The following is a 134,037-nucleotide window of genomic DNA, read 5'->3' as shown; positions in this document are numbered from 1 at the left end:
TGCTTTTCACACCCGTACACTCGAAATTGCTCAATTCTGGCAAGAAAGTAAAGCTCTAACAATTTGAGGTTGTCCTACTTTGGCTTAAAGCAAAGTAGCTTCTCGGTCGCTTGCACACTCCAACTTCGCTTCGCAATGTCGTTTTTAAGAGCTCACGTGATCCTGCTCATTCGGGCCACGGTGGGATTCAGACCACAGTGAAAAAGGCTCCATAATTTCCTTAGAGTTCAGGGATGCTTCCAGCGGCGGAAAAGTACGCAGAGTAATGCCCAGATGGACAACAGCTAAAGCCGCGGGATTTTTCTGAACTTGGCCATTTGCACGGCCTCCCGCCTTCTGAAAGGATTTGCGCTGAGCTGACTGTAGTCTCTCTTAATGATATGCCAGCTTTCTACGTTAAGTATAGCGTGTACAGCGCGGTCGATAGACTCAGAAAAAGCGTCCATTGATCCTTTGCTCCAGCTCTGACCCACTTCAGGAAGTCACACATTTGTTCTTAGCTTGCACCTAGAAGCGTTACATATTTCTCGGGAGTATCGAAAATACGCTAGTGATTTCTGACCTTGGTGTACGACCTGCCTACACACTGAACATAATATGACCATTGCAAACCACCTTGAGGCAGATGGACAAACAGAGCGCACCGGTCGCACTCGTCTGTAGTATTCATTGCTCTGTGTTCACACAAATCCAGGTACCTTGCTCGATAATCCTCCTTGTGATGAGTGGTCCGATAATAGAATCGATTCCCCTCTACTTAATTCTCTCCTGCATCCTTGTTGTACACTGAGTAGCCAATCTTTGATTGAAGCCTGGACCTGGCTATCCGGGGTCTTATGCCACCAGCATCAGTGATGGGATTCGAAGGACATCTGGACCGTGCACGCAAATGTATGCGCAAAGCTTAAGAAGGATAAATACGGATTCATAACAAGTGATGGCCGGCTTTGTGTTTTCAGAATCGGAATAGATTAACAAGCTTTCCCGAGATGTACCAAATAGTGACGAGGCGAAGAAGTTTGCGGCCAGGTGGCTAGGAGTTTTGTGCTTCTCACACGAGCCAATGCTGCTTCTTACTTGATCAGCTTTACAAAAGTTGACGGCCCCACAGAGATATGAACATTGGCTTCCTAAAAAACATGTAGGGCTCCCTACGTCTTTGTGCGCTTCGCCGCGGAGGCAAGGGATCCGTGTAGAGAATGACGATCCATACAGAGGCATAGAGTCATTGAATTGCAGGAAAATAAACCGCCAAAACCACAGTTGACGGGACTTTCTGGTGAAGTGGGGGGAGGAACGGCAAGTTGTGTGGCTGACGGGGGAGCAACTGCGGGCCTCGTTGCTTTGGAGAGAACTTGTGTATCCCCATGGAGGTTATTTCTCGACTTCCGGGGAAATCGTCATTTCTGCAATTCTTGGCTAAATCACTTACCTTAATCTATGAATATCGCTTAGAAAGGCGACGGTTATTATGGTCGCATTGCCTCTTGAACTTAGATTTATGTGTAGACGGGTCCATACAATCTTCCTCACACCTCTTTCGGGTCTTTTCAACAGACCAAGCTGCATAAACCAACTATTTTTGCGTGCACAAGTAGCTCTACTACGCCTGGAAACACCTGACTAATGTTTCTCAATTCCCATGACAAGTGTACCTGTTTTCTGCTTTCTCGTAGGAGGCTCACATTTCAGCGTTCCGGCGACCGCAAGCCATTGCACCACCGTGAGAGTGTCAACTTTGTGCTTTTCTCTTTGTTGGCTGATGCGCATTTAATTCTTCGCTTGTTTCAACAACTGTAAAGGTTGGCGCACACTTTGTTTTTCGTATTCGCCCTTCTTTCGCTGTCTTCTCGGCCTGAAGAGTAGCGATAGTGCGGGCTTTCCTCTGCTGTCCTTCACCCAGAGTCTCTGATGAACAGCTACAGAGCATGAGGGATTGTGCATTGGAATCTTTAGAGAGAAAGAAGAAACAAGCTGATCTACTTTCTTGCACAGTCTGCTACCCAACTTATGCTCACCTGCGAATGCGTGAAAAATTTGCCAATCGGTCCCTTTGATAGCACATATTATATGTCACAGAGCGCTTTTAGACCGATACAAAAAGACGTAGTGTGTACACGTGCGCTAGATGCCATGCCCAACTGGCTGTGGATGCCCGGAGTGTGCATCAAAGCGCACCCTAACTGCGCCTCTACCCTAATGCCGGTAACTTGATGGGCAGAGGGAATGAAAGACTGTCCTTCTGTAGAACACTAGTAAATTTTGGATCGATTTCCTATCAATCCTAGAGTTTATTGTCTCTTACTGAAGACTGTATATAGAGCGCCACACTACTCTGCAATAGGCAAGACATACGCATAGAAAAGTCAACTAATGAATTTCAAGCCCAATTCATAGTTAACTATAAATGGTAGAGCACAAAGACCGTAAGAGTAGCTTATCCTGTTTGGATCTCACTTTTCTGGGACTACTCCCCGCAGTTTCTAGCCAATGAGGCCCAGGAACCTTGGGCCTCATTTGGCTAGAAACTGCGGCACTTTGTTGGGAAAAAAAGGAGGCACCCTTCATTGAAGGTTTGACTGTTTTCCGAGCTTAGCATTTCTAAGGAAACACGAATGCAGGGAGCTGTGTACCTTTAGAATGCAAGGGACTGAGGTGTAGAGAAGATTCTCTATATTTTAACACTGCCACGGGGATGTATCGAGTCCCCTTTAGTTCTGGAGGAATAACCTCAACTGGCACTTGTTCCCCCTCCAAAATTTGGACATTACCCGGCAAGCTATGGCGCACAGTTCGAGCCCGCAGGCAAGCCCAGATACATGGGGGGCCGCGCTTCTTGCAAATGCACTGCATGCCAAGTGGTAGTTCGAACACCCCCGCAAAGTAGATGAGCTACAGAGGTCAAACGCCGTACAAAGTCCATTGGAATGTGTCTGCAGTGGTGGAGAGAAGTAAGCGCATGGCGCATGTGCGGACAGGGGCGGTGATGGGGCCGTGTTGGGGCTGTGCAGCAGCAGCGGCAGCAGCAGGACCAGCAGCAGCGAGGTTTGTTTTGTTGCTGCTCCTGCTGCTCCAGATGCTCATCTTCTTCCTCGAATTGCAGGACTGGGGTGCAGAAAAGGGGTGCCCTGAAGGCCAATCGTTCTCGTGCAAATCGCAGACACAGTTCCCCACAGCCCCCTAAGCCCTTGACCCTTCCCCCTTGGCACTGCATTCTCCGGCAAATGCAGCTTTTTTCTTGTCTCTGATTCCGCGCACGGCAAGTTTTATACACTAATCCCTGAACCCTGGCAGCCGCTGGGTCCTTACCTCGGATAAAAGAGGCTTACTGACCCTCGCTGCATGCGCTAAAGGATTAGGGTGTACGGGGGCCCCCTCTCCCCAAAACTGAAAGAACAGCCAAGATGGTGCGCGTGACGAAGCAGGACTTGGAGGAGATGGAAATAACGGGTAAGATTCTGAGGTTCATGACCACGAACTGCATTTGATTTGGACGGGGAAACCCGGAGGAGCGTTATCCGGACTGCACCATTCATGAGACCGCAACAGCTTCGTATTTACTCTTCGTGACGCCTTTATTTGCGCCTGCTCGCCTACGGGGGGGGGCGGGGAAGGGGTCTTTGCAGTTTCCGCGCCATCATCCCCTTGGGCTCCCTACCGTGCACGGGTATGACTGCGTGTGTGTGGACGTGTGCATTCAGGGGAGGAGCAAGCGGACTTGCTGGAGTACCTTTCGGAGGACAGCGACGAGGATGAAGATGCCCTCACCGCAAAACTTGAGTCTTTTGAGCCGCTTGTTCAGATGGATGATCGGTTCCCTGACACCGTTATTATGGTTGGGGTGCCCTTGGTACGCTGCAGAGCTTGGGGTTTTTCGGGATGTTTTTTTCTCCGTCTACACCACGGCGTAGGAGCGCAGAGCCCTCCGAAAGCTCTAGGCACTCGCTCTCCTTTCTAGCCTTGCATCGTGTACTTTGGAAGGTGTGGGGTTCGGTGTGTTGCTAGGTTGGGGCGGACCGGCTCGACAAGCTGGCTGCCGTGTTGCGGAAGAAGATTGCTGACGAGTTGGCGCGCAAGGGTGGCGAGGATGTGGAGGCGACTTTTGGGATAGAGCTGCCGATGGCCGCTGATGGGAACCTTACGAGGGGCTGCTGCTTCCTAACCTTCCCGAGTGTATATGCAGCGCAACACGCGGCGAGGGCTCTCAATGGATACAAGATCGACAAAAGACACACCTTTAGGGCCGCTATGCTAGATGACTTCGACGAAATCGTGGCAAGGGATAAGGACTACAAGCCTGCCATCACGCTTCGTGGTACGTGTTGAACACGTCTAGCTCGCAGGGGCACTGCATGCCTAGCAGCTGGAAGCTGCCGTCGATCCTTTGAGGCGGAGAACACGGTGTGGTCAGTGCAGGAAAAGAGGTGCTTCGCACGTTCAGCCGAGGATTGGCTGCATACGAGACTTCGAGGCCAGTATTTCGGCTATTCTATTGTCTGGGTGTGGTGTGCTTGTGTCTCCGATTCTATTAGGGTTCACGCGAGAGGACGTGCGCTGGTGGTTGCGGGACGAACGGTTTAGGGAGCAGTTTGTCTTGAGACACGCGAATGAGACAGAGGTCTACTGGATAGATCCCATGGAGGCGGAAGCCTGTACTCTGTGCTATGACGGTCACAAGGAAAAGCAGGACGGCAAGGCTGTTTGGACAGAATTCCGAGTTCAGTGGTCGCCTCAAGGCTCCTTCCTGGCTACCTTCCACAGACAAGGTGCAGCAGACAAGAGGGAAATTTCAAAGGGCCTGTGTGTGCGTGTTTGTGCGTTTTCTTGTTTGTATTTGTGTCGGCTTTGGGGGGAACGGGGATATGCGGGCGTTCGAATTTTAGAGACTATGTGGCGACAAAAACGGGAGTTTTCAGAGATAGCAATTTCGGAGCTTGGTTTTGTAATTTGAATAGGGAGAAAGTTGCACGAGTCCTGCTATCTCGGAGTTGAAAAACGTACTGTGCTTGTGCGCACAGGTATCGCGCTATGGGCTGGTCGAAGCTTTGAAAAGAAGGCGCGCCTAGAGCATAAGGAAGTCAAGCAAGTAAGCGGGTAGTTGGACAATGGTGATTGGTGGGTGGTGGTTGGTGGGTGGAGTACTTTTGTTTTCTGTCGTCTTGAGAGTGTAGGGCTTCGTGCGTGTTGTGCAAACATAGGCATCTTGGGGTCCATAGTGAACCTTCCCGGATGCGCGCCCGTGTGTAGCGCTCGGTGATTAGCCTGATAGAGTGTAAGGGTCAAAGGTTTTTGCGTGCAGATCATGTTCTCGCCTAAAGAAACGTACATGCTGTCATGGGACGGCACTCCGGCATCGATGCGGAACGAGAAAGCCGTCAAGACGTGGAATGTAATGACGGGTGGGTGGCAGCGAGCCTACCGGCTCTCCACGAGCTGGCCATCACTTAACGCCCCCAAGAGCATGCGTTTCTCTACATGTGTTTGGCTGTATATGCACATGTGTATACCTATCTATGTGTATCTAAACGTATATCTAGCCGCAGAGTGAGGTTGTTGATGGCCCTTGCCTGCAGGGCTGCGGCGAGTCGTTGTGTCTCGGTGTGCGTGCGTCTGTCTGTGCTCTGCTGGAATTAAGGCGAGCTGCGTATATACAGCCAAGGGTGCGATGACTTTCATGAGCCTATGCTGGTGATGTTGTATGCTTGTGCGCAGGCGAGATGCTCCGCCAGTTTGCGACGCCCGCGGCGACCCCTCGAGGAACGGAGTTTCCGCACTTTCTGTTTTCTCATGACGAGAAGTACCTCGCTAAGATCGGTGACAAGGAACTTTGCGTGTATGCCATGGACCCCCAAGACAACTCGCCTGACCAGGCTGCTGACGAGGTGCGGTGCGGGAATACAGGGGCTTGTGGTGTTGCGTCGTAGGGGCAGTTGATAAGGGGGCTGTCTTTGTTGGCGTGGCAGAAGAGGGTCTGCGTTGCTCTTTTTTCTATGGCAAAGGGGTGCCAGGGCGTGCAACGCATGCCCTAAACACACACGCGCGCAACTCAGACCTTGTACGACCGCCTGCCAGAGTCATATTTTGACACTTACGCCTTTGGGATGAATTTTTTTTCTCATGCAGGATCTCACGCCGGTGAAGCTGCTGCGGGACGAAAAGGGTCATTTTTCGGCTCTAAAATATCCGGTAGAGAAGTTTGAATGGTCCCCCGGAGATAACATCGTTTCCTTGTGGATTCGGGGATCTGACGATACACCTGGTAGGGTGGACATTTTTCATGATCACTAGGAATTTTGGGGCAATGGAGCACCTAAGAACCTTTAGGCTTACGGCGACTGCCGCCCTGCTGCTGCGCCTGTGCCTCCTCCATTGGCTTTCTAGCCATCGCTCCGAGATGATACCTTTTAGGTCCAAAGGTCTTACAGGTTTTTCTGTAAGAGGTGGGGCCTAGGGTTGGGAACCGGAGAGACTGCGGGGTTGAGGCAAAATGATGTGGTAGATGTGTCGGGCACGGCGCAATTTTCGAACGCCTTTCCCGATGAACTGCCGCAACATGCGTGTGTTGATGAGGTGGGGTTGGTGGTGGAAGGGGGGGTTGTAGGGTGGTTGCTGGGGGGAATGGAAAGGATCTCGGCGTCGTATGTGTTGGTTTTTTTATGACGCCGCGCTTGAATATCTGTTCCTGCGGCAACGGTTCATGTCGCACTGCTTCCAGCGGCGTGCTATTGATGCGCAGGACGCCTAATCCTCGTGGATATACCGAGCCGCCGAGAGCTGGCAAGCAAGAATGTTTACAACGTCCGCGGTGCTGCAATGCACTGGCAGAGCCACGGCGACTTTTTATGCCTCCGCACGATGGTTTATAAGAAGACGGGGAAAAAGGGTCGCAAGGAATTCAGCCAAATCGAGATTTTCAGAATGCGAGAGAAGGATATCCCCGTAGATAACCTCCAGCTCAACGACATTGCCGTTCAGCTCCACTGGGAAGAAGGCCCTAGTACGCTGCGAACCCCATTCCCTAAGTTTCGTTTCCAGCTGAGGCCAGAATTCTAGCCAGAGACTGCAAACGCTGGGGTGATGTTTTCCAGCAGCCTTGACAGAGGACACATGCGCGCATGTGGATAGCCGTGCACGCACAAGCCACACATGCAAAGTGGGGAATCAGCTGACAGCAGGGGGTTTTGTGTGGGTGGGTGGGGAAAGGGGGGGGGGGGCAGAGAGGCGTCTCATGGCCTTGTTTCTTGCGGAAACTTGTTTGGGGGCTAAGGTGTATACGAGTGTGAACTGGGGTTTGGAATTCAGGCAAGCGCTTCGTGCTGGTAGTGCAGGAGGAAGGCACGAGCAACCAGAGCCTCCGCTTCTTCCGCGTTGCTGACGCCGCTGAAGGCAGTGAGCACTTGGGGCTTAGAGTTGTATATTTTTTATATACTTGAATTTGCACAAACAAGGCGCGAACTGCATTTTCCAGCAACTTCCCATGAGGGTTCTCCCTGATCTGTGTGCTGTGGGCTAGTACCCGCCGGCCGGCATACATATGTACATAGTATAAATATGTACATGTATATGTATATATATGTATATATATCCATTGCAGCAGCAGCAGTACTGCACCGGTAGTTTGGGCGTTTTGTTGTGTGGCTTGCAGATGTAGAAACAAACAAAAGAGATACCATTCTGACGCACTCCTTTGAAATTCCCAATTACATGAACTTCTTGAAGTGGTCTCCCTTCGGCTCCTACTTTGTGCTCGCCTCCCTCTGGTCCTACGGAACTGTCATGTTTTGCCAGCTGAATGACCAGGATAAAGTCGAGGTACTGCGTCGCAGACGTGTGAATCTTGGTCGCGAATTTTAAGGCCCTAGGCACTCGGATGAGCATGCATGCGTAGCAGCGCGGCTGCACACAGCTTCGCAGCGAGGCGAGGCGGCCTTCCCAGAAGCGCAAAAGGCTTTTTCTGCCAGCTGAATCGGCTGCGGTTTGCCCCCGCCGTTGCTGCCTTTTCCCCACAGGTTCTGCACCAAGACGAGCACTACATGTGCAATGAGGTTCGTTGGTCCGACTGTGGACGTTATTTGGCCACGTGTGTTGTGGTGCCTCTCGTCGCAAGCGCTCAAGCGTACAGACTCGAAGAAAGTGCGGGCTTCAATATTTGGACATTCCAGGTTAGAAGCCTGCTGGCGTTCTGACGGGCTGGAGGGGGCCTGCCTGCAAGCGTGGCAACGTGGGCAGCTTTTGAGAGAGCTGCAGTGGCTGCTCTCCGATGCACCCTGTGTGGTGCGAGCCCGCGGAAAGGCGGAGGTGAGCGGTGCTATTTGGCGTTGCGGGTTCTTGATGCAGGGAAAGCTCTTGGAAAAGAACAAGAAAAAGCAGTTCTACCAATTCTTGTGGAGGCCTCATCCACCGACTTTGCTGTCTGAGAAACAACTGGACGATATCAAAAAGCGGATGAAAGAGTACAGGTCAGCGTTCATGGCATTTTTGTAGGGCTTGCTGGCGCGTTGCTGGCGGCTTCTGCTCACCATGTTGGTTGTATTCCGGAGGCCTTTACCAAGAGACGGTGGTATGTTGAGGTTGCTGCAGCAAGCGGTATGAGGCCGAGGATGAGAGACTGCGCAGCGAGAAGCGCAGGGCGTTCCTGAAGCAGCGTGAAGAGGAATGCCAGAAGTTCCAGCAAATACTTGACGAGCTAGATGCCTGGAAGTCTAAACATGTGAGGCTTCAGGGTTTGGGGTAGTGAAGCTGGGACGTTTTTTTGGCGTGCGGTTGAGGAGTTAGCGCTTGCATGGGGGCGCGTAGAGGCTGGGGTGCAAAGAGCGAGCGTTCGAAGAGTACTAAGCGTGTTGAGGCCGTGTGTGGTTGTGGTTTGTGGCTCTTCACAGCCTAAGTACGAGGAGTGGTGTAGAGCTCAAGAAGAATTCGACACATGGTTTGACTGGGAGCTTAAGGAAGAGGTGATCGAGGAGGAGTTGGAGGTCAAGCAGGAAGTTATTTGCTGAGAGCTGAGTTCGAGTCCTAGGGCTTAGGGTTTGCAGGCTGCGATCCTAATTTCAAGGCTTAGGAACCCTCAGCCTCTAGGGGCAGAGTTTAGTCTAGCCCTCCAGCAATCTCTCCCTCAATCCGCAGCTGCTTGGTGCGAAAGGGTTTAAGCTTTGTCGAGTGCCTCCCTGGCGATTCACCCGACAGCTAGGGGTTCCGGGTGTAAAGGTCACGCTGGGCTTCCCTATGACCTCTACAGCAGGGAGATATTTAACGGCTGACTAAGTCCTTATTTGAGGTTAGGGGCTTGTATAAATGTATGTGGGTAAAAGTGTGTCACCTTGGAAAGCCATGCGTGATGTGAACGCAACGGAATCCCCCACTTAGGTGTATTAAGGTATACTTCTGTTGACAACTAGCAGTTAGTACACGCCAGGCCTACGGCGGAAGAGGCGCTGCCTCCATTGTAAGCGCTGCGCCCAAGAGGCCGAAACTCAAAGGAACTAATGAGCGAAATCGGATTTTCCACTAGAAAAAAGGCTTAAAAGGGGCCCCTTTATCAAGCTTCGCTAGATGCTTAAGGGGAAACCGTCACTCTCAGTCCTCCGCCACGTAGGACCTCCAGCCATCTGTTGGGAATCCTTGCCCCATAGGCCCTTAGATACCTCTAGGCAAACACTTGTCAAGAAGTAGCACGTGGCATCAGGCTGCAAATGATGGAAGTTGCACGCCCACATATCGCTAGCGCACCCAAGACACCCTGCCTCGCGCGGAGAGCTGTGCAGCGCACGGGTAGCTCGAGCACTCAGTGCGTGGTGGGCATGGCAAGTAGCAACCTTTTTAGCCTAGGCCCTTTTGTGAAAGGAAATCAGCCTTTCTAAAGCTTGTCTAGTTGCTATTAGTGGTCAATGGCGCAGTTGTGAGTCCTAAAACCGCGAAAAAATCGAAATCGCAGACCTGGCAATGCGATCTATGTGGCTAAAGCCGTCGTCGTCTTGGGGGCTTCAGATCAAAGCGGTTCGACCGGAATTAGAATAATTTTTGCGTTTGTGATCTTTGGTTTCAACTCTAAGGGCTTCTTTTCTGGGTTTTGAGGATAATTGCTACAAGCATCCCGGCAGAATCCTACGGCTTCTCCCTGCTGGTGTACGACTCCCTCTAGACAGTAGATCCTGCAGCCCCCCTATGCTTACACACTCTGTGCCACAGGCCTCAGTCTTCCTTACATTAAATTGTACAGCTAACGCAACGTGAAAACTGTGTGCATTGGAGAAATTCGGTGCAGGTTTCAGTAGATGCGACCTCTGCAAGCGAGACACCAACGCTGCGGACTCTAAACCCTCATGGTTCCAGGCTTACGACTCCGAGGCAGTGGGCTGCTGCTGTCGCTGCTTCTTGCCGCTGTATCCTTCGAGGTGGGTTGCTGACCTTGCCACTGCTGCGTTTGCTCTGGCTGTTGCTCCGGAGCCGCGGGGGGAAGCTGTAGCGAGTTAGGTCGAAATTAACTTTCCGAACCGACGAGGCCTACCGCCTTCCGAGCATAGAGTGTGTGATCCACAGTTTTAAGCTGGAGGTTGTGGATGTCTGGTTGGTTCGCAGCTAGCGCTGCAGTGCGGAGCATGCCAAGGTGGGCTTACACCCCAGACCCCTCAAGCGCACCTAGCCAGTAGTCTCTCCCCTCCCTTGTAGACCCTAAGCCTTGTACGTATCTGCTTCATCAGCCCTTGGCGCTTCCTTGGTAACCTATTGAACACATGTTCCTGCCCGCCGTCCCCTCCAGAGCCATGTCCTTACACCCCAGCGAGGGTGCAACATGTGCATGTGAAACCCCTGCAATGCCACGCCATGCGCGAGCCACTACCTTAATCCTTCCTTATACAAGCTGGCGGTATTTCGCAGAATCTTTAGAGGACACTCCTCCTCGCTCCTCTTTGTTCGGGCGATTCGGATATGCCAGTCTTTCGGCAGAGCCATTTTGGGCATCACTGAGACGGCTGCGTCGAAGGGCACAGGCCTTTGAGCGAGGCTTTCAGGGGCGTGTATCTCTACGGTTTGCCGAGGCTTTAAAAGGCCTTGAAAACCTTCAAAACGCAGCAACTGCCGCTGTGTCCTTTGCGGCACTCACAGCAGACAAAGATCTGAACAACGACAGCACACAGAGAGCCAGAGCAAAAGTCGAGCACTTTATTCTCACGCAGTCCGACACCCCAACTTCGCCCCCTATAACACTGAATCCTGAGCACTTAGCATAAATGCCATGCCAAACACTGCGTGTCCCTCCACGAAACGCATGCTAATAATAATCCCAAGCTCCAACAAAGCAGGAGTCGACCGCATATGCTTGCTTGCCTTGCTTCAAGCCTTTCTGGGCAGATGCTTCAACCCCTGAGGCCTGCAAGCGACCCTGCACCCTACTTTTCTGACCCTTTGAACGCTGAGCCACACTCTTCACTGCGCAGATACCTGTGTGTGCTGCATGCGTGGCTGGACAGAGTGACTCCTCATTTGTTGTTTTTCGAGTTGGAGGCGAGCGGAACGCCTCCGGAGCTGCTGTCTGTACACTTGAGGAGTTCCGCTTTCGTGCGCAGCCGCAAGGCCTACCTGTCCCTTCTGCTAAAGCAGAGGAAGCATATGCTGCCTTGGGATACGGAAACAGTGCTGGAAGCCAGGAAGCCCTACGATGCCCCTTTGGTCGCAACGACAGCGCTCAAACAGCAGCTCGCGCTCTCGCATGTACCCTCACCATTCTCAGAGGAGCCACAAACGGGAGACGACGCAGATGCCACTACTGTAACCACCACCCTCACCCGAAAGGGCACCGAAGAGGGCGAAGTAGAGGCGGACACACGGACGCACGGCCAAAAGAAGGTAGAGGAAGAAAAAGGAACCGAGGTTGGGATACAAGCTCGCACACACCTTGACGCAGAAAGGCCGATCCAGGCACAACAAGAGGGGGTCACGGAGAAAGACTCAATGACGGGAAAACAGAGACCACTGAAGGAAAAGAAGAGGCACAGCAAGGAAGCGCGCGCAGAAACAGTGTCTCTAACTACAGCCCAACAAGCAACGCAGCATTCTAGTCAAGCGATCAGAAAAAGGGCCCTAGAAGCCGTCGACCAGTAAATCCAGCCCCCTAAGCCGCGCGTTTTAAATCTAAGGCCTTTCTCAATAGAGAGGACTGAGCTGTTTTGGGGGCGCTCCCTACACGGCGCACTCAAGCCCAGAGCGACACAACCCGATAACGTATCTTATCGACCCTAAGATACTGAACGAGCACCTTCAGATGGTGCTGCTTCAAGAGGCTGAATTCCAGGCATCTTGTTAAACGCTCAGGAGTTGGATTTGTGGTGTGTGCTGAAGGGGCATTCGGTCTCAGCGACTGGACGTTCTCGCAGCTGTCTCCTTAAACGCAGTGTCTGGAATTTGGGGAATTGACAGCAAGCAACGCAACTACCCTGTAAGCCCCAAGCTCTAATTCGTCACCCCAAGTACCTGATATACGCCTATGTAGTAGGAACTTAGCTGCAATACTGCCTAGAACACCCCTGCGCTGCGCTTCAAAGCAGCCTTTTTGTGGCAATATCTCGGTCGCTCTGTACGCTTCGCTTCTGATGACTCTGCCTCTTTTTATGCCTGGATCTACGCTAAACTATATCTTGCTTTCTCAATGCAGCTATCGGGCTGCCCTTCGGTGCCCCCGCCATCATCGCCTCATACTTGTCTGTCTCCCCACTCAAACATCTCAGCTTCCCGCAGTCCTCGTTTCTCTGCTTGCCACCGTGTCTACGCCCATATGGCCTACGTTCTACCTCTGTGCCAGTTTATGTTTCTTGCTCAGACTATTAGCCTCCCCACATCCCTAGCTTTTTCCTGAATCTGTTTTTGTGGCTGTCTGGCAAGGCGGTTGCATTTTCAACGCTCCCCCAATGGCCGCCTGTTTCTCTCGCTACCTCAGCATTTCTTCGTTTCTGGGTGACTCCTTCCTGCTTGTTCAGTTTGTGCGGTCAAAGAGAAACTTATCATTTGGTGTCAGTGACGCCGCGGTGGCAGCAATGGTGGCCGCAGTTCGCCTCGAAGGACCATCTCTGGCGCGGCGCTTCTATCGGTTGAAGAGGCAAATTCTTTTCGCGAAGGAGCAGACTGTGGTTTGTCTTGCATAGGACTGTATAGAGTGACTGTAGAGGCCTTCGGGGTACTGTGTTCTGCATGAAAAATGTGCTTGTAGATTTGCCCTTGACCACATGCGTATTAGTATTACGTTTCTGTAAGAACCTGCTTGGATATACGGGCTTTCCACGAACCCGTGAGCGTTTTCTAGGATGCACAGAGAGGCAGTGTCTGGCAAAACAAGCCCACAGGCAGCCACGAATGTAAACTGGCCTACGCGTGAATCTCCGAGTCTAAAGACAGGCTCGAAACAACTACAAATGGACGAATGGAATGTGTGCACACATAATGCCTGCCTCTGACATTTGCTGTCTCTTTGTACTCCTCGTGCTCGTGCTTTTGCAGTTGCCCTTCCCGCTGTCTCAGATCTTCCTTTCTCACGTTCTTTTGCCTCATTTTGTACAACTGCTGGCATGTCTACTGATGCGCCTGCTTGTCGTCTACATCAGGCCTTTAATTTCTCAGACCGGCTGGCTCCTGTCCCTCTGCCTTCCTCCCGCCGAACATACACGTGGAGCTCGGCTGTTTCGTTGGTAAGGGCTGGTTTCGCCGCTTACCTCCCCTTCTGTGATAAAGAGCTCACCAAACTCATAGAAGAAAAAAGGATAGACGCCGCTGCTGATCCCTCAAAGAGGCCGGGGAGTTACACCCGACCAGCAACGCCAGACACCGGGCCCTTTGTAGTCGTATCATTTGGTGGGACAATAAAGGACGTCAGAACCCTAGCAAGGGAAGCGAGTAAGAGCCTCTCTCTAATCCTACTGTGTCCACTTTCAGTTTTTTGGCTTGTTTTCCATGTTTCGCTGCTTTCGTATTTAGCCACCCTCACTTGGTCCTCCCTCCATGCCCCTTTTCTTGTTCATTCTGCACTTTGCTCTCCCTCCACCCCTAGCTGTCTGTTGCTTTTTGCTTACCCTTTTAGCTTTTCCGCGTCCTTGTTCCCCTCCTTTTCATCTCTCGGTCTCTCCGTGTGCCTGCCTCTTCCCCTTCTCGTCACCAACATCTGTTCTAGTCTGTGTCACAGCCCTAATCCCCCTCAATTCCCATTCGCATTTTTTCGACTTTGAGATGTTCTCTGTTTTCCCTTTGCGCCTCGTTTGCACCTACCTAGGTCTCGTATTTAATCTACGCCTTTCAAAGCATCAGTGTCTGCATTAGTGGATTATGTGTTTGTGGCACAGCGCACGCCTGTCTCCTTTCTCTAAGGTCCCCCCTAGGCGCCTTAGCATGGGTTCCCCCTCCAGCTTTAGCGGAGACAGCAGCCCGCCTGGGGGAGAGAATTTTAAACGAAAAGCTTAGAGCAGATGCCACTACTTCAATGGAAAGATTGGCACAGGTTTGTACGATATCGAACATTTTTTCCGTCAGTGCTTCGCGACACAGACGCTTCGTGAATCTGACTGTTGCCCTAGTCTTTGTTAACTTGGCTGCCACTGTGTGCTTCTCGGTTTATGTCATTCCATCAGCCTGCTGCCCATCACTTGGCCTTTCCGAACGAGCTATGTCCCTGCTGTTGGCTGTTTTACATTTCTATCTCTTTTCCCATTCCTGTACGGCCGTGTACCGATTGTAGCCCTCTGAGTTCGCGTGTCCCTTTGCGCCTTGCCCACTGCTTGCACTCAATATCATAAGCTCGATTTTCTCTTTGCCTTTACGCTGCATTGGATCGAGCTCTTAGCTCTCTTGGTCCTCTATCCGATAGCTTTTAGGTGCATATATATATATCCCTTTTGATTTTACTACCGTGCTTGGAGTGTCTGTTTCTGACGCTGCTGCGTACGCGCAGATGTGTCACCTTGTCACCGCATTTTGTTACTGCCTAAATTTTCTTACTCTCTGTGGACCTCCAACAGTGTATGTTTCTCTCTGTCTCTTTGGCATACGTGTCAGTCTGTCAGATGCCTGTTTCTCCTTATCTGTTTGTTACTTCCTTGTCTCTGATGCGGTGATGATCAGGTCATGGATGAGCTGGACGTTGCTGCGAACTCCATATTACGGCAAATCTCATACGACAGATTCGAGGTAATCAATCTACGCTATAACCCTTTTTGAACGCCATAGTCTAAGTCACCGAGCCAGGCAAAACGGCAAAGGGAGACCAAAACAAACTACCCGACCAGGCAGGAAATTGGCTAATTAAGCACACAGGCTATCAACAGACACATCCGTAACACATATATATGAAAATACAAGCTCCGATATAAATGGAAGCGGGAAAACAAGGCAAAAGGCTGGGGAAGGATGTGACAGGGTCAGGGTCGAAGAACGCATAGTCATCCATCAGCAAGAAGACAGTGCCGTAGAGAGTAGCTCAGAGACTAACTGATTTACAGGGACCCACAGTATCATTTCTCAAGAGTGTAGGCAGGCGGTCATATAAATGAAAGTGTATACTGAACTCTTATTAAAAGCTCGCAAGGCACTATTTGATGGTGTTTTCTGTGACAGGAACTGGTCCATGAGGCGAGGGAAGAAGGCATTCTGTTCCCCGAACAATTTGATAAGCTTTGGCTGCAAGCCACAGAGTAAGCGATCGTATCATCACTTGCTGCTGCTGTTGACGCTAGAAGGATGTGTTCTTCTTGCTGTACAGTAAGCACATGCGACTGTGTCTTTGCCTCCAAAAGGCAAAGCGAAGGGAGAGGGAGCAGAGGGGCCCGAAGGCAGGAAGTGCACCGGTGGCAGTCTACAGAGATCTTTAGGCACACAACAGCATAGTGATAGAGACGCACAAATGATGGACTAATAGATAACTGTCAGAGGGAGAGAAAGAGAGTCATTCTGAGCTGAAGTTCAAGCAGAGGGCGAGGCAGGCGCACAACTAGACATAAAAGACCACCGGGAGGACAAGGACCAGACTAGAGACACCCTACAATAGAAGTGCAAGACTACTGCATAAGCAGCAAAAACGATTGGCACAGATAAATTGCGGGAGATAGGCAGCGAGGCACTACCAGTTTGCTAGGTTTCCTACTTACCATAAGACGATGCTGCGGAAGAAAAGGCACTCTGCGGGCAGTCGCAATGTACTGCGAGGCAGTGAGGGCATTTGTGAGCACCAAGATAACTTAGAAGAAGGGCAGATGGCTGATGAGATAGAAGACGCACCTCAAAAATTTTGTAACTATCTTGGGGGCATATATACTAAATATTAGGGGCGCTTTGAAAGCCTGACAGCTGAGGAAATGCAAAGCTACTCGGGGGCTTACATTTGTAAGACAGCTTGACTCCAGCGTTGAGGTAGACAAAAGCTTCTGTAAACACTTATTGGTAGATGCATCGCAAATACGCTAGCCAAGAATAGGTGAAAGAAGCTACGCCGATATCCAAATATGTAGAGAGGTGCCAAATTTTGAGTCAGTGAGGGAACATGCTAGCATGGGCTGCATGGAATGCACTGTTTGCGTTGCTCTTGCGTCAGGGAGATGTTTGGAAGTGAGGGGACAGTATTTGACTCCTTTGGACCCATAGGAAGAACGTGGGCTACAGTGCTGCATTTCCACATGCTTCCGTTCAGTGTGTACCTTTACGCATTGGCTCCTCTAATGGCGGAATTGATCGCACAGGGGATAGAAACGCATCCCAGAGAAGCGCAGCAGAAGCTGTTCGCGGTGCTTGCTGCTACCAAAGATGATAGCCCTTTGAACCTCTTAAGTGAGTTACAAAGCGCGCAGAGTCATGGTGAGCATAAAAACGAAGATATGAAGAGTGAAAGGAACAGGGATGGCATGGAGTTTGGTGGCAAGCATTCTAAGCACATGGCTTCTGACACGGTAAGGGCTTCTAAAGTGGAGGACGACGATGCGCATTTATACACCGAGGAAGACGACTCCGAAGCAGAAGAGCCTGAAAAGGATCCCACGGAAGACCTCCTTGCTATTGAAGAGGAGCCGTTGCTGTTCTCGCAGCTCTTTGAGGCCCTGAGCATAAACCCCCAAGACGTGGGAGTTTGGACACGCGCCTTGAAGGCGCACTTTGGTGGGTTGCAGCAAAAAGCCCCTTGTAGCTTTCTGGCAAAGAACACTCTTTCTCTATTAAATCTATTGTCTCCCTTGTTCTCCCGTTCCTGATTGTGTCCGTTTCTACCTTAAGTGAAATGTAAGGCGTCTCTAGATGGAGCGGCAACTAGCCGAATTCCGTTTGTTGGTGTGCATTGGTATGCATGCAACTTTGCCTTGGGCACTCTCAAAGTGCATGCTTGCTTAGCAGTCAATAGCATGTATAGTTCAGTGTGCCTGACGTAACTGCTGTAAGAGAATCAGGCGAAAACCATGCTAGAAAAAACGAGGACAAAATGACGGGGTGATAAGCTATAAAGGAAAGGCAGAAATATTGAATGGGAATAGTGGTATTGGGAACGTTGATATGTTGGCTTGATTTGATGTTTAAGCGCTTGTTCAATTGCTTGCTCTTGAGTGGACTTTATGCTCAGGGGCCCTCCTAGACGAAGCCGAGGCCCTTGCTGGCGAGGCTCTCTTTGGAGATAAGGCCGCTCCTAAGGGCAAACAGCTTGTGCCTCGAAGACTGAGGAAGACGGCTACAAATCCCTGAACATACAGGCCGCAGAGCGAAATTAAGTCAAGCCGCTGGATTGGGAGGCAGGAAAGGCAGCCATGAGCGATTGTGGAACAAATAGAATACAATATGCTTATCGAGAAAAGAGGACTTTCCTCTTCGCATGGACAGATAGCAATATGATCTTGCAAAGAAAAAGATGCAAGGAACTATAAGCATTTCTATCTGCACAGACATGTATAGTGTAGAGCGGTCATTCCCTACCACAAGAGAGGCAGGTACCTTTTTGTCAGCGTACGCAAGCAGAAACGCACCTGTGACCACAAGCGGGATTCCCTGCGTCATTCTGCATCATGTTTGCATTCATGACATTACTTCAGTCTTTTCACACCTGAACCGTACCGGAACATATGCAGACATAGCTTCTCCTATATGTGCCTATGTATCAGTGTACAGACCCATTTTACCCCCCAATTTCACTATGTATCATTCAACGCGTTCTAGAGAGTTTTGTCTAACACAGTTGCTTGACTAGACAGAGCGCGTTTTTTATCCGGTTCCTCGCTGCAAAGTTTGCCTCCCGTGCTCATTCCTGCTATCTCCCGTATCCTCGACTGCTTTCCAGTCCTTTAGTGAATACCGCGGAGGGTGTACTCAAACCTGAAGTGCTCTTATCTGGGCGTGTAATACTCCTCCAGCTACGAGTTTTAAAAGCTCTCACCTAAAGAAGACGTATGAACTAGATAAATGCATTCGTTTTATCGCCTCAAACGTAGCTGTATCAGGCTAATTCCGGCTAGATTTCTAGCAGGCGGAATTTGATATTAAATGGTGTGGCAGAAAAGGTCTCCCTTCAAGGTCATTTGGTCTGTCCAATCAGGGGTACTTTGCCCACTGAAAAATAGCCAATTACGACTTTTGGCAATGATCCAGGGTCAAAAGCAGAGTTTCAGCGAAACTTCTTCGCACGACATCGTACAAGGAAGCGAGCAATCCTGAAATCTGCAGCTGCACAGCAAGCAACAGCAGCAGCAGTAGAAGGCGGCTTTACGAGCAGCTGGGAAACCAGTATTTACCACGAAATGCAGTAATCAGGGCACAGCTCAGGGCATTACCAGCTACTACGACATTTTGACCAGCGGTACTAGGCAATAACTCACTAAGAAAAGCAGCAGGCGCAGCAACAAGTGACGCAACTGCAGTATATCAACACTCTTTAAACTCGATTGTAGTTATTATTTTTAGACCAGTGATCGACAGTCGCATTTTGCGTATTTGGTTTGGTTTTCAGGGTTAGGGTGTGGGGCGTGGAAAATTGATTTGAAAGCGGTGACCCCAGCAACACGTAGACTACGAGGCAACACAAAACCCTAAACATGAATCCCCACAATCCCAGAAGTTGATACTTATAAATAAATTAAAAATTCTGTATAATCCTGTACATTTAGATCTGTGAGAGTATTTTTAAGGGCTTGGCTCGTGACTTCATTGCTCCCGGTGGCCACTTCAATGATAAGTGTTGCCCCCCGGAGACAAGGTGTTTTTTTACTCTTCCTTAGGCCCCAAATCTACTCGATTGATTTAATCATGCAGTGAATTGTGTTTGCGTGGCTAGAGAATTCAGGCTTCAGGGTTTTGGCACCTGTGTTTCGGCTATACTGGGGCCGAGCGGACCACTAACGTACAAAACTTGAGAGGCTTGCGCCTGCCGGCCTTATAGGGTCTAGGGTGGTTCCCTTTGATTCTTTTTTATTAAGCAGGCTTACTTCTATTACTCGACTCGTCTTTTTGCCTGAGCTGCAAGTGCTCTGCTGCGACTGCTTTTTCTTGTCTGTACTGCTACCGGTGAAACGATGAACCAGGAGCACCAATCATCAAGCCCCCCATCCGTAAGTCTATGCCTGATATCGTGGGGGCAACGTCACCATCACTTCGTTGCCTCTGTATGCCTAAAGCCCTGACGCCTGGCCCTCTCTTGTCAATTGGCTTCTTTGGTTGTCTTGCCAGCGCCATGGCACAGGGGCATTCTGGCGTTCCTTTGATTGTTCTTGGCACAAATATCGACGGTAGACTAATGCAAGTCCTTGATACCAGCTAGAAGCGCACCGTGAGGACCCGTATGATGGGATTTTTGGAGGGACATCTGCCAGCAGTCGCTACCTGCTACGGCGAATACCGCGCAAGGCGACAGACGCTACGGGCTGCTCGGGTGATTGCTGCCGCAGTAGACCTTGAAGTAGCCAAACTGGAGTAGGCAGATGCGCTTCAGACGACCGGCCGGCGCTCGATTAGTCTGAGGAATAGAATAGATGGCAACCGAGCACTAATTCAAAGCTACCTCAATGATCTCGTGGCGGTTACGGCACAAGAGGCGATTGCTGCGGGGGCTGAAGTCCCAAAGAAGCAACTCGCCGACCTCATGAATGCTCGGCGGGACTCATCGGAAACTGTAACAAACTACAATCTGTCCAGTCTAGTAGATCGTCTTGAGCTCCAATGCATCTCAAGCCACATGAGCCCTCAAGAAATAGGAAAGGAGCTGCTGTGGCAGCTCTCCCATAGAGCAACGCGGAGACACCAGGATCTGCTGTTACTTGCCTACGGCGAGCTAAGCAAGCAGTACGCGCATACGAGGATGAGATAACCCCAGCAAGAAAGGTTCTAGGCACAGCTGAAGTAGCGCCACAACACACCAAGCAGCAGCCTTACAACAGGAGTCAGCATAAGTCTGAGAGATGCAATTTTTGCCAAGATTAATTATATTTAAACCATTTTACCCATAAATGAGAATTTCCAGTGCTCAATGATACTTTGCAAGGCATGTGGAGTACTGCATTCAGGGCTCTCCAGTGATGCATATCTCCGCACGTGCATCTATATCTATAGGGTAAGTCCTATTCCGTATCGCAGTGGTTGTCCATAGAAGAGCTGTATCCATGTGTCGGTCCTACTGGCTCTACTCTTGCTATTTTTCATATTTGAGACAAGCGCCTGCCGTGTAGTAACCTACAAGCAAGCTCCACGTCTACTTGTGGACCTTTCGCGTGCAGAACATTAAGGCAGTGTGCATATTAAACCTGATCCCAGTCCCTTATTCCAAACTGAGACAGTTCGATCTTGCTAAGCGAGCCTTGGGGATGCTAGCTGATCCTGTGCAGCAGCAACCCATAAGGCCGCAACCTGGGGCTACCTGCCAGCTGCACGTAGAGTAATGCATTCGATATGTCAATGGCAGGGGAATTTCTTCTTCCTTCCCGACGGCAAACCTTTTACGCAGAAGAATTCATACTCCTCACTAAAATGCTCCTTTTGTTTAATAGGTAACACAGTAAGAACCGAGGCACATGGTTTGATTCTGGATCGATCGTTAGGTGGCACTAGACACAATTTTAGGGTCCGACACACGTAGTATGCTCATCGCATATTTACATCTATACTGCATGCCAACCTGCGCGACCTCTAATTCATTGCCAGGTTGAAAACTAGATTTTCCCTCTACCGGGGTGTTCGCGGAGCCATTTAACCAAGAAGTCCTAGCCCTCGTATTAGTTGCTGTCCCTGCTAGTGCTTCTGGAGCTAGCAGGCAATTCTTCGAACGAGGCACTAGATGCAAAGGAAAAACAACAATATTACGCCCGTGTGGGATAGATACTATGTGTGATTGGCTACTAATGCTCGGGGTCCTTTGAGGCTGCAGCTCTACGGACCCTTGGAGACCCTCTCCCATTGAGTAGTTTCTGGTGGGGCATCTACTTGCTTTGCATGCAGTAGGATATCAGATTTAGCTACAGCACTTCTTTTATGTTGATCTATTTAGGCGCTAATGCAGTGATTTGGTATTTGTTTGCCTATGCTGGGGGCATAAAGCCTTTGGCGATGGAAATGGCGGTGTCGCAACGCCTGTTCGGGCAGCACAGGCCAGCTTGCAAGCTCATTTGAACACAGTGGGTATACACCTGGTAAACAGGCACTATTTTCCAGGTTATAAAATGCTTTTAAACGTGTTCGAGGAATCATGCAGAACAGATATATATATGACGGCTGCAAGGATGGGCAAGTACCCGAAGCTTTCGACAATCATTTGAAAATGCACGTAGCTTTGTATCCCCTAAACATGACAAGCAAATGCTCCGAGCGTCATGCTTATTTGAGGTAAAGCACTTCAATCGTGACTCTATTCATGCATAGCAGGTCGTCTGCCCACAAGGATTACTAGAGCTCAAGCTTCCATGCAAGCCCTGATTCGTCGCTTATGTCGAGAACAAGTCAACAGCAAGCTTTGAGAAATTGCAATAGCTGATGCAGATGAATATACGAATAGATTGGTTTATCGAAAAACATGCAGCTTCGCACAGAAAAAGCAACAAGATAGACGAACAAGCGCTAAAGCAGAGGTCGATCTAAGGACCTGTGAATTGTCACGTCTAATTGTGGCAGGAAGGGCCGTAACTCAATGATCGAGCAGCTCACCAGTGGGACTTCCCCAAATGATGGCCTACTTGAGGCTCCAAGAGTACGTGAGACGAACCTGATCGTCTATCTCTGAAGGAAGAGCCCAATCGGAATCAGAAACCTACAAATGTTGATGTGTCAATTGACCTTAGCCTACAACCTAAGATGGACTACAAAAGAAACACAGAAGGAACTCCCGCTGCTAGGCAGCCCTCCGCATCCCCCCAACAGCTCATTTATTTTTATTTGGGGAGATTGAGTCATAGTATATGCAGAAGGCAAAGAGCTTGAACAGTGGCACAAAGGTCAGCAGCATCATGCTGCTTGGTGATTAAGCGAGGGGCTTAAGAGAAGAGAATACCCCACCAGCAGACTGCGGTGCATTGAATGGGGTTACTGAGCGCAGGGCCGCTGCTCGAGGCCCACAACGGGCCAATTCTGCGCTGGCACAAGCACACACTCATGCTCAAGAATTAATGACGGTGCTCGATATTAAAGACAAGGCGAAGTTGCTATTCGAGGAGACGGTGCAAAGGTTTAATCTGCTTGTTCACTCGCTTGCACAATCGGTAAGACTAGGGTCTGCTGGCCGGTGGCAGAACGCAAGAATTGGCAAGGCTGCTCTAGGTATATGCCACTTCAATTAGAAGTCTGGTCGCACCACGATGATCCATTTCTTTTATGTTGGACCAGTTCATGGTGATGCAATCTGGGGCATGCCATAGGCGGCCTAGTAGAAGGCGCGCATGCATCCACAGCTGCGCGCTGTACAGGTCAGTGAGTGAGGACTTGTTAGGAATAGAGACCTCCTGGTCATCTAGAGAAACCTAATCAATTCGATAGTGAGCACTGTAGCGTCGTTTACTCCGCAAGGTGAGGCACAGTCTTTGTGCGTGCGGCATAGCAAAGCAGTACCAGAAAACAGTTTGAGCATGCTTCCCCTCCTGGCAGCTCTGCACCTGGCTCTTTATGAGGAGAAAGTGTATCAAAGTTTTAGCCGACTAAGAGGAGCGGTGCGCAAATATCAAGGGGCTTGTGGATGGGCAATATAACAACGAGCTCCTAGCAGGCCCGCCAATTGCTGGTCGACCAGTCCACCGTACTGACTTAATCTTCGACCAGCCCCAAGCTGTGTTTCTCTGTATCAGAGGCCCCGACAGCATGGAATCAATTGAACAATACATTGATCACTCGTTGGAAAACGCGAGGAAACCGAGGAACACGAATCGACAAAAACCCCTGGACATAACCTGCTGTTCATGCGGAAAAAAAAACGGGAGGCGTCTCCTGTGTGGGAACTTTTCGCGCCTGAACAAGATCATTGTAGACCAGAAGTTAGCGATGCCTCATGTTGGCTGACCGCTTCAGAAAATACAGGAACCAATAGTCTTATCGACATTTGAAATAATAGAGGCTTTCATACGATTCCCCATCCACCTATATGAGGAACAAAACTGCATTCCACCATCGCATTCGCAAACTCGATTATACCTGTATGCCACTTAGATTAGTTAACGCGCTAGGTAAGCTGAAACGTCAAGGTGATAGGCATTTGTGTCTGCCTGTCAAGGAAAAGTGGATGGCTCTCCTTGTGGGAAATGTCCAAGAGCACCTATAGCGCCTATGGCGTGCGCCTCAGCTGTTGTGGGACAAGTAGTGGTATGTGAAGGCACATAGGTATTCGCTTTTCTACGAAAACAATTTTTTAAATAAGATATCATGTTTCAGGTAGAAGATTTGAACCAGGTCGGCAAAAAATCAAGGCGATCAAGGTGTAGGGTTACCTTACACACCCGCATGGACGTTCGGAAGCTCTATGGGCTTGAATGCTCTTCCCAAAGTTTTGTTCCTGCATTTTCCAGGATCCCTACTCCTTTGAATGAGCTACCAGGAAAGCGCAGTCTATGATGCGAACAAAGGGGGCTGACGCCGCAGCACGCTCGCTTATCAGCCGACGTGCCACTCGTCCGGTACTTGAGTTTCCCAATGATGATAATCACTTCTTCCTAGCAGCCAATGCTACTGATGTAGCACTGAAGGCTATTCTTTTCCAGCACGTTACAGGCTCTACAAAATCTCTTAGTGTCGCTTTGTAGCCCTATCGCTTTGAGCAAAATCGAGCAGCGGTACCCTGTGCACGACAACGAGCTCTCTGTGGCGTGTTGGGGGGAGGAGATTCTACATAAAAGTAATTTTAGCGTCCAGACTGGCCTTCAGTCACCAAAGGAATTATATAGAGGTTTTAGGATTGAGAAAGCTCTAGAGCTATTCGCTGGTTTGGGTGCCTTCTGCAATACCACTCTACGGTGAAGTACAAGGAAGGCATCACCGTGGTCATCGATGCGCTCTCACGACACCCCAGCAATCCATTATGGAACGGCGAGGCCGCTGTCGTTTGTCACTATTCATTGTCTTTGTTAAAACTGCTTGCGTCATTTGCTCTTGACACCACTGTATCCCGTACTACTGCGAAAAGCAAGAGCGACAACACAACGAAGCACTATCAGGACGAGAATGGTCTGCTGTGGCTCAAAATGAACCATGAACTCTGTCGCTTGCGCTATCCAACTTTGTCCCGTATCGCTGCTTTGGTCAAAGCACATGATCATGTCATTCCGAAGCACGGTCGGATTCACGGTCCAATGAAGAGCTCTCACAGTCCTTTTCGGTGGGCTGAGATGCGTCCAGCGGAAGAAAAGTATGCATTGTCACGGCAGTATTTTCAGCAGGTGAAGTTACAGAACTATTCTTATGTGGGTCTTTTGCAGAGTCTTCCGGATCCTAAAAAAGCGTAGATCGATATGACCATGGGCTTTACTGTTGGATTGCCGGAGGTCAATGGTTAGGATGACATCTACGTCAATTTGGGAAAGCTCAGCAAATGTGCTCAGTACATCCTTACTCCAGCTCTGTCACGGCTCGCGAAGCTGCACAATTATTCTTAGCTCATATGTAGAAGCTTTACCGCTTTCTCTGGACCATCAGTACGGATAGGGGTCCAAAGCTCGTTAATAGGTTCTTGCTTGCCTTCATGACCCTCTTACAGATTGGCCATAATACTACCACTGCGAACCACTTGCGGCAGATTGGCACACCAACCGCACCACCGCCATTTGTATGCAAGGTATGCGACTGTATGCTTACAGAAGTCCGGTGGTTTGATCTACTTTCTTACGTTGAATGGACGTACAAAATAACAGTACACTCCTGTACCCGTTGCTCTTCCACATCCTTGTCCTACAAGGTGGACCCCCTTTTCCAACCGGGCCTAAACTTGATAGTCTGGGCGCAGCATTCGCCAAAAACAGCTGAGATACTTGGGAAAAAAGGATAGCGCACGCGAATGTACACGTACGACTCAAGACAGACACGCACGGAATGATGATTTGCGGCAGGTAGCTGGGTTTTCCAGGTCCCCAAATTTAGTCGTGGTTGATCGGCAGGCCTTCAAAAGAGTCCAAGATGACCAGAAAAGGAAATTTGCGGCCGGCTGGTTTAGACTACTGTGGTTATTCTAGGAATCAGGCTCGCATCTTTGCCCTAAAAGTTAGAGGTTCCACAAATCTATCTTTAGTGACTTCTTGAAAGAAAGCTCCAAAGCTCTCAAGAGTATTCGCATACTAGGCCGCGCAGGTAAGTGGCCCCAATAAAAAATAGGATCCACAGGGTTCTGCGAAAGTGCTGGACTTTTGGATCATTCAGCGCCATGAGTTTAGTTTCTAGTGAAATGGTCTAGGGGCCGGCAAGCCAATTGGCTGATACCGGAACACTTGCAAACTCCATTGCCTGTGGGAGATTCTGCGGCTTCCTTTCTTTGAATAAATTTCGCCACCAACAACGAAATATCTTGCGTTCGTTGGTGATTCTCCTTCTTCAGCGTATGCTGCACCCAAAGTACCTACCTTTATATTGTGAATATTGCTTGGAGAATTGATGTTCATTATGGTAATAACGATGTTCTCTACACAGGATATATGCACAAGCGTGCTCCGCCATGACCTCCCTAAATTCTTGCCTATTCCGTTTCGGGGCTTTTAAAATAGGCCATAGTGCACGAACTGGCTGTATTCGTATGCACAAATTGCTCTTGGAGGGGCGGAGGCACTGCCGAACCACTGGGCGCTTTCGTTCACGTCACACACTTCACATAATGGCTATTGGCTCGCAGCATGGTGCTAACACGCTTTTAGCATATCGAGGTGAGCGAGCCAAAGCGCTGCTGCGGTAGTGTTGATTTGGAAACTTGTCTGATGTTGCCTAGTGTGTACCTGTCCTTTCCCCTATTTCAATTAAGGTTTAAAGCACATATTGGCTTTTCTTATTCGGATTGTTTTCGCATTCCTGCTTGCTTAAAAAGGGGTGAGATGCCAGGAACTCCTCTTTTGTCTTGCGTGTGGTTGGTCTCCTCGGTCAGGTAGAAAATAGAGGGTGTTTGTTCAAAATGAACGGAGGTCGACAGAAAGATGTAACGGGCTCGGCCACCTTACCCACATTCCTACTACTAGACATATCTCACAAATAATTAGAAAGAAATGACCACTTGGTTTTCCTCGTACATGTATATATATATATATATATATATATATATATATATATATATATATATATATATAGTGCCGTAAGGTCGACACAAGTGCGTGTTTGCTAGATGCTATGTGCAAATAGTTGTGCCTGCTCGGAGAGTTGAAAGACTGTAGCATTGGGCACCCTAGCTGCCCGTTCTTTCTCGTGTCCGAAATACTGAGGGGCGCTGCCAAGGAAATGCTGGATCTCTTTTGGAAAAACGCTCACCAGCTGTCTATCAAGTTTTTCTTGAGTCTGGGAGATAAGTCTCTTCACACGGACACCTTTCGTGAAGCGTTACCAGTTAGCAAGATTGCAAAGAGTAGCTCATATTTAGTTGTTTCATTACATCACGCTATCTGCTTAGTCGGGCCCTCCTCCACAGATCCACTGAAATCCATGCTTAGTTCACACTGTTGCGGACCTAGCATGCGTCCAATCGCACTGATTTGTTTGTTCATGGTTACTACATCGGTGTTATAGGTCAATGGACAGTACTGTCTTTCACTCTGGCCCGAGAATTTCGCGGGCACAGTCGACGGGGGTAACGCAGCTAGTTTGTGGATCCTGGCGGAACTCTCCTTTTATGTGCATGCTTGGTTATTTAGCATGTTAGGCCCTAACAAGGAATCAAGAGAGGTAGCGCTGTACCACTGTGCTTCGCGGTTGCCAGTCTTATTGCCGCTGTTGTTGCAGAGGCTTCTATTGCCCGTTGAGGCTTATACAGGTACAGTTTTCGATGCGCTTGGGGCTGCTGCAGTGGCTTATCCTGCTTGCTGCTGAGACTGTTCGCTTGTCCACTTGAGCAAGATCTTCACCCTAAAACCCCTCAGGCTTTGTGCCCACTAAGCAGAGGACAAAGAGACAAGTAGCTAGTCTCGCCTAGAGTTTAGGCACCGCGTTGGCTGATGGCCGAGCCTCACACGAAGACCATATGGGGGCACCCACAAGTGGCTAGAGTTAGGGAATTACGGCAGACACCTCTTTTTTTCGCAAGTGGCCAAGAGAAATACCCTAAAATAACCTCTTGGGCATGATCAGACTGTAAACCGCATGCACGCAAGTGGACAGGCTAGTCGTCTACCTGTTGGCGGCGGGATCGTCGAACCACCTACTCCCGCCTCGAAGGCCTACACCCTGAACCTGAACCCTTAATTCTAGGTTTCCCGCTTTTGCGGCCTGGAATTTGTGCTCTTTCGGCACTCAATCAATCTCGTATATACATATCGATATATATATATATATATGCGTGCCAAGTGCTCCTCCGTCTGCACAGCCTCCAGCAAATTCCAGGATGACGGACTCCCTGGCGAAGGCAGTTGTGCGCGGCGACGCTGATGAAGTGAGGAGACTGCTGGAAGAAGGCGCAGATCCTGCAGCGTTTAACAGGAAAGGAAGTGAGACACACAAGGAGAGTCAGAGCCAGCTGCAGACAGTCGCCGCGGAGCGACGCACATAGCAGGAAGGCAGCTCCGTAGCAAAAGGCGAATGAAGGCGGCACGCCTCAGTCACGAAGCGCAGTCGCATTGCAGAGCAGCTGCATGCTGTAGTCCCCCGAAGAAGGCCTCCTCCGCAAATGGCGGCAAGCCCACCCATGCAGAAATGCGAGCGAGAACGACGCAGAGGAAACGGAGGGTGGCAGCGAGGTGGCACACAGGCAACTACCCAGTTGGCGGTAATAAACCAACTCAAACGATCCTTGTCCGATTGCTTCTGTTGAGGCTTTTCCTGTGCGCAGTGACTGCGCTGCATCTCGCTGCGCAAGAGGGGGACCCAGACGTTCTGACGGCGGTTTTAGAGTCCCCTTACATCTCTATCAATGCTGCAGATGTGCGTTGTCTATGAATGCTGCAGATGCGCTTTGTGATTGGCCGCTTCTACTGCTCTTTCTGCCCGCTGTGGGATCTGCGTGTTCCTACGGCACAGCTCGACGCCGATGCAGCTGCGGCTGTTGCTCTCCCGTTGCCCACTGCTCTGGCTTATGCTGATGCTTGTTTGCTGCAGAGAGACAAAGGGCTTACTGCTCTGATGCATGCAGTGTGCGGGTGTCAAGGTGACCCCTTCATCGTCAGGCAGGGTGCGTGTCTTGCTGCCATTGTGGCTGCTGGCGCTGAAGTATAAACTTCGGCTGCCAAAGTCCATTATGTCCTCCCATGCGCCTCTGTTTTGCGTGCTCAGTTCTTTCGGCTAAGGGCTGCGACGCCTTAGCGACAGACAAGGAGAATAACAATGTCAGTCTGCCACAGTTGCAGTAGCGGCGGCAGCCATGTGTGGTGTTCGGCTCGCATGCGCGTTCCCTGCATCTGGACAGCCCTTCTCTTGCTGCTGCTGTTTCTACACCTTCTCCTACGCTGCCTCCCCACACCTGCTGGGCTGCCGCTTGGCAGAGACCCTTCCTGTGAGCAGCTCGCTTCCGTCTCGTCTCTGTTCGAATCGATTCATTGTTTGCGGTGCTGTCGTGCAGGCATTGCACTGGGCTGCCAGTAAGCTTGAAGTGGACATGCCTGCTGCTGCCCCTGTACTTGCAAGTGGTGCTGCAGCTGCAGCTCCAGTTCGCTGTGTGTTCTGCTGCCACTGCCGCCGCAGCTCTTGGACAGACCGGCGTCATAACGCTTCTTCTTAATCGAGGAGTCCCCCGAGAAGCTCTCAACGCTGCAGGAGGTTTGTTGGTGTTGCTCTTGTAGTGCAGTATGTGTGTGTCTGTGTGTATGTGTCTGTGTGTGTGTCTGTGTGTGTGTCTATGTGTATGTGTGTATGTATGTGTGTATGTATGTATGTGTTGTTTGCGCTGCTGCCTCCGCGAGGCCATAGCGTCCTTGTGCTTGTGCAGCAGCGTAGCAGCTTCTGCGATGATTCCGCTGGTGTGATGCTTGTTTCCGCTGTGTAACCGTTGCCTTGGTGCGGCAGTCACTATGCTGGGTGCTGCGCTGCTGTTGCTGTGGTGCATACAAAGACACCCCCTTGCTCATTGCCCTGAAGGAAGGAAATGAAGAGGCCGCGTTGCTGCTGCTGCAACGCGGCGCATGCCCCAACACGAAAGATTCCCGGGGAGCATCGCCTCTGTAAGTTCAGCAGCAGCAGCAGCAGCAGTGTAGCAGCTGTTGTGCAGGAATTCCCCTGTTTGGCGCGTTGTCGCGTTCAGAAGCGGCCTTGCCAGCGGAAGCTGCGCTTAGCCTCCAGTTGAGCGCTACTCGAGCAGCACACAGCGCGACACTCCCCTTTTGGGGTGTTCGTCTGTTCTGCCTCAGACAGATAGCGCTTAGCAGCCGCTTGCTCTCCGCTGCCGTGGAGATACTCAACAGCAAGAAGTTCACAGCTGCGGGCTGCGTGGATAACGAGGGCAACACACCGCTGCACACTGCTGCGGAAGAGGCAAGTAGCACAGCGGGAGCGTTCCGCTGTGGACAGCACAAGTGCGCTGCCTGCCTCCCATTTGTATGCACGAACACAGAGGGACTGCTAAGGGGTCGAGGGTATTTCGCCGCGGGCGCTGCGCTTGCAGGGCTTGAGCAGCCTTATGAAGCTTCTCCAGGAGGCGGGATTTTCTATGGAAACACCCAACATGGCTGGTAAATGACAAGAGCCGTAGCGGCAGGCGGCACTGCCGCTGCTCCTGCGCGCTGACAAAATTGTTTATTGACAGACACAGGGACACGTGCAGCAGTCGCGAGGGTTGCGATACAGGCACCGGCAACCACTGTGCGTCTGCGTGAGTCCAGGAGCGACGCCCGCCACGATCGTCGAAATGCGGCAGCGCCAGCAGGAGGTGAGCTAGATCTGCTGTTTGTCTGCTGGAGAGTATCCTCTTTGTAGGTGCAGCACGCACATGCCACTGCATTCAGCTACTGATGCTTCTGGCAGAGACAGCAGTCCGTCCACGGAAACATGCGGCTAGAAGCTAGCTGTGTAACTTTCCTACTACTCTGTGTGTCTGCGGCCTCAGGAGGAGGAGCGACAGCGACATGCCGCTCTGAAGGTGGGTGCCTGCGTGCAGCGAGTGCTACTGGTGTTTCTTCTCCTCTTTAAGGAGCGCCTGTTGTTTCACCAGGCGTGCGAGCAGCAGCTACGGAAAATGTATAAATTGCATGTGCAACAGCGCTCATCCACAGGACTAATGCCGCGCCTCTTTCTATGCAATGCTAGGCGTGTCGCTTTGTGGCGTGCGGCGTTGCTGCTGCTGCAGGAGAGGGGCGAGAGAAAGCGACAGCAAGCAGTAGCAGCGATGCAGCAGACAGAAGTGACCGCATTCTGTGCAGCTGCTGCGCTCTCGGAGTCAGTGCAAGAGGCCTTTTTCAAGAAGCGCTTTCTCTATGTGGACGAGGCATTCCTTACGTTGGATGTAAAGCGCATGCTGCCGCCTCTTGTGTTTTGCTTGCTGAGGGTGCAGTAGCATGGCTGCTGCTGCTGCCGAAAGGAATGTTGTTGCAGCTTGCTGCTCTGAGCTCTTCCATGCGCTGTTTCTGTGTCCTAAATTGATCCCAGGCGCGCTGCATGCTGCTACTTTTATGCCGTTTGTGCAGGACGCTTCACTGCGGAAGATGGGTCTTAGCGCTTCAGAGCGTCTCCGCTTCAAGGAGGTATCACCAGGGTGCAGGCGCCACCTCTTAAAAAGCAGCGGCACAGACCAGAGCCCCTTTCAAGCATGCATGCAGTCGCAGCCGCACAAGAACAAATGCGGCGGCTACCAACAACAGCGACGCAATCTGCATGCGTGTCTTTGAGGTTTCGTGTCTCTATACACAGGCGGTGGAAAATCACGCAAGAGAACAACGGCAACAGGGTGCGTTTTCCTGTTGTTGCTGCTGCTCGCTTTGCGGCTGCCCATAGTCCTCCTGGCGCCAACGTCGGCTGCTCTTCTTCCCCTCTCGCATGTGTCTGTCAAGTCGCTCTCTGTCGGTTTTGCTGATTGTGCTCCTGCTGCGAATCTGCCGCCACCATCACTGCTCGATCCGCTGAAAATCCGATGCTGCTGAATGTCGCTCAGAAGAACGAGAGACCGAGCAGTTGAAACGGGCAGTTGACCGCCAGACCGTCATGAAACGGATTGTTGCATGCAGTATGTTGTCCCTGCTGCTTCCCATGCTGTTGCTGCTGGTTGTGTGGCACTTTTTGCACGGTTGAACCTCTGCGTCTCGTGTGCTGCTGCGGTGCAGTCGTTCTCCTCGCATCCATTGTTCTGCTGTACTTGGGCTTAGAGTTTGTAGTTATCAAACAGCAACGCTAAACCTTTTGCTGCTGTCGTCGTTTGCTGCTGTGGCTGCGTTGCCCATAAGTCAGCGAGCACCGGGCCGCTCTGGCTCCGAAGCCTGGATTCAGCAGAAAGGCATCGTCTTTCTGCTGCAGCCAATGAGTTTTACTGCCAAGTGACCACAGGGGCAGCCGTAACACGAGCTGCAGCGCTCTTAAATGGGGGAACAAGATCCTACGGGAGATGCTCTTTGCCGGTGCTGATGATTCCTTCTGTTAGCTTTGAGGCCGCGGTGGATACGCAGGCCGTTACTGTAACAACTAAGGCAACAAAGGCACAACGGGTGTGCAGATGTCGCTGGTCAGGTGCCCCTATCCTCTTGGATAGCTCCCTTTCATACGTCTATTCCCGTGGAAAGGGCACTGCCCCCTTACTTTTACTTGTGCTGCCTCCTTTAAGTCGCGGCCATAATTAGGGGCGCCGGTGATCTGTCTGCCTCTCGCTTGTTCGCTCGCTACCTGCAACTAGGGTAGTGTGTTTGGCATGCTCTCTCTAATGTATTTTCTCACTCTTGCCCTACCCTTCCCAGCTCCGCTCTCAGCTTCACCGTCGGCCTATCTGTCCTCCCCTTGTGTCACTGTGTCTAAATGTATCTGTTCCGCTTCCCATTTCTCGTCTCGATGCCTAGAGTGCTTGCCATGGCCTTAACCCCCCCTCCCCCCTTCGCCCCCCTGTGTGCTCTGCCGTATGCCTCAATCACTGTAGCTTCCCACCCCCAGCTCCCACAAGCCGGCCCTTAGCCCTCCTCTCTCTGCCCTTTGACCACAGCTCTCTCCCCTTCCTCAGCAGCGCTTCCCTTGAGCCGCAAACGGTTTCAGGGTTTAAGCTGTCGGAGAGTACTCAGAATCGTCCGCTACTTTCTTATACAGCATGGCACGGGGGCCCCCCTGCTGAGCCGCCAAGGGCCCTTGTGGTATTCGCTGGGGAAGTCCTAGCGCCGCAGCGCGTGACCAGGCCATAGAATAGTCGCGAGGTGTTAGCCAAGAGCTGACAGTAACAAACCGCGGCAGAATACTGTTTCCACTGTTGTCGCTGTTGCTGCTGTCATCGAGCTTTAAAAGGCGGGAGTAAAGGTACCCTGTGGACCGCGACGGCAAGTGAAAAAGCAGCACAAACATCGGCATACAAAGACAGCCACACGCACCGAGCCAAGGAAACCCTTTTTGCAGCAGAAAGCGGCACTTCGCTGCACAAATCCCTGGACTTCCCAGCCCTGCACCACGTGCAACAGCCCAGGCAGGAATGACACACAGAGGCTGCCTGCCGCTCACCTTGTTGCTGCTGGAAGAATCTGTGGAGGTCTTTCAGCTTTTCAATTGCAGTATCTTCATCTGCCTTGTCGATATAGAGCTTGCTTACGTGCACGTGCGTCTGCTGTGAGTGCACAGGAAACAGTTCATAGGCCGTGTCAGAATCAGGATTAGTGAAGCTGAAGCCAATAGCGCCACCCGTCAGCAGACAGACGCCTCTTCCTAGAAATCCCAACCATGTGCCGCGCTGCTGGGGATGCACCGTTATACGGGGTGCCATCCTCCTGCGGCTTCTTCTGCAACTGCTGGTGTGGAAGTACTTCTATTGCTGCCCTAAACTTTGTTGCTCAAGACGAGGCCCGGTAGCCGCTGTGCTCGGCTGCAGCTATTCTGGCTGGCGTTCTTGCGTTGCTGCAATTTCGACTGCAGCTGCTTTGCATGGGGTGGAAAGGAAAGACACCCGGCAGCTGCGCGTAGGCTGGAAGCGGCAGAAACGGTGCTGCACCGGAGGTTGGTAAGCTATGCTTCCTTAGAGGCGAAGTTTTATCCTATCGAAATGCTGCATTCCAAAGCTATCCCTCCTCCTCAAACGCATTGTTGAATCGAGACCTTGCGACACTCTGTGGCGTACAGCACCGAGTTTGAGGGCTCGCCACATGTGGCCTCTTTGGCGCGCTCCGAAGTATGCTTCAATCGATTGTAGAAAAGGGCTTACAGTTGCATGCAGACATACGGTAGCGCTGAGGAGCTATGGCTGGGCAGCAGCAATTGCCCTCTCTGCGCGCATGCGGGTAGGGCCCCTTAGGGGCCTTCCGGGAGCTCTCTTCTGAAAACGGTATGTCCGAACTCGAAAGACAGAAATTATAGGCTCAATTTTTCTGGTGGGCGCCCTTGTTGTGGGTTGCGCAATTCTTTGCGGACAAAGACTGGGTGCCCTCTGCTGTTGCAGCAGCAGTAGCAGCAGCAGCAGCACAACACGAGCGACGCCGAAGCCAGCGGCACCTCTCAGAGATGCCCCGGCGCAACAAAGATGAAGTAACGGCTGCAACATCGGACTTCCCCAAGCCTCCTCCGGGGTGTCGGTGGATGGCAGAAGGGCCAGACGGTTCGCTCATCGATGTGCAGCAGCTGCACGATGAACGCCTGGAGGAGGCCGTGGGTGAGGAGGCTTCTTCTGACGATGAAGAAGTAGAAGCCAGCGCACTGCAACCAGATGATGTTCCGAAGGAGCTACTGCTGCACCCGCAGCTGCTGGAGAGCCGCAGGCGGTACCTGCTCGCATCTTGCGAAGCAGCAGGCGATACAATTTGCAGCATGGGTGTGAACAGACAACTGCAGAAGCAGCCCGGAAATCATCAGTCCGTAAAGTCGGTGCTGGCTGTAGGTGCCTCTGATGACGTGTGTCGTCTCTTTGACGTATCCGAACTCCCCCCGGCTACTGAGGAGGAGCATCAGCTTGCTCCTGCAGCCACCATAGAAGACGCAAAGGACTCTGTCTCTAGCGTCGGCTTCTCCGCCGATGGCCTCTTGTTGGCTTGTGGGTCCTTCGACGGCTGTGTGAGAGTCTACGGTATTACGGCAGCAGCAAAGGCGGTGTTGCTGGAGGAGCTGAAAGGGCCGTCCGAGGGCATTGCAGCCTTGGCTTTCCATCCTCGAGGCTACGCCCTCCTCGCAGCTTCTGAGGATCAGACAGCGTGGGTTTGGCTGCTGCCTCCCTCGTGGGGTGCCGCTGCCGCCTCCCCAGCGCCCGCTGTCAAGCCGGCTGTCACGCTGTCTGTGTTTGCTGCATCCTCTCCCCTAACCTGTTGCGCCTTCAGCGGCAGCGGCACCCGCTGCATTGTGGGGGGCACCTCAGGAGCGTTGTCTCTCTTCGCGGCGCGAAATGGAGCCTCTTTCTGTTCCTTTACGCACCCAACCTCGGATCCGCAGGCCAAAGCAGCTGAGACTCAAGGCCCCGTGAACCCACGCAGAAGCAGCAGCAGCAGCAGCAGCAGCAGCAGCAGCAGCAGCAGCAGCAGCAGCAGCAGCAGCAGGAGCGGTGTGGAGGACAGCGAAGGGGGAGCTATGGAGGTGGATGAAGCGGAACCCGGAGAGGCGGTGGTGTGTGTTGCCGTGGATGCATCTCATAATTGCTGTTTTGTGGGATACGAAGATGGATACCTAGTAGCTCTTAGCGAGGAGAGTGGCAAAATCCTTTTGTGCGTCAGAGGGCATGCAGCCGCCGTTGAGGCGCTGCTGCCTGTTCCGCCTGAGCACGGGCTTTACTTGACAATGCGGGGGGGGGGGCAGGGGAAGTCTGAGGTTCTCTTCTTTTCGGGGGGTTTGGATGGAAAGATCCGTCTGTGGCAGCTCAGCAAGAAAATCCCCAAGCTCACGATTGATTGTACGATCACGCCGCTTTCCCCGGACCCCTCGTGCCGCAGCGGTGGGCTCTTAGCCGACAGCAGCGGCGATGCCGATGGTGATGACAGCAGCGAGGAGGGGGTAATCAGGATGTTGCTGCATCCTGAGTTGCCCCTGCTGCTGGCGGGAACCTCTTTCGGACTGCTGCGCGCCTATGACTGCCGCAGCAGCAACAGCGGCCTTCAGGCGTGCTGTGACATGTGGACAGCACACCCGTCTGCTCTAATGGAGCTGCAGAGCATCAGCACGACCAACGGCGGCAGCAGCGGCAAAGACTGGGTAATTGCGTCGGGTGACTCGGACGGAGGCGTTTACGTTTGGGCTTTAGACTCGAAGGGCCTGCTGCTGCAGCGGCACCTCGCGGCAGAGGGAGGCTCCTAGGACACACACTGTCTCCCTCTACAGGGGCAGAAGGTGAGAGGGGGAGGAAGGAAGAGGGGGGAGTGTGGGAGGGAGGAAAGGCGTCTAGAAAAGCGGAGAAGCGCATTCATTCTGACGCGAGATTCTTTGGCATGCGCCTCCTCGCGGGTCGGTCGATCTAGGTACTACGTTTAGGCTGTTGCGCAGGGGGCCCCCGTTTCTCCGTAAGGAAAGTGCTGGGTGCTGAGGAAGCTTTCAGAGAGCGCTATCTTCTACACTTTGTTCGCACAACTATGGAGAACCCCTTTGGCTGTTCACGATCACGCTGACCCCCTTGCCCTGTGGCCGTGCTGGCGCGGCTCTTTATGTAGCGACAATTCCAGAAACGGCTCCCGAGACAGAGTCCGCCAACGAACTAGCGAGTTGGGATCATAGCTCAGCGACGACGGGGTGGAGGGACGGCTGCAGCAATCTCTCTGCAGCATAGGCTGCGCGTAATTGGCTAGCTCATGAGAGCTGCTTTTGGAAGCTAGCAACAAGTGGGAGAACTAGCAAGCTTCCCAAGAACTGGTGTCCAGCTAGCTATACCGAGCTGGCTAGCTAGCCACACAAAAAGACAGCTAGTTTTCTACAAAGAGCCAGCATACTGGCCATTTCCAGGTTGTGGAAGGCAGCACACTCGGCTCGTCTAGAGATGGCTGCAGCACTCGAGAAAAAGAATCCCACCTTCTAGCTAGTCAACCAGGAGTCCAGCGAGCCAGCTAAGCAGCTCAAGAGCTCACCGAACAACTGTCTTTGCCTCAAAGAGACAGCGAACCGAGAGCCTCTGGGTCTAAATCTGCATTGGAGGACAGAAACTCCCTTAGAGCATCCCTGCGAAGACCACAGCACCACCCCAAATCGTAAAACACCTGGAGTGTAACCCATAGACTTACATGGGGACGCCGCAAAAACTTCAGGGCCTAAACCCAGAAAGGGCAAGGAAACTGTAGAGGCAAATGAGCATGAGAGTGCTACGGGCATTGGGGGTTTGATTGTCAGAGAACTAACTGATAGTCCTCGGTGCTAAGAATCATCGGCGAGCCCTCAGCCGCCATGGCATTGAATAACATCAACCTGAGCATGGGCACCCACAGTACCAGCAGAATGGACGGTAAAGCGTGCAGCAACTGCATCAGCAAAGCGCTTGCAGCAGGAGTTTTGGAAACAAGCATCTCTCTCTAGTGGAGCTGCAACGACAGCAGCTACCCGTATACGCAAGGTTTTGTGGGGGAGCAAAAGCTGAAGCTTAGGGTGTCCGACTGCTGCCACCCTTCCTGGCTAAGAAGAGAGTAAAGCGCCTAGGTCTTTGAATAGCTACCCGCATGGAGGAGACAGGCGAGGTGAGAGGGGTACAAGCCACCGCCAGCCAATGTCAAAGAGCTCAGCAAAGTCTCCTGTTGCTGCCGAAGCTGGCACTGCTCCTGCTGCTGCTGCTGCTGCTGCTGCCGGCGTCCGGCAGTTGAAAGCAGCCGCATCCAAAATGACACACATATCTGCTACGCTGCCTTCAGCAGCTGTCAGTAGCTGCTCGGCTTCCGCAGCTGCTGGTGCAGCCGTTGCTGTTGCTGACCCTGTTGCAGGAGGTGGTGAAGGATCCACATCTTCTGCCGCCTCTGCTTCTATTGTCGTTGCTAGCCCTCCTGTCTCTGTTGCTTCTGCTGCTTTGGGTGCCGGTGCCTCGGCTAAACATGTCTTTTCAAGCTGTATCAGGTCTTGCTGCACTTGCAGCAACAGGAGATGTGTTACCTTCTCCTCCACCAGACCGCTCTGCAAGCAGCAGCACAATAAGCCTCGAACTGCATGCACAGCACCCGTAGGTGGCTCGCAGACGCACAGCAGAAAGGCTAAGAAGCCTAAATACCTGCTTAAGCGCTGAGAAGAAGAATGCGACATCCCGAAGAGGCAGCAGCGGCATGCTGCTGCTGTTGCTATCGCTGCGGAAAGCTGCTGCAGACTTCATCGACTCTGCAATTCTGTCGAAAAAGAGGCGAGCCAAGCTGAGAGGCACTGCAGCACCATAAACATCCCACCCACAAACAAGAGCCGCAGCAGCAACAACGCAAGAATTGAATAACAGCTTTGGAAGCACTTGCCGGTAAGAACGACAGATTGCCAACTCAGTCAGCCACAGCAGCAGTCCAGCGGTGTCAGCGGGTCAAACAGTGGAGATACACCAAGAAAAGCGGTAAGAACACTCTGTAGCAGCAGCAGCGCACTCTCATAAGCTTGGACAGCAGCAAGCAGACCGCCGCAAATCTGCAGCAGTAGCCTTGTTGGCAGCAGAGAAGGATGATGCAGCCGTCCCTGTGAAGCGCATGACAAACCGTAAACAATGAGCATCCAGTTCCGCTGATAATTGGACCCTTTGCAGGGGAGCGATGACAGCAAGAACGACAGCAACAGCAGCATCAACAAAGCAAGACGCACCAGAAGCCTTGAGTCTGCGTCATGTAGGGTCTGCTGTACGAGCCGGTCCATGGCATGTGCCTGTTGCATTTTTCGCTTTTCCTGCTCCTGATGCTGGCTTTCCTGCTCTTGCTTCTGCTCCTGCTGGGGTTGGTGCAGCAGGTGCGTTGCTACAACAGCCAAGTGTTCTGCTAGCTGCCCTTGCAGTGCGAAGGGGTGGTGCAAAAGGTGCACGTAGACGGGCAGCCAGGGAATTAGTGAAGATGCTTCCAACAGCAGCAATCTGCAAAGAAAATCCACCCGCAGCAGCTCCCATTTCTTCTTCACGCCCCCGTTGTTGTGGCATCAGCACCAGCATGTAATCCGTAGCACTACTCTCTGTGTGCGAAGCACTCCAGAATTCCCAAGGGCAAACCCCACACAACCCTAACCTGTGGGCTACGGCGTTGATAGTTTCTTGTCCAAAAGATCCTCTAAGAGACTGTCTCTCGGCTACAGCAGCACACATGGCTGCGAGTGACGCAGCAGAAGCAACAGGGGCAGCCTGCAAGACAAACCGACAAACCAAAGCCCCTCAACCCGGGTGTTGACTTCCCAGAAGATTCCATCCGTGGCGCGTGAGCAGTCCTATCATCCCCAGCAGCGACACGCCTCTGCAGACACTGCTGCTGCAAACGCCTCTGTTGTCCCCCCTTGTGTTGTTGCTGGTGCTGCTGGTGCTGCTGCTGCTATTGCTGTTGCTGCTGCACCCCTGCCTCTGCAATACCTGATGTAGATGCAGCGCAAGCGAAGCAGCCAGCTTTCTGCCCTCCAAAAAACGACCCGACGGTGTTGGCAGCCAGCGTGTCCTCACAACGCGTCGCTGAGACGCCTCCCAGGCTTCCATGCTGCAAATCACACACCACCACACGCCATGCTGCTGCAGCTTGGAAGCCTCGAGCCAGTCATCAAATCCAGGAAAAAGATAGAGACAGGCAGACATGGCGAGATAGAAGGAGATATATACAGAGATATAGGGAGATAGGAAGAGATACATACAGAGATACATAGAGAGATAGGAAGAGATACATACAGAGATACATAGAGAGATAGAAAGACATATAGATAGATATATATATATATATATACAGAGACGAATAGAGAGATAGAAATAAATATAGATATAGAGAGAGAGATACACACATACATATAGCGAGAGAAAGAGGGAGATCAAGTTTGAGATCAAGTTTGAGATCAAGTTTGAGATCGAGATAGAGCGCGGGGCAAGACACAGGTCTGAACCCCGAGCACGTGCCATCCAGATACACTGACACCACGCCTGAGATGATTTTTGTGGAACTTACTCTACGGAATCCATGGATCGCCATCCCCGAGGCTGTGGCGGGGGTGGCTTTCTAGGCATAAGTCCGCACAGCTGCCAGCCATGCAAAGTTTCCTGTCCATACAGAAGCACACGCATCCCTTTGGACTCGCATTTAGTGTGCGCAGAGCGCATGCGCAGCAGTATCTCCCCCACCACCTGCTGCCGCATATAATAGGCTGCATGAACTGCAGGCTTTATGCAAGAAAAGGCGTTCAGCGTAACGAACGAACGCATAGCTTACTGCTGCGATGAGCGCTGCCTTCGCCGACAGGGGCACCGCCTCCACCAATGCCAAAAAGCCATCACCAGGGGAATCCCATACGCAGAGACACTGCAGCATCAACAGGGACCGAGTCGCAGGCAGTGGCAGCAAAACACTCCCATGACGCACCCGTGATGTCATGTCTTATGAGCGCAGCCGTTCCTTGCAATTTCAGAATAGCAGTATATCTCCCGATGGCTGCAGCAACTGTCTCCGTAATCCTTAACATTTATGTTCTTGCTACTATTGCAGCAGTCATGGAGGCGGAAGGGGGGAGAGGGAGGGCGTCAGGGTCCCAGGTGGTACGGCTTTGAATTTACGGGGTGTCTGTACAGCTTGCTGCGGGCATCGGCTGCAAGCGACGCAGCTTCTAGTCTCTCTCGAACCATGAGCAGCAGCGTTCGCAGTGTGCCACTGCTGCTGCTGGTGCTGCTGAAAGCCCGAACAGACGTCATCATCATCCAGACGAGAAACGCTTCCTGGAGCACACACCCGAAGCAGCGGTGAATGGCATATGTATCTACACCCTGTAACTGCGTGCAGCAGAAACAGCAGAACACCACGGACTCTTACGGTTGCACAGCCTTTAAGGTCTTTAATCGCACCTCTTCATCCAGAGCTAACTGTGTTAGCTGCCCTGCACAGCGCTGCCAGTTATGCCACTGCTGCAGCAGCTGCTGCTGCAGCAGACTGCGCTGCTGCTGCTCGCCCTGCTGCTGCCCATGTTGCACGACGACGCGCAAGAGGTCTTCGCGGAGAGTCTCTAGGGTCGATGTAATTCCGAGAAGCAAGGCAACAATATCTCCTGGCTGCAGGAGCGGCAGCTGCTTCAGCAGTTCCTCCTGCTTCTGCTGTTGCTGCAGCTGCAACAGCAGCCGCAGCAGCTCGAGACGCTTTCTCAGGAGATCTGCTGCACCGGCGTCGGGGCTGGTCGCCTCTTCCTGCCACTGCTGCAACAGTTGATGTTGCTGCTGCTGCAAGCGCTTCAGTACCTCCCGCAGAGAAACCACAGGAAAGTCACGCACAAATTTGACTCTTGAAAAGAAGTGTGCAGCCAGCTCTGGCGCGTCTTCTGCTGCCGGTGTTTTTTCTGCCGCCGATGCGGCTGGAGACACTGCAACGTCTGCGACTGCTGCGTGAAAAAGCCTGCTGCGCAAACGTGCTGGTGAATTCCCCGCTGCTCGAGGATGCTCTAAAAGCCGAGGGATCGTGAGGCAGTTCAGTCCAGCGCTCTGGCGTACCGCAATCGCTCCCGCTGCCGTCCTACGAGCGGTTGTTCTTGCCAGGTTTGCCGCTATGGCAACAGCAGGTGCCTTCGCCGCCTTAGCAGCAATAGTTGCTGCTTTAGCAGCGAGGCGCATGCTGGCGAGCAACGAAGAACGTGTGTGGCGGGATGAGTTGAACCCCGGAGAGCGGCACGGGTGCGAGTCGAAGAGGCATTTGTAGCCTCCACGGCTCCCTGCCCGCTGTTTTTCAGGCGGTGAAAAATAATAAGAACTTACGTATGATAAGCCTCATGCCTCCAAGCCTATCCTGTAACTCGATGCATGCACGCCGGGAAGGCTCTGTGTTGCGTCGGCTGCAGCCCCCGTTCTTAAGGGCAGCTCACTGTGGAGGAGGAAGCCTCTAGGCTTTGCCATGATTACCAGGCCAAAGAGCAGCCTTTTATTGTAAGCAGACTCTACGCTTGACACATCCCTAAAGGCATGCACCCTATGTGCCGAAGCTCAAATCGTACACCCTGTACTTCGAGTGAACGGCAGTCCCCTGTGCGAGAGAATGAGGCGCTTCCAGAGAGCTGCCACGGCTACAGCTCTTCTGGCGGGTAGGTACCTTGACTTCTGAAGAGCGAAACATGGCCCTTCCGAGGCAGAAGCCTTCGGGATTCAGGAGGAGCGATTTCAGGCACCGTCGCTCACATGCAAGCAATCGACGGAAACGGCTGCATGTGGCTGTTGCTGTGTCTTCGCCGCAGCGTCTTCGGCGCTCTGCCTCCCGAATAAGAAGACGCAGCAGCGGCTGCAGTGGTGGAAGCTGCACAGCGTTTCCGCCGCTGGCGTGGCTCACTGCGCTGCAAAGCCACAGCCGCGGCAGCAACTTATGAAGCAGCAGCAAGTGTTCGTGTGGGGTAGCCGCTTGGGGTTTCCTGGAGGTGCCTCTGAGGATATCGCGAACCCAACAGAGGCAGCGGCGCTAAGCGGTGAGAGCCATGATTTGGAGGAAAGGAAAGGGGAGAGGAGAATGACTCTTCGAGGTCTATTTGTTTGCGTAGGCTTTTTCGCTCTCTTTCCGACGCTGTGGGTCTTGTGGGCGTCTAAAAGCGGATTTGAGGTTTGAGCGGTTTTGAATAGATTTCAAAACAAGGGGCTAAGCGCTTCAGGAGTGGACGCTTTGTGTGCTGCAGCTCTTGGGGAGAGTTGGCACGTGATTTCTTTTGGCCCTCACTTTGGAGCAGCTCTATCAAGGGATGGTCGGCGTTGCTGCCTCTGGGGATCTCTTCAGCAGGAAGAGGGGGAACTGAGTTCGTCCTTTGTGCCTCAATTCACTGTTGTTGCCCTCGCCGCTGCTGCTCCCTAAATACGGCTGCTGAGGGGCAGCGTGTTTTGAAGAAGTGGGAAATGCCTCTTGAGTTGCTGTTGCTGCTTTGAGCTGCTGTTGCGAATGCTCCAGAGTTCGTCCCTCCCTTCATCCTGCCTCTGCCGCGGGAGGCAGCGGCTGCCGCAGACGTACAATGCTCTGCAGCCGAGCTTTTCCTCCTCGACACCGATGGGCGGATCTTTGTCGTTGACGACGTGCTGCTGCTGCTGCAGCAGCGCCTGCAGCAGCAGGATCAACTACAGCAGCAGCAGGATCAACTACAACAGCAAAAACCGTTCAGACAGCTTACGGGCCTGCCGGTTAAGGGTTATTTAAGCTCTGACTTCATCTCTAGTATGGCCATTGGCGCTTACCATGCCGCCTTTGTCTCGAAGAATGGCAGACTCTGTACGCGAGGCAACTGCCCTCTACGTGCCACGCCGCTGCCCGTTCGCGGTAGTGTTTTTGCTCCACAGCTGCCTGAGATGCGGCTATTGTTGCCTGGTTTTCTGCCGCTGCTGCCGCCTCCGTGACTCTTTTCAAGACAGGTTCAATGCTGCTTTCGCTGCTGAGATGCTGGGGCGCTCGCGGGATGTCTGTGCCTTGTGCTGAGACTTCCTCCTGTCTCTGCTGCAGTTTGCTGTGGCGATAATCTTTATGGGCAGTGTGGTCTGAAGCCAACGGACTCTACAGCGCGCCATGTGGCAATGCGCGAGGTAAAAAAGCTTCCATATCTTTTCATGGTCTCAAAACTACGCTCTAAGCACCAAGCAGCAGTTCCTCCTCTGCCTTTCTCTGCTTTTCACACCGCCACACACGCGTTTCCACCCGTACGCGCACTTTCTTACACTGCATTCTGCATGTACATACATCTCTATATGGGTGTATGTACACGTGCGTGCATGCCTTCGCATCAAGACTCGCTGTGTTTTAGCTTTGACATGCTCTAGCAGGCCTTAAGGTACTCCTCGATATCAATACCGCACTACCCTTGTTGTACACGGGGAAACCACTCGCAGTTTGAGGAGGTGTTTTTTCTGCAGGTGGTGCTGCCCGGGGAGGCCAAAGCTGCTGCAGCTGCCTGTGGCGAGCGCCACACTCTCGTGCTGTCCTCTAGTGGAGACACCTTCGCGTCCGTTCTGCCACCCGTACCCTGATAATATTGAGTTACAAGCCAGTCCCTATCGCTTCGTGTCTCTTTGTTGTGTGATGCACGCAACACACACACAGCTGCTGCCGCTCCCAACTCGAGGCGCTGTGTCTTCATCTTTGTGCTGAGAACCCTGAACTGTTTTTGCTAGCGACTCTTTCCCTCGCCGTAGAGAGCAACTGCTCCTGATTCGAGCAGTTGCATGAGGTCCCCGCCGTGCAACAGGGTGTGAGGCGGGTAGCTGTTCGCGTTCGTCCACGCTTACCTACGGGTGGACAGGGGCGGGCGTGCTGTTTCAGGTTTGGAGATGATTCAAAGATACAGCTGGCGATCGGAGACACCCGAGGCCAAGGGGGCGCAGACGTGGGAACGACATACAAGGAACGCATCGATATGGGTAAGCGCTCTGTTGGAGGGATCTTCTTGTACCTTCCTGACGATCGATGCATTCCTCCCGTTTAAAGCCCCCTTTGCTTCGCAGTTCGCTCCTTTTTGATGCGATCATTCACACTCGGTATTTCTCGCACAAAGCCCGCGTGGAAGGCCACACAAGGGCGCCGCCTCCTGACAGATTCCGCGTCTGAGGGCACATGCCAGAGGGATGGTGCTTGACGCATTTTGTACAGCGGGTGTGAAGGCCCCCATGCGGCGGGGAGCCACTTACGGGCTGTTGGAGAGGCACATTCAGCACTGCCCCATTCCCTCGCTCAAGCCTCCTGCTTGTATCTCCCCAGAAGGTAATTTGATGACCCCTCTGGTGTTACACACTGCAAGATCCTGGTGCATGCTCGTACACACGCCGCAAGAAAAACGCTTGGGTGCTCTTCGTGGTCTAGGGTGTATTTGTATGTGTGTACATGTGTATTTGCATGTGTGCACATGTGTATTTGTATGTGTGTGCATGTGTATTTGTATGTGTGTACATGTGTATTTGTTTCTGTGTGCATGTGTATTTGTATCTGTGCACATGTGTATTTGTATCTGTGCACATGTGTATTTGTATCTGTGTGCATGTGTATTTGTATCTGTGCACATGTGTATTTGTATGTGTGTGCATGTGTATTTGTATGTGTGTGCATGTGTATTTGTATGTGTGCACATGTGTATTTGTATGTGTGCACATGTGTATTTGTATCTGTGTGCATGTGCATTTGTATCTGTGTACACGTGCATTTGTATGTGTGCACATGTGTATTTGTATGTGTGCACATGTGTATTTGTACCTGTGTGCATCTGTATTTGTATGTGTGTGCATCTGTATTTGTACCTGTGTGCATCTGTATTTGTATGTGTGCACATGTGTATTTGTATGTTTGTACATGTGTATTTGTGTGTTCAGCTGCTAGAGGCGTTGCTACGGCGGTAGCTGCAAGCGACTTTTCTTCACTTATTCTGTATCAGGACATGTAAGTTGCACAAGTCTTGGAACCCTCAATCCTTGGCAGGAGACTCGGGGATGCACCAAGCGACGCAGGAGTCTGCTGCTGCTGCAGCTGCTCTTCCCTCATGACCACGGCATTCGTGCTGGTTTGCCTGCTGCGAGCGGCTGCGTTGCAGAGCAGCACATGGCGGAATACCGAGAAATGTGCTTCTGTGTTGTGGAGAGGCGGCGAGGGGGCAGTGTGGAAGAACTCTGCAGCAGCAGCAGCAAACGCTGCTACCTGTACAAGTGAGCACCCCTGCCACCAGTGCTACTAGCTGGCACTGGCATAAAGACTAAGTTTTTAGCAATTCTTGGTCTCGTCGTTACTCCTTTGCCGATCCAACCCCCTGTTGGGCTTTACATGCGACACTCCAATACGCTTTACCCCACGCCCTTCCTCGATGCAATAGCACCTTCCCGGCGGCACAACCCTCAGTTCCTACATCTCGTGCGATCCTGTGCGCTGTGTTACCCAGCTTCCAGCGTCTGTCTCGCCTCCCCTCATGTCTCCCTTAGTATCTGATGTTTCCTGCGGGTCGTCTCACTGCCTCATGGCTCTAAATCAAAAGCACCTGGTCGGTTGGGGGTTCAATGACAAGGGCCAAGTGGGAGCCGGCCCTAGAGGTATGCAGCCTTTAGCCCCTACAATGTAACTGTGTATTCTTTCTTACAGCAGGGTGACTATGCAGGTTGCACCCTCTGGACGTTTGTTTCCCGCACGCCATAGATGGTGGTCTGTTCGTGGACTGTAGAGCTCATTGCGCCCCAGGCACTGTCTTAACCCGCGCCTCAACCCTTGACAAGCGTCACTACATCATTTGTACGGCATTAGGGCCTCTTGGAACCGGGTAGGGGAACCTGTGGAGTTTGCGACGCAGGGATTGTCTCTCCTGCGCGTTGCGTGCGGCTACCCGGGGAAATCTCAAGAAAAGAAAAGAAAGAGCACGACACAGCAGGCCGCGGGGAGGCAGGATCGGACACAGGGACTGCTGGAGGGTGTCAGGAACCTCAGTCATTGGAACAATTGCACATTGCTGCAGTGAGTTGCGGCTTCGCAAACTCAGCAGCTATTGTCACACAGAAATCTTGAATTCTAATTGCTTTTCTCTGAATTCGACAGTGCGCCCCATGTCTAGTTCACGGCCCATTAATTCGAAAATTTGCCTTGTCGGCCTAGGCTCACGGATTACGCAGTGTTTGACTCTACATGAGGACACTGCAGCAAGCCGTGGCAGCACCAGCAGTCTAAGCTGCTGTTAGTCGAAGTTGCATGCAGCTGCTGCTAGCCAACCAAGCATGAACAGCCGAAGAACTTTCTTCCTTGTTATTTTTCGCCCCTCCAGCAGAGGCATCCCGGTGTCAACCGGCTTCTGCTGTAGAGAGGAAGGGCATGGACGGCTGTAAGCCATAACGCCATGAATCGTGATGGCAACACCCATTCTCCTCCGTGGAGTAGGAGTGTGCAGGGCCCTCCCGAAAGCGAAATAGCTCGGAGATGGCCATTCATAAATAAGTGAGCGTGCAACTCTGTCACTCTCCATGTATTTCGATTCCGGAGAGCTGAGGGACGACTTGGGGCCTCACTGTAGCAGCTCGCGCGACCTCGACACGACACCTGCACCTTCCTACAAGGTTTCCGATTACTTGCTGTGAACCTTTTCATGGGGTAGTGGTGATTGAAGGCATTATTGGAGAATCACGTTCACAGACGCCCCAAATGAATGAAAACTTCCCCTTCACGTCACATTAATGAATCTGCAAATTTTTGACTAAGAGTCCAACGCAGCATCCGATTGTGCCACAAGGGCCTCCAGCCGCGCATTGGTGGATTTTCACGCATAGACTACTTATGATTTCAAGAGCAACTGAGCGTCAGTACTTATTCTTCACCTGAGATGGAAGAGCCAATTTGAGCGAGATTCAGAACGCATGAATATCACGGGGGTGTCAACCGGCTGTAGCCTACAGTGTAGGGTGGATGAAAACAGAACGCCACAGGGCACCTGCGCTTCCAGGCAGCCCTACAACAGCACACCTGTGTTGGTTGGGGAGATTAGTCTGTACTTCCTAATTTAAAGCACACGCAGAAGGCAAAGTACTTGAGCAACGGAAGCGGGTACAACGGAAGCGGGCTGCTGCTTGGCACACCAGCAAGGTGCCTCAGGAAATGGAATTCCTCTTACACAGACTACGGTACATTAAATAGGGCGCCAGAGGATAACTCCTGAGATGGCTACTCTTCACATGTAAATTTTGCGTCGATATAAGCCGACATCCAGGATGGAGAATCGCTAGCATGACTGATATGTCAGCCAAAGAGAAAACGCAGAATTTCCAGCTGCCTGTTCACTGCTCAGCGCCCTCCATGATACTCAGGCTTGCCGCCATGCAGCAAAACCCAAGGGTTGGCAAGGCTGCGGCACCTAGCTCTCTCGCGAAGCCAAAATGGGTCTTGTCAGCGTTTTCCTTGGCTTTCATGCTGGGCCGTGTGAGCCATGACGTATTTTTACATATGCGCAGAGTGAGCCAATCAAAAGCACGCACGCGGGCACAGTTGCGTGCTGTGACGGCTAGTGTGCGAGGAAGCGCTGGCAAGAACCATATACTGGTCTCCGCGACAATACTCAATTAAATTCTTGTCAGTAGAGTGGAATTGTTGCTCAAACAAAGTGAGTCAGAGAGGTCCTGCGAAAGGCTCAGCAGAGGAGTAAGAAAAAATGGTTCTAAGCATGCATACCATCTTTCTGACTCTAAATGTAGCTCTTTAATAGGGAATACTATTGATCCTTTAGCCATGAACGGCAAGAATCGGCAAATATCATGGCGCTTGGAGATGTATGAAATAATGACGTGCTGCTAGCAGGCTGGTCAACTGCTTGTAATCCAGCTAACCAGTTTGAGCTCATTCATTGGGTAAGCCACAAGCTATGTTTCTCAGTAGTGGAAGCCCTCGCAGCACGAAGAAAAGACTGAACAACAGGCGAGTGAGGTGTCGGGAAAAGGAAGCCGCAAGAATCGGCCTGCGCTTTTAGGCATAAACTGGTGTTAATGCCGAAAAAGAATAACAGGCGGCGCATGTGGTGTTAGCTTAAGCCCCTGGACAAGGTATCTGTGAAGCCAAAGGTCCTTATGAATCATATCAACGAACCACTAGACAAACTAGACCAAGCAACAATCTACTTGGCATTTGACATTAAAAAGGCTTTCCGACAAATTCCCATCCATCCAGATAAAAGGCACAAAAGGCTTTCCGCACTTTCATTTACAAAGCTCGAGGATATCTGTGTGCTCTCTGGGCTTGTTAATGCCTGATTCAGACTCAAACGACAAGCTAATCGGGATCCTTATGAGACAATCAGGGAGGCCTGGATTGCCCTCTATGTGGACGGTGTCTTAGCATTCAGCGGAAACTATCAAGACACACTATGGCACCTACAGCATACGCCTCATCTGTTGCGGCACAAGCTTCTGGTGCTTGGACACGCAAATTATTGTAGCTGATGAAGTTGATTTTGTTCCCCAAGGCCGGGTTTCGGCTGCAGGGATGGAACTTTATCCGCCAAAAATTGAAACACTCAAGGCGTGGCCTTTGCATTTTTGCACATCCAACGGCGTCAAGGCGTTCTATACACTTGCAGCGTATTGCCATAATACATTCCTGAATTTGCTCGAAATGCTACTCCTTTGACTTTCCTACTTTTATTAAAAAATCTATGACTTGGGCAGAAGGGGCCGTTGCCTGAGCAAGGACGCTTGTCTGCTGCTGTATTAAGCCTCCGGTACTTGCGTTGCCCAGTATCGAGCATCATGTCTTCCTAACAATGTGAGTTGCGTAGCACTGAATGCTGGTCCTACCCGAAACGTACGGGTTCTCCGAAATACCTAATTATTGCCTGTCGTTCTCATGGTGTCAGCGAAACCGAGCAGCGGTATTCGGTGGGGGAAAAGATTCTTTGCGGCGTGTTGAAGAGTGCAAAATTGCCGGCACTAGCTGCATGGAAGTCAAGTGTCCAAACAGCGATTCATTCTTCGCCTTACGAAGAGTTTTCCAGACCTCGATAGTTTTATGGTTGTTCGCTGGCTTAAAGGCCTCCTGCAATATGACTTTATAGTATAGGGGACTCCGTGGCTTGTACATCCCTGCTTCACTCCGTATTGCCATTTCAAACAAGGCACATAATAATGTGTAAAAAAGCACCACAATAGGAAAACTTGGGAGGTCGTTTTGAGGACCTGGGTGCCAGTGCGGTCCAAGGATATGGACTGAGCTGACTATGCACGTCCTTGCTGGACTGACCTATGTCGAGTCAAAAATGGCATCTGGGTGCTGTCAACAAACTTAGCGAAACTGGCCGTTTCATCCCCCTGCTAGGGGTCTGTTACGGCCCAGGAAGTCGCTCAATTAATCTTAACATGCAAGAAAACTTTCTGATTCCACGAGAGTACAGAATGGCTTGGGGTAAGAAGTTCGTCAGTGCCTTCATGCTTCTCTCTATGACCTTCCAATAGACTGATCCTAGCATGACCACTGCAATCGATCCAGAGGCCGATAGACAGACTGACCCCACCAACCGCACACGCCTGCAATGTTTGCGACTATGTGCCCTTCAAAATCCAATGTTTGGTTTGATTTTCTCTACTGTTATAAGTGGGTGTGTAGTACAACAGTGCACCGATCTATGCCTTTTGTGTCCCTTGACTACACTGGGGAGCCCATGTCCGATCGAGGCCGCGGGACCTGGTGGGTCGAAGCCAGCAGCCACACATAGCAGCGGATAAATCCAGGGAACAGCTCCCTCGTGCAAGCGAATGAATGCCTTACAGATCAGGAGAGACAAGCAATGAATTCTGACAAGCGGCGGTCTGCTGGGTATTTCGAGCTCAGGGCTCTGGTCCTGGTGTACTGGAATGCCGTACAAAATGCAACAAAAGTTGACCAAATATCGAATTTTGCGGCTGAGTAGCTAAGGCAATTTGATTTTTACTCACAAACTAATGCTCTTTATTACGCAATCGAAATCCTCAAAAGGTGGAGGTAGTACAGATCTATCAATGATGACTTCCAGACCAGCTGCAAAACTCTCTGAAGTATTCGCGTACTCTGCCACGTATGTAGCAGAGTGATCTGTGCAGTGCCCATAGGCGATTCGCAAGGAGCTGTAAAACTGCTATATTCTAGACATAGCGAGCATAAAGGTCACAATACGCGATAGTTTCTAGTACAGTGGCCGGGGTAAGATGCAGTGGCCAAAGCTACTCTTTGACACTTTCTGCTACATTAGCCCTTTTCAACCAACACTCAATAACGAGCTCCGATTTTGCTTTGGCTGTTTATGTAAACATTCATATTGATTGTTGGCGCCAGACAAGAAGCAACACTGTGCGCGTGTTTGTGTGTACTTTAGGTGGTCTGCAAGTCTATAAAGGCCTGAACAGCTCGCTCACAGGGTGCAGCAAGGCGCACCCTAGTTGTCCCCTTCCCCTGATGTAGGAAACTTTCAGGGGTGTGGTCAGAGAGGCGTGCCTTTAAATAGAATTTCGTAACTTTCTAATAAGGTGGTTTTGACATTAAAGTGAGTGTCTTCCCTACGGAGACCTCAGATGATGCGTTACAGGGCCCATACCACCCTATAAAGCAACTGGGAGAAACGGCCCACAAACGAAGGCTTCTTCCCTACCTTTTATAAACATAGAGCAAAAGAACTATGAACAATGGCGGTAACCTGTTGCTTCAACTCCCGTCAAGCCACCAGAGAGATCTCACGGGAATCCTCTGTTGACGAGCCTGCTAAAGAATGTTGCTTCCAACAAAGGCCCCAAGGCCCCACTCAACAACCCAAGAAAACAGCTTAAGGGTGTACTTCCAGTGCGGCTGAAGGGTCTGAGGGCGTCTTCTTTGGGCAATATTCTGTTGACTGCGTCGGCGCCAGACAAAGGCACTGAGACCTCGAGGCTCTCTGACTCCACACCATTTAGCGGAGCAGTGCAGCACCCACGCAGTATCCCGCGGATCTATTAGCGTGTGTTGAATTCTCAAAGTCCCTTTTTTCCGTTGCCCCCAAAATAAAGGCGCCCTTGTAGAGGCTTCTAAGGCAGGATGTATTGCTGCGCCGGTGTGCCGGATGTGGGCAGTGGTGGAAGGACGATGGATCCGTCAAGGAAGAGTTTTCCACAGTGGAAGTCTGCGTGCAGTTTCTTCACGAAACACCAGAACTGCCCCGGACTCACTCTAATTGAGTGGTGAGCAGGGATACGGGAGAGAACACTGTTGGGCCCCAAATTAGAGAGAGACGGAATGCGACAGCAGTGACAACCCATAGACCCCACGAGAGAAATTCGGCCCGGTGTAGTGAGAGTCTCATAGTAATTCGGGTCTAACAAACAAAACCAAAGATAGACCAATGATACAACCTGAGACACAGAAACAAAAGGTGACGAACAGGAGAGGCAATCAGACGACAATTTGAGGCCGAAGACACACGGAGAAGACAACCCATAAGTGAAGCGTTCTATCAGTAGGTACGAATATTTCTACCCACCCCTAAATACAAAATGGCGAAGCTCTAAGGGGAAGGAAGCTCTAGTACGGCACAGAAACACTGAGAGGAGAAAGCGATGCGGAATAGAAAGAGGGAGAGATAATGAACTAGGGCGGCCGACTGGAACTGGGGGCAAAAGTAAAGGACTAAGTACAGCGCAAACGAGCGAGACACACGGATCGGCAGCATGTAGTGCCACATGCTCCTAGCTCCAAGTAAGCGTATACATACAGCTGCGCTTGAGTAAGGGCCTAAACTGACAAGGCAGAGAATCAAGAGGAGACACTGCAACACTACACAACACCCAACCTCCCTAACACAGCACCTCTGAAGAAGGCATTCGCAAAGGGTATACGGTCAAGAGTCTCTTACCAGAAGACTTAAGGCAACGAAGCGCACAAACCATTCCATCAAACCCTCTTTGCAGCGCCATACGAAAGGAGGGCCATCACGGGGCAGCCTACACAGCTCCTGCTGCCTCGCTCTCTCTGCAACACAAACCGTGAGACTGCCGACGCAGTCACATGACTTTCGAACCCCGCGAGAAAACTGCACCAGATTTCTCATCAAATACCGCTCTAAAGGTGTACATACATATATATGTCAAGGATTTTCGGTTTAGACGTACCGGCTGCTTGAAGACGTTCCCGAAGACGCTGTCTAGTTTGCTCAGAGAGGCAGCACCTACAGTAGGTGAGTCGCACCTTAGCCCACCAGACGGGAAACGAGAACTTTCTGACACCACAAGCCAGTCACACACCGGAAGCCCTATAAGTAGCCCTTGGAAGCTCCACCTCCCCCAAGACGAGCGTGAAGCGCGGTTACACCACAAACAGCACAAGCCCGACAAGTCAACCCTCGAACTCCTGCGAGTGGCGGCCAAACCCACAAAAGGCGTCGCAAGACCCCTCTAATTCGCATCCCCCGTAACCCACGAACCCTAACCTTAGGGGCCTTAGGGAGTAGATCGTGGCGAATCCCACGAGCAGACCGCCGAGGCATCCGCCTAGATGTGCGAAGTTGTCGACAGCGGAGAACCCCCCCAAGTTTGTCAGCTGCGCCATCACCTGTCCACACGTCGTATGCCAGGCAAAACCAGCCGAAAAGAGGGAGCATGAGACCAAAGGCCAGCTGCCGCAAAGGAGCACCTCGGAGAAAACATGGAAACAAGGCAAGGCAAGGCAATTTCGGGGGGGCCTGCAGGGATGGGGTGTGGAGGCTGGTGGAGGTGGTGCAGCTTACGATAACGGCGACAACAACCGCAAGGACACAACAAGGGTAACGTAAATAATCCCAGTTCTCTGCAGCCACACACGAAGCCCAAGAAGCAAAAGCCAGCGTGGTCTCAAAACGATTCCAAGGAAAGCTGCGCACCTCTTTCCGCCGAAGCGGGGACTAGGATACGATGACACACGGTGCGCTACTGCACCCCAAGAAAGCCCACTCCTCACAGCAGGTTCGCAGCAGCCTCTGAGGCCAAGGCGCTGTTAGAGCCTTAGCCCTCTCACCGATTGCGAAGGGCACAAGGCCCCCCAACAGCCCGTACAGTGCTCCAGAAGACCCCACTGTTACTGAGCAAGGATCGAAAACGGCACTCAAGAGGTTCCCCGACATGGCGCTGACGATCCACGTTACGAGACATCGCCAGAAACCCCATACCTGAGCCACAAACCGCGAGCTTTGCGGGTTCGCGCTGAGGCTGGGGATTGTTTGGGGTGGCAGTTGGTGGGGTTGCGGGGCTTCCCTCGCCCCCTGACGCGTGCGTGCGCTGACAGGCCTCGCCAAAGAGAGAACGAAAGCGCCTTGCGCAAGCGACGGGGGATTGCAGTTTAGCCTTACGGGTTCTAGAATACAGAGAACAGAGGCTTGGCAGAGAATGTTGACTAGCAAGTGAACCCAACCACCGTGGAGCGCCGAGGCCCAGAAGATTCGATACACCTCGCCGTAGTTCCTTATGAGATTCGTGTCGAGAGCTCCCAGCGGGCTCAGTATGCGAGCTGCAAACGCATGCATGGCGCCAATCGCACCCGGCATCGTGCCCTTTCCCACGCATCCATGCCACGAAAGAGGATGTTTGCACAACAGACGCTGTGAAGGAGAAGGCGGACTGCGGAGAAAGCGTGGGAAGGACCAAGGCTCAAGCACCCAAACCGCAGATCCCAAGCCACAAGCAAGCAAGCCAGTGCCTAGTGGCACCAAGGAGGCTGCTCACTGCATCGGACACCCTCCGCCACGAGGCTGCAAGGCTCAGAACTCGCCCCCTCCGGCAAGCGCTCTCTCAGAGACTCATTTGAAGTGTGCAGGTCGAGGCAAAAGGCTCACCATTGGGGGAATCTGACGAGGGCTTGGTGGCTTCCCTGTCGCCCCCCCGCACGAGCTCAGTCGGCCAGCCTGAGTCTTCTGCACAACGACCCCAGGCACAGCGCCTTTGTTGCAAAAGGGGCTTAGGCACAGAACCAGGATTACTGGCGGAAGAACCTTCTGGCGATACTGCCTTTAGCAGTGCTGATCTTCTGGCTGCTGCTGTTACGGGCCCCCCTGTCACAGAGGCAGCAGGCGCGCGAACGCCGGTGTTGCGGTAGCCCAAGTTTGCTTCGCATGCGCCGTAGCCAAAGGGGATCAGAGTTGGCTGTGCAGCACACACAACGAGGGGCCTTGTTGCCGTGTTGGCGCTGCCCACTACAAGGTTTTACGTCTTTCTGCGTTGCACTCTGGCCTGCAGGCGCTAGAAGAGAAGCATAGGCCTTAACGGCTTCCGAACCTTGAGGCTGTGGATGGGATCTGTCCATGGGGGGTACAACACGGGCCCAATGCAACGGCCATTGAACGAAGTGAAGTTGAATATCAGCCTGTACACTCACGCACACCGTCAGCTCTGAGCCCACCGCATGGGATTAAGACCTCCAAGTAACGCCTGCCAATTGTCTTTATGGCGCCAAAAACTCCCCCCTCTCCACGAGGAAACACACAACGCGTAGGCGCTTAGAACCCCCCTCCTCCTCCCCTCTCCCCCCGGCTCACTCCTGCAGGAAGACGAAAAATAAGACAGCAGACGACAAGCAGAGAAGAAGATAGCGAAAACAGCCCAACTTCAACTGTGCCCCAAGCCTCCGGCGCGTTGAACTCCCCAGACTCCTAAGCATGGCGCCAGTCGACCTTCGGGAGAGGCAGTCCACATGGGGCCTGCCCTCTTCCAGCTGAGCGAATGCGCGTGCCCCTTCCGGTGTCAGCAACACCGGTTGCACCTGCTGTGAACGTATGGGGCCCACTTGAGAAGCCTGGCTTATCCTGTCTCGCGAAGGCGAGTTGGTCGCAGTCAAACTAGCCACCGGAATGCTGCCGTGTCTCCCAGCTTTGCCTTCAGGGGGCTTCTTCTGGCGGGATTTTTCCTGGAGCAGAAGGCGAGGATGACGGGCCGTAGCGGAAGCCTCGCCTGCCCCAGCGCCTTCGAGGTAAGAGCTTTTCAAACAAGCCCCTTCCTTGAGCTCCTCCGCCGCCAAGACATCTCCAGCCATTGACGGAGAAGAGGACTCTGACACAGGCCTGTGTCTGGGGTAGGAGGCCCCTGAGAGTCTTTCCGGAGCGCCCTCATGTGCCATCCATGCGCTTTCTTGGCCTTTGACAGCCTCCTCCTGCGCCTGGGAGCTCTCGGAGTGCCCCTGCATTGCGGAATACTGCTATCGACACCAACCGCAAATGCCAAGTGCCGTGCTCCGCGCGGCTACCCACCGTTACTGCCACCAGCCAAGCGGTAATAGGCGAGGCGCTTAAAAGACGGAGGCAGGGGGGAAAGCTGAACAGTGAAGATCTTAGAAGCCAGGAGCCACTCGCATTTTGGTGGTCACTGGTGGAAGCCGCTGGGCCACTCCTTAGGCGTTAGGGTGCATAGGGTTCCTAAAGTGGCTGCTCCTCTGTCTAATACACGATCAGGGGTCTGAAAAAAGGAGGAGAAAGCGGAAGGAATACAAACGACACGAGCTTCCCCAGGAGCGCACCGCTCGGGGTGAGCGGCTGAAGCTCAAAGGCGCGAGCGAAAACGTGTGGAAGGCTCCCAAGCCAAGAATTGATGTTTAAAGGCCGAAAAAGTACGAAAACGCTTGACACTCGAAGCCAAGAGCTTCGAAGATCGGATCTTCAGGAAGCCAGCATGCCTGGTGTTGCTGCTGCTGCTGCTGCTTCTGCTCCTTATGATGGCGCTGCTCTTACTGCGCTTTCATCAAAGCCCAGCCAGAAACAGAACGAAGCGCCGCCGCCGGCTGTTACAGTGTTCGTTCGAATGGAAACGATATATTTGTAAGCCATTTCAGTAGCGCTTAATTTAAATAAGTCATGAACGGAGACTCCCGCGAGTACACACAGCCTTCCAGGACCAGCACTGAGCAAAGCAGCCCATTGCCACTGGTAGGAAAGAGTTGGTGGCGACGGCGGTAAAATACTCTCCTAAAGTCCTCTATACGCCCCTTTATGGAGAGGCTTTCTTGATTCTCTGTAAATCCCTCACAGCAGAACCGTATCCCTGACCGTTAACCGCTGCCGACGGCACGTGGTGCTTTCAGAGAGGGAGAAAAGACAGTAGAATCAGACCCGATGGCGATCATTATCCCCGCACTCTCAATCTTTGAGCCTTATTCTTGCAAAGCAGCCGCCTTTGAATGCATTGCTCAGCCCAAGCGTGTGGCCAAGCACAATTTGAAGCACGCTTCGTGCAATGCCATATCGAAGGTCTTCGTCGGGAGACCTGTAATTCGAGACTAAATATAAACTTGATACAAGCCTATCATGTGTCCGTGGAAAAGAGCCTTCTCCTCGTACCCCTGTCAAGGCTACGGGGTAAGGGGAGGATTACAGCTGGGGTACGGGTTGCTGCACCCTCTAAACACTCTGAGCATTCACGTCTAGAAGCATATAGCATCTAGCTCACCGACGCACAACACCGCGTCTTGCTGTGCCGAGTTAACAATACTTCACAAGGAATGGGGCATACGGCCAGCCAAACTAATGAATCGATTCTTGACCATTTCTCAGTTAAATGAGTAGTTTAGTAGAAAGTGCCCAGTGTAGCTTAGCATACTACAGGAACTCACATGCGGCAAACAGAGGGCAAAGCCCTGTACAAGCCGGCAGCGTTGCTGCAAGCGGGAGGCTGCATGCAGCTTCCACCGTTCCAGGCGGGACCACTTCTGTGAAATAGAAGCTTTAAAAGTGCCTTGTGAATCCTAAGCGCCTATGTGCTTTTTGGTTTCTCAACGCCTACTTTGCAGGAGTTCGGCTTGTAAGTATACATAGACAGAAAAATATGATTCCAACAGTTTTTAAAGGAGCTTGCGCGTATATTGATTCCCTTTGTCTAGGTAGTGGTGGATGAGCAATGTAGCACAGACATCCCGGCATACTATGTATACCGAATACGGATGCTCACCTACATATATTAGACAAATTGCAAAATTAAGGCCACTTAGGAATCAATTTCTACAAGCGTGATGATACAATATGAGTAGGTGCTCTCTGCACGTAATTCACAGGTGATAACTAGATCTGTCTGTACACCACTGATAGCTTTTTGCCATACACAAGTAAGTGCTTGTATACATGTACATCTACAGGCGCGCACCTCCAAGCAGATATGCATGTTTATATGCGTGCACTTCTGTACACATGCGTCTGCGAATATGTATATGCCCGCGGATATATGGGAAATATAGCTACAAGCGTATGTGCGTGTGCTTGTCTATCTCCCGCTGTTAAGCGCAACTTGATAAGTGAAGGGGAAGTATACAAGTACATACACTCGTAAAAATGTGTACACAGAGGAATTGACGCGTTATTAGTAGTCGCAGACCTTTTTAGTAAGAAGTTTAACACACACTGGATGCTGGGTAGCTACTGGTACAACCTGCCACAGCTGGATACAAGAATGCGCAGATGCTTGCAGAGGGATGGATAAGATTTTCCATGCGTCTATACACCGCTTCTATATTGAAGCTTCGTATTTATAGGTATACGCGTACAATTATTATAGTGCACAGTTTTTTAGTAAGCCATAGTGCACAGCTTCTCTAGGCAGATGTATGCAGTCTTTACTGTAGGTCTATGCCTAAAAATGCTGGAGCCACAGGCAAGCTGCTTCCAATGGGCCTAGATACACCCAAAGGCCACTAGATTCGTGGACTGAATGCAATTGAAGAGAACGGTTGTGCGCGTTAAAGCCTAGAAGCAAAAGCACCGTAATCCAGACGTATATTATTGCCCCAAACCCAGGTACCATCAACTACATCTATGCGAACAAGCTTTCACCAAACGTCTTATTGCCCCTAAATCCCAAACAGCATCCCCTGAACCGTACGGGACACATTTCCCCAAAGTTTGTACATGCCGCCAGAACTTAGACAGCCGCCCCCCGTGGGGTCAAAAACACCCTAACCACTGCTTCCCCAAGCAGACATGCAAAGATATAGCCACTTAAAGAAAGAGTGCTGAGCCTCAACAGCGGACTACCAGACGTCATCATAAGTCAACCCTCTTGCTTTCTTACCAGTGCCTCTCTCCAACCTTCTGTTGTATCGAACAAATCTGCGGAGGCCCCCAATTGTCTTCCATGACATTCCACCCCGGTATCTGGGAGCTTTAGGCTTGATTTAGGTAGATACCTACTAATCCGAACAATCAGCTGTAAACTTTCTTTCGATTTCGCACGAACTGTCGTTGGGAGATCGCAGGCGTTGCTAGTATTCACCCGACCACACCAACGGGCTCCGGCTTAACGCCAAGCATTAACTCGCAAATCGCGCATCCTACACTTTCTGAAATGTGGCTTTAGTGCAAGATAAAAAGAGTAATGCGGCATCTAGGAAGGCTGAATTTCCAATAGTGACTTTGCAGGAACTGCAGTCACTGCATGCAAGGGCCGACCGGCAAGCCCGATCCCAGGATTCTACACCGGAATGCCTGGAGCGTACACCTTTGCCTTTTCCATCTCGGTCGTTTAATATATTCTTTGTATTTCAGCGATTTTAGCGGTGTGTTGAGGGTTTCACGCTGGCCCTTGCCGCCGTAACCACCAGGGCCTTTTTTCAGCCTGGAATCGACGGCATACTGTCGATTCCTCTTACTTGCTGTCGTCCGAGGCTCTGGGTTCAGGGCTTCCATTTCTCTTTGTGTCTCTAGATCTCCATGCGGTGGTGTGCACAAGCTGTTCGCCTTGCAAGTTAGAGCTCATGCTGAGTCATTTCGGCAAGCATGGCGTTGCTTTATGAAGTGTCCGAAGGCTCACTACCCAGCGAAACCGATACAGTTCAAACGAGCACATGGTCACCCCTGCAAGATTTTGACACGGATCTATTGGAATCTTCCCTCTCGAGTGACGGGGAATTTGCCAGCGATGTACGCCCTACACATCCGTTCCGTCTTCCACGCTTTCTGAATTTCTCTTCGCGAAGGGTCCCTGTTGAGCATGAAAGCATGATATGGAGGCGATCTGAAGCGAATTTGCTTTCGCTTCGGCTTTTGTGCAAGAGCTTGGTGATCACGCTCGCAATCTTGCTAACTATCATAGGCCTCCAGACCACTGGAAAGCGAATCTACAAAGACGAGCATCGAGTTCAACTGCATGAGCTGAAGGTGCAGACGCAGGCAGTGCACACAACCCTACATCCGACAGAGGAGGCTCCTGTAACACCCGAACCGCCCTCAGATGTTGCACAAAAGGGATCCCGTGCGGGCCCTATCCACACAGTGAGCTATCGGCACGTGTTGGAGGCGATGGAGATGCACCATTCTTGTTTAGAGGCTATTTTGGGGCGTTTTCAATATCTTTGCGGCGTAGGCAGATGTGTGGTCTGTGCTTGACGTTCAGGCTCTGCCCCCACGTGGAGATAGGTCCAATTTGATACAGTTGACAATGGATAGGATGGTATCGCGCCTCGTGAAGGAGTCAGAGGCAAAAGAAGATGATGCCGTTCTAGAAGTTGCCCCTTCAAAAGCTTTGGAAGACTTGCGTGACTACAGAGACGCAGCATCGGAGAAGGAGCTAGCGGGATGGGTGTTGGATTCACACCAGTATCAGGAGGGTGAGCTGATCTTGACTCCTAAGCAACAATGCAGGGCCGGAACGGCGATCCGTATCCTTTTGGCTCAGAGCAAAGATGAAAAGGAGCAAGAGGAGCAGATTTTTTCTGTCACGGGCTTCGACTCGGCTGCAGTGGACATGGCGGGAACTGCTGTCTTGGCAACGGCAAGGGGAGACACCACGAGGGCGGTGGCAGCGGCTGCCGCGGAGGCTACTGTCACAAAATTTAGGTGGATTCGAATTCTTGGAGTGACGAACGTCTCCGTGACATTGGAGGTTGAACCTCTGGAGCAGGAAGGGAAGAAGACAGTCACGGAGAAGCATCTTGCCATGTCCATCCTCATACAGTCGCAACAAGAGCGTGAACGCCGAAGGAGACCAGCGAGCTCGGCACGCGCCGATGTGGTATCCAGAACTACAACGCCGAAAACTTGGGTTGAGCGCAATGTCATCAAAAACACTGTTATTCATGAAGCTGACGAAGAAGACGGGGAGAGGCCCGAGGCAACCAGACGGAAGGGTGAAGGACTGGATACGCAACAGGCGACGCCACAGGGGGAGGAGGATAGCAGTTCGGTCTTAAAGGGTGTGAGGCCGAATATCCACGCACAAGGAAAAGATTGGAAAGTGGGAGCGATGCAGCCCGAAAACGTGACTGCTGGCGTGCTGTACCAACAGTGGAGCAAGAAAGCCAGCACCGGCAAAAAGAGCTCTGAGAGCCACGCGGCTGTGGGAACAAGAGGCATTGGCGAACAGGCAAAGGGTGAGGCTGCATTGGAGAGACCGGCATCGCGTAGGGGTTACTCTCGGCAAATAGCAGTTATTGAGAAGCCTGAAAGTCCAGACGACAAAACAGATGCCAGTAAAGGCCTCACGGGCCCCGAAGCCGAGGACTTAGTGAGAACCAGTGGAACTGATGAAGTGACTTCATTATTTGAGGACACACATGGGGAAGTAGGGCATGGAGGTCTCGAAGATGTCGCGGGTTCTAGACGATCGGGAAGGAAGGGAAAGCTTGAGGGCACAGGGACGGCAATGGGGAGGCAATCGTCTCTCGATACAGCGTATGAACTTCCAAAGGCAGAGCGGAGCAAGAGATTGTATACTGAGGGGCGTCTACTGGCTGCCTTGCAGCTGAGGGGCGAGTCGGGACAGGAAACCTTAGAGAGGACGGGATTGTTGATTCCCATGTACGGTGCCAGGCTGCAGCACCCTGGAGACGGGGATATTAGCGGGACAGAGAGCATCGTTTTCGACAGAAGAATCTTTTTCTCATCAATGATGAACTCGGATCTCGGAGAACTGATGACGCGGGCGAAGCAGATGGGGAGGCCCCTGTCACAGTCTGTGATCCTCCATGTCATTAAGCGGACCATGTTGGCTGTGGGAGCGCTTCACGAAAGCTCCTGTCTCCATAACAATTTGCAGCTTGAAAGCATCACGATCTCTGCTCAGGGGTTGTCATATTTGTCAGACTTTAGGGCCGCTACTATCATGGGGGAGACCAGTGATCCACCTGACTTCTCGTTGCTAGCGCCTGAACAGCTCGATGATGTCCAGCAAGGAAGCGCGCCTACACACACGCGCGAGACCGATTCTTGGCAGCTCGGCAGCGTCGCGTTCCTGGCCCTCACGGGGGAGCCCCCATTCACTCCGGAGCAGCAGCAACTTTTCACCTCTGTTTTCCCAAAAAGGAACTTGCCCGCCTCCGACAAGCCTGGTGGTACGAAAAATGTTTCAAGAAGCTTTGAGCGTAAGGCTACCTCCTATAACATCCCAAAGTATCCAGTGGAGTTCATGAACGCGTACAAGTCACCATATGAGATTCTCAAGTCTCACAATGTCCCAGATCTGTGGGCGACCCTCGTCAGCTGCCTCTTGCAGCCAGATCCCACCATTAGGCCAACTGTGCGACAAGTTATCAACGCATTTCCAAAGCTACTTTCACTTTCCAACCAAGAAAAGGAGCTAAATGAATAGACCTTGTGGAATTCATAGATGCCGTTTCCTATGGCCTTCATCAAGGGAACACTGATACAGTGACGGCCCCAGATGAGGCCTCCTCGGCGGTTGCGCATAATCTCGTCTTTTCTGTCGCATATAAGGCTGTTGAGGAAGTGCCTGGGCAAGGGCCTCAAAAAGGAGACAAAGCCTGGGCCCCTAAGGCCTCAAAACCCGAACCCTTGTTGCTTCAAGGAACACACGGAGAATGCCAAGCGGACTGCTGTCTTCAGCCGCAAAAGGCTCACGACAAGGAGATTTTGGACGGACAATTTTTTTAAACATCTTTCGACCGGGTTTTGCAGCAGCTTCATTGTGTGTGTGTAAATTACTTCTGGACGGCTACCTCGGGCGCCAATTATCCAAAGGATAGGCATCAGGAACCCATCGAGATCCTATGTGTGTTCCTTAGATGAGTCCCCCGTCCTTGAAGGATCTCCGTATTTTGTTACTATTGTTCTCAGAGCTCCCAACAGGGAGAACAGCGGAACGTCAGGGAACCCGAAGCAGTACGCAGGACAGCCCAAATGCAACAGGGGAAGCTGTCCTTATGGTCGGACAATCTCATTTTTCTTGGAATGCCCAATACCCGAATTGCCGTAGCGGCGCATGCAGGTATACCAGCTGCTGTCTCAGGCAGCAGGGTTGCGCCTTTTAGCATCATCAGGCCGCTCAGTGGCTTCCCTTGACCGCTCCGGGAGCTCTGCATAGATTTATGGCATAGTGGATCAGGATCTGTCCAGCTTTGATGGACAATAGCATGCTTGGCAGGCCGAGGGGGCCGGAACAAGCGACAAGGCGCTGTCACAGTCCCAACAATTCCCAGGAGGATTTTAGAAGCCCAGGAGTCTCCATCGGGTAGGTCTGCCCATTTCGGATACTGTTTCTTTTTCGGGGTTGACGAGGCTTTCAAAACAGTGTGCTTGTAGTAGTCCCCAGCTGGAATGTTGCATTTTTGACTTTTGATTGACAAATAATTCCACGGACTCTGTGAATTCTACGTATTCCTGGGAGATAAGGGAGATTCCAGATGGTGCGAGCGGCAGAGACGCGGGTGTTCTCGCAGAGTAGCCATGAGGCCCAACTCAGACGGCCCCCAAAGATATGTCCTCCAGGGGTCCATCGCAGTTCAGGGAGCGGAGACTCCTTGGCATGCAGTGGCTCTATAGGTCTCTCGTAAGCGTGGACAGTGTTTTGGTGGATAGTCGGGGGTCCAGAGAAGGAGCAGAGTCCGGGTTACTGGCGCTAAAGGCCTCCATATTCGGCTGTGTGAGGCCATATTTGGGACAGTTGTCCAAACAGTTCTTCATGTCAAGGTGTAAAATAGCTCAATGTTTTAATGGGCTGAGGTTGGAAAGGAAAATGCTTCCCTGGGGGCGCCCAACAAATTCATGAAAGAACGGCGGGGTGCATCCAATCCCCCGAGCGGGCCGTAAGGGGCTTCCTTTTAAGCAGAAGCACCCCCATTCGGGACATACATCTGTTTGTCGCCGTAAAGCTTAATTGTAAGCTCGCAACCTTCGACTTCCGTGGGCAGAGAAAGGGGGTGGGCAGCAGAGACTGCAACTAGGAAAAAGGGAGCCGAGTCAAAGAATGAGCATTAGCAGAAAAGGGTGATAGAGAGGCATTGGAGCAGCAACAGGAAATGGATAGAGGGGCGAAAAGGATGAGGCTCAGGCAAGCAAGGGGTCGAGGGGGACACCGATCCAAATGCACAGGCAGAAGAGCAGAGAGAAAGAAGAGGCAGGCAGACACGGGAGGAGCGGCACACAACCAAGCGAGGCCGCGAAACTGGTGGTACGAGGAGGCGGCTTCGGAGGCAGCCTGATGTAGCGTGGGTAGTTAAGTGCAAACTTAACGCCTTGCATTTGCCTCTTGCAGTGTAATGCAATCGTGGCGGCACACTCTCCCTCTATAGCTACAGCTTATCCCTTAAATCATCTTTGAGACACAGGTGGGTCGAGCTAAAGTAGGATGAACACTTCGTGGAAAGCGCAAAACACTAAAGAAATCGGGGGGTCGGGACAGAGGCACTGCCGTCGATTACCTAGTGCTCAAAAGCAAAATCAAATGCGTCTCAAAGCATTTTGTGGGAAAACCAGAACTGGACGGCTCGCCGATGCTCCATGAGCCCTTCTGCACGATATTTTGATGCACGCACGCGAAGCAACAAGGCACTCCTCTTCGCAGCAGAGAGGGGCTTTGAACATGCCTCTAGACACTTTAGTGCCTGGTCGGACCCTCGATGAATGCATTTCAGCCAATCGAGAAACAAGCCGTGCAGTCTAAGCTCTTCAAGTGCATGAAAAGAGGCCCCATGAGGTCGATAGGGGATCTCCGCTCAAGTACTTGTCAGTATTTTGTTTCTGAGAGATCCGAGAGCTGCGAGCAGATCTTCTGCGGTTTGCTGCACATGGTCGAGGACAGCATTCCTGCTATCGGGGAGGTGTCTGACGGTTTTGGGTATGTCAGCAGCAATAACTTCTTGGGTGGTTTGATATTCTTTGGACACGAACTCTAGGACCAGCTGAGGATCTAGGGCTCCCTTTCCTTCCGCCACCTGTCGGGCCCTGCCCTCTACCAACTGCAGTTTCTTTTGTATGAAGGCCCTAAAACCCTCACATTCTGCAGAGAAATCTCGTAAATGTGTTTCTAGCACCCCCAGCAGTTCTTCCTGTTTGGCTGCTAGCTGCTTTTTGATCTGCTGGCTCGTGAGGGAGAGAAGCTGTTTATCCTCTTGGAGGGCTGCCGACCACTCGGTCCGTTTGTCTTGAAGAAAGGACCTAGCATTCTCGGTGTCTCCTTCTGCTCTATCTAGGCTGGGGTTTAGCTCACCCTCTATCTTCGATACGGCCTCTTGCCATGCTCCATCGACGGCCACTACGTTGTGCCTCTGGTGTTGGCCAGACACCACGCATTCAGCACAGATACAGCGCCCCCCGCAGCTCCTGCAGTAGAACCTGACAGGCTCAGTGGGATGCTCCTCGCAAGGCAGAGATGAGACTGTGCACTGCCGCTGTTGCTGCGCTGGAGAAACGTGCGTATACGCTATCTGACTCGGATCCAATGCTTCTCCGAGCCCTCCAGTGGGTTCACGAGCATCAGCTTCACCAGCAGCTAGAGCCGTGGATTCGAAGCTTGAGAGACACTCGGCCAAAGAGAGGAAGGGCTCCGCGTCTTCCAGGCGCTTAATGTGATCCATTGAACGCAATTTGCAACGAGAGGGATTGGTCAGGGGGAGGACTCTAGAGACACCGCGGGAAGACAAAAGAGAAAATCGGTGGCGAGACACTCGAGAGGAGGGGGAGCTAGCACGTCCTGCTTGTACACGCAACAAACAGACGCAAAGCTCCACTCCACAACCCCTAAACGACAACGCCCATACCCAATACACGATGTAGAAGGAGTGGGACTAAACGGAGGCAGCCTCAGAAGAGCGGGAGAGATAGTCAGAACGGCTGAAACAAAGAAATATACAAGAAGCGATAGTCATGTATTCGGCCATGGGGGTTCTTAATCTAGAAATTGGTCTTCGTCTTGCTCACCTTGCGGCGCATGCGCTTCTACAGCACAAGCCCTACAGAAAGCCCTAACACAATCTCTGCAGTACACTGAGGCCGACTTTTCTTCACATGAAGAACACAGAAGAGGCCACTCTATGTGAGAAGCATCCAGATAAGGTGGCGTCAAGAGGTCTCGCGGGCTGACGGAGCCTCTCTGTGCTACTGCCGCCAACGTAGACGCAGTCGGTGAGGCCCAACGGGGCACCTCATCACGAGACACACGAGTTACTTCCTTATCTTGAGTCACCTCCTGTGTGTCTGCTGGCTCCGGCGCTTCTGATGCTGCCCATTCTGCGTTTGCGTCTATGGCATTTCCTCTCTCTCTAGGGTGTATCCTCTTAGGGCGGGCCCTAATGAGAGTAGCCGCTGCCTTAGAGGACAACAGAGTATTAGTGTTACATAAGGGACAAATAATAATGCCTAGACCTGCAGCTGGATCCGTTGCCGCCTGATGCTGTAGCTCCCGAGATCCACATGGCAGACATAGCAGATGGCTGCATTGCAGCAGGAGTAAATCTGCTGCCCCGTGGCTGCAGCAGCAGCAAGCCACGTTGTCTATACCAAGCTGCACAGGAATCTTTTCTTCAGCGTCAGAGGCGGGAGCGACCTCTGAAAGCTCTCCGTCCTCACCCTCTGCCGGGGGCTGAAGAGAAGGCGAGTTGGAACGCCCGGGTGGCTTCTCAAGCCGACCCTTAGGCTTCTGTAGGTGTTTAACGTCAACATCATTTTGGATGGCCTGCTTAGAAGGATCTTTGGGGGCTCCTGCTGCTGCCATTGCAGCGTGAAAGGCCTTGACTCTCGTCTGGGGGGGCCTCTCAACTGCAAAGGGCGAAAGGCGGCGAGACTCCATGGTAGACGCCTTAAGATTTGTGGGTATATGAGTGGCATGCGATTCGATAAAAGAGATTAAATGAACAAAATGGCACGGGAAGAACGGTTTGGGTCTGGACTACATGCCAGTTGGCAGCGAAGGCGCAGGAGTCGGCTACATCAACTAAAGGGCAGAAGAGGAAAATAGGGCCGAAGACCCCATCCTTCACTGCAAAACATTATTTTAATTGAAAACACAAGCAGAATTCAATGTTTGCTAGGTGTATAGCACGGCGCTAGGGAGTGAACCAGCGGCCTCCGACCAGTCGGACAGGGGCGCTTCATCAGATACTACGGTTTGGGGTGTAAACGCTCCAAACGTCATAAACCCTAAAGTCTACGCACTTTTAGTAAATTCAGGAGGATTGTACGACGATGTAGATTCCTCGAGGACATCAGGTTCATGCCTTGCGATTCAGCGTGCTGTACTCCACAGCATACTTGCCAAAAGGAAGACAAAGGACGTCAACTGCCGGCAAAATTGAACAATATACGACACAGGTAGCCTTGTGCAGCCACACATTGGGCACAGAGAGGCAGATGAAGCAAAACAGATAAAGACGTAAGCACAGGTGTAGGGATATCCCAGAAGGCAGCCACACACACTGCATTGCAGCCAATATTACAGAGCGAAGCCGCCAAAACAAACCTTTAATATTTTGATTCTTGAAAGGGAATCGTAGCTGCCTGTGTAAAACCTTTGGACACACCTAAGTATTGTACATTTGTTCCCACCCCGCATACGGACGGCACCACTCTCCAGGCGCCTTTTTGCATCTGTTGCAAGCTTCTGCGTTTTGCTCTCTTTCCTTTTGCCTGAGCTCATTCCTAGTACCTCTGTGCCTATTTAGCCGCGCGTCTTCCTTTCGACTGTTTCCTTTACCACCTACATCTCCGTAGTCTTTCCTTTTTCTTTCACTTTCCACTGGCTCCATTTTGCCTCCTCCGCAGTACCCTGCTCTTTCAACTGTATTCATCAATGCGCTTCTATGAAATATTTGTCAATAGACCCTTGCAAGCCTTTCTATTTCGATAAGGCGTTTGCTCATCATCGCAGCACACCCGCCCCTTCACCCCTCCCAGCCATACAGGTAACCCTACCGCGCGTTGGCCCTGGGTTGCCCGGAAAAAGCTGAAGCTGTTTTACTCCGAGCCCCGGACTTCGTGTGTCTGATGTGCATGAGCACGTAGCACCATCGAGCGCATCAACGCTGGAGGGGGTGAATTACACACTAAGGCACTTTCTAACACACAATTTTTTTGATAACGAGTAAGTTATAGTGTACTTGTTTTAGATATTCATCTGTATTTGCTTGCAGAGCTTAGCTGGTCGGATAAGTACATCACAATTCAATGTTGTCTGCCTTTGCGTTACGGCGTGCCACCCTATGCAACCAACTCTGAAAAATGCTTGCAGCGCATGAAGTTTGAAGATGTCCATACGCCCCAGCTGTCTGTCTTCCGTTCTCCCCTTACGCCAAAACGCTGAGGGGTAAGAGCAGTGACAGAGAGCTCCTTTGGGAAGGCGCTCAGTATCTTTGAAAAGGGGTTGGGTCCAGAAGTGTATTCCTACGGACACCCTAGGAGAGCATTACAAGTGCCTACTCTATTCCCATGATATCGATTTTTTCGCACACTCGCATTGGAGGCGCTACGATGGTCTTAAAAACCGAGGGTCTGTACAGTCAGTGGTTCGTCCCGTTTAAGCCAATGCCCGCCCTTTTCCTAAACCCATGTGGGCGACCAAGTGCGAGGCGCTCTCACTTCTTTGCTTCAAGATAATTGTATCTTTAAAATGCAAATAACCGAACAATAAACAGCGGTGGCTCCTAATTTTTGTACCCTTGCCCGTCCACTGCTTCATATGCTAGTGCTGCACCACTCCCGCAGCGAATCCTACGGCAACTGCTACTGCCATCGGGGCTGTCTCTGCTGCCGCTGTAGCAATGTGTGCTGCTGCAACAAATTTTACTGTTCACGCTGGTTCTTTCTGCAGTTGCTACTGCTTCGGCCGCTGCTGCAGCCTGCTTGCTACACAAGCCGGTGAAGCAAACGCTACGTGTGCACACCCAATGCATTTGCTGCCTCTCAGTAGTTGACAGAGACCAGAAGGGCAGGGGCGAGACCCATGTGTAAGAAGGCGAAGGGGTGCAAGCGAAACGGGCTGGAAACCCAAGGAGTGTCCTGTGGCCATCAAAGAACGCCTGAGGCCCCTTACAGCTTGGACACCCTAGTGAGTAATGGATTCCTGCGGCCACCCCCCGCTTCCCTTGATAAAAAGCTTTCAATAATAAAAGAAACCCTCATTAAGACCGACTAGGGAGTCCTCTGATGGGGCAAGCTCGTCTGACGGGGCGCTTTCTTCAAGGTCGCGTCACTCCCTTCGGATAAACCCGCACACAGGGTTTCTTTGGGTAGAAACGAGCGCACGATAGGTGCATTTTTAATGGCTCTAGAAGATCAAACACGCGCTGCCTAAGTTGCATAAACACAGCTGGCTTCGATGACACAGGCACAGGGGTAAAACGAGCAGAGGCATATACACATGGTGCGAAAAAGACGAGGAGGCAAAACAAGAAAAACTCGACCCCAATGCAGACGTAGGCGATCCAGCGAGAATGGAGCTGAAAGTAGTAAACAAAAAAAGCGCTGTCGGAAAAGTCCTCAATGATACATCCAGCATAACAGCAATCTACAAAGAGAAAAGCATACAGGAAGCAACGCCGATGCAACGCCTACAAAGAAAAGCCAGCAAGATTCAGAGAGCGCGAGAATAAGTGATCTGCACGCGCTGGTTAAACGTCAGAACGAAAGAAGAGGTTCTGACGTCGCCTCTCGTCTCCCCCTTCTGCCCTCTAGATGTCTTGTCTCCTTCCTGCTTTTGTCCATACCGCCGACGCCTTCCTTTCCGCCTCCCCAGTTCCCTCTAAGAATCGCACTTCACCGCGATCTCCGAGCAAGTTGAAACTCGCGCTGCTGGTGCTTCAGAGGCCTCAGCTGCTCGGCGTTCTGGTGGTACGTGCGCTGCAGAGAAGGCCTGATTTAAACTGCTACCTTGACTCTATGAATGGCCTTCTTTCGGGATTGAAGCTATCTCGTTGCATGCTGCAGCGCCCCTCCCCCCTCCACCGTGCCTCTCTCTGTCTCCGTCTCCGTGCCTGCCCCTCTGTTTCCCTCCCGCGGGTACCACCCTTCGGTTGCCTCGCTAATGTTTCTTTGCCGCATGCCATCCTACGCATGCTTCTTCTCGGCCTGGCTCGCGTCAGTTTGCTCCTTCTCGACTGCCTGATCCTTCGTAGGACCTAGCCAGTAGCTTCCCAGCTCCTCCGGTTCCTTTAACATGGGCTTGTGTGGCGGTTGAACTCTGCCGCCCCTCGGACAAATGCGCTTCACCCTGCTGTACGGGGAGACTTTGGGGTTGCAGATGAACTCTATGACGCAGCCAAGCCAGGATTTGTGATGAGGAAGATCATAAAACTCCGAAGCGATTTTCCTTATCGTTGGCAATCGGTAGCCAGGGACTCTCGGGAAGTCGTGGTGCTCTATGTGATACCCAGCACAAAAGGTAATAAGATTCTCGGGCCCGTATGAGCTCCATGTCTCTTGAAGACCTTGCCCTCTAGGAAACTGGTAGTGCTCCGCGATGAGATGGCCGTTCAAGGGATGAATAGACATGGAGAAGAAGGTGCCGAGGACCAAATAGAGGAGCGCCTTAGGACCCCAGTAAAGGTAGACGTACATATCCCACAGCAGTATGGCGGCCCAGTTGAAGGCCTCCATTGGCACTATGGGCTTGGGATTCCGAATCATGGGGCGAAGGGAATACGTGAATGGCAGGAGCAACACAAACACCAGCTTTCCCAGCCAAGACCGGAACAACTTTGCTTCCAGCCTAGACGGGATATCTGGGTCAAGTTTGTCGGTTCCCATATAGACATGGTGGTCTAAATGGTAACGTAGGAACCCCATACCTGCGGGAACCCCCATAGAAAGGTTCGAGAAGACGACGTAGAGCTCGTGAAGCATCCTCCCGGGAAAGAGGGCACAGTGTGACGCTTCGTGCATCGAGAGGAACAGCACATGATTCAGGGTTCCACTGATGCAATACGTCAAGAAGATGACCCAAGGCCATGACAATTGCCACTGAGAAATCTTGTAGCAGAAGAATATATTCAACAAAGTGACGGCGATCGCATACGCGCCCGCATACAGATCGTACCCGTTGAGGGCCTCTATCTCCGGATATTTCGCCAATATCTGCCGGCGGCGCCGCGGGTGTGAAATACCCTGAGCTGTCCAATGAAAATCGTCGGTCTCAAAGTGATACCCCATTTCCCCTTCCGCTGATGCCTCCCGTGCTGCCGATGACCCTCCCAACGCTGCTGATCCTCCTGCACGCGTAGCGCTGGAAGCCAATTTTAATAAGCGATGAGAGGGTCCTTGCTCTGTGGAGTTAGAGGCACTGCAGCGTAACGAGTTACAAGGGGACCCCGGGGGGCAAGCCCTACAGAGGCCCTGGGAGGCCTCTTCTTCTGTCTGAAGAACCACCATGACACACGGATGCCCAAAAGATATCAGAAAAGAAGAGTAAGCAAGGCCAGAAAAATCGAAGGCAAAAGGATGAGCCGAGAGAAGAAAAAAATCCGAATTTGCCACTGCAAAGGAGGGCTGTTGCTAGTGTAGCGGCTGCTGCTGCAGTAGTCCGCCTGAGTGCTCTCTCCCTTGTGCGCACTTAATGGCTAGCTCAAATCCTTTTAGTCCATTTACACCCCATATAGCAGTGTAATCCCGCTTTGGTACTCGCTGGGACTGTTTAGCCCTCAATCTTCTGTGTGTCTAGCTCCTTGCTCTGTAGGGGCATTTAGGGATTCAGTGGACGACGTGAATGGTACAATCTTTGCCTTGCTACTGAGCTAAGCACACGGTGATTCATTTTGTCTCTGCGAGGCAGATATCCTTCAGAATGGGGGGAAATCCCGGTGGCCTGGGAGGGAGGCTAATTCCAAAACAAAGCACGACCAGTACACTTAAACTATGAATTCCAGCAACACGACCGCCGAAGGAGGGCTTCCTTCCTTCCTCACAGCTTGACGCTCTCCTTCAGCTCTGCATGTGGCCATGAACTGCAACCGCGTAACAGCCACGCGCACTTGAGCCGGTCCCTGAATATTTGATGAGAGTGCCCTACCCTGTTTTAGCTCCCTTTTTGTCTGTTCCAAGATGCTGAGGACTATTGTGATACTGTATTTACATCAGGCGTAGTGTTAATGTACCAGTAATACGGGAACACCACTCAGGTTTTGCACTGTAAATCGTTAATCAACGAAGATCTATTTTCCGCGGCGCACTATCTTATGCCTTTTGGACCACCCATGCGTAATGCGCACAAGGGAAGTCTTTTCGACTTCGTCAGGACCCAATGGGGCATAGTTGTAGCGCTCCATCTATGTTCTGCGTAACGAGACACCTGAATACGGATTCAATGCAGACTTGGTGCAAAATTATTGGGGGTCATTGTAAAAAGCACGCGTCTCTTTCTGCTACGCCCCTCGAAGTTCCCGCAAGGGGGAGAGGGGCAGGTAGGGTATGCGTAGCTGCATCCTCAAAGCACTCTAAGCATTTATCGGTGGCTACACATAGCTTCAAGAGCACACGCACAAGGCATTTCGTTACGTTATGTCGAGCTACTGTAGGGGACCCACCTGCACATGGACGTTTGTTTACCACACTAGTCATAAATAACTAAGAATTGGTGAGGAATTCCTTGTTTGTTTTCTCTATTAATATGCCATTCCTCTAGTAGCGTACACCAAGATACTACATATGCCTTGTGCCTGTGCTGTAGAAGCTATGTGTAACCAGTGGCGAATGCTTGGAGCGCTTAAAGGGTGCAGGCACGCACACCCTACCTGTCGATTTCCTCTCTTGTGCGAACTCCTACGGGCGACAGCATAAGAAGGCGGGAGATCTTTTGAGAAACTCTCAGCAACTTCCTACAACGCTTGTATTGTGCCTTGAGTTAAGCGTCTCCCTTCGGAGATCTTAGATGGAGGGTTACAGCTACTAGTACGCTGCTGTGAATACGAGATACGAACAGACAGAACACTTATGCATTCCCTTACTATTTCTTATGTAATATGTGAATACTGCGGCAGAAGATTTTTTGGTGTAGCTTATCCGGTTGTATGTTGCATCTAGACCTGTCTGCGTACCTATGTATATATATAGGCATAAGTATAAAGTGCAAAACGTCGAAACTCAGGGACTTGGCCAGACAGGGTACTTGGCTTCTTGTTTAACTAGATTGAAAGGCAAAAATAACTCGCATTTCTCAATTCTCGTGGCTCTTCTTTCTCTGTCTTTGCTAACTCTACACTTGTGTGGAAAAATTCACGAGGAACGGCCAGTGATTGTGCTCTTATTTGTAAATGGCGGACTGCATCGAGCCTGAGCACCGTCTGACTGCGAGGAACACCTCTAACGTGTTTATCGATTTAGAAACTAAGATACTTCCCTCCCAGGCTGTCTCGCTTTGTGCCAGCCACTTATTCACTTAGATAAACAATATGTCTTGCTTGATTCATTTGCTTGTCTGGGTACGAAATGCTAGGTATTCTTATGGGCGGGTGTCTCTATGCGTGCATATGCATGTATCCATGTACGTTGTATCTGTGTGGCATTCTAATGAGTGAGCTTGATCGAAGCTCTATGAGTGCACGAACGCAGTACCCTCGCCGTAATTGTTCTTCACTATGATACCTTCATCTCTCTTTGTGTTCAAAAAAGCTTTGGGTCTTCTTTGCACGGAATTTCCATGTCCTGTGCGTGAGATTTAGAAAGAAAGGTTCGGAAGTGCATGCCTTGGCTACCTAGTCTATCCGTTTTCGTTTGCGAGTGCATCTTCCCTCTTATCGACCATTGCCCAATAAAAGAGTCCTCTCATTCTTGCCTACTCTCTGATCAGCTTTCAGGAAGTTCATTAAATATTCCATCTTTAAATACCTAAGCAGTATATATTCAGTGGGCATTGCAAGGTTACTATTCGCTGTACTTTGTAGCATATGCCACTTTACTATTGCGTTGGGTGGCCTTTCTTGCAGACTTCCTATGGCAGATTGCTTCTGATCAAGGATGTCGAGTGAATGGTTAGGGCAATACGACTTCGGGCTCGGAGTCTCGATTGAATACAGCTTTCTACGTTAAACGAAGTAAAATAAGAAGTGAAGGAATTGTTTAAGAAAAATCAATTCCAAAAGCTTATTTTCTGCTTGTGGCAATGTTTTGCTGCATTTGGTGATCTTGTGGCAGGTACTCTTTTGTTCTGTCGGGGAGTGCTTACGGTACTGCTGCTGCAGATGCTGTCTCTTAGGTCTGAACGCATCCGCTACCATTTACCTGCATGAGCCCCACCTCTTTTGGGCCTTTGAGGTCTCCGAAGATAGCATGTGACTGCTTTTAGTGCAACCGCTGTAGTGAAACAGCATCCTTATTCGGCGTCTTCGAGGAGGTAAAGAAGAAGCTCATAAAGGCTTGCGACCACCCTTGGGTCTTGTGCTTTAACTTCTAGTTTTGCAGTTGCTCCAGAGACTGAGGGGCCCTTCCAGAACCTGACGATGCAGTTACAGTCTGATTCCATGTCGCCTATTGCTGCGAGCTCTCCTGCAGCAATCAGAGCACTGTCTGCCAGGCGGTGTTTTATGCCTTTAATGAGACATAATTTCCCGCCCAGGGAGACAATCTCCTCCAGGAAGGAGGGTCCACAGGAAGAGACCGATGGCGACAGCCGGACTGATGTCAACCTGGTATGCAACGAAGTGTCGTACCACAGCTGCAGGGCTGCAGCAGGCGACAAAGACAAGGGTTTGACGAACTGAGACAGAACAACAGGAAGAGCGAACACACTCCTGTCCTCTCGTCCGTCCGGCAACCCCACCTCCAGCACCACCTCGGGAACGACCAAAAATGGCTTCAAGACTGTCACCACAACAGTCTGGATCACTCTGGGGGGCCCCCTGGGGCCGCCCCCTGGGGCCCTCACAATGGGGGACACGGAGCACTGCAGGGCCTCATTCTCGAGATTTCGGATGCTGCTTCTCACGCAGTGGAATCCAGTGGTGGCTCCCACGCTTACTGGACTCTGCGGAAGCCCCTCACAGCCCCCCCGGGTGTCACCCAGAGGGGCCATCTTACAGATGATGCTCAGTTCAACTGAGGCGTGCAAGGTCCTGTTGATCGGTACGCTGGCTGTCCCGATGACACAGGAGACAGAGAGAACATCATTTTCGAAGAGCAGTCCTTGCTGCCGCAAACACAGCACCCTGAAACGCCCTGATGCCGAGTCTGCAGGACACGGATAGACGTCACGCACCCTCTCCGTGGGAGAACCAACTCCGCACGGCAGGAACGTCTCCCCCATGAGGAACCCTCCCGTGGGGGCCCCAAGAGAGCCCTTGCTGTACGGCGCATCTGCAGAACGGGAACGCTGAGGAGCTCCTTCTCGAGAACTCCAGGGGCTGCTGAGGCCTCTTGGGCGTGGTGGTAGGGTCTCTGTCTTGACTGGAGGCCTTAAGGCAACAGCAGTGCCTTCAGCTGTCTCCAAGGGACACCCTGCCAAGATCGGGGGCCTCCGTGGATCATAGGGGAAGCAAGGAGGCTGACGGGAGACCCCTGACATGTAGCGCACAATAGCTGGCGCTCAGAGTGTAACATGGAGGTTAAAAAAGCACCGGGAGGGGAAGGTACGCAGCGCAAAAACTGAAGAGCCACTGCTTGCCACTAGAATTCAGAATTTGAGATCTAAAGATCACCTTACCTTTTGGTGGGTCTGTGTTGGCCGCAATGTCCACCACAGAAGAGACAAAAGGGGGTCCCCCAGACACCGCTCTGAGGGCTTTGGCGGCTGCGTCATCGAAGCAGGCTCTTGCTAGTTGGGGTTCCGAGTTATTGCATTGGGTCTCTACTAAAACCTGCATACAGACCTCACGCAGCCTCCAAGGCCTGCATCCTTGCATTATACGGAGCCACTTGTCTTTCAACTCTGCAAGTGTCTCTCTCAGCTAGTACCTAAAGCTTTGCATCCCGACTCCGCCCCCCCTGACCCTGCCTAGTGCCTCACTGCTCTCCCTTGCGGCGGCAGCACGGCATTAAGCTCTTTCTTCTCCTCGAACAGTTTGGGCTGCACAGGGGTGACTGGATGCTTGTAGTAGAAGCGTGCTCCCTCGTGCATCCTAATGGTCTCCGGCGCTACTTTGCTCCTGTCTCCTAACTCGATGGGGGGTGCCTCATAAACCACAGTCCACCCCTCAGTCTCTTCATGTGCCGCGAATGGGCTTCCAGGGGCCCCCAAAGAGGCATCTGCCGCCGTCGGCGTTGAGGGGCGAGAAAGATCTGGGACGCGGGTGCATTCATAGATGCGGAGGAGGAGATACATTGGCTGGTTGCAAGTGTCCGCTATGATTTCCTTGAGCCTTTCCGTGTTGATGTTCTCCAGGCTTTGTAAAGTGTAATCCACTAGACTGTACCTCAGATGCTGCACTTCTGTTGCACTGGTCCTCAAGGAGAGGCAAGGCAGCATCTCTGCTAAGGCGCGTGCCTGCAGGCGCACATGATGTGTGTCTCTGCTGGTGCAGCAAAGGGTTTCAGTATCTCTGCTGCTGATCAGCACCTTCTCGAACTGGGGTGTGTGGGCAGCCACCTGCCTATACACCTGGGCCCTATAGGCCTCTCCTTTTCTGCTGTCTCTCCTACCGAAACGTGCTCTCTCCACCAAGCACACCCGGTGCTGCCCGTTTGCATGGCTCTCGGTAGGGGCGGGCAACCACTGCTCTCCTAAGAAGATAAACTTGGGCGCAAATGAATGCGCAGGAATGACGACTGTGTGCCTATCAAGCTTTATTATTGGCTGCGGCTCGACGATCTGCTCCTCCTCTATAACCATTGTGGGAGGGCCAGGAGGCCCTCCCGCACCACACGGGGAGCATGAGGAACCATAGGGGCCCTCACGGTGTGGACTGTTACGTCGGGAACAACACGGAGCACGTCCTTCCCCTTCCGCTTGTAGGGCAGGCGGAGGCAGCAGCATGTTGGGTTGACGCACCACAGTGCGCTCGGTAATCTTTAGGGGCCCTTCAGGCACTTCCACAACGGGAGGTGCAGGATCAGGCCCAGGTGCTCGGTGAGGTACTGCCTCATGCTCTAAGATGACCGGGGGAAACGCCGCTCCCTGAGGCTCCACTGCTATTGTCGTCGCTACGCCTACTGTGCTCGGTGCTGCTGCTGCTGTTAAAGGAGGCTGCAGCAGCATGTGTTGCTCCTGTACTAAAGGTTTGGCGCGAATGGCCTCCGTGACCACGTGCTGCGGCAGCACCAGCATTAGTAGCAGCACCCACGATGAACAGTGGAATACAGTTCTAGCAATAAGTGGGGTAGAAGCCAGGAAAGGAGGCATAGAAGCATCTAAAGGGCAATCCCAGGGGGCGGCCTAAGGAGCAGTGCATTGGGGCCCTGCAGCGGCAGTGGCCAAATAGGAGGCTACCTGTGTGCTGGGATGTATCTCTTCATCAACAAGAACGACGGAATGGTGACTCAGCTCGCGAGGAGGTCCTGGAGGAAGGTGCAAATGCTGTTTTTTCAATAATTTCTGCCGCTTTCGCTCTTCCTTGTGCCTGTTTTTTTCAGCAGTTCTGTCCTCTTTGTCAATTTTCCGCCGGAGTTTCTTCTGGGCCTTCCTCACCTTCTTTTCATCCTTCTTTGCCTGCCGCATCAGTCGCTTCTGCCTCTTCTTCTCCTCTCTGTATACCTTCCGATCTGTCCTACTCATGCAAGCCCCCTTGGAAGGATATGCTGGTGACGGAGGACCCCAAAAATGACATGGGGTCTTTTGGAACAAAGGAAGACTCCCGGCTTGAGCAGAAAAGGCGGCATCTTTTACCTTAGGAAGCTGCATGGGGGGGAGCTTTTCAGAGACCATGGGGCCGCATGCAGAGGCGCGCTCTGTTCTCGCACCACCGTAGGGTCTTTGGATCCGTCTCTCTCCTGCTGAGCCAAGAGGAGAGCTTGACGAAAGGCTGTCCCCCTGCGGAGCATCTTGAGCAGCCTCCTGCAGTATCCGGTGGGGTTGCCTCTGGGCTGAGGGAGAACTGGGAGCGGGGGCCCCGTGATGTGGAGTTTGTAGAAACATGCGGGAGTGGGGAGGAGGGTGGTAGGTAAAGGGGGGGGCACCGATAAAGACGTCTTCCTCCTGAAGAGATTTGTAGCGACGACACCCGGCAAAACCAGGAAAGCCCCCACGCGCGCGGGGGGCTGTAGAAAAGGGGAGGACCACATCTGTAACAAGCGGTAGAGGAACAGCAATGCGAGTGCGGGAAAGAATAAGGAAGGAGGAAGCGAGAAGGCAGCACAAGTAGGCTCTACAGGCAGCAGGGAAATAGCTAGTCGCACAGAAATACGAAGGGGGGCATTGGAAAACACGATTGCAGTAGCGGCAAATGAGACAAGCGTGTCTGTAGGGAGGCAGTAGGGGACAGAGATCGTGAGCTTTCTCTCAAGCAGACTGCTGCAACTGGGGAGAGAGACTTCGAAGGCTCCCATGCGTAGGGAAAAACGTAACTGAGTTCCGCCAGCCTACGGCTGAAGCGGAGTGAATGATGATCTTATTCCTATCCTATGAAGCTAGAACCTTTCTAAAAGCCTACATGAAGGAAGGAATGCCTATGTCATGGTTCGTGAGGAGTTGTCTGTTAACGGTACCTAGGTCTGGGTAGGTGTCTTGAGTTCTATCTGGGTATAGGTCGCCATGCACGAGCCAGAGTTCCGCAAGGAGGGCTGGTGGATTTGTTGTCACTTTTGGTTTGTGCTTTAGAGCTTGCTGCAAAGCGGTGGATGTGGCTTCTGTTGCAGTGAGATGCATCTGAAGCTCTTTTAGGCAATCACGCAAAGTCCCTTGGCACTCTAAACCGCCACCCTTCAATCTACTGAGAAGCAACTGCTTCTCTTCTTCGTAGTCCTCCAAGGACTGTTGTGCCCGCTGGTATTCTGTGCGCACAATCTCCACTTCTCTTAGGCCCCTCTTGACGTCACGGTCGGCTTTCCGCTTTCTCAGCAAACTGACGACGCACAGGACGACCAGCGAGAGCAAAGCCAGGAGAGCTACCCCCCAACCAATAAGCATAAAAAGAGTGAGATTGTCCATTGCCAGGAACCACTAGCAGCAAGCCTTTTTCTGGAAGTCATGAGGCAGGAAGCCCGCACAGGTCCTACACAAACCGTGATAGAGCCAGAGACGACGTTAGCCTTTCTCTCTAGAGACTAGATTCTACTCTAAGGCCTATGCTCCCTGCTTAGAAGGGCCGGAGAAAAGACGGGAGCTTGCGTTGGTAAACCACGGAAGATAAGGTCAGTGAGCCTTTAACCCCCCGAGCCGTAAGGATATTTGGAGATGCACACCGGTACACCGGCTTCTGAGGAGACAGCCCCCTTGAATGTAGCAAGGATTTCAGAGCTGAATACATTTGCACGCCATAGGGGAAGCGGGAAATGGAGGTAGCGGCAGCAGCATCACTCTCGGGGTCACCAGATCCGAAGGCTCATGGCTGAAGCTCCCAATCCCACTCCCTGGATCCTAAACCGTAGATCCCAAACCCTCCGTTCGGAGCTCTAGTCTATGTGAATGCTGAAAGCGTGTGCAAACCAATATTTTTTGCATGCATCGAGACAGCAGCGGCAGCAGCAGGGCCCCGCGACGAGGTCACCTTCCCTTCCCGCTTCCCTAAACGAAAGGCCCTACCTCTGCCCTGAAGCCTCGAACTTTCTACTGCACCCCTTAATGACGCTCGTAACAAGCTGCACACTCGAAATCCTGGAACGCTAGAGCATAAGCCCCCATCTGAACCAGCGGGCAGCGTCAGGCCCCAGCATCTGGTGTTGCACCCCGTAGACATCGTGGCGACCCTTAAGGAGATCGCCCCCTAAGCCATGTTCCCTAATGCGCATCTTTCGGAGTACGTGTAAAGCCGTAGGAGCACCATTCCAAGAGCATAAGCCAAGAAAAGGTCGTAACGGGGAATTCCGCGCAGGACTCCTCTGGCCCCCCGCCTCCTCAAGTCTGGCCAAACGGGGCCCTGTGCTCTACATGTTGCATGCGTATGCCTATAGCCTCAGCCAAAACACCACCTTGCACCACTAACGCGAAGCTCCCCAAATGCTAAATGCAGGATGGCATGGGAACTCCACTCCGTAGAGCGTACACGGCCGCCGAAAGATGCAGCCCCCCCCGACCATACATGTAGAAACCCTCCGCTACACTCCCAGATCCTGCACTGCAATCCCTTTGTGAATACACTAGTTGAACGCCGCTGCGAAGCCGGCACCTAAAGAGCTGCTGCAGCGTTCCTTGGGCTGGTGATCCTATTGTTTGCCAGTGTCACTACTCTCACATTTGGTACGCCTCCCGCCGCCCCCCTTCCCTGCAACTACCATTGTCGCACAGAAAATGGCAACAAGTTCGACGCGCGACTCTGTCTTAGGGGCTGGGGTTTCGTCATTACAGATGAGCCTATCGGGGGCATTGGCAAAGCTGCTGCGACACCAGCAGCCGCTCCTCTCGGAGCAGAAACACATGCAGTCCTCTACCCACAACTTTACGTCAGGCGGTTTCCCCAACCACTCCACACAGACTGCAGCTCCGAACCATTGATAACACCACCGGAGGCTCCCCCCGGAGGCCCCGCCCCTTGCTGCTGCTGCTGCTGCTGTGCATGCGACGCAACGGCTTGCGCCGCCACTGCTGCGGAGCCCTGAGGTTCTCCCACGGCTGCAACCTGGTTTCCCTTTGGTTGCTGTTGCTGCTGCTGTACAAGGTGTTGCTGCTGCTGCTGCGAGAGGTGCTGTTGCTGCGAGAGGTGCTGTTGATGCTGTTGCTGCTGTTGCTGCGAGAGGTGCTGCTGATGCTCTAGGTAGAGCTGCTGCATTTGCTGCTGCTGCACTTCCTGACTGACCTCTGCCTCCTTGTATCCCTGTTGCAGTGAACTGCGGATCTCCGACTCGGGGAGAAAACACGAAGCGGGCAAAAACCCCACAAACGGACTGCATGAGCATAAACAGATACAGCAGCAGCAAAATATACCGCAGATGCGGCAACCCGTCTGCACACTCGTCAAAAGCCGCACAAACAGTGGGAGACACCCTAGCAGCAGTAAACGCGGGGGAAAACAGGATAGTGGAGTGCAGCCGAGACGTGAACGCGCCAACAAAGCACGTTACAGCTGCCGTGCATGCCGAAAGCGGCTACAGCGGCTATTGCATCGTACATTTCTGTCCATGAGACTGGGTCGAACCAGATCCAGTGCGTTGTTTCCGCTTCTTCACCGCCTGCACCAGCACCAGCAGCAAGCACGAAGGCACAAGAGTGAGAGGTGGATCGATTGTCGTATCGATGCCCTGCTAACACGTGTTTCTCCCTCACCTGCTGCTTTAGTAGCCGCGTTGCTGCCAGCATCCACTCCCTCGCTACCGCTGTTTCCCTGCTGCTGTTGCTGCAGGGGATCCTCCCCATCCGGGAGCCGCTTTTGGATTGGGGGGCCCTCTCCAGGGGCCCCCGCGGATCTGAACCATTTGCGCCACTCGCGGTGGTATTTCCACTGTCTTCTGGTTAGCTCGGCTGCTGCATATCCCTGCAGCAGCAGCAGCAACGGCAGCAGCATCAGAGAGAGCCCTCGCTCCAGCAAGGCTAACTTGCAGCAGTGCGAAAAAAGCGCATGCGGCGTGAGAGCTGCTTTAAGGACCGTGCGGGAATCGCAAGGCTAACGTATTGGGCAGTACCTGAAGAAGGAGCCTTGGACTAGAGTAAAATATGTACAAGAGAGTTTTCAGCTCGAGGCGCTCCAAATTGCTGGCACGAAAAGGCACGGGGGCGGCAGTCACATAACACTGCGGCAACATATCCCTGCAGCAGCAGAGACAGCAGAGATGCCTCGGCAACGCACGACGCACAACTACAACTACAGCAACACAGACAGACAGAGAGACAAACAGACAGACAAACAGACAAACAGACAGACAGACACATGCACACACTCTCACCAGCAACAGATCGGCAAGAGCAACAGCGCCCGAAGCCGCAGCAGATCCAACGATATCACTGCAGTGCTTTTAACACCATCACCCCCAGAGGCAGACGCAGCAGCAACAAAATACACATAGGGAAGCAGCTCTTCCTCACTCGACTGTCTTGGTCACCGGGGTCTCGGAAATGGGAGATGTAAAAGCACCATAGAGGCACCTGTTAAGAAAACACACACCAAGACACAGCAGGTGGTTCCACCAGTCTACAACACGTCCTACAGCCCTACAAAAGACAGATCGCTAGATCGTTCAATATGCATACGAATGCATATGTATACATATGTATACTTGTCCACGCATGAAAACGACGTCATGTATGAATTAATTTTTGCCATTTATGCTGCTGGTTCTCCTGCTCTGCGTCTGTCTTCGTCTCTTTCTCTCTCGTTCTGTCTCGGTATCTCTTTCTATAGGTATATATATAAATGTGTGTACATGTAAATAAATGTACGTACATGTATATAAATGTATGTACATGTATACAAATGTATGTACATGTATACAAATGTGTGTATATGTATGCATGCATGTATAAACTAGGCCTGATGGGGCCCCCGCAGGGTGCTGCGTGTGTTGCTGCCGAAACACAGGGGGCCCCTTCGTTGGAAATTCTGTGCGACGCTCCCTGCAGCGACGGCGATGGCATGCCACAAGCAAGAGGGAGGCTCAGCGGTATATCTGTAGGAGGTGTTGTCGCATCCTGCCGCAAACAGCTCTCCGCAGCTGCATCGGACGGCCACATGCCGCAGCTAGATCTTCGTCTAGCGCCTCCCCTCTACAGCGTCAAGAGTTACGAACGGCTTACTCAGTCGAGTTCAGATTGTATCCAAGTGTAGTGAGATCCGTTCCAAGGGCCAAGACATTCAAGTCTACGTCTGTCGTCTTGATAACCTTCAGGATACCCAGCAAGCCGAAATGATTCCGATTGTGTTGCTTGGCGCGAGCCGTCGTTTCGAAGAGCAGCTCCTCCGCCGTCATTTCGCCTGCCTCTGCCGCTGCAGCAGCACATACAGCAGACGCGCCCGAGTTCGCCATCCCTGATGCTGCCAAAGACAACGCTCTTGAGGATAGGGGAGACACCGAAGAGGATCGTGTGTTCCCCCCCGTTCCCCCCCCTCCGGAGGCTGCAGCAGCACCCTGCGCCCTCCTGCTGCTACTGACGTTGCTGCTGCTGATGTTGCTGCTGCTACGGGGAGAGGATGACGTGTTGCTGCTGTTGCCAGCCGCTGGATTGCTGGTGCTGCTACTCCGAGCGCCGCGACAGGAGGCAGCAGCAGCGCTGTTTTCGCCTCCACCGCTGCCGCCGCCGCTGCTGCTGCTGCTGCCTACTCCAGAAGAGGAACTGCTGCCACTGCCTGCTGCAGCTGCAGCAGCAGCAGCAGACGTGCTGCTGCCTGCAGAGCGCCCGAAGGAACGGCCACCTCCTCTGCTGACCCCTCCTCCGCCCCCTCCACGTCCAGTTGACGATGACGCATTATTTGAGTGAGCCATGCTGCTGCTGCTGCTGTTGGTACTGCTGCTGCTACTGCTCCTCGTGTGTAGGCGGACCTCCTCCTACCACTTCGAGTCGTGTGTCTGCTGCGCCTCCGCGAGCTGCCCCCTCATATCTCATCTGGGATAGGGAAGGCGGTGGTCATCCTAAGACCACACACAGTGCCAACTGCCGCTTCCGTTCCTCGCTTCGCGCGATGGTCGCTGCCGCTGGTGCTGAGCCTGCAAGAGCTAGATACCGTGACAGCTCCTCGCGCTACCACGTGGGCTGCAGTCTGCCTAGGCAGGCGAGCACGCTCCAAGGCAAATGGCTCGAGAGGTTTGCGGGGCATTCAGACGCGTGAGAGGCAACAGCCTCCACGCTTCGCAGTCACGCGCTGCTGCAGGAGAAGCAGTAGCGGCAGCAGGCTGCTGAGGAACCCGTATGCGACGTGCGGCAAAGACGGGCACGAGGATGCCGAAGGAACGCCCCTCCACTAAAATAAATACATGCGGAAATAAGGCGGTACGGGTATACCACCGTTGCTGTATCCGCCGCTGCTGCGTTTGCAGCTGCTGCTGCTATTGCTGCTGCTGCTGCTCGGCAGCAGCAGCAGCGGCAGCGCCAACGGCTGCCGCTGCCGCTGTTGGAGCCGGCACCCTCCACGGAGGCAGCCAAAGCCCCCTTAGCCACCGCAAACGAACAATTCTTCTCTAAAGTCGTAGAAATTCTCCTCAGCAGGGAGTCGGGAGGACAGCCCGCAGAGACCTTTAGCCTCCGCCCGCCTGTACTGACCCCTCTCTCCAGAGCCACGACCACCCCACATCTAGTTAAGCGGATCCTACGTAGTCCAGCTAGGTGTATGCAGTGTACCTTTCACGCGTGCACCACGCTTTGAACGCCTTACGCCGGTAGCTGCTTCGTTTAGAGCCGCCCCTGCTGCTGACTCGCGAAGGCCCTTTAGACGACTCCCGTTGAGGTCACGTTGCCAGCGCCACGATGTGTGTTGTCTGTCGCTAATTACTTTCTGCGCAAGAAAGTAAGCGGCGAACGGGCACAGCAGTGCAGGTAGCGAGGCCATGACGCCCTTAGTGCTATCACAGAAAGAGTATCACGCCTATCGAACCCCCCAGTTTTCTTGCGCTCTCCCTCCGAGCGCTCGCTCACGTGTTGCTGCAGGTACAGCTGCCGTTGGGTGCATTGCATAGACAGGCAGGGAGCACGCTCACACATAGCACACCTGATTCCACCCGACACTGTACGAACGCGGTCCATTAGTTGGCTATTCGTACCGAGAGTGACAACGGAGCCGCCGCGCGGCGACCCTCTCCTGCGGTCCCTTGCATTGTGGCCTCGACAACTACAAGACTCCGTAGCCTTCAAGAGATGCAGAACGACAACTACAATACTACGTAGCTTTCAACACATGCAGAACGACAAGGATAATACTACGTAGCCTTCAACAGATGTAGAACGACAAGGATAATACTACGTAGCCTTCAGAGATGCAGAACGACAAGGATAATACTACGTAGCTTTCAACACATGCAGAACGACAACTACAATACTACGTAGCTTTCAACACATGTAGAACGACAAGGATAATACTACGTAGCTTTCAACACATGTAGAACGACAACTACAATACTACGTAGCTTTCAACACATGCAGAACGACAAGGATAATACTACGTAGCCTTCAAGGGATGCAGAACAACAAGGATAATACTACGTAGCCTTCAACAGATGCAGAACGACAACTACAATACTACGTAGCTTTCAACACATGCAGAACGACAAGGATAATACTACGTAGCCTTCAAGAGATGCAGAACGACTACTACAATACTACGTAGCCTTCAACAGATGTAGAACGACAAGGATAATACTACGTAGCCTTCAACAGATGCAGAACGACAACTACAATACTACGTAGCCTTCAACAGATGTAGAACGACAAGGATAATACTACGTAGCCTTCAAGAGATGCAGAACGACAACTACAATACTACGTAGCCTTCAAGAGATGCAGAACGACAAGGATAATACTACGTAGCCTTCAACAGATGTAGAACGACAAGGATAATACTACGTAGCCTTCAAGAGATGCAGAACGACAAGGATAATACTACGTAGCTTTCAACACATGTAGAACGACAAGGATAATACTACGTAGCTTTCAACACATGCAGAACGACAACTACAATACTACGTAGCTTTCAACACATGCAGAACCACAACACAACACCTTGCGTATTTATCCCCCTTCTCGCCCCCTCAACATCCATTCACCCGGGGTAACGTCTTTTCTGAACGTGCCCGTCTATCAGCGAATGTGTATACGAGCCTCTCCCCCGACACGCACGCAATGAGTACACCTGCCTGAGTGTAAGTATGTGCCACTTGATATATTTGACCCCCGGGTGTCGGTGTGCGCAGCCTCCAACGGCTCGAGTGCTAACACCGTCAGCAGGTAAAATGAAATTTTAGACTTCTGGAATGTTCTCTGTGCATCTTATGGGCGGATTTTTGAAGGCTCGCAAAGGCATCGCGCTGCTACATGGCGAGTACCCGACATACTAGGCGCCCGAACACTGGCGAATTGCAGGCTCCTCCACATGACGTCGGCGCCACCTCTAAATATATGTGGACTCTGCAGGCTGCCCAAGTGCAGCAGCAAACCTAGCGTTGCTAAATACTCTACAGCCAATGCGAAAGAGCCTGCAAGGCCCCCAGGCGGTGCAACAGCAGCCCACCTGCAGCACAACCAGCAGCCACTGCCAGCCACACTAAGTCCTTTCTGTGCGCCTGTACTTCGGAGCTGCGAGTTCTGTGGGCAGCAGCCGTCGTGTCGCATGCATTGTGGGGATGCTGCGTTCTGCTGCACTGGCAGGAGCCTCCCCTAGCTCCTCGGGAGCAGCAGCAGACGCGATACGTGTGCGCCATGGCGTATACGGGTAGCCCAGCTGTCTGATGCTCCTGCTGGTCGCCGTTCTCCTCGGTAAGAGAGGCTCGCAACGGCGCAGCGGAAGCGATGTGAATGGCAAGATGCTCCTCAAACGTGTCAACGTACTGCCGTGCCCACTGCAGCTGCTGTTGCAGCTGCAACAGCAGCGCCTTATCTTTTGGCTTTTCGCTGTCCAGACACTGGACCTCCAAGGTATCGCCTTGTGCAGAAGCTAGCGCTCCCTTCGCGTCTGGCTGCGAGGGCTCCGCAGTGCCTTCTTCAGAGACAGTCGCTGCCTCGTGTTGCCGCCTCTGCGGCTTAGGCAGCAGCAGCTGCTGCTGCTGCTTGCTCCTGCGAGACCAAGGCGCTGCCCCTTTGGGGAGCTGAAGCAGCACCGAGAGATGCGCGTACACCAGAACATCCGCAAAGAAGATTTCACGGCTGCTAACCAGGAGGTGTCTGCCCCTTTGGCAGCAGCAGAAAAGCCCCTTTTCTGCGCCTTTCCCCACCGGCGCTCCTGACTTTGCTGCTGGGAGAGTGTTCAGACCGCTCAAGGCTCTGATGGCTTGCAAGGCGTCGACGAGCTGTACGAGGACCTCCTTCAGCTCCAGCGACCCCAGCTGCTGCTGCAGCAGGTGCTGCCGCTGCTGCGCATGCACGCGAGCACCCACGTAGGAGGCTCCTCCATGGAGGAAGCAAGGGAGAGTATACTTGTAGAAGGCCGAAGGATGCATGTACAGCAAGTAAGAGACGGACCGAGAGAGAGGACCTCGTGTTACTGCCGCTAGGAGGTCGTCCAAACATTGCTGCTGGTGTCGCTGTGCTGCATTGGGGGTTGTAGTAGCCGAGCCGCTGCTGGCAGTGATGGAATCAGGCAAAGGACGCCTCACCGAGAGCAGCAACAAAAGCTCCTCGCCGCTAATAATGCCTCGGCCGAAGACGGCAGCGGGTAGCTGCTGCTTGCTGCTGCTCCAGAGCTCGCGCTGCAGCAGCACGCGCTGGCAAGTTACCGCTGCATACACACGGAATGCCAACAGGAGGGGGTCCAAAACCACCTCCTGCTCTTCCTCCTCCTTCTTGTTTGAGGAGACACTGCGGCTGCCGCGAGGACGACGCGAGCGAGGAGGATTCCCGCACGGAAAATAGTGAACTGTCAGCAGAGGAGGCTGCAACACGCCTCTCGATTCTGTTGAGGCTGCTGCATCCGACGCTGCAGATGCCATTGGGCTGCTGGTACGACTTCGCCGACCCCCGGGTGCTGCCGATGCGGAAATTCAAATTCGGCTCTGTAAAAACGCACCGAAAGCAGCAGCGAAGCACGTGCCGCCGTCTGCAGAGCCAAGCGTCGATTCAGGTGTATATTTCGTTGCAACTTCACCGGCAGGCTCTCCTGCGGCAGAGGACCGCCGTGGCTACGGCTTCCGCTTCGGGAGTGCTTCCGTGAGTGACTTTGCGCACGATGTGTGCGGACACCTGAGTTGAGTTGTTTCTTAAAGAAAGCATTTGGATTTGAAGAGAAACTTCAGAAACGGCCGCTGAGACTTTCACAAATGGTTCGGCAGCTTACTTACGAGCCAGCGTGCATGCAGCCCCCGTCGGAGTGCAACGGCTCTTCTGGAATGCCCATGTGTTTCAACACACCCGTTTACCATGGCGAATTCTGCGCCTTAATACGCAATTAAAAGCCAGGAAGTTGGCTTTGCTGGGTACAGCCGTCGAAAGCCCTGTCGCGTGCAGCTGCCGGCAAACAGCATCAGGAAGTTACTCCTAGCATTACCTTTCTTAGCCTCAGCCATTCCTTCTGAGGTGCCTCCTGTTTTAATTCAATGGCTCCTGTGTGTAGACGTGTATATGTGGGGGCTCACGTGTGTGTGCATGTACATGCATTTATGCACATACATATTGTGTGTGTATGTATGTGTGTTTGTACAAGTGTATGTGTGTTTGTACAAGTGTATGTGTGTTTGTACAAGTGTATGTGTGCCTGTGTGTGTGTGTGTGTGCATATACATATATACATACGTGTGTTTGTACATGAATGTCTGTTATGCTGCTTTATTGTGCACTCCAGCCGCCCCCCTCTGTCACCGTTTCTGACGCGTCTAGCTGTGGCTGTCCACGAACTACTGACTTATGAATGTCGACTATTTCAAGAACTGCTTCCATGAATGTGGCAGCAGCAGAACGCATCCCCCCAGAAGCCCCTACTAGGGCTTGAGGGTACTCCCTTAGCAGCTGCTGCAAGAGCGATTGCCGACTTAAAACAACGCGACAGCAGTTCTTGCTGCGGTTAGCCACAGCAAGGCTTCTGCCTCCGCAGTGTCATGCTCACCATACACAAATCCAAAATGCTGCTGCTGCACGCGCACCTCTATGGAGCTGGCCTCCCATGCCTGTCTGACTGCAGTTGCCACTGCAGCTACAGCGCTGGTGCCGGCAGCTTCTGCTGCGTCGGTGTCGCGCGATACGAGTCTTCCGGAAGAGAGACCTTCACATGCATGGCTGCTGGCAGAAGCAGAGCAAGACGCAGCAACACTTGTGGGTTGCTGCGGCTGCTGGAATGCTGTGCCGTAGAGCAACTCGTCAGCAATGAGAACGGATCGCAGCTGACCTGCTGCAGCCTGGAGCGCAACCAGCTGCAGGGGTGTAAGCGAATGAAAAGCCTCGCGTAGGCGCTGCGTGAGTCAGAGCGTAGCAGAGCACAAGCAGTAGAATTGAGAGCAGAAAGTCACGTGCAACGAGCACGCGGGCACTGCCTTCCCCTTGAATGCGAGAGGCTGTGACTGTGTATCTAGGATGCGGCATTAGAACCTGCGTTTGAGACTTTGGAGGAGATCGCACAGTCCTATAAAGGGAGCAATGTTTCTCAAGGCGGGAACGCCTTCAAGCCACCACCAACAGGAGCGCCTAGCGTTCCCCCACATAGCGCATGCATGCATGCATGCATGCATGTACCTCTAAAGTCTGAAGGCTCTGAGTGGCCGTCCGAATGCCTTGACTTATCTCCAAAGAAACACCGTGCCGCTTGCTGAACGCAGCAACCAGAGGCGGTAGGAGCAGCTGCTCTTGCAGCAAAACTGCAGCGCGAAGCTCCCAGTTTCCGCATCGCTGCTGCAAAAAGGCGCCAGTGCCATCGCCACTGACCGCTGCCACTGCCGCCGCTGCTGCCGCTGCATCCTGCTGCATCAATGCCTCAGGGGCGAGAGGTTCTTCGCGGCAAAGGGCAGTATCTGACTCGACAAACTGAAGCAGTTCCTCAATCAAGCGCTCGCGTAAAGAGAGTTGCTGTTGTTGTTGCTGTTGTTGTTGCTGTTGTTGTTGCTGTTGTTGTTGCCGTTGTTGTTGCTGTTGTTGTTGCAACAGTTGCAGGGAGACATCCTGAGCGAATGCCAGAAGGCCTGTAAGGGGACGTCGGAGAAGATGCTGCGGCACATGCCGCTGCTGCTGCTGCTGCGCCTGCTGCACCTGATGCTGCACACGCAGCGCCTCTGCTGCAACAGCGGCAGCGGCAGCTCGAGACGGCAGGAGGAGCTCCTGGCCTTCCGCCGTTCGAACGGGAGCGTCTCCCACCTCGACTACATATATACCGGTGCTCTGAGGATTCTTCGAAACGCTGTTTCCTAGAAAAGCTGCGGCAGAAGCAGCAACGGCCCCTGCTCTGCTGCTGCAATGCGCTGCAGACACAGGCTTGATGGCGACTGCACCCTTCGTGGGGGAAGCGGCAGCCAAAGCCGCCCCAGCTCCCGCGGTAGAAGGTGGGGTTGTTGTGCCGTAGGAGGCCCTGCAGCTGTTAGTCCACGCAGGAGGAGGTCTAGTCCAGCGCGCGATAGCAGCAACAACTGGGAAGACGCCGGCTGAGGTGCTGCCGCGAGCAGCCGCAGCAAAAAGGGCGCTCATATCGATTCGCCGAGGAGGCAGTCGGAACAGAAAGAATCCTCGGCGCACAGAGAGCTCTCAGGAGGGGTCTCAGCTTCGAGCCTGTGGCTGTTGCTGCATGCATGCATGCAGGCGCGCCTGCATGCATGCATGCAGCAACAGCCACAGTCCCACACACACCACGACGGCGGCGAGTACTCAAGCTTTGCGTAGTCCACCCTCTATTTTGCCTCCACAAATTCATCAGTGGCATTCAACTGAGCAGTGGCAACGGCAGGAAACGCGCCGCTTGCAGTGCAGCCACCCCATGCATGCGGCTGCCCAAACGTACAGGCAGCTGCAACGCCAACCTGCACCGCAGCCGCAGCATCGAAGGCAGCAGCAGTAGCAGCAATTTAAGAGGGAGCTGCGAGGCAGAAAAGCCTAGACTACACCACAGCGACATGAACTCCAGCAACCACCGCAGCGAAATAACCACAAGACCAACAGTCTTCTTGGCGACCCCAACCTTTGCAACTCTCTGCCCCATCATCCCAGCGGCAGCAACAACAGTATTTTTTTCAGCCGTTAAATCGCTTTCTCTGGCTTCCCTGTGGCTAGCTGTGCCTAGCAGACACCGCAGGAGCTGCTGCGGAAACTGAAGCACCCTGGCGCTAGCACGCAGGGGTCTAGAGGCATCGTAATTTGCCTCGAAAGGAGCTAACTGCGGCGAAACGCGGCGAGCAGCTCCGCTCCGTACCAAACGCAACTGAGTCCCTTCTCAGCCCCCTGTAGCAACAGCAGCAACAGCGGCGGCAGCACCAGCTGCTGCTGCTGCAATCCGCTGCTTTACAACTTGCCGCCACAATGCATGCGGGAACTGTATCCTCCAGAGATGCATTTCCGCGCTCTTCTTTCTCGCTGCCTCATGGGCCTGCGGCAGCAGTCGCCGCAGCAGTGCTAGCTGCAGATGCGAGCAGTGGCAGCAGTTGCAGCAAGACCAACCCGTCTGCCTCAGCGGCAGCGCGAGCAGCAGCGGCTGTTCCCCGCTACTTGCGAACGCCTTTCGCCTTCGAGTATCAGCTGCAGCAACAGCAGGAGCAGCAGCAGCAGCTGCTGCTGCAGCAGGGCGTCTTGGGATCCGACTCAGTGGCTGCTGCAGCTCGCGGACGCCACAGCGTTGTCTGCCGCCATTGGTGGCGAGGCGCTTGCATGCGTGGAGCTGCATGCGACTTCTTGCATCGTGTCGTGTACTTCCGCATGCCCAAGTGCCGCGTGGATGGCGTGTGCTTGGACTCTGCCAGGTCCAGTCGCTGCTATTGCTGCTGTCGTTTTGCTGCTGCCGCTATTCTTGTTCTTGTTTTGCAGCTATTCTTGTTGTTGTTTTGCTGCTACTCTTGTTGTTTTGCTGCTGCTGCTATTGTTTTGCTGCTGCTGCTATTCTTGTTGTTTTGCTGCTGCTGCTATTCTTGTTGTTTTGCTGCTACTGTTGTTGTTTTGCTGCTACTCTTGTTGTTTTGCTGCTGCTGCTATTGTTTTGCTGCTGCTGCTATTCTTGTTGTTTTGCTGCTACTGTTGTTGTTTTGCTGCTGCTGCTATTGTTGTTTTGCTGCTGCTGCTATTGTTTTGCTGCTGCTGCTATTCTTGTTGTTGTTTTGCTGCTATTCTTGTTGTTTTGCTGCTGCTGCTATTCTTGTTGTTTTGCTGCTATTCTTGTTGTTTTGCTGCTATTCTTGTTGTTTTGCTGCTGCTACTATTCTTGTTGTTTTGCTGCTGCTGCTATTGTTTTGCTGCTGCTGCTATTGTTGTTGTTTTGCTGCTGCTGCTATTCTTGTTGTTTTGCTGCTATCCTTGTTGTTTTGCTGCTGCTGCGCGTGAAAGAGGCTGTGTTCCTCTTTCTGTGCGTCTTTTCGCGTGCTTTCGTGGCAGGAAACTGTGCGAAAGGCGATGAAGTCGGAAAGCGCTGTCTGGGGTGTCTTTGTTGGTGCACCTGCAGCCTTTTCTTGGGTTTTCGGTAGAGTCTGGCAAGCCTTCTGCAGTGTGGGGTGCTCTTCTTGCTGTGCCGCTGCTGCTGCTGCAGGGGCTGTTGTGTGTATCGGCATGAGCAGCAGAATGAGACGGTGGAAGATCTCATCGGCTCAGACATCTGCCGGGGGGTGTGCAGCAGCGGCAGCAGCAATTACGCTCAGCAACAGCAGCAGCAGCAGCAGCAGGAGTGCCTTCACTACTTCTTCGGCTTTTGCAAGCAAGGTCCTCGCTGTAGGAAGAAGCACACGCAACTGAGCAGAGCGCAAATGCCGCCAGTTGCACCCAATTGGTACTTAGAGGCTGTCGTTGCGAACTTCAAGGTACTGCTAATCACCGACGGCGTAAGGCCAAGTGTACAGGCGATGAGGTTTCGCAGCCATACTGCTTTCTCACACGTAGGGAGGCGGTCGCCATAATTATGTGTGTATGTGTATACATATGTGTGAATGTGTGTGCATGACTGTGTATGTATGTATGCATGTGTATGGACATGCGTGTACGTATGTGTGTGTATGTATGTGTACGTGTGTATGTTCGTCTATGTATATGTATGTATGTATGTGTATCTATTATGTGTATGGGTGTACGTAGGTATGTATGTATGTATGTAGGTGCATGTATGTATGTGTACGTATATATGTGTACCTACGTGTACGGATGTACGTGTCTACATGTATGTAGGCGTATGTACGTGTCTGTATGTGTATGTGAACATACATGTGTGTACATGTGTACCTATGAGTGTCGGTGTGTGTGTTTTCGTGTGCTGCAGGAGGTTTTTCCGGAGACGATTGACTCTGCGACGCAGGCTGCGTTGGATCGCGTGGCTGTGCAAATCCGGCAGCTGCAGCAGCGGGGGCAGCAGCAGCAGCAGCAGAACTCCCCCCGTAACGGCGACTATTCGGAGAGCAGCGGCAGCCGTATGAGCGGCAGCGCAGCTGCTGGCATTGCTGGCAGCAGCACTTCCGCAGCTGCTGGCAGCAGCGGGGGAGGCGGGAGCGGGAGCTCCTCTGGCGAGGGGCTATACGTGCCGTTGTTGGTAGATGCGTGGGGTGTTCCTGCGCCTCTCTCCAGCAGCAAGCGCTTCTTTGTGATCAAGTGCAGCAGAATGGCGAATATTTACTTATCCATTCACAAGGGCTGCTGGGCAACAAGCCGGTGCAATACGCGCAAGCTGTCGGAGGCTTTTGCCGCAACGAATCATGTGCTGCTGCTTTTTTCGGCGAATGAAAGCGGCGGATTTCAAGGCTACGCTCGCATGATGACGCCGCCTCTGCCTCACCTTTTTCCAGGTTAGAAGTAATGGCTTGCGCGAGCCAGTAGGCCGGCATTCCCCTTGCAAGCGGCAACTCGAATCACCTCCGCCTGCCTCCATTTTTTCTCCCTTGCAGGTGCCTCTCCGTTGCGTTGCTTTTCCGATCTATGGGCATCGCTTTTACCTTGTCTCGCTCTGTGTGTGTATCCTCCTCTACTCCTCTATAAAGACGCTCATCCGGGTGCACGTTGGACTCTGTCTGCGTCCTCTCAAGACGTATGACCAGCGGCTTCTCTCTTTCTGCTGCTCCTCTTTTTGCGGCTGTCTGTTCGTCTGATTTCCTATGGCGGGGGCTGCCAAGTTCGGCGCTTTCCTGTCTGTTCCGCACGTCTAAGCTGTGTCTGAACGGACTGTCTTTTTCTCTCGTCTTTGCGTTGCCTCCTTTCCCTCCTCCGCATCCCCATCTCTCCGCGCATGTTTCTTCCTCGCCTCCTCTCGCGAGCAGCCCTCTCGCCTCCCTCGCGCTCTCACCCCGTCTTTGTCTCCATGGCTCTCCCCGTCGCTTCTGTCATGCGCCATGGCGTCTCTCCATTCCTGCTCGCCTGCCCGTGGATGGTCACGCTGCTGTTGCCGCTCTGCCTCTGCCGCTGTGCTATCCCGCGTAGGACTGTGGGGCCCTGTCCAGCTAAAACTGGGAGCCAACTTTAGAGTCTGCTGGCTAAAGCAGTGTAAACTGGACTTTGAAGAACTGGGACGAATGTCGAATCCGTGGAATGACGATCTCCCCCTAAAGAAGAGCCGAGACGGAACTGTCAGCCCGCATATGCCTCGCTTGCGCACACACACACACATACATATACATATATATATACATATATACATATATATATACATAGATATATACATATACATACATACACACACGCACATACATACATATACATAAATACATATACACCCGTGGAAGGGGAACCCGGACAAGGCACACTGAGGCACTGCTAGACAGATAGCGGCAACACGGGAGAGATGATAGGATGACGCAGAGAGGGCGGCCTCTAAGAAACGGAGGTGCCGCGGATGGAAGGGCTAGCGTCTTAAAGGCTGTAGCATGCACGATTGGAGAGATGTGGAGGTGGAGGCAATTGCAGAGTGCCACGAACGGCGGCAGCGTGAAAGACAGAGGCTGAACGCAAGGGTGTTTTGTCGGGGAGCAACGGGGGGGTAAGGGGAGGAAGGCGTAGGTGGGTATAGCGAAAAGGCGAGAGGCGGGGGGAACGAAAAGGAACTACTTCGAGTGCAGAAAACAGGTGGTACAGCTAAGCAAATGCCAGACGGCAAAAGCAGAGCCAAACAATAGAGCAGGACAGGGGGAGGGGGGGAAGGGGCGACCATATAGGCTTCTGGTGATGCGTGTACTGCTGCTTTACGGGTGTTGTTGCAGGAACTACCTCCTGCACTGGGAGCGCTCTTGTGCGCAAAGATGCATGCAAAGCCAACTGAGACTCTCCTTGACGGTCCGGAAAACTTGATCAGATCCATAATTCAAGCGTGCTAAGTCACGGCTCTGCGGGGAAGCGGAGGGGGAGGGAAGGAGCTCATAAATCGTGTAAAAACCCCTCTTCTTTTCCTGCGAATCAAGGAGCAGCAACATGAGCAGTGCTCTGTGCGGTGGTGTCTCTTTGCTCAGGTACCGTCGTTGAGGGTCATGGAGCACCTATCGATCACCAGACGTTTTTCAGGCAGCTAAAGGCGAGGGGGGAGCTTGAGGACGAACCCGCAGGGCAGGGAACGAATCCTGGTCATCAGGGAGGCGCCAAGCAGCAGTCTAGACACCTACAGCAAGAATCACACAGAGCTATGTGGCACCAGCAGCAAGACTGGCAACAGCCGCCGCAGCACGAATCGCAGCATGGGGGCACACTTGTGTGGGAGATGCAGCAACAGCAGCAGGGCTTTTCTCACTGACGTCGGTGCGCCCACAGCACAAACGAGAGCTGGAGGAGCACCCGCTGCCCTCTTGTACACTCTTCTACTGATACACCGTAGGGATAACGGGAGTAGAGGCGGCTTCTGCTGCATATTCTTGATGGCCCTTGAGATGGGTTAAGAGACTGCCCGCTCAGGGGTGTCAGTACAGAACAGGCACTGGGCTGCAGCACTCGATCGACGTATATAAGCGAAAGGAGACATTAAAGGCGATAGGGCAAATACTGGCAGACAAAAGATTATAAGGAAGGAAAGTGCGGAGGGTTGCAAAGGGGAAGGGGAATGCGATACGAAAGGCGGGAGCAAAAGAGGCACACGGCCATGCACCACCAGGCATTTAAGAGGATCAGAACAGCACTGAGGTGATGAGATATGTATATACATATATGAATACATTTATATGTATACTAGGCAGAGAAGCAAATACGGAGTAAGAACGATACAGAGAGTCACGAATGTATATACAAAAAGGAACCATGGCCGATCGCGATGACGCCTGCAGCAGCAGCAGTGCCCCGTTATACCACAAGCAGTAGCTAAAGTAATAAATGAGTGGTGAGACACGTGCAATCCATGTAGCATGGGCTAGCTTTTTGTGGCTATGCACGGAGCCCCCTTACCTGACTAAATGACTGGCGAGCGCGAAACACGCTAAGGCTGAAAAAGCACTCTCTTTGTGAATTTTAGGCGCCTGCCTGCAAGTTAAGGGTGGTGCGTCGCTAAGCTTTTCCCAAGAGGCTAACGTCCATCTCATTTTCTTGCTCTAGCCCATACAATTGGCTGATATGCATGATTGATGGCTCCCCTTTTCCTTCTATGTCCCGTCTATCCTCGTACTTACGCCTGTGTATCTCCTTCCCCCTCTTTTTAGTCGTCTCTCCGTGCTTCTCAGCGTCCTCACTTTTCCCTCTCCCTTTTGGTTCCCTCTCTGTCTGCGCCTCTCGAGTTCCTGGCCCACTCTGTGTGTGTAGGTCTGCATCTTACGTCCTGGCATCTTCTTCACTGGTCACTTCCTTTGCCCCTACTACCTGTGTTTTTCATATTCATATCATGTGTGCTGCACGGCGGTGCTTGCGTTAAGGGTGACCCTCGAACTGAGGCCTCGCACAGCCGCTGCGTAGCAGCTGCGAGTCACGAACTGCAGCCACTAGCTATCCACGATGTTCTAGGGCCAAAGATGGCCTCTAAGCGACCCTCCCTGTAGACATGATGGGTGGTGTGATTTCCTTAAGCTCCACGAATGCCTCTCTTGCACTAGCCATGAATGCATACCATCATGTGGTCCTGCCTTTTGTGCTACGGGCTGGGATAGTCGCGAGCTCGAGATGGCCAGAATAACGGGTCAAGTTACGCGTGTACGCGCCCAGATATGCAATTTTCAAAGCATGGTTAAGTATTGACTAGCTGGCTTAGCTGCCCGTATAATCTATTTTGTTGCCGACTGGAGTTAGCGGGGTTGGTACATGGGGAATGGATACTGTGTGGTTGTGAGCGAAGCTGCTGTGCGCAGCTGCGGGTGAAGTCCTGGGTAGCTTAGAGGGTGGAGCAATGTGAAGCCCAATAGTGAAGTCTCATTTGTCCGGAGTTCTGTGGTGCACCTAGCTAGGCTACATTTATGCGCTGCCTACTACGCTAGTCATCTATGACGAAGCATTCGTAAAGAATTGAAAGTTTGACTTGACAGATTGTATATCTTGTTGGTTGCAGTGTGGAGCTATTCCGATGCGATAAGAATATATGAGGTGTACCTGTGCGGCAGCTATTTTCTGCAATGAGTTGTAAATGCTCGGAGTGTTTGGACGGTGCAGCAACGCGCATCCTAGCCGTCGTTATGTGCACCTGCTGGGGCCCTGAGGGGCGAGATCATGCAAAGAAAGCAGCTCTTTTCAAGCATACATTACAGCTGATCAACTTTGTATTGAGACTGCACTAAAGTGTCCCTGTATGGAAACACCTAGCGGGCGCTATTGTGGTGCTCCAACACTACACTGGCGCCTCCAGCTGCTTTCTTCATAGTTGCAGCGCGCTTTAAGCACTGTTACATCTGCACTAACGGCCTTCGAGAAGTTGAAGCATTCCTAGTTGCTGAGTTGTTTGATTGCCTATTCCACTAGCTTAGACGGATAGTGCATGCCTAGAATAGTGGTGGGGAAGAATTTTATTCAAGGATTTGTGTATGATTGCGTGCTGTCCCCCGTCGCTGAGCTTAACAACGAATTTTAGTATAGCTCTAGGTAGGTTTGAAACGTAAGCATAGCAAAAAACGTACTCTTTAGCATGCAGCCGCACTGGTCCTCAATATGCCTATCGGGAAGCTATTATCCAGAGTGGCCTGCTAACCCCAGAGACTCCGACTTCGCGTGCAGATAGCAGTGCACACAAAGATTATCTTGAAGGATCGTTCAATCTTTAATTGACGGATCCAGATAGAGTTGGCTTTTCTTTCAAGGCGCTTATACGTATCAAGTAACGACAACGCTTGAATTCGATGTTACCATTTGGCTTACAGGCGTGCTACAGTGGGCCCCGTGGGCATGTAAACGTGGAAACCCAGGTTCATTTCAAATGCATCTAAACAGAATACATGTATTGAATCTCAGAAAAAGAAACAGAGTGACTCATTTTAAGAAACAACCGAAAAGAACTCTTGGGAAGCTTGAGTAAAGTGGCCATGGAGTTTGGGATCTCAACACACGCGCATTCAGCCGTCATCGGATACTTCTGCTATTCCATATTTTTTAGGAGCCTCCACTCGGCATCCCAACGTATCCGTATGCGCTATTGCATGAACGGTGTATCGCTGTGGGTTCGTATCCGTGGAGGGAGGCGCCAGGTTTGCAAAGGAGCTACCTGGCGTAGAGCAGTGGCGCTTGTTCGGGGAACAGCCGGGCCTCGTCTTTCCATGATCCGTCGGGCACTATATCCTGCCAGGACGAGATTTTTAGACGAGAAACGCTCACCACAGATACGTCCCGCTATAGAGAAGTATGCGCTATTATGCCGAGGCTTCCAGCAGCTGAAGCAGCGCGATCCTCTTAAACACCGCTTTTCGCAAACCCTTCTGGTTAATCAAAGGAATGAGACAATATGACTATGGACTGTATCGCTGCAGTGCCGTAGGTGAGCGACCAGGACACCTTCTGTATCATTGTCCACAAACTCATCAAACGTACCCATTTAATTCCTTGCTCCAACTCTATTGCGGCTGAGGAAGTTTATGAATCATTCTTGACTCATATCTGGACACCTCGCAAAATCCCCAAGTTTATCATTAGTATTGAGCTCGGAAGTTGAACAGTGACTTCTAAAGTGTCTTTATGACTCCCCTAATCATTGATCATAATAATGACTATTGAGAACCACCTGGGGCTGATAGGCAATCGCACTATGGCACACCCCCTCTCCTGCACTATTTGCGACTCTTAACTTACTGGAATTCCACCTGACTTGAAACTCCTCCTTGAGCTTAGGGGATATGTAGTGCAGCAGTACCCTCGCCTACCTGCTGCACTCCGCATCCCTGGTTGGCACTGAGGAGGCTTCCTTGGATCGGGGCCTACACCTGGTCAGCAGCCACCGCTAGCCGCTGAGGAAGTTAGTAATGTGGTGGTCAATGCATATGAATGTTTGCGCAAACCTCAGGAGAGACACGACGCGAATGTAGTGCTCCATGTACTCTCCCCGCACGGAGACACTTCACTCCTAAAAACAATGTGCTGAGTGTTTCGCAATCGAGTTTCCTCCATGCCCTGCCCCTCAAATTTCGGGACGTGAGGAGGAGGACAGGTAGGATTGGCGGGCGTATCTGCACCATCTGAACAGTCAGAGTATTCACAGCTAGTAGCACATTGCATCTAGCGCTCAAACACACCATACATAATTTTTTTCAAGATTGTGATTAAAAGTCTTCAGTTTTAAAAATCTTTAAGAGCATACAAGCCACTTACCCTATTCTTTCTATTTCTTGATTAAATATTGCTAGTTTCGTTGGAGGTATTCAATGTGCAGCCAAGCTTACTACAATAATTGTCAGTGTAGCGTAGTCCGCCATAAAGGCACATAGATGAGGGATGAACCGCCATTGAATAGACACTTAATAGTTTTTAAAAATGTCTTGATACCATTTTAGGGCCTTTTGGTGACCGTAGTAGCAGCACTACAACAGGCGCGTTGCAAGGATCTCGGCAGAAAGCAGTGGGCCCTGTGTGGAATGTGCGGAGTGCTCTCCTGCCCACGCATCAGAATGCCGACTTCTGGGGGTGGGAAACATGAGGCAAAGAAGTGAAGCCACTCTGCCACTCCTGTGTCATATAAAATTGGGCATACTAATTCAAAGACCTGCGGTATGAATGCTGTACACGTGGGTGGCAGCCTGGAGCACATTCCAGTTAAGCTTTAGACGAATTTCAATGGCATATGCACAAAAGTAACTACTTCGATCGAAGGCAGAAAAAGTGTAGAAAGAGTAGAAATATATTGAAGCTTTAAGGTTTGGGGATATATGGTGTGGTGATTATTTAACTTACGCGAAGTGCGTAGCTGAGCGTTTTTTTGGCAAAGTTTCGAGACTTTGGGATTGGGACTATGTGTCTCAAGGCTTCGGGTTAAACGTTTAGCGGTACACAGCAAAGCGTAAGGCTGAAGAATAAATGTATAAAGGCCAAAGCTTTTGCACTTAAGGTTAAGCGGTTCGCTTGTGGGGTTTGGATACAGCGCACAGGGAACTGCGGAGCATTGCGGTTCCCCTGCCTGACCTCCCTTCTAAGTAACGTTGATTTTCCTTTGCACAGACTTTTATGCATGCCATACTTGTTTTTTCGCCTCTGGGCTTGAGAATGGGATTTTGGCTTTGTATCTGGGAGTTATTGCGAGCAGAAGGGACATTCGATGCTGCACCATTCCATGAACGGTCTTCTTTCTTGCCTCCTGACCGGTCGGATTTATCGTAATTCACGATCCATAGTCTACATCATAACCCACAAGTGTGTATTTTATTTATTTATTGGATTTGTTCATCCTATTGCAGCCAGGAAGGCGAGAATCCCTTGATTCCCTGGGTGCGAGGCATCTTCGGGTGCTTAGAATGCATGGTTGCGACGAATATGGCAAAGGACATGGAGTCCACGGTGACTGAGACTGTGCATGATGGTTGGGAACTAGATGAGAGCAGCAGCAGCAGCAGCAGCAGCAGCTACTCCGATGATATCATTTCCCTCACTCTGTCAGGGGAAGAACTCGCACAGATTCCCAAACACGATCCTTTGGAGTATGTTTTGTTACTTCCAAGAGTCCATGGTTCTAGGGTGGCCCCACTTGCAGCTGATTCACTGCCAGCGGCGAAACCCTACAAGTCTGGCAGATACCTTCTGCAGGCGTTTGTTGTAGGCTTCATGATGCACCTGCTGCTGTCCTCTCTGCTCCCCGACTTTACAATTTTCAAAAGACCTTCCCATTCCAAGAAGCCTTTTGTGGAGCTAGACCACCAGGTGCAGCAAGCCGAGCAGCTGATAGAGCAGCAGCAGAGGCATTCGAATTCCAAGGACCCTGAGCTTCTGTACAATTTCCTGGTGGCACACCTAGAGTCTGACTCAGCAGAATGGCGAGTTGCGTGCGACTCAGTGTACTCTATATTAGGATATCTGCCTTGGGGCCCAAGGGATCCCAAATGGAGGATCCACAAGGATGCGGTGTTGGAGACGAGGGAGGGAAACTACCAAGTTGTGGGACAGCTAAAAAGGGCACTAGACAATATGAAGAAAGCAACCAAAAAGCTTGGCAGTATAAAGAGGCTGTGTGATGACACTCTGAACTTGGGGGGGCCCCTGTTGAAAGTTCCGTCAGGAGACGCCATTAGCAGAGACATGCTGCACTACTTGGACCGGGCCCATGCCGCACAAAAATACCTCGTTTCGTTTGTTGAGGGTATATTGGATCGGCACGAGGCCTTTGACGAGAAATATACCAGCGATGCGCCAGATGTTGCCTTCAGCAATCTAAGTGTAGCGGCATATCAGGAGGCTTCCCACCAAGCCCGAAGTCTGCTCCCTTCCTTGCCTCTCGAGCTGCGAAATATCACTCTCTTCAGCACAGCATTAGACACGTTCATGGCTGAGATTCAGCAAAAACACAGGGAAGGAGTTCCGCTTGGAGGCCCTCCAGCAAAGCGAGCAGTACCAGAACCCCCGGGTGGAATCGACATTGCCTCGCTCAGCCCGCGGTCGAAGGTGAAAATTCGCTTACCGGTAGAGATCTTGCGGCCACCACAAAAGTGAAAATGGATAACTGAACAGGCGTGTAGAGCTAAAAAAGTCGTTCACTAATGGCGTCATAATGTAGGCCAGACCTGCCAAAGTGCCAAAACATGGACTTCACGTTCATAAACGATATCCGCTGTCTAGGGTTTGAGGGATTGGAGTTTGCTGCGGCTTGAGTCTGCGGAATGCGGATATCTACTAGCTGCTCCATGCAGTATTTAGACCCTCTTTATTGTTTCTGGAGGGCCCCTGAAAGGGGCGCGCAGAGGGTCATGCCTACAGAGGGGCCCCATAGATAGAAGGGGAGCTCGCAAGCAGCATACTGTTTCCCGCTTTAGTTGTGTATGTTTCTCTGTATGGCCGCATTTTTCTTTCCAGTCATCAACTAACCTGTATTCTAGAATTTGGGGCTGCTCGTGATGCTGCTGCTGCTTAGGCTTTGGTGTTGGTTTCTCGATGGATGCGCATGCCCCCTTGTGTTCAAGTTTTGTCGCACTTGGGGAGTGAGTTTTGTGGTGCTCTTCCTTCTTCATAGGATTGGCTCTGTTTTGGCTGGAAAGCGAGCACGAGGAGAACATGTGAATCCTGGATGCATCAGATAGCTTTAGGGGAGCAAAGAGTCGGTTTATTAAACACGAAGCGAAAAGCTGAGTTTACTAAATTTGACAAACTGCAGCACGCATATTTCCGCACTGATGCCTCCCATGCGTCATTTCTTACGTTGCCTTGCGTGAACAGACCTACACAATGCAGCTGAGCAGCAAATTCCATCGACAATCGATCTGTGCAGCAAGCCGTCAGGTTGTTAACGCTCCTCTGCGGATATTAACGTCTCTCTTTCCCGGCGTTTTGTTTGCGTAGCTGCAAGCAACGTGGGTGGATGGAACATTTTGTCTAAGGTGTGAGAACCATATTTCTTCAGACTCAAATAAAAGCTTTGTAGAAAGTTATTTGATGTTTCTCAAACGTGCTCTACATCCTGTCTGCCCTTTTCTCTCAGGGTTCCGACATCGGGGGGGAAGGACATAGGGTGCAGGTTGCTGCCTTCTCTAATCACCCCGAGTATTCACAGCTAGTTTCACACAGCATCTTGCGCGTACTTACACGACATCGATTCCTATTGCATTGAGCTAACATCACTTGGGATCATACCGACTACTGATCAATCATTCGATACTTCGCGAATTCCAACATATAAATTGTCAGCTAGAATGTATTTAAGTAAAATTCTCGCCGGCACAACCTCTTCCCCCTTTATTCCACAGGCTGCGCCCCAGGGCTTCACATTCATACATCGAGATAAGCTGTGTGCAGAACGTGGAGGAGCTGCATCCCCATCACCACTCCCCAGACAAGGAAAATGCAAACCGCTGTGAGTTTGAGGGAAGTAAATGCCTGGAGCACTAAGTACAGCAAAACTTGAGAGAAAAAATACACATGCGCTACCCAACAACGAAAGGGGGGCACACATACAAACCAAAAAGGCTGCTGTGGAGCGATGGCTCGCATTCGCCCAAGCACTGAAATATTTAGGCCTCCTACAAAAAGGAAATTAGCTTAATTGTCTAAAGCGAATTACAATACACACGAGTTTTTATGCAGCACACTCGATTTACAGCCCCACAAGCGGCACAAGGATGATAAGAGGGACGGGATATCTTACCGAATCTGGGCGTAAATTTAAGTAGTGTGGACAACACTGTAGCCACAAAGACCGGCAACGTTAAAAGCAATATCCATTGTTGCATAAAAAGCAGAGCAGGTGCTCAAGGGAAGGACAATAACCAATGAACACGAGGAGTACCCGCCAGGGCGAGTTACTCGGTGCACCAAACAGAGCCGCACATTCCCCGTCAGAGAGTAAAAGTATAGTTGCTCAATAGCCAACAACTAGGGCTAACCTTATGCACTTTCTTTCATTAGAAACTTTCGTCTCGTGTGGCTGGTTAGGCTACAATTAGGGACATCACTGCAAGCTCTCATTTATTGCCATCTGCACTCAAAAGCAGTCCTGCAAACCATACTTTCTACGCCTTTTTGTGGACTTCTTACTGCAAGAATAGTCACCCCCTTGTGCGGCAAAGTTGGCTTCTATTTCAACACTTTAAAACCTTCGTAGGAAGCCACCATTGATTCTCTGTTACACCTTCCATTTGTAGAAAATTAGACAGAGTAAAAATGAGCATCGCGTAGATAGGGGATGGCAAGTGATCCTGCTATTTGGGGGGGATTGTCTTCGTTTAATTACTTTGCGCATCTTGTAGAGATTGCCGATTCACTAGAACCAAATCTCAAGTCCCCAAACAAATGCTCTACAGCCGGTTTCATAACTCAATGCATGCCTCTTTTGAGCTATGCGCATATTTCCACGTGCACTAGCCACCTGTTCTCTGAATGCTTCCAGATCGGACAGAAGCTCTTAATTGTTGACCACGGATGTGAGAGAGCAACGGGTAGACAAATGTGCCTTATTCTTATGTACCCACTATGCATAAGGAAGAGCTTCAGGTCGAGCAATTGGCGTTGATGGGCATAGAGTTGCAAGTAGTGCAATGCGGTGGATTGGTGTGCTCTGCGTGCCCATCCACCTTAGAATGGTTCGCAGTGTTCACATGATATTCAATTGTTAGGCTCGTCGTAGAGTCACGGCCGAGCGGACCAACAAACATCCGATGTCAAGTCATAATGGAGTTCTAGACATTTTGCTAATATTCCAGTATGTCGTTCGCTGTTGGTTCTCATGCATCCGTTACTAGTGCCAAGTTTGCAGCGCCTAAAGGGTGAATTACTACTGTTGGGAATGGCCTGCTGTGGTTCGAAATAGAATAGGGACTTTGTTCTGTGTACATCCAACTTTGTTTTGCAGTTCCAGTTTGCACGGTGAGCTCCACACTAAAGTGCAACAGGTCACGCGGTGCTACTGGTCCCTTGGGATGCGTTCCGCGGCAGATCAGTATGCACTGTCATGCCCAGATTGCCAGCAGCTAAAGCAGCAAGATTCTTCTCAACCCTGCCTTTTGAGAAACCTCACAGTTTCGGAGGGATCTTGGATTGATCTGACTGGAATTTATTGCAGGATTTCCGGAGGGCAGCGGTGAGCAAGGCGTCTACGTCGTTGTCTACAGAATCGCTAACGGCGCCCATCCCATCCCTTGCTCCAGTTCTGTCACGGCGCAGGAAGTTGCCCCATTATCTTAATCCATTTGTAGAAGGCTAACAGAAGCTGTAGGAGTATTACTATGAACATGGATCGGAAGTACGTCAGTGAGTTCTGGAATGCCTTTTTATATACCTGCTCAGTAGTGACTCCTGCGAATCGTTGAGGCGGATGGGGATACACAGCCCACCAATCGCACACATCTGCACCATTTTGAGACTCTATGCCCACTGAAAATTAGTCACTTGGCTTAAAGCTTTTCCTTATGCATAGTGGGTGAAAAATTGATCAGCACATTCTTCTTCCCGTTGCGTTCTCGCATCCCTGGTCACCACGGAGGAGCTCTGACCAGGAGGGATTCAGAGAACAGGTGGCTAGTGCGCTTGAGTGTACACGCAAAGATTAAGAGAGACACGTACTGAATCATGATAGCCGAATGTCAGCTGTGTGGTTCAAGTCTTGAGATTTGGTTCTGTGGATCGGCAGTCTCTTCGAGGAGCATGAAAGGTGACAAGGCGAAGACGCTACGAGCAATCCGCTCACTAATAGTTGCTGAGATGAAGGTACCACAGACTTACCAATTTTGGCTTCCAAAGATATTTTAGAAGTCCAAGCATTATCCGCTGACTTCGCCGCGCATGCAAGCGACTCGTGGAATTGGAGGGGCCACAGGGAAATCTAGAAGTGCTGGATTTTAGGACTTTTGAGTGCAGCTAGCACACTAAACAATAGATTCTAGCGTAATGGGCTGAGAAACGCCACCCCTAGTGATTGACGGTATAGCGTTTGGGAATTTCATTGCCTGCGGGGGAATTTGCGGCTACGTTTGGTTAAACGCGCTGAAAGCCATATACAAGACTCCTCGAGTTCCTTGGTAATTGCACTTTTCAGCGCGTGCTCTGCCAAATAGACACCTTTCTCAGAGGAAGTGGCTTTAAAAAGTGCCGATTTCTATTGATGTTACCCACACAGATTTATGTGCAAGCCCTCTCACCTTTACAGTCCCTCCTTTTTTCCTGTGCCTCTTTCGGCGCTTTGAGATGGACTACGCTGCATTTACTTGTTGTGACCGCGGGCACAAATGGCTATATGAAGCGTGGAAGCACTGCCGCACTGGTGCGTTCTTTTATTTTTTCTTTACACATTTTGCTTTTTTCTACTTCCTTTTCGCATGGGGCCTACACATTTCGAGTCATCGCGCCGCCGCGATCATGAGGGTATTTCTCCGTCCTCTGTTGGCTGGTGTGTATGCCTTTGTTTTCTTCGATTTTTCCCGGTCGATATAGACTTTTATCTGCACGGTTTTCAGCGTTCCTGCTTGCCTGTGGAGTGGCAATACGGTAAGAACTCTTTCGCTGTCCTGCATGCAGCGGGTTACAAGGTACAAGTACAGAATGCGAGGGTGCATGCTTTGAATTAATGGCGGTGGGGGATGCAGTAGGCTTAGTTAGACTTGAAAGATTTCTTGTACCGTAGTTGTATTCATGCAAGAGTTATAGAGTTGGCTGTTTTGGTTTGCCTGGTAGTACACCTTGTCTCTTGCAGCGTAATCTTTGCTGTATATGCGAATACGCAGCAATGCATGCGTGCGCGCTAGATATTATGTACAATAGCTCCTGATTGTTTGGAGTGCCTAAAGGATGCACCTCCTTTCACCCTAGCTGCCCCTCTCACCTCATGTCGGAACTTCTGGGGGCAGTGCGCAAGGGAGGGTGGGATTACTCGAGAGGAACACTCCACCAGATTTTGAGTTTGTGCTGAGTGTCTACTTAAATGTCGCCCTACGGAGACTTAAGTTGGAGGGTAACACAAACTCGGAGCCTGTTCCCAATAATCCAGGATCGTCTGGCCTTTCTCGCAGAGCAGTGGAAGAAGCTCCTTCGTTGTAAGGAAAGAAGTTCCGTTTGAAGTGTTCATATAGTCACTGGGGGTGTCGGTCGGCTACTGGAGGTGGGTGTTTTTGACACACACACACACACACACACACACACACACACACACACATACACTCCCCCGTCAGTGGACCCGCATTGTATGAGAAAAGGAAGATGGAGGCCATGGGCTGTGCCTCCTGACGGGGATTTCTACACATTTGTACTATCAGGCCAGAGTAATATCGCTTAGCAGCTCAAGAATTTTAGGCTTAGGATTGCCGTTTATGGTCTAGAAGTCCGTTGCTGCATGCGGCAGCAGTGGGAGTTGGATGAATCGGCGACGCCTAGTAGGGGTTGGGTGTGGTTGCCTTGGGCATGCGCGACGGGTGTGCGTTTCAATTTTTCTTGCTCTGTCTCGCCCTTTTACGAGTACAGAATCCAGGGGATATGGTCTTTTGTGCATGGAAGTAGTGTAGGCTTAATTTAAGGGCGAATACAGCCCAGCGAGCAGGCGCGGCAAGAGCAGCAGCCACTGCAGCAGCGCTTTTCTGCAGCCACAGCAGCCACAGCAGCAGCTGCTGCTGCTGCCCCCTTAGTCCTGCTGCTGCGGCTGCCTGTCTTGCTGCCCTTTTGTCTGTTGCCGCAGCAATTGTCACAGACTTCCTCTCAAGCGGCAGCCGTTCTGCCGTGTTCGCGCCGCTGCTGTTGCTGCACTCGTTGCGGCAACCCCGCGCACCCCACAGCTGCCATTCCAGCTGTATGTATTATTCGGGTTGTGAGACTCTCCTGCCAGTCTGCCTGAGACAATGCAGACTTTTCAAAAGCCTGAAAATGCTCTCAAGAGGGCGAATGAGCTCCTCTCCATCGGCCAGCAAGATGCTGCACTCCGCATCCTCCACACTGCGATCGGCCACCGGAGATTCAGGTCCAGTGCATGCAGCACAAACCTTAACGCTAAACCCTCAAACACAGGCTACACCAAGCAATGCCTTCCTAACGGGAGCCTTCATGCGGGGGAGGCTCAGCAGCCGCGTGATCTTGGGGCTGCCCAGGCTGTGCCCGCCTGCTCCCTCGCGTCTTCTCCATGCGATTCTTTTCGGCATGCAGATGTCGGTTTGCGCGGCAGCAAAGGGGCGCCTGTTGGTGGCGTGTCGCATGCGCGTGGAGAGAAGCACGCACAGTCGGGGCTTTCTTTAGAGTGGCGCATGCCCCCTGCTGGCGGATGACGCATTCCCCTGGCACACCCCTTTGGAAAGTCTGTGCGCTGTTGCATACCCTGCGTGCAGATCTCAAGGCTGGGACGCCGTTCAGGAGGCGATAATGCTGCGTCACGTACAGCTATGTGTGGACGAGGGGAAACTTCGACTGGCTCGCGATGGGTACATTATGTATATATATATATATGCGATTCCGAAAAAAGCTCCATGAATACCGCGCGGCTAGCTTCGCTTTTTGCTGCTTCCCCTTTCTTGCAATGCAGGGACTTGGCGGCTGTCTGTACACCCCAACCGTCCTCCATGCATGTTGCCCCCTCTAACGGCGCTTTCTTGTCGATTGCTTTTCCTGTGCCGCGCCTTCTATCTTGTTTGCTGCATCACAGCCTTCACCAGTACCGCATCGTCTCCCAGCACGCCAACACGCAGTCTCTCGGAAAAGTAGTCGGGGAGCTGCGTGCACGAGCAGAGGCGCGACTTGCCGCAGCGAAGGCCAAAGCTGGCGATGAAGAGGTGAGAACTACCTCCCCCCTTCTTCCCCCTCCTATCCACAGCTTTTTAAGGCCGCCTTCGCACGCAGATCGAATTTAGGGAGACATATACACCCTGTAGCACCCGTCACACACCGCTTTGTGCTTGGAGAAGGTCGTCTCTAGAGGTGACTGTGGCCGCCTCTTGTCTCTTGCCATCGGTATACAGGCACAGGGGAGTGTCTCTCTCTCTCTCTCTCTCTCTCTCTCTCTCTCTCTCTGTCTGTCTCTCTCTCTCTCTCTGTCTGTCTCTCTCTCTCTCTCTCTGTTTCTCTGTCTGTAGTCTCACCTCCTATTAGTGTCTTTGTTTCGGTGGATCAGGGGATGCCGCTCAGTCGCTCTATCGGAACTTGTTGATAGCAGTTTCTCTCCAGACGCGCTCACGCTGTATAGCATATCGTGTGTATGTGTATGTTCATATGTCTGTCCCTCTGCAAACGTATATATATCTTCGTTGTCTAACACAAAAGCTGTTGCGAGTCTATGCGGCGAGAGGGCTTTGTGGGACGTATGTGTGCTTGTCTGTAGACCTCTCTTGGTCAGTGCCCCCCTTCTCTACGTAGACTTGCGTTATGTTTTGGCTGTGCGTTCCTCCTTTTTTCTGCATTCCTTTGTGTGCGTGTGTGTGTGTTTGTGCATGCTGCGATGCAACGGCTGTCGCAGGAGCCGAATGTACCTGAGGATCTGGATATCGAGGCAGAAACTCCAGAGAATCTGTTGCTCTCCACACTGCAGGTAGGTGGCAGTTTTTTTTCTCGGGGCGGACGGAATTGTACTCGATCTTCGTGTATTTTTGTTTGCTGTGACACACACCTAGGCCTCCCTCGCCCGTTCGGATGTTTGTTTGTGCGTCTATTTCTCTTTCTCCATACGTGTATAAATGTGCTTCTTAGTGGGCGTCTGTTTTTTGCGGCGGTTTTTTCGTGGTAGGTAGAAATCCGTTCCGCAGAGGCGCGCGATGTTCACCAAGCTCTTCGCGCCGAGTGGGATGTTTACAAGATAATCTTGGATTTGTTGAGGACTACACCGAAGCTGGAAAAGGTTTATCACGACACGGCACGTCGCGCCTTCCAGTTTTGCAAGGAGAACAAGCGGCAGCAGGAGTTTCGGCGTCTGTGTGACATGTTGCGCTCTCACTTCGCGCTGATGCTGAAAAACAGAAACAAAGAAGACCATGAGCTGCTCCTCCGGCCTGAGCTGCACTTGGAGACGCGCATGCATCAGCTAGCGGTGGCTGCGGATCTCGAGCTGTGGCGTGAGTGCTCCTCGACTGCGGAGGACGTCTACAACTTGGGCTTGCACGAGCTTTTTCATCGCTCCCTCAGATCGCCTGTGGATCTCTTCCACAAGTCCAGAGAGAAGCTTCTGCGCTGGATGGCTCTCTTCTACGAAAAACTCAGCAAAGTCTTCTGGGTTGGAGAGAACTTCCTCTTCCATGCACTTGCGTGGATCCGCTTCTTCCTCCACGTCAAAGGCTTCAAGAAAAACACTTCCCTCGAAGATCAACAGGCTATGGCAGACGTGGCTGTGCTCGCCGTTCTTGCCATACCCACTGAACACACGTAAGCGTAGTAGCCTTCCAAAAAATGGATGGAAAGGGAAGGAAAAGCAGAGGCGGGCTGGGAAATGTGCGCCTGTAATTATAATCGCATGCTGCGCGAATTTGGAGGGAAACCTTTTTTTCCCTTTTTTTCAGCTATTCGTAACAGACCAAAGTCAAACTGAGTGGAGAGCCGGGGAAGGCGGGGATGGGGATGGGGGAAACAAGGGTCGTGCATTCTTAGGTGGTCTTGTATGTATATGTGTGTGTATATGAATGTATGTGTGTATGTATGTGTATCTATGTGTACATGTATGTATGTGTATGTATATGTGTATGTGTATCTATGTGTATATGCATGTGTAGTTTGCGAACTTGTGTTGCCTTCAGAGATAAGAAACAACAAGATTTGGCGGGAGATGCCTCTTTGATAAGCCTTCCAAATTACGAGCAGAAGAAGCGGCTGGCTCTTCTCTTGGGGCACAGCTCAGTTCCGACGCGAGAGAGTTTAATTGCGGCTTTGCAGTCGAAGGATATCATGGCGCATGCAAGCAGCACCTGCCAAGAGCTTTTTTCCCTCCTGGAGGCTGAGTTTACTCCCCTCAAACTATGGTACGTGATTACATCCGGAGCTGTAGAAGGGCCAATTGATCAGCATCTTGAGCAAGCAACACTCTGGCGAGACAGATGTACATAGACATAAACAGAGGCAAATATACATACATAGTTGTAGAGACATAAACAGAGGCACACATACATGCATACACATAGACACAAACAGAGACGGATCCACATAGATATGGACATAAGAAGAGGCAGTAAGCCGTGCGTGGCTGCATGATAAGATACACCCATGGTGTGCCGCTGGCTGTCTGTTTGTTTGGTTGTCTCTACACTTGGAAGCGAGTTGATTTGAGGGGTGGGAGAGACTTGGGGTTGGTAGCAGGGGTGTGAATGGTGCTGAAAGAGGGGGCCTTTTATGGCGTTGGCATTGCCTCGTGCACTTTTGTTTTCTGCATGTTGTGTATGCTGCATCTCCTTTTTTGCATGATGTGCATGCTGCCTCTCCTTTTTTGCATGATGTGCATGCTGCATCTCCTTTTTTGCATGATGTGCATGCTGCATCTCCTTTTTTGCATGATGTGTATGCTGCATCTCCTTTTTTGCATGATGTGCATGCTGCATCTCCTTTTTTGCATGATGTGCATGCTGCATCTCCTTTTTTGCATGATGTGCATGCTGCATCTCCTTTTTTGCATGATGTGCATGCTGCATCTCCTTTTTTGCATGATGTGTATGCTGCTTCTCCTTTTTTGCAGCTCTTTATGCGAGCCGCTGCTTCGGCGCCTGGAGGAGCAGCCGCTGCTGCAGCCATACGTGGCTCCTCTGAAGCGTGTGGTATTCTCGCAGCTTACGCAGCAGCTTTCAAAGGTGTATGTCTCCCTTTCGATCGATTACTTCACCTCGCACATTTGCACGGAGGGCTTCTTGTCATGGGCAGAGGCAGAGAAGCTCCTCGTGGCTCTCGTCCACAGCAGCCGACGAGCAGTAGCCGCTGGCGAAGGCAGCGGCAGCGCTGCAGCAGCTGCTGCTGCAGCTGTCGAAAGCGGAGGCTTCTCCGTGAGGATCGATTACGCTGCTAAGGCTCTAATTTTCGGTGGCACTGATGTATGCCCGGAGAGGCACGTTCAGAACAGTCTGGTTTCGCTCTCGAAGTGTCTTGACGCGTAAGTCTTTAAAAGGTTTATTGCAGGCTGCTTTTGCGGGATTTTCAAGCAGCAAAATGCATCTTTCGCTACACAACATAGTCTCCTACTTACGTCTGTTGTCTTGCACTCTCTTGTGTTGCTTAGATTTGTCTGCGTTGCTCTGCACTCTCTTGTGTTGCTTAGATGTGTCTACCCTTCATTCTCTTGTGTTGCTTAGATGTGTCTGCGTTGCACTCTCTTGTGTTGCTTAGATGTGTCTGCGTTGCACTCTCTTGTGTGGCTTAGATGTGTCTACCCTTCACTCTCTTGTGTTGCTTAGATTTGTCTGTTGCTCTGCACTAGTTTCCAGCGTGCCTGGACGATCCTCATGTGGCTTATCCGCTGAGCCCTCTGTGTGTGGGAGGTGAGGGTTTAAGGAGGGAGGAGGAGGAGGATATATAGACAAAGCGTGGCTTCAGGGAAGGCTTTTCCTTCGTTTTGGAGTGGTCGTTTTGGTGCAGCGCTGTTCAGAGGCTTCAGCCCGACGAGACAGTAGAGCATCAACAAGAACGCCTAGCGTACCAGGAGGCTATGGGCAGACGGCTGCAGGCAGAAGCAACTCGAATGAGTAAGCTCGATGCAACACAAGCCTACCTGCATATCTTCTGGCCTGGTGTTCAGCGTCGCAGCAGCACGGCTATTAGCAGTTAGCGGCTTCTAAAAATGTGCGGTGGTTTTCGTTTCTTTTCGAGCAGGGAGGAGGCTTCCTCCTCGCGCCTCCCTTAGCAGCTGCCCTGCACTCTGTGGTGGTATTCTTGTTCTTGTTGTGTCTCTGTTCTCTAGACGAGCGGCTGCGACGGACCAATCTGCGCCGTCTTGAGAAGCAGGAGGAGCAGCAGAAGCTGGAGGAAGAGAGGAGAAGGAGGGAAGCGGAGCAGAGACGCGTGGAAGAGAAGCAGGGTGCGTCGAATTCAGCGGGAGGATAGGGGGTCCAGAAGGGCATGTTCTTCTGCTGTCTATTTTCACTATATATATATATTTATTATATTTCACTATATATATATATTTATTATATATATGCCTCTCTTGCATACAGTTTTTACGGCTTTTTCTTGTCCGTTGCACGTCGAAAAAGGGGATGTCGCCTGGTCCATCAACTGGCTTCCTGGGAGTGGTGTTGCTTTTTTGAACGTGTTGCTTTTGCGCAGAAAGAGATCGCCGAGAAGAGGCGTGCAAGCGGCGCGTTGAGAGGCGTCAGCACGAGGAGAGGATCAAGGCACGCAGCGAGACGGCGGCTCTTATGTTGAGCGAGATCCGAAAGATTGGAGGCAAGGACAGTAAGATTCTTATCAAGGGAAAACACTTGACGGATATCAACATCGAAGACGTGCTGGAGGGATACGTCGACTATGATGATCTCGAGAGAGCGCAGAGGCTGCAGCTGGATAAGGTATGCCCAACTGCACACACACTTTCCTCCTAGCTTCACAGCCTCGTTTACTCATGCTCGTGGGGAAAAGTTGCACTATCCTTTTGCAACGCCGTCTGTACTTGCTCTCCGCTTTCTGTTACGCCTAGCCGTTGCCTCTTCTTGTCTGTGTTTCTGGAAGTTTCGCTACTTCATCCTTGTCTCGGGGGGGGGCGGTAACATATACATATATATATATAATGTTCACCCTTCAACCACTCGGCTCCAAATCGCTTCCTACTGCCTCCACCTTTCTTGCGTGTGCCTCTGGCTGCTCTCTCTGTGCTGCCTTCTCAGGAACGTCTGCTGCGTGTTCGCCAGCGCCGCTTGAATTTCAAGAGAGTCTGCCACTTCATTAGGGCTTGCAGGGAGGAGGAACTGCCTCTCCTCGATGAATGGGCAAAGAAACAGCTCGAAACCGATAAACAGATCCTAACGCAATTGCAGTACAAACACGAAGAAGGTGCTTAACGGCAGCCACACAACAAAGGGGGGCACTACCGATACGGCAGGCGGTTTCACCCGCTCTAGCTACCCCAACGTCTCTGTTTATGTATATACATATATATGCATATCCATATATGTGTATAAATATATATACTGTCTGTTGATGCGTATATATATATATATATATATCTATGTGTATGCACATATGTATATATGTGAATATATGTGCCGTATTAGTGCGCTGGAAGGAGAAGGAATAAAGGGGGGTAGGGGGGTTCTTCTTTGCAGCAGAAGAATGCCACAGTTCCCTCCTGCGAGGAGCTGCTTTGTGTGTTGTCGCTACCGTGCCGCATCTGCTGCGTGCTTGCGACTCTCACGTCTGTTGCAGAGCATCGCGCAGCCTTTGCGGCTGCATTGGAGGAAAAGACTGCATTTGAAGGGATTCAAGAGGACAAGCGGCTATGGGTAGCTCGGCAGCTGCAGCAGCGGCGGGAGGGGTTTGCTGCAGCCGCTGCAGAGCAGCGTCAGAGACTCATTCGCATGCTGCAGATTCAAAAGATACAGCGGGCGAGGGAAAGACGAGAAGAGGCTATCCGCAAGCAGAGGCAGCTGGAGGAGCAGCGGCGGATTGAAGAAGAGCAGAGAGTATGGCGGCGCCTGCAGAGATGCACAGGAATCGTCTGTTTGTCTCTTGTGTCTTTGCCCGTGTTTGGTGTTTTTATCTGCTAGCAGGCTGGCTACTGCTGCTGCTGCTGATTCCACCTCATTTTGGTGTTCTTTGTGGCACTTCAACTGCCAGTCATCATCCCTCATGTGTGCTGTTTGTTGCATTTGCCGTCGACTGTTGTTTTGTGTGTCTGCGCAATGCGTCTCGGACCGCTTTTGCCACTTGGCGTTGTAGTCTGTCTCGCCATGTTTTGCTCGCTTTCTCTCTCTCTCTTCCAGCGAAGCGATATGCAGTGCTCCTAGGAGAGACCTAGCTCTGTATGTGTATGTATGTGTGTCTGCATGTGCATGTGCATCTGCACCGCCTCTCTCAATTGTGCATGCGCGCTCCTGCCCGTGAGGGCGGCGCAAGAAAGCTTGAGGAGGCCATGTCGACGCGTGCGGTGGTTTGATGCTGCAGCGTTTCCTGGAGGAAAGGGAGAGGCAGCGGGCTGAAGAGGAGGCTAAAGAGAAGAGGCTTCTCGAGATTGCAGAGAGGCAGAGACAGCGAGATCTAGAGATCGAGGTGAGGAGCGTAGGAGTTGGGATGAGGAGGGGGACTGGAGGGAGAGAGAGCCTCGCTTTCGCATGGGGAACTGCCGCTGTTGCGCTTCTGCCTTTGTTGATGGTGCTGGTGATTGCTCCGATAAGGCTGCCACTCCTGTGCATTCATTTCCCCCTTCTGTACAGGCGAAGCATGGCCTTGCCAATCGCGAGAGCACCGGCAGGAGGAATGATGCACAAACTGTCAGCAGGAAGTCTGACTCCCCAGTGAGCGGTCTGAGCGCACAGTCGACGCCTCCGTCGCCGTGCAGAGACGCAGGGCAGCCACAGCAGCAACAGCAGCAGCCACAGCAGCAACAACAGCAGCAACAACAGCAGCCACAGCAGCAACAACAGCAGCCACAGCAGCAACAGCAGCAACAGCAGCAACAGCAGCAGCAATCGCATACGCAGTCGCCTTCGCTGAGCACTCCGCAGAGGGATACGCCACCCCGGCTCCGTGAGCAGCAGCAACAACAGCAGCCGTTTGAGTGGAGGCGCAGCACTCCGCTGCCTACTACAGAGCGAGAACGAGAGAGTTCCTTCAAGATCCGAGATGAGCCGTTTATCCGTCGAGGCGAAAAAGCCCCAATGGCAGCTACGACAGCCGGCGGAAACGAAGCTCTCAATTGGCGCAACATGAATCGCGATACACAAAAGCAACAGCAGCCTCCACAGAGCTTCCCCGTGCGGCAGCCACGACCAGAGCAGCAGCAGCAGCAAGCAGAGATACCCCAATCCGAGGAAGATGGCTTCACCCGTGTGCGCCGCAGGAAGTAAAAAGGCGGGGTTGTAACTGGCTGCAGCAATAGCAGTTTTAGCTCTTGAGGCTTTAGCACTGTCCTGGCGGGGTGTATACGCATGCACGCGCGCACGCACACCCTCCAAATCCCTTACATACACACTCCCTCAGGAGGTTCTTCCCATTTTGTCGGCAGAGCAGGCACTGTGGCAAGCAACAGCTAGTCGCATCGGGTGTGGTCTCGCTGGTGTACCGATAGGAGGAGCCGCTGCTGATTCAAAGCGCGAGTTGGAGCTGCCGGCTCGCAGGCGTAGCCAGTGGGTAGCAGCTGTCAGCGCAGGCTGGCGGCAAGGACCGTTGCTTGTTTTCAGCGCTAGCTAGAAGTGGCGAGAGTTAGAGATGTTGAGACGCGAACGAGTTAGTTCTGCAGGACCTTGTACGCTGAGTGGGAGCTTGCGAAAATGCTTGCAAGCAAGCAGCCAGGGGCAGTAGCTTTTGACGTTCATAGCCGCCTAGCAGGCATGCAGCCGTGCAGCTGTTTATAGCCAGAGCGATGGGGAGCCGTGGCGAGTGATCGAAAGGATCTTTATGAGACAATCAGCGAAACACGCTAGAGGGGAACCCTAGCTGCTGGAAACTGACTCCCTGCCCCGCAAGGCTGCTCCGTGCATGCGGCGGGGAGGTTACTCGACAGACACCACCAACCAGCAGTGCCCTCCTAAGTTGAACCGCTTACACAAATAAATCTGCTCTGCTCTCGAGAGGCTACTGCCCGGCTGCCCGCACACCACTGCAGAGGAATGCGGCGGCTGGCTCTGCCTCGCAACTGGCGAATTCCGTTGTATACGGCAACGTGGCGGTCGGTGCATTGTTTCTCTCTCTGTTTGTCTGTCTGTAAGAAGCGTCTCCTGAGTCTCACGACCGTATACCTCGCCTTTTCTTGCCGGGAGGGGGGCTTTCATGTGCAAGTTCGGCTTGGCCTCTAAAATTCCGTAGCTAGCTTTCTGAGAGCGCTAAACACGTCACCCGCCTCCCCTAACGTCTGTATACTTCCCTCTGCTGCGCAACAGCTCTTCTGCCGGGGGGGGAACTTCCTGCCTCCCTCTGTACTACTGCATGCGGCCCCTCCCCCCGTAGACGCAATACCAGCGGCGCTGTCGCTCTCGTGCGCTTTTCGTGCATCTTGCCTCGGATCCCTCGCACGCCACATTTTCGTTTCGGGCAGTTTCGGGCTGCTGCTATCTTCTCAGGGAAACCAAAAATCAGAGATCGGGCGGTTTCGAAAGCGCCTTCAGGACGGAAATTAGCAACAGCAACAGCAGCCCCCACGCATGCATGCCTCGTGTTCTACGCACGCGAGGGGTGACAACTCGAAAGCTCTTGCGCTAGCTCCAGTATCTTACAATCTGTTGCTACCCCTCCTTTTCATTCCCCCCCTTCCTCGCCACCCCCCCTGGCGGTACAGCCAGCTCCCGCGCAAAAACTGGCAACACGCAAGTGCATGCACTTGCATGCACTTGCACTTGCAACCAACATGGGGCCCCGAGAGTTGAGTCCGTTGTTTTCACGGGACGGCCTTTGTAATTGAATTTTCTTCTAGCAACCTAAGACTCGCCGCGCAGCTCACCCCCCTGCTGCTCCTGGTGCAAGCGCAAATACCTCAGGCACCAAACGGGGTTATCCAGAGACGCTCACTCGCCTCATCGCGCGATAAATCACTAAGACTATCTTCTGTGGTATCTCTGCTGCCGCCAGGTCCAGCAGAAGCCGACTCGAACGCTCCAGCAGCTTGCTGCCGCAGCAGATGTTGCTGCTGAGCAGCCGTAGAAGCGGTGCAAACGACCCCTTCTGCCGCTGCCGTGGCTGCTGCTTTAGCCAGCTGAGCAGCTGCAGAGCCGCCAACGCTGAGACTGCTGCTAACGCTGCTGCTATCTCCGAGTTCGCTCATGCCCTTCCCTCTTTGCCTCTTGGCTGCGTCACTACTACTCACCTCCCAAGGGGCCGAAGGTGATGCAGCAACAGGCAGCTGCTGGTGCTGCTGCGGCTGCTGGAACCTCGCGCTGCGGCTCTTGGAGGGCTTGGCGCTGCTCCTTGCCCGCTTCCGCTGCTCGCTGATGCAGCTACTGCTGCTGCTGCCTGGTGCTGCAGCAGCAGTATTAGCTGCAGCTACTGCAGCAGCAGCAGTATTAGCTGCTGCACTGCCGCCTCCACCGTCAGTCATGCTGTGCATTGCCGAACCCGACACAACCAACCTCGCTTGATCGAGAGAATTCTTGAGGTCTGCGTGTGGTGGCGAAGGTGCCACTGTTGCTGCATCTTGCTGCGCTCCCGCAAGCAGCTGAGGCTGCCGATGCGGCTGCTTGTGCAACATATATGGCATGGCTCCTCCGAGCATCACATACGGCTGCTGCAGCGGCTGTCCATACACGGGCTGCTGCATCATCACTGGCTGCAGCTGCAGCAAACCAGATGTGTGATGCTGCTGCTGCTGCCCTATCGCCATCCTAAACCGAGGATCCTGCTGCAGCTGATGCTGGGGGGGGAGGACGCCAAGCTGCTGCGGATTCTGCATGGGCAGCAACTGCGGATGCATATGTGACAACTGCTGCTGCTGCTGCATTTGCTGCTGCTGCGTCGGGTGCTGCATCATAAGCGGCCGTTGCAATGACCCCTGCTGGCGTTGCATTTGCTGCTGCTGCTGCTGCATTTGCTGCTGCTGCTGCTGCATTTGCTGCTGCTGCTGTATCGGCTGCTGCTGCTGCGCCTGCATCGCTTGCTGCTGCTGCTCATCGACCGCAAACAGAGGGACGGCAGGCAAACGTCCAAACACCGATGGATCCGCCGCTGATTGCTGCAACTGCTGTTGCAACAACTGCTGCTGCAACAGCTGCTGATGGGAATTATACAAGTACGGCTGCTGCTGCTGCTGCTGCTGCTGCTGCTGCCCAGAGAACATATCTCCTGCACTCCCCGGTGCAACGCCACCTGTTGCTGCTCCATCTTCTGCGTGTAAGAGCTGCTGCTGCATTGTCTGCTGCATTGCCTGCTGCGCACGCTGCTGCTGCTGCGGATGCTGCTGCTTTTGCGCATGCACTGGGAGAGGCTGCTGTTTTGGCATCAGCTGTAACTGCTGCATTGTCTGCTGCTGCTGCATTGTCTGCTGCTGCTGCATTGTCTGCTGCTGCTGTAGTGTCTGCTGCTGCTGCGGCAACATATGTTCCTGCAGCTGCTGCTGGGGTGTGCCACTCATACCGTGGCGTGGCTGCGCATCCTGCTGCTGCTGCTGTAGCGACGGCGCAGCAGCAGCAGCCGCCACACTGCCGCCATAGCCCACGCGTCTTGAAGAGCATTCCCCCTGCTGTGTCAGGCTGCGCTGCGGCTGCTGATGGAGATGCCGAATCTGAGCGTCCTCCTCATACATGGCAGGAAGCTGCGAAATCTGTCTGATATCTGTACTGCCAGATGCAAAGGAAGCAGCAGGTGACGCCTCCGCAGCGGCTGCCACTGCAGCAGCAGCCGCTGCACCGCTCTTGCCGCGGCTGCTGGGAGCCAGCCTCCGCGAGCTTTTCGACGAAGCTGCAGATGCTGCTGCTTGGACGCCAGCAGCCTTCCGACTCCCCAAACTGCTGCAGAGCTTACTTGTTGCTGCATTAGCAGCAGGCATAACTACTCCGGTGAAGTCTACCGGCTGCACTTGAACGCTGCCGGGGGCCCCTCCGTTGATGCAGCCTCCTGCTGCACACGCTGCTGCTGCCGTCGAGGCAGCAGCAGCAGCATGCGCAGCAGCAGCGTGCGCAGCAGCAGCAGCGGCAGCAGCTGCTGCTGCTGTCGCAACAGGATCTGCTCCTCCAAGAACTCCCAGCCGCAGCAGTCGCCGCTGCAAAATACGAGCAACACCCCCCTCCGCTGCCTCCGGAGATCCCGAGAAGAAGCAACTGTTGAGTGCAGACGCCCATGGAAACTGCTGCTGCAGAAGGGCGAATCTGGCTGCAACTTCTTCGCCTGCTTTGGAGAGCCGCTGGAGCTTCTGCTTCTGCTTATTGAGTGCCTCGTTCCAGTCTGTCACACAGCTCAAGCTTCTCGCAACGCCGCTGCTGCCCCCACTGGAAGTGGCATCCAACGCCGCCGCACTTGAAGCATCGAGGCATGCAGCCAAAACACTGCCTCTGTGAGCGGAACGGCCATCATCCTCCTGAAGCAAAGGCTGCTGCTGATTCTGCTGCTCCTGATTCTGATTCTGCTGCTCCTGATTCTGCTGATTCTGCTGCTCCTGATTCTGATTCTGCTGATTCTGCTGCTCCTGATTCTGATTCTGCTGCTGCTTTTTACCAGTAGACGCAGCGGCAGCCAGCGCCTTCCCCGCATTCTTTGTTAGCCACGAAAGGCTTGCTGCCAGCGCATCTTGTGTCAACTCGTTCCCGCTGCTGCTTAGCCAGGATGCGTGCGCAGCAGCCGCTGCTGCAGCCTCTGCAACTGCAGCGCTGTCACCCCGCTGCTGTTCAAGTGTCTCGAGAACTCGTGTGATGCTCCCATAAGGATCAGACTCAGCTCGCTCCTTTCGACGCCTACAATACGCCAAATACGGCTCAAGAGACCCTTCTAAAGGATCTCTGGGGGCCCCTGGGGCCCCCGCAGGCACAGTCCCCTGTGCTGCTGATTCTGCTGCCGCTGCTGATTCTGCTGCTGCTGCTGATTCTGCTGCTGCTGCTGATTCTGCTGCTGCTGCTGCTGATTCTGCTGCTGCTGCTGATTCTGCTGCTGCTGCTGCTCCCTGGCCAGTAACAGTAGCGCCACCATAAGAACTCCTTATCTGCCCGCTTGGCAACACAGTCAAAGCCTCTGCATCACATCCTCCAACGACCACAAAGTGTGCCTGCTTCCCGAAGGGGCCCCAAGAGGCAACCCCCGCCTCGGGGCCCCCCTCGGGGGCCCCCAGCAGGTCGTCGCACTGGCTGCTGCTGCTATTGCTGCGGCTGATCTCCGCGGCTGTACCCGCATCTGCAGCGCCGTCGACTCCCCCGCCTTCCTGCTTCACAGCCGAACAAGCGGAGGCAGCAGAAGCAGCGGCAGCAGCTGTTGCAGCAGCAGCTGTTGCAGCAGCGCCGACGGAGCGAGAGGAAGCAGCGCACGCTGCAGCCATGACTCGCCGCTCTCTCTCGAGCCGCTGTTGCAGCTTCGCTGCCGCTGCTGCCTCCGCAGCTACCCACGCAGCGGACTGCTGCTGGCAGGCTTCCGCAAGAGAAACAGCGCGAGAGGCTGCTAAGGCATCCGCAGCAGACGGTTGTTGCGGCAGCAGCAGCATCAAGGCAGCGGCGCTGTCCTCTCCATCCCCCCACGAGCAGGCTGGCGCTTGACTGGGATCGGCGAGCAGCGACTGCTGCATTGGCTGCTGCTGCTGCATTGGCTGCATTGGCTGCTGCTGCTGCATTGGCTGCTGCTGCTGCTGTTGCCACGCCACGTGCCCCGCCATCGCCCCCTCTCGCTCTAAGCCTGCCGATTCTGCAGCTGCAGCAGCGGCTGCTTCTGCTGCTGCTCTTGCCTTAGCCAGCCGCCTTCTCCGAGAGCTGGCACTCATGCCAGGAGGCCTTCCTCCTGGATTCGTTGGCGGCAGCAGCAGAGCTGCTGCTGCTGCTGCTGCTGCCGCCGCCGCCGCCGCACTTAGCGGCCCCCGCTGATTGCCATCAGCGGCACCACCACCACCGACCCCACCACCGACCCCACCACCGACCCCACCACTCATAACACCACTGGCCGCACTAGCACCCGCACAAAGCGTGGAGGCCCCGAGTTTCGTGCGTGATTCCCACCTTCCCAAGGCATTCCTTACGGGCCCTTTGTGACTTGGAGCAGGTGCAGCTGCGGATAGCGGTGATGCTGTAGGAGGCAGCAAACATGGCATGCCTCCTAATGCAACAGACTTGACAGCCTTTCGCTGCTGCTGTTGCATCAAGGAGGTCTCCGTCGGACTGGCAGGCGAAAACTGCAGCCCAGCCGCTCCTGCAAGGGGCTGCTGCTGCTGCTGCTCCTGCTGTAGCAAGGCAGCGAGCTCAGATACACGCCACAGGCGATACACATCCTCCCGCGGCTGCTGCAGCAGCAGCTGCAGCTGCAGCTGCTGCTGCTGCTGCTGCTGCTGCTGCTGCTGCTGGAGCTGCAGCTGCTGCTGCGCGTTAGCAGCACTGCCGCTGCTCCCGCCCTGTCCTTGCTGCTGCTGCTGCAGCTGCTGCTGTTGGTACTGCTGCTGTTGGTACTGCTGCTGTTGGTGCTGCTGATACTGCTGCTGCTGCTGCTTTGCAAACTCTAGACATGCGGCAAGTGCGGCTATCGGCCTCAAGCCAGCAGAAGGCGAAAACAAAGCAGTCTTTGGGGTGGTGCCTGCCCCCTCAATCCAGCATACTCTAAAGACGCCGCTGCTGTCGTGCTGCTGCTGCTGCTGCAGAGCAGAAGGCGGAAGAGGCGGCGAGGGGTATCCCGCCGCTGCAGCCGCAGCAGCCGTCAGTTCCTCTACCCATACACCCGACTCTGCTGGCCCCTCAGCAGCTGCAGCAGCGGCACGAGCCTTCATTATCCTCCTCCGCTGACTGCTGCTGCTCGCTCCTGGAGGCTTCCTCTTTGCCTGAGCTGCAGCAGCAGCTGCTGCTGCAGACACCGAGGCAGATCCTGCTGCAGCGCTGGCTTTCAGGAGCTCCTGAGCGGCACTGCCGCCAGCTTTGCCTTCTCCCGCTGCAGCTGCTCCTCCCCTGCCTGCAGAAGAAGCCGCTGGAGGGGAGAGCAGGATGCCTCCCTGAATCCTCCGAAAAAATCCTTCGCGAGGAGCTGCTCTCCGCAGGCTTCGCCCTGCAGCCGTCAACTGCTGAAGACCACCCACAGCATCCGTTCCATCCGTCGAGACAACTCCCAGCTTGCGCAAGGCTGCTGCAAGACGTGCTGCAGGTTTATTAGTGCGACCTGCTGTTGTTGCTGTTGTTGCAGTAGCAGCAGTAGCAGGAGCAGCAGTAGCAGGAGCCGCGCTGCCTGTTGTTGCTGTTGCTGCAGCAGTAGCAGTAGCAGGAGCAGGAGCAGTGGTAGCGCCAGTTGATGCAGCTTCAGCCTGCTGCGATTCTTCTTGCTGCAAATTCGGCTGCCCTTGCGAGAACTGTGCCTCATGAGGGGGTGGCACGGGCTGTTGGCTGTTTTGCTGCGTGACAGGGTGCAGCGATGACGACTCCCCCTGCTGCGAAGCCTTGAATCGCATCTCCTCCTGAGAGGCTTCTAGACACGCCTTGGAGAGGGGATCGGCGGCACTGCCCGCTGCTGGCATGCCGGCTGGATCTGCACGGGCAGCCGAAGGTAAGGCTACAGACATCTCACCCCAGGTGAAGGGGAGTTCTTGGTGTGAGAACGGCAGAGTAGGCTCCTCTCTCGCCGCCTCTGTGCCTCCTGCAGAGGCAGCTGTCGCAGCCGTCTCGATCGGCGCTTCCATCCCGTTGCTGCTGCCGCCGTTGCTGCTGCCGCCGTTGCTGCTGCCGCCGTTGCTGCTGCCGCCGTTGCTGCTGCCGCCGTTGCTGCTGCTCTTCAGGGTGCTCCCCTCCTCCGACACTGGCGAGCTGCCCAGTTGCAGTAGAGTTCACCACACGCAGGCATAAGCAGCAGCGGCGCGTCGAGGGGAGGCCTACAGGCCGTAGGCAGCAGCGCCACCACCGCTGTAGCGCTGCCGTTGCCTGCGCCGTTCTTCCGTTTGACGCTGCTGCGGCTGTTTTCGTTGCTGTCACCGAGAGCGCGCAGCGATATCGTAGTCCTCCGGAGACGCTGTGCTTCCACAAATCATCGTACGTGCCGCATATGTGCGGCGATATAAGTTGCTGGTGCTGCCACAGCCGCAAAAAGAGCAGGCGTACAAAATGCATGCACTGGAAGAGCCGCCGGATATGGCCGCCGCCTTCTCGGTGGCTGCTGCTAAACTCTTCGGGGTATATGCGGGAAGCTTGCATGCAGGTGGTTGGCGCCTCACGCTTCACGTCCAAACTGTAACCCTAAATAATAGGCTTCAAAACGTTGCAAACCCCCCTTAGCAGAGGAAGGCAAGGCTTATCGACACCGCCACATCTCGGAGGCTTCCAGCAGCAGCAGCTGCGGCTGCTGCTGCTGAGGCGACAGCAGCGCAAGCAGCAGGCAGCAGGCAGCAGGCAGCAGGGGCCTCCTGCGTTCTGCTCGTGGCGGCGATTCTCCTTTAATTATGTCTCAAGTGTCCTTTTTCTTTTTTGAAACGGAGAGACATAACGCGAAAGGGATTAAAAGGGCTGGACGCGGCCGCTTGAAAATAGATGCTTGCAGAGAGTACAATAACCCCTGCATACCAAGCGTGTGCGGTGGTGGTGGTGAAGAGGCACCTCCCTCCCTCCCACCACCGACCAAGTTGCTGCTAAATTCTTGAACCCACAGCCCTTCGTTCCGCTGAGCCCTCTGATCCTCAGTCTTCGAGTGTCTTCTCCCTTAAAACAGCCGCACGGGCAATATTAGTCATGAGAAATCGCGATTTCTTGCATCAGAGCCAATCTGTACTTCTCAGGGAGCACCTCCGCTCGCTGTGCGGCTCCTCGCACAGGAGGGGGGGAAAAGGCGCAGAAGAACTTCGCATACACCCACCCCTCTCTGCCGCTGTTGCTGCAGCTTAGGGAGGCGTAAAGCCGAAGTACACGCCAGTCGAGCATCTCTATTGCAACGAAGATCGTTGGAGTGCTGGGCAGCAACAGCAGCAACAGCAACAGCAGCAACAGCAACAGGAACAGCAGCTATAGCCATGACAGGAGAAGATATTCTTGTCGATTCTTACGAGCCTCCAGAGCTCTTTGCGGACGAAGATGAAGAGGAGGGCAACTCCATGCAGCAAGAAGGCGGTGAGTTGCAACAACGGCTCCCACAGCAGCGACGACACCCCCCTTCGGAAAGCACGGCCACCTCTTCCCAGCCGTTCTCATACATATCTAACAACTCGGTGTCAGCAGCAACTGGGGAGCCTTCCGACTCCCTCCCTTTCGCCGAAGCAGCAGCAAGGCCGTCTGAACTCCCGCAAGAGCAACCAGAGGAGATGCAACACGAAGCGGAGGAAACCGTCAACCGAAGCGCAGTCCTGATGCAATGCGGGGGATGCCCGTGCCACCTGCTCGTTTTTGAAGAATTAGAAGCAAGGAACCTACTCCCCAGCTTCGATTTGCTGCACCTCATCGTCCTTGCAGCCACGAAGCCCTCTCCTGCGTGGCAGCAGCAGCACCAACAGCCAGACGCGCTGCACCACGGACTGCTGCAGCAGTCGCAGCAACACAGCGAGTTGCTACAGCCTATGAAGTACACTTGGGGCCTCGAAGAGCCTCAAGAAGTGAAGATGAATCTCTCCATGCTCCGCTTCGCCTTCGATTGCATGCAGGTAACCCTTACTTCACCAGACCCTTGCAAGCAGGCCGAACCACGCAAGCTATTTCCCCCACCTCACACATCATTATCCCATACATCCTCACCTCACCTCATCCCATACATCATCACCTCACCTCATCCCATATATCATCACCTCACCTCACCCCATACATCATCACCTCACCTCTCCCCATACATCCTCACCTCACCTCATCCCATACATCCTCACCTCACCTCACCCCATACATCCTCACCTCACCTCTCCCCATACATCCTCACCTCACTACCCGTCCTTCCCCTTCCTCTAAAGGCGCGCAGCTGCAATTTCGGAGAAGGGAAAGGAAGGGAAGGGGGGAACCTTAGACCGCAGGTTTGCGTCTCGTGAAGGCATGCATCCGTATTGCCGGTACATAGGTGCCACAGAGAAGTCTGTGTGATGGTGGGTGGTATGCGCACAGAGCATCATGGAGGCAGGCGTTGGATGCAGCGGCCAAGTAGCCTTCCTGTCCTCTTTCCTCGCCTTCTGCCGGCTGCGCAGACAGCGAAAGATGCAGACAGCGGGCAGCGGGCAGGTGTTTGTTCTGGATGCATTCAGAGACATTCCCGAATACCAATTCGATGAACCGCGGCAGGTAACGTGCAGCACACAGAGGCAAAGAAGCCTTTGTGGAGGGTTTTGGGGGGGGAGGGGGGAGAAGGCGGAAGGGGACAAAGAGGCACCAGCAGCAGCCACCGACAGAGCACCCTGCAAGGCACTCTGTCGGTGACTGCTCCTATCCACAAGGGGCAGTAGCGTGCCGGAGGGAGAGGTTCAGGGATGCAACTTGCTAAAATAGGAGGAGCTAGAGAAACACAGAGGCTGAGAAAGAAGCAGCAGCCGGAGATAAAAGCAGAGGCGCCTAGGGAGGCGCAGCACAAGCGCGAGTCAGCAGGGGCAGCGGGAGAGGCTTTCTGTTGCGGAAGGAAAAGAGCAACACCACTATGAGTGCTCAGTCATGGGGAAGGAGAGGAGGGAAGCAAGCGAACAATGCGGCAGATAGGAGGCACCAAGACGCCTTGATAAATAGAGACGGTGCTTAAGGTGCCGTTGAAGTGATTGTAGGGGTATTCGCGTATGTAACATATGTGCATTTGTATGTGTCTTTGTAGGTTTGGTTTTATGTGTCTTTGTGTATGAGCCTTTGTGTGTGTTTGTGTTTATGTGTCTTTGTGTAGGAGTCTTTGTGTGTGTTTGTGTTTATGTGTTTGTTTGTTTTTGTGTCTTTGTGTAGGAGTCTTTGTGTGTGTGTTCGGTTGTTTTTGTGTGTCGTTGTGTATGAGCCTTTGTGTGTTTGTTTTTATGTGCCTTTGTGTATGAGTCTTTGTGTGAGTATCTATCTGTCTGTCTGTCTGTCTGTCATTTGTCAGCGCTTCCAACTGCTGCCCGTTCCGAAAATCAAGAGCGTCTCCTCGCTAGGCCGGCTGTTGTGCAAACCTGAAGGCAGCAGTCATGTCTTCGTGCGGCGGTTCAGTGTGATCTTGCAGCGCTGCAGAGAGACTCGCCTTTTCACATTTAACAAGCGACACGCATCCTTGGACTTGGGGCATCCCACCGATCGCACACTGGTGAGGAAGACGAGCAAATTCCGCTGCTACTGCATTGCTGTTGCTGCATTGCTGCTGCCTTCTTAGGGTGAGAACGAGCGTGGCGACTCGGGAGACGATACGACTGTCTCTAGCTGGGCGATTGCGGTTGAGGCTCTGGAAGGTGTGTCCTCGAAAAATTTCCTACTGTATGCCATGGGTGTCTTGACAGTGCAGCGGGGAGAAGCGCTGCATGCATACCTTCCGTGGTGTCAGTCTAACGATTTGCAAGCTTTGGCACTTGCGGGGGAACGAAGAGGGAGAGGGTCACTGGTGCCTTCATGCAGCGAGCTTTCTTTTCTTGCGCTGAAGCGGCGGCACTCAGCGCTGCCTGATCGATACGAACCTCTCTATCTATCTCTACCTCTCTCTGTCTGTCTGTCTATCTATCTATCTCTATCTCTCTCTGTCTATCTCTCTATCTATCTATCTCTCTCTGTCTATCTATCTATCTATATCTATCTCTGTCTTTCTATCTATCTTTGTCTGTCTTTCTATCTATCTCTATCTCTCTCTCTGTCTCTGCAATCGAATTGCTGTTTGTTCTGAGGGGTCTCTCCATATATCTGCATTGCCTCTGCGATCATCGAGTGCCGTGCAGGTGACGCTTGTGGACAGTGCGAGTCGAGCTACCCAACTCCCCCAAACACTCCTTGGATGCCTTGGCGCTGACAGCAACCGAGATTTATTCCTTGAGGGCGTTTGCACCAGCGTGAAGCTGCGTATCGATCCCCAAGTCAGCAAGAGGGGAAGGGGGGGTTCAAGCATTTGCGTGAAGTCTCGCAGTTCGCAGCTTCCCACCAGTCATTTGCAGGCCGCTCTCTTCACATGCGCAGACAGACAGAAGGCATGGCTGATAAGGCCTGGCTTTGATCCGTCTTTCTTTTCTCTGCTCTCTCTCGCGAGCGAGCCTACCCGCTTCCATTCCTACCTGCATAGAAATATTTCCGTCCGTAGTCTACTGCGCTGTTTTAACCACGGTCCACGTGTTAGGTGTGTGTCAAATAAGGGAACGACGACACGCAGAAGCACAGCCTTGAGCTCCTGCAGCCCATATGTAGCTTCCTCGCAGTGGTGGGGTGTGTGATGCTGCGTGTGCGGCTTCAGTGCGCCGTGGGATTAGGCCTCTTTTGCGAAGGGCACGTTGTTTTGGTGGAAGGCCACTTCCCCTCAGATCGAGCACCCTTTCTGGTATCGGGAGTAGCTCATCTGCCTCGAGTTTCTGGCGAAGATCCCTTCTACACCAACACGCGCCAGAGGCTTCGTCGCCTGGAGAAAGCAGCAGCGCGAGGCTACCTGGGAGACACTAGCAACAGCAACAGGAGCAGCGCTGCTACGTGCAGCAGCAGCAGCAACGGCAGCAGCTGCTTGCTGCCAAAAGGCCTCAGTGTCAACCCGACAGAAAGCCTCAGCGCCTTCTTCGGCCCCTCCATGTCGGCCGAGGAGACAGCCTCCTTGAGTCTCAGAGAAGAATTAGAAGCAGATGCTCGAGCAGAACGCCAAGCGCTGCTCGCCTGCGGGGCAGACAGCGACCTTGTGAGACGCTTGACAGACTTCATCGAGATCCAAAAATCAACTGCCCACACCCCTGCAGCTGCAGGGATTGCAGGAAAAGCTCTTGCTACTGTCGCTACACCCAGCAGCACGCAGTGGTGCATTCTTAGCCAAGTCAACCTCGCAGACTCTCGAGACACCAAGATGATCGAGACCCTTTTCACAGGTGCTGCAAAGAAAACTCTTCTACTCCCAAGCCGCAACATGTCGAGTGTGCATTGGCCAGAGGCAGCACTGCATGCGACGATTTTCCGGTGCAATCGCCCTGTGTGTGATTTTTCGTTTTTTTCTGCCTCTGCGCTGTTCGTCTGAAGCCCGCTCAACTCGTAGGGTCCCCTTCCCAAGAGTCTCTCGATACCAGCCGGCTGCGTTTACGCGCTTTCCCTCGCCCGCATGTGTATTGTACGTGTGTGCGTATGTATCGTATGTGTGTGTGTATTGTATGTATACGTGTACGTATGTATCGTATGTGTGTGTGTACTGTATGTATACGGGTACGTATGTATATATATATATGTATGTATATATATATATATATACGTGTATGTGTGTCTGCGGTGTGTGTCTTTAGTGGCTGTAGCTGAGGCCGAAGAGACAGGAGAGCCTCTTCCCGCGGGGTTCATCTTCCTGGGAGACTTCGAGGGAACAGATTTAAAGGACGACAAAGAAGGCGGCACCATAAAGGAGGGCCTCAGTCGCTTGTTTTTACTCCTGAGTACCAAATTCAGGCAGCTCGCAACACGTGAGGCGCGTACAGAGGGCGACCTAGTAACGGCCGAGACGCAAAGCGATCGGCCGTCGAGTCATTTATGGAAACAGAGGCAGCAAACACCGAAACACGTAGCGGCACAGTCTGAGCCACATACGACGGAGATCTACATGCAAGACAGAACATGAAAACAGTGCCTAAGAAGCATGTAGACACGCACGTATTCCATGGCGAAGGGAGAGGCAGAAACTGAGGAAACACGTGGACGCTCAGGAAACTGACACCTATATGGTTGTTACACTAGGCCTAGGAGGACGTCGGGAGGAGGACGCGTGGCAGAGCCTCTTGTATGCGACGTTTTATGTTGGCTGCACGAATTTTTCTGTTTGCGTGTGTTTTGCATGCAGATTGCTACTTCGTCTTTGTTCCAGGGCCCAACGACCCCTGCTTCGCGCGAGGTGTCTATACACCCCACCGGTTACCGCACCTTGGCTTACGGCTGTTGTGTTTGGCGCGTTTGCACCTTGTTGCTGCCGATCGCGCTCCTTCTCTGCACGAAATTTCCCACTAAGCACGCAGAAAGCTGGCTCCAGTTTGCTGCGGTTGCTGTTGCTGCAGAAGCACTGCCGCGATTGCCCATATCGCCGGTGTACACGCAGCAGTTTGTGCAGCAAATGCAACAGCAGTTCAAAGGCTCTAAAGACAGGATATTCTTCTCGACGAGTCCTTGCAGGTAGGCGGGGGCCATGCCGCCTTCAGACATTTTTTCCCACGCCACGGTAGATGTCGACAACACTCCAAGCAGCGTCAACAGCGGCTCCTTCAAGAGCAGCACCAAGATTGACGTTTTGTCCGTGCTGGAAATTGCTGCAGAATACGACACCTCAACTGCCTCATGACATTTTTTAGACATGACATATACGCCTCCCTGTCTTCCGAGTGTCTACTTACGGGGGGCCTTGACGAGAATAACGACATCAAGCAAAACCTTCACAAGATCGTAACCTTTTACACACCTTGAATAATCAGCACTCTTAGCCCCATGCTGTTTTCGCTTAGGTGACGGATCGCACCCTACCAGAAGAGGGTCTGTGACGCAGCCAGCAGTCTTCTTTTCCGATCCCAGCAATGCTGACAAGTGCTCTCCTTTTCCTCGTTTCTGCCGCTTGGTGCAGGTTCTCAACACGATCATGGGACAGGCTCACCTATGCCCCTGCCGGGCTGATCATCGCCTTGCAAAGCCGCGAGATGCCAGTCTCTCGCTGATGCCAACACCTAACCTGGCAAGTCCTTTTGAAGCATGAGATATTGCCTGCTCCCATGTTTGCGTCGCGCTCTCTTTTATTCAGAGGGGTTGTTCAATTGTGCGCGCAACTGGCAGCGATATGCAACTGCCACTCTCATAGACACCCATGAAATTTTGCACGCAGCACGAGAGCGTACGCATGCAGCTAACAGGCGTAAACTGTTGGTGCATGCGTGCTTGCTGACGACGCAACAAGGAGGCTTTGTTTGTTACATATGAAGTATAATTATGGGGGAGAGGGAGGGAGGGGAAAGAGGATGAAAGACACCTTGTGCCTCGACCCTACATGCGCGAATGCTTTGTATGGTTACGTGCATTGTGCGCCCGCATTCGACCAGCGCCTTTTGCATATATCTGTGGAAGGATGCGTTTCCAAAGGGGCTCTATGCGCGCAACACGTACTGTGTATGCATGCATTTGCTGCAGCTATTCCTTTGTGACACCAGTTCTCCCCCCTTCACACACACCGACACGGATCATCCTGAGGACCTCATCGTCTGCAACGCAGGTTGGCAGCAATAGTAGCGTGCACTTACACTGCATCGGTGCATACAAGTAACCGTATGCACGAGCAAGCGCACCACGTATATTACAAGCACCTTGACCCCACGGCCACATTGGCCTTCGCGCTTGCAGGCGTGTAACACCCACACCGCACGCACCATCAGCTGTCTATGCAGGAATCTCTTGCACACAAATGCAATGACAGCAAGATGTGTCTGCTGGCTGTCTGCTGTGGCTCTCAGACGCTTCCTTTCGAGCAAGCAAGAAATTTTTTCGTTACGATTCGTGGCGCCACAAGATCGAGAAGCTCCTGTTGCCAGACGATTACGTATCAGCAAAGTAGAAGGGCACTTGATGCTGTAGGGGCCCTTGATGCTTGGCTGCCTAGTGGCAGTTTGTGAATCATCTTTCCACTTTTATGTAATCTTCGGATCACCTATACCTCTAATGCAGCTTTTTGGACGCCCTGGGCTACCCATGCGGGACTCCGCAACATTCGACGCGCTCGGCGCTTAAGTTTGTCGAGTTGCCTAACGGTCTCGAAATCTTGGATTTTTGATTTGTTTTTCTTTTTGTAAGATGTTGCCTCCTAGAATTTGGACCCGTTCAGAGGAGTAAAGTGCGTGAGAGGCTGTTCTCACGACTAAAACAGGCAACAGTGCCAAAAACAATCGATGTTGTTGCGGCCTTCTCTTCGCGCGCTTCCCTTCCCAAAAATCATGATCATCTGTTGACGTATGAGAAGATCCGCAGCGATATGAAGGATACAAGCTCAGGGAGACAGGCAAAAAGCCTGACAAAAGAGAGCTGGACTGGCCCAACGGAGGCAGCTGCGTTTTAGCCGAAGGCCATTGCGCTGCAAGAGCTACGCAACAGCGCTTTTCCGAGTGCGCGATGTCCAATTGGTGGATCCCTTCCGTCTTTTCAATAAATGCAAGACCTTCTAGAAGCGCATGTATCTCCTCACAGAGGAAAGCAGCTTCGAAACTGCACTGCATCGTGCAGCTAGTACAGAAAAAGGAGTGCTTCTCGGCTTCGATTGGTCCCATGAGCTTCCGTTCACTAAAGCCGTCCTACGCATAACTAATTTTGACCCTACAATAATAACGGAACGGAAGGCTACATATGTAGCCCCATCGTTGCATTCAGATTCTATGAACTGAAACTACAGGCACTAACCCATATCGGTGCACGACGCTAACTATGTTCCACTGATTCTGAGGTCCTCACAGCACGAAGAGGCCAATAAGTGGCAGGCAAATAATTTAGTATCAAACGGTATAGGGCTGGAGTCCTGAACAAGGGCGGAAGGTGGTGCATATGTGTTAACTGTAGGGCTATAAACATACATGCTATGAAGCAGAAATTCCCGACGCCTCTTATCGGTGAATCACTTGCCAGATTACAAGGATCATCAGTCTACATTGTATTTTACTTCACGGACACTTTCTGACAAATCACATACCCTGAGGACCGGCGCAAAAATGCACAACTCACTCACGAACTCAAGTAGGACTGTGCACCATTTGGCCCTATTGGTGCTTCAGCTGAACTGCAACGTCAAGTTATTTGGGACTTTTAGACTACATCAAAGAGGCGTGGACGGCTGTTTACAAAAATCACAGCTTTGTACAAGCCAAAACGGCACCCGCAAGGACTTTGCGAAGCACTATGGGCTTGCATCTTAATGCCAACTCTTCATTCCCAGATCTTCCCGGATAGCTGTTCCCTTGGTTGATCCATTTAGAAAGACACGAAGTCTATGACCAGAATAGAGGAGGTTGATACCCTATTCAGGACGTTTTCGGCCAACTTACAACTTTCTCAAGTGCTTGAACGGCCCCAGTATAAGCACCATTTCTTTCCAACAAGCGATGCTAGCGTTGCAGCGGTAAGTGTTTATTCTCTCTCAACAGATTTAGGACTTCCCAAAGTCTAATTTTTGCTTATCACTTTCATCAATTACCGAAACCGAGCAATGGTGTCCAATGTGGGAATACGAACATAAAGAGTGGCGGGGCGTCGAAAATGCCGGCACAACTTAGGTGGGCCTCTTCTTACTCTCAAGACCTACCATTCGTCTTCAAAGAAATTTCCGCAAAGTTCTCAGGACCGTTACACCCCTATGCTTGCTCAATGGCTTGAGCGCATCCTGCTGTACAACTTTACAATGAAGTATATTGTGGCCATCATCGCCATGGTCGTCGCCGCTGCGACACCCTTGCAATTCAGTAAGGCGCGGGGAAACCGCTCTTGTAGTTAATAATTCACGGTTTCATCGAAATTGCGCAATTTTTGTGCTCTTCACGCCCGTACGTCGGCTTTAGTTGCCAAAATGACGATTGGCAAATAGGCGAAGCACTATCACGTGGACGGTGGCGTGCTGTGGTTCAAAACAAGGCGGGGACTCCATCACTTGCGCATTCATACTTTGCTGCCCATTGCGGTCTTACGTAAAGCCCATGAATGTGTTCATTAGGGCCTAAAGGGATTCACACTACAATTAAGAACTCTTTGATCCTTCTGATTGCTTGGGTTTTAGAGTGCGCTCTGCCATGCCCACAGTTTCAGCAGCTGGAGCCGCGCAATTCTCCTGAACCCTGATTTTTGCAGATCCCTTTAGTTCTTAAAAAAATTTATACTGATATAAGCATGGCATTTCTTGTAGTGCCCGAGATTAAGGGTCAAGACGCACATACCTCGTTTTTCGACACACAGACTAAGTATGCCCATTCCACCCCTTGCTCCAGCTATCACGGCTCAGAAACGGGCTCATCTATTCTTAACTAATCTCTGGGAGCTTAGCGTAATCCACAGGAGCATGATTACACATAGTCTTTTTAAGTTTGTTAGTGCGTTTCCTCGTGCGCTTGTGACCCGCCTACACGTTTTCCATAAGATGATCACTGCATCCTGAGGCATATGGCGAGACACAGCGCACCAACCACTCGCCTCTGCAGCGTTTGCAACTCCGTGCTCACAAAAATCTAATCACCTAGCTTGACTCTTCCTGTTATTTAGTGGGTGTAAAATAGAGCAGTTCACTCGTATACCGTAGGCCTACCGTGTGCATGGCCAACATGAAGGAATCCCTCGTCGATCCGGGCCTGAACCTAATGGTCCTGAGTCAGCAGCCATCACAATAGCTAAAGGATTCCTGAAAACAGCTAGCTCGTGCAATCGAATGTGTTTGCCAAGCCCAAGAGAGACAAGCACGGAACTAGAATAAGCGGCTGTCGGCTGTGAGTAACGAGCTTGGATAATTGGTCCCGGTGGATCGGCAGGCTATACGAGGCGGACCAGAAAGTGGCCAAACGAATACGTGTGCGGGCAGGTGACTATGAATGTTTGCTAACCCTTCACGAAATAGTGCATGTCACAATATCGATTTCCCTAACAGTTGGAGGTACCGCAGAGCTATGTCTGTGGTCTTCCTGAAGAAGTTTCATAGCCTTTGAAAATACTCGCGGACTTTGTCACGGAGGCAAGTAGCCCCTGTGGAGGCGAAGGTTCCACCGGGAGTCGTAGAAGTGCTGGATTTTAGAACTTCTGAACGATCGAGGACACAGTTGCTGGTTTCGCTGCCTGCTAAAAATCTGAGGCTCGGTTTAGTTAGCAACGCTTGTCGCCATGCACATGCTCCTCTCGCTCCTTGATAACTGTTTTCCCAAGTGCATGCTTTGTTTGAAGTCGCTGCCTTCATCTTGGGGGTATTGCTCGAAAGCTGCCCGCCAGTATTTTGGAGGTGTGATCGACACTCAGATTTATGCGCAGGTACTCTTTGGTATGTTGTCTCTACATTCGTTCCCTATGCCTCCAATTTAGCTTCGAAATAGACGAGCTGCTTAAAGCTGCTGTACTTCCATGCAGACACTGCTCGATGAGGCCCACAGGCACTAGTGAACAGGTGCATGTCAATTCCCTCCACACATT

The 134,037-nt window shown here is 52.4% G+C and overlaps 18 protein-coding genes and 1 pseudogene across 18 annotated transcripts; 8 read left to right on the top strand and 11 right to left on the bottom strand.

The window, feature by feature from the left end:
- Positions 1-3,404: 3,404 nt before the first annotated feature.
- LOC34623736 (eukaryotic translation initiation factor 3 subunit B) lies at positions 3,405-8,996 on the top strand. Its single transcript, XM_022736848.1, has 15 exons — positions 3,405-3,450; positions 3,702-3,850; positions 4,006-4,315; positions 4,533-4,766; positions 5,019-5,086; positions 5,300-5,399; positions 5,713-5,882; positions 6,124-6,259; positions 6,737-6,997; positions 7,303-7,389; positions 7,646-7,812; positions 8,010-8,162; positions 8,338-8,459; positions 8,581-8,710; positions 8,880-8,996. Exons 1-15 carry the CDS (start codon positions 3,405-3,407, stop codon positions 8,994-8,996), a joined length of 2,250 nt encoding a protein of 749 aa, XP_022593125.1.
- A 2,353-nt stretch (positions 8,997-11,349) lies between these two features.
- LOC34623737 lies at positions 11,350-17,213 on the top strand. The gene is made up of 6 exons (XM_026334922.1): positions 11,350-12,095; positions 12,337-12,444; positions 13,682-13,881; positions 14,325-14,479; positions 15,592-15,668; positions 16,565-17,213. Exons 1-6 carry the CDS (start codon positions 11,350-11,352, stop codon positions 17,211-17,213), a joined length of 1,935 nt encoding a protein of 644 aa, XP_026190707.1.
- Positions 17,214-27,967: 10,754 nt separating this feature from the next.
- LOC34620547 (ankyrin-2) lies at positions 27,968-31,897 on the top strand. Its single transcript, XM_026334920.1, is given in 12 exon segments — positions 27,968-28,070; positions 28,412-28,503; positions 28,678-28,750; positions 29,260-29,334; positions 29,627-29,735; positions 29,922-30,045; positions 30,176-30,258; positions 30,358-30,439; positions 30,857-31,012; positions 31,194-31,250; positions 31,439-31,550; positions 31,827-31,897. Coding segments are annotated over 12 exon segments (1,137 nt in total).
- Positions 31,898-32,742: 845 nt separating this feature from the next.
- LOC34620548 lies at positions 32,743-33,451 on the bottom strand. Its single transcript, XM_022733795.1, has 2 exons — positions 33,193-33,451; positions 32,743-32,999 (listed from the first exon to the last, which is right to left on the bottom strand). Exons 1-2 carry the CDS (start codon positions 33,449-33,451, stop codon positions 32,743-32,745), a joined length of 516 nt encoding a protein of 171 aa, XP_022587288.1.
- A 468-nt stretch (positions 33,452-33,919) lies between these two features.
- Positions 33,920-41,368, bottom strand: LOC113146727 (Holliday junction resolvase MOC1, chloroplastic-like). The gene is made up of 7 exons (XM_026334919.1): positions 41,031-41,368; positions 40,674-40,914; positions 39,750-39,772; positions 35,083-35,209; positions 34,749-34,921; positions 34,174-34,503; positions 33,920-33,971 (listed from the first exon to the last, which is right to left on the bottom strand). The coding sequence occupies exons 1-7, from the start codon at positions 41,366-41,368 to the stop codon at positions 33,920-33,922; spliced, it is 1,284 nt and encodes a 427-aa protein (XP_026190704.1).
- On the bottom strand, positions 36,735-39,739 carry LOC34620550. The gene is made up of 9 exons (XM_026334909.1): positions 39,726-39,739; positions 39,149-39,269; positions 38,814-38,926; positions 38,404-38,665; positions 38,193-38,280; positions 37,838-37,983; positions 37,337-37,743; positions 36,985-37,050; positions 36,735-36,807 (listed from the first exon to the last, which is right to left on the bottom strand). Exons 1-9 carry the CDS (start codon positions 39,737-39,739, stop codon positions 36,735-36,737), a joined length of 1,290 nt encoding a protein of 429 aa, XP_026190694.1.
- A 9,876-nt stretch (positions 41,369-51,244) lies between the features above and the next one.
- LOC34620552 (rhomboid-like protease 5) lies at positions 51,245-55,361 on the bottom strand. The gene is made up of 10 exons (XM_026334918.1): positions 54,718-55,361; positions 54,458-54,545; positions 54,242-54,325; positions 54,019-54,190; positions 53,536-53,693; positions 53,205-53,355; positions 52,939-52,997; positions 52,642-52,763; positions 52,332-52,431; positions 51,245-51,568 (listed from the first exon to the last, which is right to left on the bottom strand). Exons 1-10 carry the CDS (start codon positions 55,359-55,361, stop codon positions 51,245-51,247), a joined length of 1,902 nt encoding a protein of 633 aa, XP_026190703.1.
- Positions 55,362-59,593: 4,232 nt separating this feature from the next.
- LOC34620553 lies at positions 59,594-61,741 on the top strand. Its single transcript, XM_026334917.1, has one exon. The coding sequence runs from the start codon at positions 59,594-59,596 to the stop codon at positions 61,739-61,741; it is 2,148 nt and encodes a 715-aa protein (XP_026190702.1).
- Positions 61,742-64,103: 2,362 nt separating this feature from the next.
- On the bottom strand, positions 64,104-66,175 carry LOC34620555. The gene is made up of 3 exons (XM_026334916.1): positions 65,933-66,175; positions 65,308-65,890; positions 64,104-65,080 (listed from the first exon to the last, which is right to left on the bottom strand). Exons 1-3 carry the CDS (start codon positions 66,173-66,175, stop codon positions 64,104-64,106), a joined length of 1,803 nt encoding a protein of 600 aa, XP_026190701.1.
- A 3,251-nt stretch (positions 66,176-69,426) lies between these two features.
- LOC34620556 (sphingolipid delta(4)-desaturase DES1) lies at positions 69,427-70,746 on the bottom strand. Its single transcript, XM_022733803.2, has one exon. The coding sequence runs from the start codon at positions 70,744-70,746 to the stop codon at positions 69,427-69,429; it is 1,320 nt and encodes a 439-aa protein (XP_022587296.1).
- A 2,935-nt stretch (positions 70,747-73,681) lies between these two features.
- LOC34620557 lies at positions 73,682-78,385 on the bottom strand. The gene is made up of 4 exons (XM_026334925.1): positions 78,331-78,385; positions 75,311-76,134; positions 75,008-75,161; positions 73,682-74,862 (listed from the first exon to the last, which is right to left on the bottom strand). The coding sequence occupies exons 1-4, from the start codon at positions 78,383-78,385 to the stop codon at positions 73,682-73,684; spliced, it is 2,214 nt and encodes a 737-aa protein (XP_026190710.1).
- Positions 78,386-80,032: 1,647 nt separating this feature from the next.
- Positions 80,033-87,214, top strand: LOC113146726 (the record flags this gene model as incomplete). The annotated part of the gene is made up of 4 exons (XM_026334914.1): positions 80,033-80,119; positions 81,064-81,144; positions 86,055-86,139; positions 86,895-87,214. Coding segments are annotated over 4 exons (573 nt in total), but the record flags the coding sequence as incomplete, so codon positions are not given.
- LOC34620558 (glycine-rich protein 1) lies at positions 82,117-82,806 on the bottom strand. The gene has a single exon (XM_026334926.1). It carries the CDS (start codon positions 82,804-82,806, stop codon positions 82,117-82,119), a length of 690 nt encoding a protein of 229 aa, XP_026190711.1.
- A 776-nt stretch (positions 87,215-87,990) lies between the features above and the next one.
- Positions 87,991-93,449, bottom strand: LOC113146725 (AF4/FMR2 family member 4-like). Its single transcript, XM_026334913.1, has 7 exons — positions 93,282-93,449; positions 92,893-93,035; positions 90,663-90,912; positions 90,084-90,311; positions 89,432-89,683; positions 88,688-89,326; positions 87,991-88,407 (listed from the first exon to the last, which is right to left on the bottom strand). The coding sequence occupies exons 1-7, from the start codon at positions 93,447-93,449 to the stop codon at positions 87,991-87,993; spliced, it is 2,097 nt and encodes a 698-aa protein (XP_026190698.1).
- Positions 93,450-99,939: 6,490 nt separating this feature from the next.
- Positions 99,940-101,546, top strand: LOC34620340. Its single transcript, XM_022733596.2, has 4 exons — positions 99,940-99,982; positions 100,022-100,048; positions 100,344-101,073; positions 101,489-101,546. The coding sequence occupies exons 1-4, from the start codon at positions 99,940-99,942 to the stop codon at positions 101,544-101,546; spliced, it is 858 nt and encodes a 285-aa protein (XP_022592479.2).
- A 5,401-nt stretch (positions 101,547-106,947) lies between these two features.
- On the top strand, positions 106,948-115,056 carry LOC34620339 (eukaryotic translation initiation factor 3 subunit A). The gene is made up of 15 exons (XM_026334912.1): positions 106,948-107,066; positions 107,428-107,520; positions 107,742-107,868; positions 108,552-108,620; positions 108,816-109,447; positions 109,816-110,037; positions 110,745-111,152; positions 111,635-111,741; positions 111,957-112,073; positions 112,322-112,563; positions 112,879-113,044; positions 113,417-113,673; positions 114,155-114,259; positions 114,424-114,610; positions 114,764-115,056. Exons 1-15 carry the CDS (start codon positions 106,948-106,950, stop codon positions 115,054-115,056), a joined length of 3,144 nt encoding a protein of 1,047 aa, XP_026190697.1.
- A 1,622-nt stretch (positions 115,057-116,678) lies between these two features.
- LOC34620338 lies at positions 116,679-117,811 on the bottom strand (annotated as a pseudogene).
- A 107-nt stretch (positions 117,812-117,918) lies between these two features.
- On the bottom strand, positions 117,919-122,363 carry LOC113146724 (Holliday junction resolvase MOC1, chloroplastic-like). Its single transcript, XM_026334911.1, has 7 exons — positions 122,090-122,363; positions 119,822-121,978; positions 119,348-119,716; positions 119,287-119,315; positions 118,719-119,243; positions 118,438-118,652; positions 117,919-117,979 (listed from the first exon to the last, which is right to left on the bottom strand). Exons 1-7 carry the CDS (start codon positions 122,361-122,363, stop codon positions 117,919-117,921), a joined length of 3,630 nt encoding a protein of 1,209 aa, XP_026190696.1.
- A 535-nt stretch (positions 122,364-122,898) lies between these two features.
- LOC34617681 lies at positions 122,899-130,945 on the top strand. The gene is made up of 13 exons (XM_022731041.2): positions 122,899-122,999; positions 123,084-123,165; positions 124,981-125,040; positions 125,816-126,013; positions 126,633-126,767; positions 127,139-127,751; positions 128,157-128,327; positions 128,702-128,752; positions 128,913-129,027; positions 129,168-129,294; positions 129,470-129,577; positions 130,027-130,108; positions 130,698-130,945. The coding sequence occupies exons 1-13, from the start codon at positions 122,899-122,901 to the stop codon at positions 130,943-130,945; spliced, it is 2,091 nt and encodes a 696-aa protein (XP_022592562.2).
- Positions 130,946-134,037: the final 3,092 nt, after the last annotated feature.

The sequence above is a fragment of the Cyclospora cayetanensis genome, unplaced genomic scaffold (genome assembly GCF_002999335.1).
Source record: "Cyclospora cayetanensis isolate NF1_C8 unplaced genomic scaffold, CcayRef3 CcayRef3_contig_53, whole genome shotgun sequence".
Lineage (NCBI taxonomy): Eukaryota > Apicomplexa > Conoidasida > Eucoccidiorida > Eimeriidae > Cyclospora > Cyclospora cayetanensis.
Note: the sequence above shows the minus strand (reverse complement) of the source record. Positions and strands in the feature narration are given on the sequence as shown.

Excerpts from the sequence above, each read along its gene's own strand:
- LOC34623736 (XM_022736848.1), top strand. The coding sequence starts at position 3,405 with ATGGTGCGCGTGACGAAGCAGGACTTGGAGGAGATGGAAATAACGG. Across the intron at positions 3,451-3,701 it reads GGAGGAGATGGAAATAACGG|GGGAGGAGCAAGCGGACTTG; the intron begins GTAAGATTCTGA and ends GTGTGCATTCAG. Across the intron at positions 7,813-8,009 it reads ATGACCAGGATAAAGTCGAG|GTTCTGCACCAAGACGAGCA; the intron begins GTACTGCGTCGC and ends TTTTCCCCACAG.
- LOC34623737 (XM_026334922.1), top strand. The coding sequence starts at position 11,350 with ATGCTTCAACCCCTGAGGCCTGCAAGCGACCCTGCACCCTACTTTTCT. Across the intron at positions 12,445-13,681 it reads AACTACCCTGTAAGCCCCAA|GGCTGGTTTCGCCGCTTACC; the intron begins GCTCTAATTCGT and ends TTCGTTGGTAAG. Across the intron at positions 13,882-14,324 it reads AACCCTAGCAAGGGAAGCGA|CGCACGCCTGTCTCCTTTCT; the intron begins GTAAGAGCCTCT and ends TTTGTGGCACAG.
- LOC34620548 (XM_022733795.1), bottom strand. The coding sequence starts at position 33,451 with ATGGCACCCCGTATAACGGTGCATCCCCAGCAGCGCGGCACATGGTTG. Across the intron at positions 33,000-33,192 it reads ATTCTTCCAGCAGCAACAAG|GGTACCTTTACTCCCGCCTT; the intron begins GTGAGCGGCAGG and ends CGCGGTCCACAG.
- LOC34620550 (XM_026334909.1), bottom strand. Across the intron at positions 38,666-38,813 it reads ATCAACGCCGTAGCCCACAG|ATTGCTGCTGTTGGAAGCAT; the intron begins GTTAGGGTTGTG and ends TTTTCTTTGCAG. Across the intron at positions 37,984-38,192 it reads TGCTGTCCAAGCTTATGAGA|TGCCTCTCAGCTTGGCTCGC; the intron begins GTGCGCTGCTGC and ends ATGGTGCTGCAG.
- LOC113146727 (XM_026334919.1), bottom strand. The coding sequence starts at position 41,368 with ATGCGCCTCGCTGCTAAAGCAGCAACTATTGCTGCTAAGGCGGCGAAG. Across the intron at positions 39,773-40,673 it reads CTGCAGCAGCAGCTGCTGCA|CCACCCCCGCCACAGCCTCG; the intron begins GCAGTGGCATAA and ends ATGCCTAGAAAG. Across the intron at positions 33,972-34,173 it reads CGCCGGGGCATCTCTGAGAG|GGGCCCTACCCGCATGCGCG; the intron begins GTGCCGCTGGCT and ends AAGGCCCCTAAG.
- LOC34620552 (XM_026334918.1), bottom strand. The coding sequence starts at position 55,361 with ATGCAGGGGCACTCCGAGAGCTCCCAGGCGCAGGAGGAGGCTGTCAAA. Across the intron at positions 54,326-54,457 it reads ATCCCATCCACAGCCTCAAG|CCAACTCTGATCCCCTTTGG; the intron begins GTTCGGAAGCCG and ends TGTGCTGCACAG. Across the intron at positions 52,432-52,641 it reads TACTCCCTAAGGCCCCTAAG|AAAGTTCTCGTTTCCCGTCT; the intron begins GTTAGGGTTCGT and ends TTGTGGTGTCAG.
- LOC34620553 (XM_026334917.1), top strand. The coding sequence starts at position 59,594 with ATGGATAGGATGGTATCGCGCCTCGTGAAGGAGTCAGAGGCAAAAGAA.
- LOC34620555 (XM_026334916.1), bottom strand. The coding sequence starts at position 66,175 with ATGGAGTCTCGCCGCCTTTCGCCCTTTGCAGTTGAGAGGCCCCCCCAG. Across the intron at positions 65,891-65,932 it reads AGGACGGAGAGCTTTCAGAG|CTTGGTATAGACAACGTGGC; the intron begins GTCGCTCCCGCC and ends ATTCCTGTGCAG. Across the intron at positions 65,081-65,307 it reads AGAAGCGCATGCGCCGCAAG|GACGTGCTAGCTCCCCCTCC; the intron begins GTGAGCAAGACG and ends GTGTACAAGCAG.
- LOC34620556 (XM_022733803.2), bottom strand. The coding sequence starts at position 70,746 with ATGGTGGTTCTTCAGACAGAAGAAGAGGCCTCCCAGGGCCTCTGTAGG.
- LOC34620557 (XM_026334925.1), bottom strand. The coding sequence starts at position 78,385 with ATGGACAATCTCACTCTTTTTATGCTTATTGGTTGGGGGGTAGCTCTC. Across the intron at positions 76,135-78,330 it reads GGGGGTAGCTCTCCTGGCTT|CAATGGTTATAGAGGAGGAG; the intron begins TGCTCTCGCTGG and ends CTGGCCCTCCCA. Across the intron at positions 75,162-75,310 it reads TGCCGCCGCAAGGGAGAGCA|GTTTTAGTAGAGACCCAATG; the intron begins GTGAGGCACTAG and ends GTCTGTATGCAG.
- LOC34620558 (XM_026334926.1), bottom strand. The coding sequence starts at position 82,806 with ATGGCTCACTCAAATAATGCGTCATCGTCAACTGGACGTGGAGGGGGC.
- LOC113146725 (XM_026334913.1), bottom strand. The coding sequence starts at position 93,449 with ATGGCGCATGACAGAAGCGACGGGGAGAGCCATGGAGACAAAGACGGG. Across the intron at positions 93,036-93,281 it reads AAAGACGAGAGAAAAAGACA|ATCGGAAAAGCAACGCAACG; the intron begins GTCCGTTCAGAC and ends CGATGCCCATAG. Across the intron at positions 88,408-88,687 it reads AGAGCCTTCAGACTTTAGAG|CGCCTACGCGAGGCTTTTCA; the intron begins GTACATGCATGC and ends TGACTCACGCAG.
- LOC34620340 (XM_022733596.2), top strand. The coding sequence starts at position 99,940 with ATGCATGGTTGCGACGAATATGGCAAAGGACATGGAGTCCACG. Across the intron at positions 100,049-100,343 it reads GCAGCAGCAGCAGCAGCAGC|TGCAGCAAGCCGAGCAGCTG; the intron begins TACTCCGATGAT and ends TAGACCACCAGG. Across the intron at positions 101,074-101,488 it reads ATTGCCTCGCTCAGCCCGCG|TCATCAACTAACCTGTATTC; the intron begins GTCGAAGGTGAA and ends TTTTCTTTCCAG.
- LOC34620339 (XM_026334912.1), top strand. The coding sequence starts at position 106,948 with ATGCAGACTTTTCAAAAGCCTGAAAATGCTCTCAAGAGGGCGAATGAG. Across the intron at positions 109,448-109,815 it reads GCCATACCCACTGAACACAC|AGATAAGAAACAACAAGATT; the intron begins GTAAGCGTAGTA and ends TGTTGCCTTCAG. Across the intron at positions 110,038-110,744 it reads TTTACTCCCCTCAAACTATG|CTCTTTATGCGAGCCGCTGC; the intron begins GTACGTGATTAC and ends CCTTTTTTGCAG.
- LOC113146724 (XM_026334911.1), bottom strand. The coding sequence starts at position 122,363 with ATGTCTGTAGCCTTACCTTCGGCTGCCCGTGCAGATCCAGCCGGCATG. Across the intron at positions 119,316-119,347 it reads GGCTGCCGCTGCGTCTACTG|CAGCAGAATCAGCAGAATCA; the intron begins GTAAAAAGCAGC and ends CAGAATCAGGAG. Across the intron at positions 117,980-118,437 it reads ATTTCGCAGCTTCCTGCCAT|GAGATATGTTCTCTGGGCAG; the intron begins GTATGAGGAGGA and ends CGGGGAGTGCAG.
- LOC34617681 (XM_022731041.2), top strand. The coding sequence starts at position 122,899 with ATGCATGCACTGGAAGAGCCGCCGGATATGGCCGCCGCCTTCTCGGTG. Across the intron at positions 126,014-126,632 it reads ATCCCACCGATCGCACACTG|GTGACGCTTGTGGACAGTGC; the intron begins GTGAGGAAGACG and ends AGTGCCGTGCAG. Across the intron at positions 129,295-129,469 it reads AGCAAAACCTTCACAAGATC|GTTCTCAACACGATCATGGG; the intron begins GTAACCTTTTAC and ends CGCTTGGTGCAG.